The following is a 141,667-nucleotide window of genomic DNA, read 5'->3' as shown; positions in this document are numbered from 1 at the left end:
TAACATTATATTGTTTGTAAAATACGTTCTCGGGACACGTGTATGCGTGTGTGATATAAATTTATTTTTTTATGCTTTTAAATATAGTAATACAATGATAATTGAATTATTAAATTTTTTATACATGAAGATGAAGATAATTTTTCCCATAACGGTGATATCATGTTTCGTGATTATTGCTTCGTTATGACTTATGTCTTAAAGTACAGTCACCATCTACATAACTTTGAGCACGTTGCCGAAGTAAAGATGCTTCGGTACCCATACCAATAAATTAGTCTAACAACTTTCTTTGATGTCCCAAAAAATTTCAAAATAAATCATGACTTAATATTTAATATTTCATTATGTTAATAATAAAAGTTTCATGTTAAAAAAAAAACAGTGTAAAAATAATAAAAGTTTTTTACATTGTACTCGATTTCCAATGAACAAAATTACTAAAAATGCCAAAACGGAGATCATACATAACTAAAACCTAATTTCGACAAAAATATATGGACTAAATTTGCAAACAAAAATAGTTATTCTAAGAATTTCAACCTTAATATATTATGCAATGTAGACATTAGACAAGAAGAAAGAATTAAAATGCTATAAAATTAATAAATAAATTATAATGTGGAACCGGGAGGGAAGCAAACGTGAGAAGATCCGGTTCATGGAGATCACCGTCTTTATAAATAATGAGAGCTTAGTCAGGATATATTTTCATTAGTGAGCAAAATTTCTTTGATAGTACATATATAAACGTAGTGCATAAATATATTCAAAGTAAGCATACAATTAAAATACAATAGAATTCTATTTAAGAGTCGTGAATTTTCGATTTTTCGAAATATCAAATTTGTCAATAACAAATTTCGTATGAACATATAAAGATTAACATCGGCCTTATCAATATAAATAATAATGGTATTGGTTCAAAACTTATATAAAATATTCAATAATTTTTTTATTACTTAATTTATGGTAATAAATATGAATTGTTTTTAGAATATAAAATGTCTTTGAAGTAAAATTTAAGCAACTTATTTAAAAAAAATTCAAACTATGCTAGAATATTCAACACTAGTAACGAGTTTTTGAAAATATTTTTTTATCATTATTTTAAAATTTATGAAATAGATAGACTAATCTATAAACAAGAATCTCGAAATTATATTTTAGGTGGAGGAATGTGATGAAAAATTATTAGAACTATAAAAAATTATTTTGAGATGTGTACTATGTGACGACTATTTTTATTTGTTTGTTTGTTTGTAAGTGAGTTCTCTCATCCGGCAGATTATCACACACTAATTCAAATATAAAGGCCGCCCATTTTTTGTATGAAATCAATGGTTGATATTTATATTGCTTTCACCGTAAAAAAAGTAGCAACAATTTATGTGAGACGGTTCACGAGTCGTATTTTGTGAGATGAATATCTTATTTGGTCATTTATGAACAAGTATTACTTTTTAGAGTGAGTCTCATGTGAGACCGTCTCACGGATCATAATCTGTGAGACGGGTCAACCCTATCCATCACAATAAAAAGTAATACGTTTTAGCATAAAAAGTAATATTTTTTCATGGGTGACCCAAATAAGATATCCGTCTCACAAATACGACTCGTGAGACCGTCTCACACAAGTTTTTGCCTACTTTTTATACTAAGAGTATTACTTTTTATTGTCAATATCGATATGGTTGACCCGTCTCACAGATAAAAATTCGTGAGACCGTCTCACAAGAGATCTACTCCTAAAGAATTTTGAGTCTATAAATTAAACTCCGTTATTCCATAAAGATGAAATTCAATATATTTGTATTATATCAGGTTTGATTATTTCGAGTTTGGCTCAAATTTTATAATTATTGAAATTAAAAATAATTATTTTATTACTTATATTTCAATTTATCATCACATCCTTCGACATATCATCGTAACCAAAATGCTTGCTTAAAAGTTTTAAGCTTAATAATATAATATAATATAAATTTTTCATAAAATTATCTATAACTTTTACCCTTCAACTACTTTTTTATGGAGACGAGGAGGCCATCGTGGTCGATATTGAGTTGTAGGATGGTTGATCCCACTCAAATAAATCAAAAACAAAATTTGAATTTCTTGAAGAAAGTGTTTTTTTAACTTTTTATAATAATAACTTCCAGATACATAAAAGAAGAATATTATTTTATAACAATGAAAAAATAACATCATTTTTCTTGATCATATATGTTCATAACTTAAAGGTTTTATTGATTTATTTTATCAAAATTTAGTTTTTGTTCTATGTTTATTATTATTGTTGTAATTTTAGTATTTTTTCGATATAACATCAATGTCGATGTCATGTTAACATATGTAATATCACATATATATGAGCACTTCTAACTAAAATGAAACGTTTGGATTGTGATCACCTATTAGCGCCAAATCATCAAATAGTTGTTCATCAAAAAATTGTGCACAATCAATCTAGTAAGTTTTTTGTAAGACGGTCTCACTGATCTTAATATGTGAGACGGATAAGTCATACTCATTTTTATAATAATAGGTAATATTTTTGACATAAAAAATAATAATTTTTCATGATAAGATATCTGTCTCTTAAAATTGACTCGCAAAACCGGCTCATTAAAGTTTTTGTGTATAAAATATTCTAGAATTTTTTTTGAAACTTTCTAAAGTTCATCTCCGGAAAAAAAACCATGTTGTCCTATTTCCAAAAAATTCTTGCATAAATTTTTAAAAGAAAAAGGTGGCAGCCGACCAAAGAATAATAAAACGAAAACAAAGAGAAGACCGAGCTTGGTGGGGCAAATGAAATCTGAAGGCATGTAAAATCACGATCTAAAAATGTACATATTTTATATGATTTTTTAAATCTTTACCTCCAATGATATAAAATCCTTATGAACAAATTTAACCAGTTTGTTATTATATATAACCTGTTCAATTTTTAAAATATTATCCTATAGACAATATATTTATTTAAACAAAAACTTGTGTGAGACAATCTCACGAGTCAATTTTGTTAAGCGAATATTTTATTTAGATCACTCATGAAAATATTATTTTTTATTGTAAATATAAGCAATAATGTTATGTTTCAATGAAGAAAAATCTACTAGACATTTTATAAAAGACCTATTAATTTATTTATATGACCTGTTTAGTTTTTATGGATTGGCCTATGCATGGTATTACGTATTTTTTTTGCAAATGGTAATATTCTTTAAAAAATGACAGAGAAGACCAAAACAGCAGAAAATGAAATTTTCTTCTGAATTAATCCAAATAATCAAATTTAAGAGATGAGATAGTTTAATATATTTTTAAAAAATATCACTAAAAACTTATTACCATCTATTATTAAATTTTCCAATTTAATATCTATTTTTAAAAAATATAAGATTTCCTATATATAATATATCGCCGGTCGCGTCGGCAATTCTTGTTATGAAAGAATTTCAGATTTCCGCTTCAAATATTAATTTAATGTATTATTTTATAGAGTTGGTACATATTATATATACTCATAATAATTCTATTAAATATTATATCCAGCAAAAACATTATTTAAACTCAAAATTTAAAATTATACATTACATTTTATTCGTTTTGACTTTGCACAAAAAAATATTTTTATTCATCTCATATCTTCTATCTTAACCATAAACTCTATCTCAACCTTCACTACTTCTACAATTAATAACGTATTAGTACATAATATAAGAATATAGTCTAAATTAAGACTAAAAATTATCATACGACTAAGAAAAAACAAATTGACATTGCGATTTTATCATGAAAAGATCACATTGAAATAATAAAATCGAGTATGTAACGAATTCTCAATATAAATGATGCTGATGATGATGATAAAAGTGTATATATATATTCGAAATATGCCTTAAATACACTAAAAATAAAACCAACCATTTGGAGACGAGGGGTCAAAAAAAATTAAATTTCTTTCATTTTTTCTCCAAAAATACATTTACCAATCCTTTGACTTCCACCTGTATACTTATGCAATTAATTAAAGTATTTAAAATACACGAAATCAAATAAATGCCCCGACCCATTTGAGTTAATAACTTAATATTACAAGATAGAGTTAAATATTAATATATGTTGTTTATCAATCGTATTAATATTTGTGTCTATCGATATAATGATGTTTATTTATTGAATATGATAAAGTTTAGAATTGATAGACATAAAAGTTGACACGATTAATGATAACATAGTAAAGTTTTATATAATTAAATTTATTTAAGAAAATTAAAAATGTTGAAAAAAGTTTTAAAATGTCTCCAAATCACACACTTGTGATTGGAGACTATATATATGACGAAGCAGTCAGACTCCAAATGACAAGGCGAGATGCCCAATCACATGAATCTTCTGTATCCGAGTTGTCTCCTTCGCCCTTAGATTACGTCCCCTCTACATATATTCACAACAAGACTTGTGTTATTTCTCCGCCACCGTACTAAAAACGACACAAATTTGCACATCGAAACGAAGCATCGGCTCACAATTTCGCGTCTGTTTTTCTTGACTGAACTTCGTTCCGTTTGTGTTGTTTGTTTTTTCCTCCAGGGAAATGCCGGACGGTGGAGACACCGTCAATGCCGGCGGCACCCACCAACGGCGCCGTGTTGCTGAGTACACGAATGATCAAGAAAAGGATAAGTCTGCTCATGCGGTGCAGATTGCGTTGGAGTATTCGAAAAGTGATTTAGATTCTGAAGCTTTGTTTAATTGCAATGTCGGCCATCATCATCGGGCGGTGAGGTACCTTCTGATGCGTAAAAGGATGCCTGATAATTGGGTTCTGTGCGTTGAGGAATTTGTTTTATGTTGGTGGAGAGTTCTGAATTCTCTGACGTCTTGGAAACGTGCGAGGCTTATGATTCTTGTGCTGCTCTTGATGATGGTGATGGTGTCGGCGTTTCTGAAGTTTTGTCTGTTTTCCGGCTGTGGCAGTACGGCCGCGCACGCTGCCGGGGATTTCGTCGGGCTGAATTTCGTGAACGATTTTTCGTCTAATGTTAAAGGAGAGTATTTTTATTCAAAGTCTTTCGGTTCCAGTAATGTTGGCTTGAAACGGAAGATGAAAGAATCTCCGGTGAGAAGAAAGCATATTTAATGCAAAAGATTGATTTTTTAATATATAATTTTTATGTTTATTTATTTTGATGTGAATTTTGAAGGTTTTTCCATGGAGTTGATGCCATAAAGCTGGCACAATATATTTATATATATATACATACACATATATATATATGCATAAAAATAGTTTCCTTTTATTTATTATCCTTTTCTTTTTTCTTTTTATAAACCCACGACGAGTAAAGGGCCGGCGACCATTTTCAGCGATGAAATTTTCATAATTTTCCAGTTTGTATGAAGAAATTTGAATTTCTATAAATATTAATATTTTAAAGTCCAAGCTCCTTGATTAGTTGACGACCGTTGTGCTATTTCATACCAACAACGTTAAAAAGGACATGATAAATTTTACATTTTCCAACGGGAATCTTGATTGTGGGCTCCTTTTTCACCACTTTAGCAGTGCATTTACTTGAATGTTTTTATAAAACTTTTGATCTTGTTTCTTACTGAATACAGTGCTTACGGAAAGATTCATCTTTGACAGATCCAAGAAATTTGGATGAAACCCAACAGTGATGACTTTTACCAATGTATTTCTAGGCGAAGAAATCGTTCAAGTTTGTCAGGTTTCGCCTTATAATTTAGTAAAAGAAATGCAGCAAACCATTTTTTTCATCTGATAAATTTGTGTTCAAAATCGTTCCAGAGACGGGACAGGCGACGACTGGCTATATTTTGGTTCATGCCAATGGAGGATTGAATCAAATGAGAACTGGTGTAAGTTCAATATTACTATCTTTTATCTGTTTGATTTCGTTATGTTGTGTTTCTGAATGTACCCGTAAGAATGTTGTTTTGATCCCAGATATGTGATATGGTTGCTGTGGCAAAGATTATGAATGCTACACTCGTGCTTCCTTCCCTTGATCATGAGAGCTTTTGGACCGATCCTAGGTACTACTATAATCTTGTGGTGAAAATTTTCGGTTATTTCTTTTTATAAATGTTAATCTTGTCTGAGATTCTGGTATATTTTACAGTGGCTTCAAAGATGTTTTTGATTGGAGGCATTTCATCAAAGTTTTAGCAGATGATATCGATATAGCTGAGAAGTTGCCATCACGATTCGCAGGAGTGAAGCCCTTGGTTAAAGCACCGGTTTCTTGGTCTAAGGTAGAGCAACTAGTTCAATAATCGCGTGTTGGTTCTAGCTAGCTAACGTTAGTCAACTCGTGCGCAGGCTCATTACTACAGAAGAGAGATTCTTCCATTGCTAAAGAAACAAAAGGTGATTAAGTTTAGTCATACGGACTCACGACTCGCGAATAATGGCCTCTCCTCCTCCATCCAGAGGCTAAGGTGTCGTGCAAACTATGAGGCCCTTCGCTACACACCTGAGATTGAGGCGCTCGGAAAGAAATTGGTTAATAGATTGAGAGACGAAGAAGAACCATTCATTGCTCTTCACTTGAGGTAATAGCATCACGTGATTTCCTATCGGTTTGTGCCTGCAAGATTGCACACAGTTGATTTCTTCGACAATTACTTCGCATTCACATATTTTTTTGTCTGGTTAGGTATGAGAAAGACATGCTAGCATTCACTGGTTGTAGCAACAATTTGACTCGTTCTGAGGCCGAGGAACTTCGTGTTATGAGATACAGCGTTAAGCATTGGAAAGAGAAAGAAATCGACAGCGAAGAAAAGAGACTTCAAGGGGGCTGCCCCATGTCTCCAAGAGAGGCAGCTATATTTCTCAAGGCAATGGGATACTCCAGTACAACAAGGATATACATCGTGGCTGGAGAAATATACGGTGACAATAGCATGGATGCGTTTCAAGCAGAGTACCCCAACGTTTTCTTCCACTCTACACTGGCAACAGCAGAAGAGTTGCTACCCTTTAGTCGTTATCAGAATCGCCTTGCTGCCTTGGACTATATCATAGCATTGGAAAGTGATGTTTTTGTTTACACGTACGATGGAAATATGGCAAAAGCTGTGCAGGGGCATAGACGATTTGAAGGATTTAGGAGGACGATAAATCCCGACAGGTTATTGATATTTTTTCATTGGTTTTTTAATCATTCATAAAATAACATGTCCAAATTCATCTTGGTCTGTGGATTGGAAACTAAGTTTCTGGCATTCTGATCCATTTCAGGTTGAATTTTGTTAGACTGATAGACTCGTTGGACAAGGGCTCAATATCTTGGAAGGATTTTGAATCAAAGGTCAAGAAATTACACTCCAACAGAGTTGGAGCACCGTACCTTAGAAACACAGGAGAATTACCTAGACTAGAGGAGAACTTCTACGCGAATCCGTTCCCTGGTTGTGTATGTAATAGATCCCAGGAGCAAATTAAACGTCAGAAACTTGATTAAAGACCCGATATACGAGTTGCTTCACAAAGACAGGAAGTCTTGTCTTTTAGTCAGCGTGTGAAAATATTAGATAACAGTATACATAATTCTATGCGTATAGCAATACATACAGCCTCAGCCGGACACGGGGTATTGCAAGAAACTGGATCTTAACCACACTGGGGAACATTAGCAAGAGTCGGGGTCGTAGAGGGACCGGTGAAACACGTTTTTATGCAGAAAGGCTGCCGGTTACGGCGTACACTCGTTCAAAAGATATCAGAGGCGAAGAGCTGGGGAAGTGATTGAATTGAATTCCAGATAATGCATACATTCAAGTTCCAAATCTTGATACAAAAGAGTAGATACTATATATTTTTTGGGTCATATATCCTACACCAAGACTAATAAAGCTTATCTGCTGTCAGGCTGTAAATGAAATGCAAAGACCGAGTCGAGCTACGCTCTTTCTACTGATGTTGTTACAACTATATAGCAAGATTTTTATAAGATTGTCCATCATCTATAATGTGTATGTTTGATGCTGAATCATTCGACTTCTCGACGTTAGTTTGGGGAAATCTCTTGCGATTCTTCTGAGATTCCACTTTTGGTAGTGAATTCTGGTGAAATTGTAAGAGTTTGTTACAGTCAGATGCTGAACATTAAATGTTTTTGCCTGACATCAACCATGAGTCGTGAAGGGCAAGGGAAGAAATATCATCGCTAAAACGGCATCGGGCATTGAGTATGGAGTAATGGCTCATTCTGAAGTCCGAGGGACCGTTTACTAAAAAAATAAATCTCGACAAAGTCGCAAGACATCGTAGTTTAATAATTGATACTGATTGAAAATTATTGAAATTGAATCGACTTGTCCATTTGGTGGAGTTGCACGTTTTGCAGGCTGTGTGTGATGTGAAAGGGAATGCTGAGAAATTAATGTGGGCAGAAATATAGAAACTGACGGATGCAAACAAGGTAACGTATGAGTAAAGCCTAACACGGTGCCTTAATTTCTGAATTAAATGCGGACCAAAATACATGCATGCCCAAGATTTTGTGTACAAGGAAGGCTCTAGAATCAATTGAGTTTTGACACTAAACGTGTAATCCAGTAAAATAAAGGTGTGTTTAGCTATATTCTTCTAGGTATTTTTTTAAAGTAAATGAGTCGGAAATGTTTGAAAATAAAATCCAAAAGCTAATACAAGCTAAAATTTGAATGTTTGGAGAAAAGTTCTTCTCAGTTTTTTTTTTTTAAAATTGCAACAATATCTTTAACTTACATAACATTTACATTTTTTAATTATCTAAATTTTGATACTCATATCATCAACAATATATTTATATAATTATTATTATAATTTGAATATTTTGTATCAAAATTGTTGAAAATTTATATAAGATTTAATAAAAATAAAATAGCAAATGATTTTTTTTTATATAAATACACCAATTATGTATAAATAAAAAAATCTGGAAATTTAAATTATAAAAATGATTAGTAAAATATAAAATGTTTCTAACAAAATATGATTTTGAATTATATGAATTTTAAATTCATATATAAATTAAATTTAACATTTTAAAAAATCTCCAAAAATAGTTTTAAAAATTGAGAGTAATTATAGAATATGATCAATTCTTTTTTTTTTTTTTTTAAGGATTCATATGTCAAATTGTAACTTTAAATCATTTATAGCTTTATGTAAAAAGTTACAGAAATTGAAGCCGAACAGGTTTTTACAGAAATCCCAAAACACTTTCACTCAACTAGAATCCAAGCTTAAAAATATCTTAAACACTTTTTAAGAGACGAAGCGTTGATAGTGGCGTTGCACGGTGTACCAGACTACGTCGCATGTTCAAGATTTTTGAAAGAATGGTTTTGAATCAATAGAACTCTAACATTAGACGTAATCTAGCTAATATAATAAGAAATTGTAAGATTCGTCCCCTTATATTTTCTTTAAGATTTGTGACTGAAAATAATAAGTTTTGTGAAAACCAACTCCTTTTGCAAGTTTTTTTAATACGTAAATAAAATTTTACAAAATACACCAACACAATACAAATATGTGCTACAAGCCTATTAGTTATCCAACTATGTCATCATGGTAAATAGAGTCATGTTATATATACAATATGGACTATACATTAGGTTACAAAATGCATTTGAAATAGCAAAAATATCCTAAATATATTTTTGAAATAGTTTTTCAAATAAAATACAGAGATAATTTTGTAATTTCAAATATATTTTGTAACTTTCATTGTATATGCAGTGTCATGTGGAAACAAAACAACAAATACAAAGAATGAAATAATACGTGTTTATCTTTGTGAAATAAATTATATGTACCGGTGTCTATGTTGTCGAACAACTTTTTGTTGCTAGCAGTCCAAATAGAATAAACAATGCATGACATGCCTAGCGGTCGATCTCGAAGATCTACGGAAGGCCTTCTTAAACCGTTTGAGCCTACTCCTGATAAACTTGATATTAAGACAACTAGTGTGACGTCAAATGGTACTGATGTGTGTAATGTCACATCAACATTCTTGGTGTAAAACAAATAAGATAACAAACAGTTACTGAAATTGACAAAAGTTGAAAAATTATATGACCGTAATGCAATTTTGACAAAATAGATAACCCAAATCTAAAGATACACACATACATTACCAAAATTGTAATCTGTCCTTGCTATTTATATTAAGCAATTATGGTTGTATTAGTATTTGATAACCTATGTAATCTAAACAGGTTTGGTGTTGTAGTGCCATAATTCCCAGATCAATTGTTATCAAGATTAATCAAGAACTATGGATTATCCAACAGCACATTCAACACAGCAAGAAGATATATCTGATTAAGGACTCAAGAACACAAAGCATTCGGCAATAGAAATTGCCTACGTCCACTGTGGAAGCTCGGAGCACGATTTTATTGATCCACATTTAAAAGTTTACAAGAGCGTTTACAGAATGAAAACTTTCTCAGATCCCATCTACATAGAGCAATGGACTATTATATATATAAGGACTTTGACCTGCTACTGCCCGTTAACTCTTGATAGCTATCTTAAACTCTTCCCACTACAAGTAGTCTCTCCTTTGAGCTTCTATTAGTTACCTCTACTTGTTTAGCATCTGCAGATTACGCGCACACACACATTATATATACATATCCCCGATCTGTATCGATGCTCCGGGAGATATGTTTAAATTAAAGGAAAAAGGTTGAGGTGGGAGACCTGAGTGACTCAATTTGACTTATCCCTAGGGCTGGGCTTATCCCTAGGGCTATAGCCTATATGTCGACATTGAAGCCCAACTCAATTTTATCACATTGGTTACAAATATTAATTTTGGTGAATGTAATAGTAAAATAAATACATCGTTTCAAATCCAAGTTCAAATTATTTCTGAAATCTATTCATTCAAGATCAATTTGGGCATCCAAATACAATCGCTCGATTTATCATCTAAATTGTCAATTTTCAGTTCACTTATTACAAAAACGAAAGAAAAACTTAAAGTTCTACGAATCATTCTCTAAAGTTTACTCCACCGGAATCATGACCTCGTTGGTCCTCAACGGGGGCAGCGTCCACGGCGGATTGTACCGCGCCAGAACAAAATCCCCCGTCACCTTAAATCCATCTCTCTCCAAGCACGCCTTCAACTTCTCCACCTTCTCCGCCACCACTTTCTCACCCGCCACCCCGCTGAACCTCACCACCGCGTACTTCTTCTCCCCCTCCTCCCTCACCACAACTCTCTCATCCACCGGCCGCGGCGCGTCCTCCGCCTTGGAATACTTCGACGGCAGTATGAACTGCATCGTCACCGATTCTCCCCCGCCCTTACTCTGTGTAACCACCGGCGCCGTCATGTCTATCTTCTCCGAGGATCCCGTCTTCGTGATCACCGGAGCTGTCATCGCTATCTTCTCGGGCTTCGAGTTCTGGGGATTGCCCAGCGCGCCTATGTAGTTGGCGAGTATCATGAATCCGCCATCCTTGTTGGAATTGAACTGGGTCGGATCGTATGTGACCTCCGCTACGACGGCGGATCCGTATTTGCGGATTTCGTAGTCTTTAGTCGAGTGGGTTACTTCGAATTTCGGAGTTTCAACTGAGATTTTTCCTAACATCATCCCCATGGTGACTGTGATTCTTGATCCTGCCTAATGGTTAGATCAAGAATATATAGGGAATGATTACTTGGGGAAGAAGAAGAATTCTTACAAAAATTTAAATGGGATTTGCCAAACGAATGGTGAGAAAAATGGGGAGGTGGGTGGAACTCTTTCTGCCACGATTTTGCCCATTCCACCGCGACAAAAGTATTTTTTATTTTTATTTTTTATATTAATTAATAAATTTTTATTTTAGAATTTAAAAAATATGTATTTAATATAAATTAAATAGTAGATATAAATAGACCGGACTATGGTTCAAAACCGGAACTGTTTTTCGAAATCGAAACTAAAATGCTCGAGAACTAGAAGGAAGGACCAACGGTTTCACGATTTGGCCACAAACATGTCCAGTGTTTTGAGAGATTTTAGCAACTATTCTAAAAAAGATAAATCATACATCTTGAAAGCAATATAGTTGCCACAGTTGGTAAGTGATATTATAAATAAAATTTAAGAATAATCGGTGAGCAATAACACTCAATTTCAAATTCAATCATGTCTGGTCGTTTAGAAAGTTCTATGGATCTTCGAAACAAATCATTATGCATATAAATATACATGTAAACCATGTAATCATATGTATTTTTTAATTATTTGTAAGGTGGAAAAGGCTCGAACATGAACCAATGCCAACTAATGACATTTATGGATTATTTCACCCTACCCCTGCAAGCAGTGTCTGTAGGGGTACATCCAAAGGTCAGAATTTTTTCTGGTCCAATTTTTTTTTTAATTTTTTTATTTCCCATAATATGAATCTCAATCTTTGATCCTGGGTCGAACCTTCCGACATTTATGGTGCCACCTGAGCTAATGGATATAATCACACTCGCGCCAAATTGAACACGAGGTGCAATTAATAAAGTTGTTCTTTTGCAGGGGGTAAAACTTTTAGTTTTCCCTTTTTATGGGGGCAAATGAATACGTGTCTATTCTTCGGGTGCAATGTGCAAATTGACCCTACAGTTGGAGGGAAACCATAAAATTACTCCAAAATTTAACCGCTCAAAAACAAATCAACAGTCCCTCCAAGTCCATGCTATCTTCTTCATTGAACCCTCCAAAATTTTGAAATCCTCCCCCACTCTTAGGTTATTTGTTGTTCAGTTCCCCCGTACGCTATTCATTCTGAATCTTCCTCTGTAAAGAAATGGGTAAAATGGGCAAACAAAGCAAATCGAAGAAACCAGACGCCGTGGGTAAAGGAAAGGTGACCCCAGTTCAAATCGCATTCATCGTTGATCGTTACCTTTGCGACAACAGCTATAACCAGACCCGCTCCAGTTTCCGCTCCGAGGCATCCCATCTCATCTCCAAGTCTCCCGTTCAAGAAGTAATCATTAGTTTTGATTTTCTGTGATTTCATGTCAAAATCTGTAATGGGTCTTGTTTGTTTATCTATTTGCTTCCAATGTTGAAGGCTCCGAAGACCTTGCTGAGTTTGGGGGCGATTTTGGACGAGTATATTACGTTGAAGGAGCAGAAACTATCTGTAAATCAAGAACGGTGCCGTCTGGAGCAGGAGAAGTTGCGGGTTCAGAATCTGCTTAAAGGCATGCAGGATGTCATGAATGCGTACAATTCTAGTGTTGTTACGCTGCCTCCTCCGTTGCCGCAGCCACCTGCTGTTGCATCGCGGGTGGTGGTATCTCAAGCTGAGGTCTCTGTTGTGGCTTCTGCAGGTACCCATTATCGGCAATAGCTTAACTTTGCTATGTTTACTTGTGGTAATATCAGTAGATTTTTGTTGGGTTCTCCATTTTCTTTCTTCTAAACTTATGTTCGTGTGAAATTAGATAGCTTGATAAGCTTGAACTACGGAATCATCTTTCTTGTCATCTAGTTTGTGGGTGGCGAAATTACAATGATGAATGGCGTGCTTTAGTCTTATTTGTAGGATTAAGGACCGGTTGTATTGATCTGATGCATCAAATATATTTTATTTGCGGGGGCAGACCCTGATTGCCCTGAGTGGTTATTGTTACACACTGTAATCTGAGATTAGCATACTGTTGGTTCATTAGTTGTTAGACTACATTGTTGACTAGTTATTTGACTTCATTCACTTCTTTTACATGTATAAATAGACCCACCATGTGACAAAAAAATTCTCTCGAATAGAAATTTTCTCTCACTTATAAGCTGAGAAGCTTTCTCTGTTCATCTTCGTTCCCCACGATCATCGATCAATTAACTCAAGTTGCGTGATCTATGTGCACTTTAACATGGTATCAGAGCCCGAGTTTCACCGTTATGTGTTGGACTGCCTATAATTAAGCCACCTCTGCTCTCTCGAATAGAAATTTTCTCTCACTTCTAAGCTGAGAAGCTTTCTCTGTTCAACTTCGTTCCCCACGATCATCGATCAATTAACTCAAGTTGCGTGATCTATGCGCACTTTAACAGTTATGCCTTGTACTTAAATAGCGCATCTGCACATGAGAAATGTGAATCATAAAATTGTCTCAGATTTGGCCTGCAGCAGCTTTGTTTATACCTTCCCTTCTTAAGGCCTCCCAGTTCGAATTGTGATAATCTCGATATGTCGATGGATCCGAAACATATATGCAGTTATACTACAGAGGGAATTTGACAATGATCCACTCACGGAGTGAATATTCTTTAAATGGAACTATGGTGTCCTTAAAGTTGTCATTTGATTTATTTAGCCCCAAAGCCATAATAATTTACTTCACCAGTAATTGTTGAACTATTAGCAACCCTGTGGAGGTCTTGGTCAAGAGATGCACACATTACCCTCTTCCGATATTATAGCACTCATCAACGATGAACTGATAGAAATCTCATGGGGGAAAGATGGAATCTAGCGTGTACACATGCATATACATTAATTCATATTTGCATAACTTCTGCAGCAACCAAAATCTGTTTGTATTTCACTGTTCTCTGTGAAATGCTTCCATCTTATATAAATATCTCCAGAAAACTGTAAATTGTTGTTTAATGAACTTAGTTATTATGTTCTTCAGGCTGCCATCCCATGTACCATAGTCCTGCGATCATGTCTACGTCCAGGTCCTCAAACAGCCAGCCAGATCCCTCAAAATTTTCAACTCCATCGATCAGCAATGTAAATGCAAAAAGGCAAGGACCAAAAGATGTTTCAAATGTTTCGACAAATATTAAGAGATCTCGCAGATGCACAGAACCAAAAGGTAAATTGTTCAAAGAAAAGGTCACCTTTCTGCTTACAGTTATCTTTTTTGGTGCTTACTTTATATTTTTCTTATCGTATATGTCATCCCAGGTGCAGAAGGGTGTAATGCCGAACACAATCAAGATAGGTCTTTGATAAATTCTGTGTCACATGTTGTTGAAAATGCTCATAATGGATCTCTGATTCAAGGATCTAATGTTGTCAAATGTTTGTTCAATGAGCAAGTTCAATCCCCTCCAGTGAATTCCACTGTCCCTAAAACACCTCCACGAGCTTCTTCTCAACCCGACAAACTTGTTTCTTCATCGGACATTTGCTCAGCTGCTGCTTCCACTGAAGTCTCTACTCAACAAATCATTTCAAATAACTGCACAATAATCTCTTCAGAGACAATTCGAGTTACCCCCACAAAACAAATTGGCTATTATTCAATAGAGAAAAACCATTGCATCACAACTTGTTCACCTGTTAATACAAGCGTCAAGAAGTTTAGCATGAAGGACCATGTAAAAGGCAAGCTGGATTTTGGCGTGCCGGAATTACCAATGATTCCTGAGCACCAAACTCCAGAGGGTACTTCAACATCTGAATCCGACTTAGATGCAAATTTTCTTGACATGGATTTTTCAAATTTGGAAGCTTTAGGTTTAGACTTCAATTTTTCTGAGTTTCTCGCTGGCTGTGACTTTGAAAGTGAAGGACTTGGTTTATCTTCGCAGCAAGTAACGGATTCATCTCCTGATTCTCAATCAGGGTATCTATTTTGGCTTCTCTACAAATACCTTTTAGTTGAGAATAAACTTTTATGCCTTAACCTTATATTGCTGCACATTCATTTCAGGTCCACTTATACACCTGAGAATGTTAACATGGATGCTCAGCAAATAACATCACATAAAGAAGTCAATTTAGTGGGTAAGCTTAAGAACTCGAGTGTTGTATATTTTGATGCAGTCTTAAGTTGTCCTACGGAACTGAAGTGGCTATATTTTCTTGTATATTAGCTGGTTCAGATTCTGTGGCATCCCTGCATGCTGTCACTAAATGTATCAGGATCGTGAGTCCTGGTAATTTTCTATCCCAGTTACTTGGTTCTTTTAACTCCTCTAACATGCCTGGCTTTGATTTGACGGAGATTTGTTGATTTGTTGCAGTAAAATGCCATATAAGCTCTCTGAATCTTGAAAATTAGAGATTATGTTAATTGATCGCGTAGCTAACAGAGGATATGATCGCATAAAGACGGCCAAAAGTATAGATACTCAAGTCTAGATTGTGCTTAGCTGATTGACTTTTAACAGCAGTTTGTAAAGGTAATAGATTTATTTGGCTACATGTTCTTCATTCATAACCATGTTGGATCTCATAAAATTACTTTTCTATATTTTCTTAATGACTGATGGAACTATTTGGATTCATTTCTTGACACTTTTAGTGAAACTTCTTTCCTATTTATCGTTTGCGTGACAGACCTTTGGTCTTCGAAAATGTTTCTTGGAGAGAAATGTAAAAGTTGGAGGAGAAGCTGAAAATATATATATTTTTTCGGATGTCTGACAATGTAATTTTCTGAAGCAATTGGGCCAAAAAATATTGGCTCAGTTTTAAAAGTTGTAATTCATATTAAGGCCCAATACATATGCAATATTGGCTTTGCTTGCATGCCGATACCCTTATGTTATGGATTAAGGGTATCTGCATGCTAATTGCTACATATAATGAGGATTACCCAATCTTCACAAAACTGCTGCCTAATATACCATATATAGATTGTAGAGCCACAGGTTAAAAATAAGATGTTTTGCAAAATATAACTTGTTTAGTGGGAACTGGGAAGCTGGGGTCATTACTATTAAATTTCGAATCCGATGTCTCGTCACAAAGTATGAAATTTTGTCGTCAAATTTGACTACAACATCTACCTACGAAATTAAATTAAAGGTTTGTGTTTTTAAATTCCACCAACAGGCTAAATCTATTAAAATTACATGGAACTCATTATTTGGCTTAACCATCTTCATTTTCAAGTCAAAGTCCACTCTTACTTATAGTCATCATATATTCGAGTTTAAGTTCAACTGAAACTCGAAAATTCTTTTTTTTTTTGTTCGAGTTCGATTAGAATCAAGCTCAAGTTTGAGTTCGACTAAAAAATATGTAAAAATATTAACATGCTACTCGAAATTAAAGGTTCAAAAGATATTATTTTAATAAAATATAAAATCTCATTAATTATTGCACAATGAAATTTGTGTTCAAGTTAGATTAGAGAAAAACTCCGAACATGTTTGAGTTCGATTAAAATTCGATAATTTCGCTGCAAATCAAATATTTCTTGAAACAACTTGAGAATATCGTGAAATGACTCGATCAGTTTGATTAGACAATCTTATTCCTCTCTTTTTAATTTTCTATAAATATATATATTTTTATATAATATATGCGTAATTGATTTTGCCACCAGTTTTATATTTAAAAAATTGATATATAATATATGCGTAATTGATTTTGCCACCAGTTTTATATTTAAAAAATTGATTACTGATAATGGCGGTGGCAGCTCGACCAATAAGAAAAGTGATATTTTAGAAATAAGTTATGTTACAAGATTTAAAATTCCACAGTAATTCTAAGTAATAAATTTTATCTTGAATGTTTCAAAATTTTAGTGTTCTATATTGACTGTTTATATTTGGAACGAATAAATTGGTCAATAAGTTCTGGGTGGAGATGAAAATTTGGCATGGAACGATACATTTGGTCAACATTTTATTGATTATCAAATAGAAACTCCATGAAGAATGCTTATATTTTCCATGAAAATTGTGTCTTTAAGATGACTCCTAATTAACCCACACCCAAAAAATCAAATTATTTTTAGATTTGAAATTTTTTTAATTCACACATATTAACTAATTTATATTTGCTCTGATCAATTTTATATTGGTATAACCATAATTTACAATGCTGATTTATATTTGCTCTGATCAATTTTATATTGGTATAACGATTATTTACAACGGTCTGGAATATTAAATGAAGTAGTAAATATCAAAATATACCCTTTTACTTGGTAATTATATGGGTTATTTCAACTTCCATGTTTCATTCTATATATATTATATGTTAGTCGTTCGTTTCATATTTTATATACATGCACGCACCGTGTGATGTAATATCCATAGTACGAGGAAACAAAATCAAGAACGTGTTAAATATATTAATTAATTACGACCTTGTCGAAATAATTATGTAGAAGCTTCCATATGTGTGTGAAACTTCAAAACGTGAAGACATCCCAACACGTCTCTAAAAAAATGAGGAGTCAACTCCAACAATAAAATGATTATATTTTCAAAATAGGAAAAAACATTATTACTTAAAATAATTAATACAACTTTACGCGTGGGTTCCACTCCTCGACAGACAAGCGCCACCCTACATTTTAGAGACTAGAACTCGTCAAATTTGACATGCATGGAACCAAAGCACTATTGATTTTTTAGAGATGAATAGTCAAAGCGTATTTTATTATTATTATTATTTTAAATTTTAACAATGTAAATAGAAAATATGACGTTTAAAAGGAGATACAAAATGTATTAAATCGTTCTGTTCTGCATAAAATTTGGTTAAAAATATTTTCTACGTTTGATTTTTATTATTTGTTTATTATCGAAGAAATGACAAAATATCATATGTATTCCCCGTAATCCCTCTCTCTCCATCTCCCTATATAAACACAAATCTCTCATTCCACATTAAACGTCTACAACACACCCATCCCAAATATCAAAAAGCAAAGAAAACAAAAACCAAGAAATCCAACAATGGCTTCTTCCACCATGAAAGTGCCCATGATTCTCTTCTTCCTCGGCTCTCTCTTCTTCCAAGAAACCTTAGGTACGCTCAATATATGTTAACAACTAATGATTCTTTTATCAGTTTGTTTTATGAATCTTGATTTATGATTGTAATTTTGTTCGTTACAGCCGAGGTTACGTGTGAGAATTTGCCTAAGAATCTTTGTTCCTTCGCGATCGCATCGTCGGGGAAGAGATGCCTGCTGGAAAACTACAGGAATGAAGAAGGGAACCTCGACTACACGTGCAAGACATCGGAGGTGGTTGTGGAGAGGTTGGCTGGATACATAGAGAGCGATGAGTGCGTGAGTGCGTGTGGTGTCGACCGTGAGTTCGTAGGAATTTCCTCCGATGCTTTCTTCTCCCCGGAATTCGCCGCCAACCTCTGCTCGCCAGCTTGCTACCAGAACTGCCCGAATATTGTTGACCTCTATTTCAACCTCGCCGCCGCTGAAGGTACTAAAATTTAACAAAAATCGATATTTCATCAAACGATTTATATAAATCTCTACAAAAGGTTAACAAATTGCATATATGATAAATTATTTATATGTTAAATATTTTTCAGGAGTCTATCTGCCAGCTCTTTGTGAAAAGCAGAGGTCCAGCCCCCACCGCGCTATGTTTGAGCTTTTGAGCAGCAGTGGCGATGCCGCCCCCGGCCCGATTGCGGACGACCTTGCTCAGGCGCCTGCTCCGGCTATGTACTAAATGATTTGAAGGATTTCCAATGGAGTTTTGAGGCTCAAGAGTCGAGATTCTTTATATTATTTTACTGTAAAAACGAGAAATGAGGATCTTATTTATAGTATATATATATTGTATGGATGTCGGAAGGAAGTGTTCGGATTCTTTGCTTTGGATTAGGTTTTGGTTCAAGTTCTTTTTGTGATACTATCATTCAAATTCGATATTAATAAATGAATAACTTCTTTGAATATATTAAGGTTAATAGAAAGAATCTTTTGTAATTAGAACGCCGACATTTGATGTTCAAACCAACACCAACAATATTATGTATTTTTAGGTGTCAAGCTATAGATTTTTTTTTTTTTTACTTTGCAGAAGGGCGCGTGCGAGAGCGGGAGGGGTTGGGCGATAGGGTTGGCCTCTGACCCGTTGCCCTCCCTTTCACTTTCCCTCTTTTTTTTTTTTTCAATAAAATATGGAAAAAATGGAACGGCTCAATATATATATATATATATATATATATATATATATATATATATATATATATATATATATATATATATATATATATATATATATATATATATATAAATTAATTGTTAAAAAATCAAATTTTTATTTATAATACTCCTCACCAATAAAAAATTATTGCATTCATCCAAACACATTATTCTACATCATAAATCACTTCAAAAATCGTCTTACCGAAAATTCAGCTGAAGAAATATATATACAATCCTTTTGAAGTATATTTTGCAAATGACACATGATCAATTTAACTTCCATGAACGTCTATGTCAAAAGTTTAGTATAAGAAATAATATTTAATTTTCAATTAATATATATTTCATTTAATTTAATTTTAGATTATTGTAATTCACATTTCAATTAATATAATTCTTCTCGAAAATAGTCAATGTAAACTACAAGAAATGTTTATCCGAAATGAGATTATCTTAGATAGTTCATGACTATCTTAAGTATAAGCCATGAGGACTATTTTTTGTTTTTATTATCACATTATATTTATAGTCGTTGCAATCTAGTGGTTGGAATATAGCTGTTGCATAACAAGAACAATATACATAAATACCTTGTATAATAATTCTTTAATTTTAAATAAATTATACTCGTACAATAAGATAAAATAATTTTAAGTAACAAATATATTTAAAAATAATATTATTATTTATTTTAAGTAATTATCATCTAAAATTTTAAAATAAAATTTAAAAATATATTTATTTAATATGAGATAAAAATAAAGATGAATGAGTGAACAATGAAACCCATAAATAACGGTGCCAATGTTAAAATAAATTGAGAAATAAATGTTTTAATATAATGTGCATGCGATATGTGAAACTTAAAATTTTTGATGAGAAGATGAGTGTTATAACACCTACCATTGTGAATGGAGTTTTTCTATTATTGTTAGTCGTTTGATTAATAACTATATGAAAATACATATGTGAATTATAATAGCTAGTGTTCCAAATAAATATAAAGAATGAGTGTTTCCATAAATCACGTGAGTCGTTCATATTGTTATAATAATTGATATCATAAAAAAAACTTCATATGTAATATAAAATAATCCATAATTTCAGAGTCACATTAATTAAAAAATATATCATTTTTGACAGAGCGTTTAAGATAGTTAGGCTGCGTTTGGTTGGAAGGATATGATAAACTAATGATTAGTACGTAAATGATAAAGAAAATGATTTTGGTAGGATTGTAATATATGGTGTAAAATAATATTATGTTTGGTAAGATTTTTAAGTGTAGGATAATTTTGAATTTTTGGATGAAAAGACGAAATTGCCCTTCCCCTTCGCGACGGCGGCTGCCGGTCGCGAATGGTGGCAGTTTCCGGAAACTTAGCGACGGATTTTAAAAACCGTCGCTATTAGCGGCGGTTTTTGAGAAACCGTCGCCGATCTGGTTTTGAACTATTTTAGTTACTAAAAAATTTGACATTTAGCGACCGTTTGAAAAAAACCGTCGCTATTTGCGACGGTTTTTTACAAATCGTCGCTAAACAGCTGTCGGCCGGCGGTCCATCGCCTGTCGGCCGGTGCTCGGCCACGGTTGGCGGTCCGTCGGCGGTCGACCGGTGGTCGGCCGGTGGCGGTTGTGGAGGCGGCAGTCGGTGGCGGGAAGTGGTGGTAAGTTTGATTTTAGGCGGGAAGTGGTGGTGAGTTTGAATTTAGGAGAAGGGTAAAATTGGAAAAATAGGAGGTATTAAGAGTGGGATAAATAATCCTAGGGGGTGAGGGGGTATTATTTTAACCTACCTAATATAACCTAATCATTCATAGGAGGGATTGACTTGGTTAAATAATCACCCCAACCAAACGCCGGATAGAGTAGGATAAAATTATCTATCCTACCCAATCACTCCAACCAAACGTTACCTTATAGTATAAGACAAAGCGAATCGAGGACGCACATCAAAATCTGAGCTAATCAGTCAAAGGATACTAGGGTGATGGATAGTTTTTTTTTTTTTTTTATTGCGGAAGATATTATTTATTTTATTGTTCTAGATTTTTAATGGTGCGGTTTGTTTGTTTTTACTTGTGAAACTGCTCAAATGAGTAGAAAATTCCATAAATCATTTAAGTTTGAGATCAGTTTAAAAGAAATAAGAAAAACTTTTACCATATGGAAAGACATTTTCACGGTACATTTAAAATAGGGAAAATTATATTTCAATTTAGTATGTTTGTTTATTTATGATTTTAGTAATCTATAGCATTAAATTTCAGTAATAGTTATTTAACTTCTGATTTTTGGTGATTTTATTACTTATCTTTATCGAAAATGTTGATGTGACACTACACAAGTCAGTGTCACACTTGTGCTACCTCAACGTCAAAATGAATAAAATTACAAAAAAAAAAAGATAACGGATTAAAACTAAAATTTGAAAACATAAATTATAATCGCAAATAAACAAACAAGACAACATGGGGTGATGGAAAAACCGATCGAAAGGGAAGTAACAAACATTATTTTAAAAAACCAAATAAATTTTACAATTAACAGATAGGAAAATCTTCTGGAGGTGGAGGCAATCTTGCGCTCCGCCCATTCTCCACAACGAAAGCTGTAGCTAGACCATCGGCAAATGCATGTCCAATTGAGAATGAAACAGCCACACTCCTGAAATTTTATTTACTTTGTTTCTCAATTAAATTCTTGATGCAAAAATATATATCTACCCACAAAATTGAAGAATATGGAACCTTTAACAATATATTCAATTAAAGGAAAATCGCCAAATTCATCCTATAAGTTGTCATCTTTTATATTTCGTGTTCTAATTTGTCAAACTTGAGTCTTACTTTTTAATTTTGTCTCTTGTTGGTTCATAGTCATTTCGTGGGTGAACTTACATGGTGTGAGAAAATATTGACGTGACACCAAAAAATTGACATTTTTGGCTCCATGTCAATCCTCCACAGATCGAAATGATACTAAAAATTGACCCAAAAAAACCCCTTAATGATGGTAATATATATTTAATATAATCACCTGGATTGTTTGCACGGAATCGAATAACAGCCCATCCTCCAACAGGCACAGCAATGGTGTTCCGTTGTACAGGATCTCTAGTGTTGAACTTTCCTCTATCAACCGCAGGATCATAATTACCGAACCCTTGAGCCAGCACAAAGAAATTGAATCCATGCAAATGTAGTGGGTGACTTTCTGTCACAAGCATGGCTGTATTCTGCAACACAATCTCGATCACAGAGTCGAACTTTACTTGCTTCACCTTCGTTGACTTTGGGGCAAACAAAAGCGCCGGATTGAAACTAAGACTCGTATCCGTGTAATTGAACTTAAATGATGGACTATCAGGGAAATCTGTGGTGTATATCCCGTCAACGTTTCTGTAAAATGCTTCGAGTATCGATGTGGTGGTGGGAAATTGAAACGAGTTATTGTTCATTCTCCCTGCAAATTTCATCCCGAATGGAGCGGTGCATATTTCGTGGTCCCCCTCTTACTCCAATTATATATGAATCTTTCTCAATAGGCAAATACTCGGATTCAGTTTGGATTGGTGATATGATCTGGGTAAGAAACCGAAAGGAATGAATGTCAATAATTTTATGAATTGAGGATTTGAAATCCAATATTTTTTATGGATTCGAAAATCATCTAAACATGTTGATGTGTTCAATTGGATCACGTATTAAAAATCCAAATCCTCCTATCGAGAGCGCCCTTAGATTTAAAAATAAAACAACACTCACGTGTATAGATTTTATGTAGTATTATACGGATACCCTTAAAATTATGAGAATATCATAGATATATAAGAACTAAAGAAATAAATCATTGGAAACTGAGCCGGTTTAATAAACTAGTTTTGAATCCGTGGAATATAACATGTTTATTAATTATAACACACGAACTGAAAATGTAAATATACAATTTTTTTTAATAAGAGTTGCAACTTTTTTATTCAGGACGTCGTCATGTGTATTATTGTATCGTTATAATCAACTCAAAATCATGGTTTAAAATAATGGGAATTAATATTCGGTTAAAATTACTATAACAATTATAATAATTATATATAATATATAATTGTAAAAACGATATTAAACAAATTATAATACAGTCCAAGGGGAGCAATCTTTTCAACCAATGATCGATATTAATTTTTATAGCTTTTACTGTCCTTTATCTATGATTGTTTTTCGTGACATCATTACATGACATCGATCGACTAATTTGATTATCACTAAATCCTTAAAACTTTAACCATCTGTTTTATTCTATCTATTTTAATTTCCATATACATACAAGGATATGACTTTGGTTGCTCTTTTCCCTTTAACATTAATTATAGCATGCAACACTGTAAAGTTTTTGAGGAGACAAAATTCACATACGAAATGGTTGTTGGGGAACTATGTTGCCTTACAATAGTTAGATATATAAGCACCTCTTGAGTACGAGGCCTCAATTATGACCCAACTTCTTTCCTTTTTTTCACCTGTGAATGGAAATTATGGAATTAAATTGTTTTCAAATTAAAAAATTAGAAAAAATAAATTATTAAAAGCTAGAAATGTTCTAGAATCTATATAGTCCAGGTTATGACATCTTATATATGATAACTTTTAATAATAACGCCATATATAGATGCGTACATATTTTATCCTATATTGTGCAAAGATATTTAATATAGTGTAACTTATTCTATCCATAGTCAAAGGTGAAAAAACGTTAATTGGGGGATACTACCCATGTCCTTAATTGAAAGCTGAAGATCTGATATTGAATTTGTTAATATTAGGAAAAACGGTAACTTTGATCTTATATGTTGTTATTGCACTCATCAATATTGTCTTATTATTGTCCTAATCAATCACGTATCTTTCGATTTTGATTATTTTATTCATTTTTGAATTGGGTGATGATGTTACATTTTCACATCAGTATAATGTCAGTGGTCACATATGTGTCGTATACTGTCATATCAAAGTCATGTCGGAAAAATGACTAAGATTTAAAAAATAACAAATATAGCCGATCAAGATTGAAATTTGATAACATATATGACTAAAACCACATAAGGACAAATATATATTACTAATATTGTAGTTTCTATGCATTATTATACAATTGACATATTTTATATGTAATATTATTTACGATAATATACTTTCGTTCATCCTAAATATTTTTAGCTGTTGTTGGTAAATGTCTTACATAAACGAGAATAAAATTATGAGTGAAACAATAAGCTAAATGGCTGGTTGCATTTTTTTGTCTTGCAATTTGTGTTTTTCACTTTAGATATGGGCAATGCTGAATTTGTATTTTAGTCATTTAACTTATATGTTTTTTCGTTGTTCATCCTTTTATAGTGAATTTTCAATTTTAGGCATGTAACATGTTTGTTTTCTTTTATTTTTGGTTTTGTAACTTGTATGTTTTTTTGGGTAATTTTTTTGGTTGAAAAGGACTAAAAATTGAAGAAACATAAAAATACAGGATGAAAAATGAAAATTCACTTTATAGGAACCAAAAATGAAAAAAAAAATGCAAGTTATTAGAATAAAAATTCAAATTCATTTTTATCCTGATCAAAATTGTAAGAAAAAAGAAATTACAAGACCAATAATTGTCTCGAGAATATTGTTGGGGACAATAATTATAATTGAATATGCTAGATAGAGTAATAGAAACGCGGTGCTCGAGTTGGCATACGATTTAAAATATTTAAGTTGCTTCATTACTAGAGATTATAAATTTTGATAAAACGACAAACGTTCGTTCCTACAAAATATGTTATTTTTCCCGATTAAGCTCCTTATTCCTGAATTCTCGACTCTTATTCAGGCTGCAAGAATTGAATTTTTCAGTGCTAATAATTTTTTCATATACAACCGTTAATTTTTTCTTGATATGGCGTTTTGTTATTATTTATGTTCAGAAATAAACACTGTAAACTAGAAAAATAGTTTCTTGATGGCCCTAAGAGTGACAATATAATTAATACATGGAGCTAAGAACAGCAAATGCACTCAATTCAACTAGCTAATTATGCAACACTCATGTTGGCAGAGTGGCATCAGCCTCCCTTTGTTGGGAGAAGATCTTTCGAGACTCGTTGTAAACTTCTCACCCCAATTATTTTAAAAAAAAAAAAACCAATTATCTCACTTCTAAAACAGTCAGTCAGTCGGTCACAAAGCACTTCACCAGTGGTGTGTGTAAGAGCCGATGACATTGGGTTCACCCGAAGCAACAGTTCCTCGAGCAATTCAAACTTAACCCATCTACTCTAAAATCCACAACTTTAATCAAGCTGTCAACTCGTGTTGGATTGGCAGGTCGGGTTAATTTTTGACACCACTTTGACATTATTTATGGATCGAAATTGAAAGTATCACATTAGTTTCGTGCTACAAAATGAAATTAAAACAAATCAATAGCAAGTGGAACGGGAAAAAAAAACAAAGCAAAATAAAAATTCACTTTGAAATTTATATAGCATAATGCCATCGTTCAAATTATGCCATCAAATGTCTGTCATCTTCTAATTATAATGCCATATTATATAGATATATTTTCTTTTAAAAAATTAGATGTATATATTTTATCCTATATATTGAAATTCATCTCAATGCCTAGTTAAAATTATTGAATAATGATATATACAAAATTATTGAATGATTAATATATGTAGATTTCATAATAAAAATTCACATATATGATATAAAAATATTTATAGTGTTTACTTATTCTGCCCACATTTAGATAATATTTTTGGCATAAAAGTGGTGGGAAAATGTAATTTGATAATTCGATCCTTAATTAAAGACTGAGTCGAGAAGGTGAGAAGAGAGAGTGATGTTGTTTTTTACTTTTGTTGTTATTATTTTCTACAGTTTATTTATATTAAACGTAAATATAAATAATTACGAGAAACTGATTTCGTTCATCCAAAATTTTTTATGCAGTTGGTAAATGTTTTACGTTAATGGGAGTAGAATTATGAGTGAAACAATAAGTTAAATGATTGGTTGATTTATAACTATCGGGGTGCAATAACTGTTTTTCTCGTTAGAGCAATTGAAACGTGACATTTTTTTTTGTTATATAGCTTAAAATATTTGAGTTGCATCGCTACTATCAGCTATAATTTTTGGTAAAAATAACAAGCGATGAGTCATAAAATAATTTTATTAAATATATAATTCGAGAAAGAAATCAAGAATTTCTTAAGATATAAAGGGATGTAAGATGTTGATTTTTTTGGGGTAGATTTATATAGTATAAAATATGTATTAGTTTACTCTAAGATGTAATAATGGAATATTTTGGCATTTCTAAAAAAGATTAAATTTGTAATAACTATTCAAAGAGATGTGAAAATTAAAGATAAAATAAAATAAGGTCATATCAAAATTTATATATAAAACAAACATGACTTTAAATAAAATTAAACTAAAAATTGGGGAACCAAGGATTGAAGATATCACGTATCATATTAGTGGCTAAGTTGAAGAAGAAAAAATTACATCGGGGAAATACATTTTCAATATACATTTAATAAATGAAAATAAATAGAATTGAAATCGGATATATATATATATATATATATATATATATATATATATATATATATATATATATATATATATATATATATATATATATATATATATATATATATATATATATATATATATATATATATATAAGCGGCGAATTAATACACAATTAACATTTGGGAAAATCTGAAGGAGGTGGAGGTAGAGTTGTTGCTTTAGTCGGCCCATTCTCAACAACGAAAGCTGTGGCTAAACCCCATGGCAAGTGCGCATCCAAATGACAATGAAACATCCACACTCCTGAAATCATTTAAACATAAAATAAGATAGAGAAAACTTGTGACTATAATAATGTATATTTGTATATTTGTGACATTAATAATCTATTTTGTTAAATTTCAGTCTTAAACTTTGATCTTTGTCTTTTAATTTTCTAATGTGGTGTTGATGTAACGCCGACATAGCGCTTACATATGCAATGCTCTATCAACAAAAAATAAAAAGAGCTAAATTTTCCAAAAAGGGATAAAACTTAATTTTACTAGCTACATGCATAATCAAATATGAAAAGAGATAAATATAAGAATGAAAATTGCTATTTTCCCAATAAGCTATAAAAGAAAAACTAAATCGTTTCATGCAAAAAATGCATACTACGTTGGTCATTGAAGAATGTGTAGATTTTTATAAAATATATTTAATAAAAGTTGATGTGATATTTTTTATCACCTGGATTATTTGCACGGAATCGAATGACAGCCCATCCTCCAGCAGGCACGGCAATGGTGTTCCGTTCTAAAGGATTGACAAGGTTGAATTTTCTTCTGTCGATCGTGGGATTATAGTTACCAAACCCTTGAGCCAGCACGAAGAAATTGAACCCATGCAAGTGTAACGGGTGATTTTCCGTGACAATCAAAGCTGTATTCTGCAACACAATCTCAATCACAGAATTGAACTTCACTTGCTTCACCTTCGTTGATTTTGTGGTAAACAAAAGCGTCTGATTGAAACTGACACTCGAATTAGTGTAATCGAACCGAAATGGTGGATTATTAGGGAAATCTGTGGTGTATATCCCGCTAACATTTCTGAAAAATGCTTCCAACATTGATAGGCGGGTGACAAACTGAAACGAGGCATTGTTCATGCTCGCTGCGAATTTCAGGCCGAATGGCCCCGCACAAGTTCCATTTCCGGGGGCATCGCAAGCTGAGAGTCCCAGCCCGAAAGTTATGAACATAGATTCGTTGACTGTGAGAGGGACTGCGGGACGAAACGGGGATGAAACAAGTCCATTTATGTTAGTGTAAAACTTGTGGGCAGTCTGGGTGTCGTTGAATAATGGTAGAACCGGCCTTATCGGGGTTGATTGCGTTGATCCCGCGTACACTATAATGCCGGTTGCGGTAGTGTTATCAAATGGAATACCAGGACCTGCTGAAAAATATGGAGTGGAGGCCATGTAATACCTCCCCGGTGCCTGATTTGCAGTGAGAAGAACATCGGCTGTCTGGCCTGGAGCCAACACCACCACATCGGTGACGTAGTGATTCGTGTACGAAGCATCGAGTCCCACTACCGTTAGGTTGTGGTTGGCTATCTTGAAAAATAGCTGGTTATTGAGTGCAGCGTTGATTATTCGGAGGAGATAGGTCTTTCCTTGCTCCACATTTAACTTATATGTTTCTAAAAAAACACTTCATCAAGTTAAAAATCATTACTCTATTAAATTACACTGTAATATTAATGCAAATTAGAGACTAGAAAATATAAACGAGCTAGGAAGATGTTTGCGTGCATGTTGATTGGGTATTGAACTTTAGAAATGTGAAAACAAGTACTTGAGACATCAAATGTAATAAAACATGTGGAGTTTTGCACACCAAATTAGACTTTTGATATTCGACAGTATGTCTTTGAGAAATTATATTCCCGAAAGCTCGAGCTTATATAACGTTGGCTTAACCACAATTTTTTTACATGGTTTAACATCTAGCTGCATTTTGGTCTAGAAATTTTCTTGATGAGAATCCAAATATAATGTACTCACGATTAGAAGAACATGGAAAAAGATCTCCTGGTTGGCCGTTAATGGTAAACGCATCGGAATTGTTTGACGTAGCTCCCGTGGCCAGGGCTTGGTTCTCCACATCAATAATATTAGCATTCCACCATTCTCCTGCAATTCAAATTTTTTAGATTTATATAATTTTATTCTTTAAAAATAATCACCTGACAAATTACACTGACAATGTATTTGTACTTACCTAGGATGATTGGGAATTCCCCAGCTGGATTGGGGAATGGATATGAATGACCAAATCTAGGCCGGATGATTAAGCCTCCATATACCGTGGCTCGGATCCATTTTACGTGGGCATGCCACCAAAGGGTTCCCTCCTGCCCCGTAACGTTGAATCGGTACGTGTAGTTTTGCCCGGGTCGGATCGGGCACTGTGTTGCGTATTCTGGCCCGTCGGACCAGCCACTCAGTATCTGGAAAATCCCATGCCTACGATCACATCAACAATGTTTTTCCAAGTAAGATTAAAAATAATTTGCTACGACGTAAATGCATGTGGATATATATTGATAATTTTAAATAATTTTTACGACTTACCAGTGGATTGATAGGTCGTATGGCGACTTGTTAAAAACATGAACAATAAGGGTGTCACCCTCGTTTACATTGAGAGTTGGCCCGGGAAGAGTCCCATTCACTGCAGTTATTACTTCGCTTCTACATAGTCGGTTCAGCGTAAGATTTTGTACCTACAATAATCCATAAAAATCCTTAATATTTTTGCAAGAAAAAGCCGAACCCTCATGGGCATCTGCATTTTATGTAAAAACCAAGAAAAAACAAAAAGCCGTAAGCTGCTTTTAAGTATTGAGGTTTACATTGAATGACTGCTCTACAATGGCAGCCAATGCAAACGACAATGAACAGGTCAAAACCGCCAAAACGCAAGCCAAAAACAACACAGAACGTGCCGCCATTGGAAGGGAAAAAGAAGTTTTAATTAGACGATATATTTGAATGCAGAATTGAAGAAGAAAACCCTCTTATTTATATGAAAAACTTCACCAAACTCGAATTTCTATAATATTTAAAGTAATATTTTTAGTGAGCTTGCGTTCCATACGATGTAATAGTATAATATTAAGTTGAGAAATTCCCACGTACGATAGCGGGAAAGAGTCCTTGTTAACAGCATGTATTGCCTGATAATTATTATTAGCGAGCTAGCAAATTGAAAAATTGGAAGTTAGGGAAACTTCATTGACATATAGTCAAAGAAAATATATATTATATATAAAAAATATTGTCATAATCTTTGCAACGCGCGTCGTGCAGATGCTTGTTTCTTGAAACATATCTATGTTTTAAGATTTTTAGGTTTCGATTTTTCTTTGTTCAATTGTTTTCTTAAGTAATTAGTGATCACCCACTCTCTCTCTCTCTCACACACACCCATATCATATATCATATAATATATATATATATATATATATATATATATATATATATATATATATATATATATATATATATATATATATATATATATATATATATATATATATATATATATTAATATATGATTCGATCATATGCCGTATCTACAATCACAAATAGTAGTGAATGGTAGTGGAGATCATTGCTGCCATTATAAGTACGATAGTGATCCCATAAAAACTATGTCACCTCGTATGTATCCAAGTCTCCAAAATAATAATAATATCAAAAATAAATTATTTTATCGGTCCACTGACTTGTCTCATTTTAGATTTTTATCAACTAAATATTATAAGTTTGGTTTTGGTGTCTTGAATTGATGTGACATAGAAAATTACTGATATGACGTCAAAAAATAATGATTTGATACTATGAATTGATGTATCGACACCAAAAATTGTTGATGTATCTTGCGTCATGTGAGCGGTAAGATTAAAATAGTCGAAATTAAAAATTAATATATCAAAACCAAACTTTGAACATTTAATCGACCAAAATTCAAAATTTAACAAGTTGGTAAATAAAATAGTTATTTTCGCTAATATTAGTAATAATAACTTACTCATCAGACAATATTATATTCTGAATGTAGCGTTATGATTCCACCAAAATTATTTGGTAGTCCATTTCTTGTTCGATTAAGTTCTTTTTTTAAAGTGCGAGAGGGTTTATGCAGTACTCTCGAGTTCAGCCGGATAAGTGAGTAGCTAGTTTCCAGCATTATGCATATGTCTCGTAATATATTCATACCTACACCAAGTAAGCACTCCAGCAAAAATCGGACTAAAAATGCCAAAAATAAACTTATTCATTATATTAAGACCAAAGTTTAATTAATTACTGAACCAAAACATTATCTCATCTAACCCACAGAAAAAAAATCGCCACGCTCATAGATTTATGTAATATTATACCAGTAAGGTATAGCAAGTAATATCACAGATAAGAACTTGAGAAGTAAGTTAAGAATTCCACGGTCAACATCAAAATCTTCAACATTCTAAATTACAATTTTAATTATGAATAATATATTCATTTGAAAAGCCTGAGGCAATCGGCAGTATATATTTTTATATTCGAAATTTCCCTGCTGTGATATCAAATTAGTTAGACAGTCCTTAGTCTTAATAACTAAATTATGCAAAAATATTTAAATGTGGCTTGTGTTCCACACACAGTTTATTTGCTGCATATTATAATTCCTCTCTCAGCACTAGAATTTTTTGTGATTGGATTATATCTGATTTAATTCAATAATTGATATTATTATTCTAACTTAATGCGTGTTATTAATTGATTAATCGACCATTTATTTAAAGCGTCGTTAATCATTAATATTCGAAAAATGGACCACATTCGAGTTATAACGATGTCAATAATTAATATTATTTTTGTAACTTGTTGCGTGTTATTAATGGATCAATCGACCATTTATTTAAAGCGTCAATAATCATTAATATTCAAAAAAATGGACCACATTCAAGTTATAACGACGTTGTTTGGCTTCAATATATATACCCTGCATTAATGAACTAATTAGAAATTATTTCCACACGCATTTAGACTTCATGTGGTATACATATGTATATGTATATGTGTGTGTGTGTGTGTGTTTATATATATCTATATCTATATATATATATATATATATATATATATATATATATATATATATATATATATATTATTATATATATATATAGACACACACACACACACACGAAAAACTAGTTAATTTGGATACGCACAATACGTGTGAGGGTGTCTGCGCATCTATAATCTATGCTCTGGTGTCAAGCAAATTAAATTCAGATAAGAAATACTGTGTATAATTATTTATTCAAAGGGAAAAACTTGTGTGAGACGGTCTCACGGGTCATATTTTGTGAGACGGATCTTTATTTGAGTAATCCATGAAAAAGTATTATTTTTTATGCTAAGAGTATTACTTTTTATGATGAATATGGGTAGGGCTGACCCGTCTCACAGATTGAGATCCGTGAGACGGTCTCACATGAGACCTACTCATAAATGGCCGGTAAGAAATTCGAGTACTCTTTTCAAATTATCCAAATTTTCTCGACTTATGTTATATTTGGATTGAGGATTCGAACAATTGATTTCAGATTTATGAATTATAATTCATTGACTTGTTTGAAAGAGTAAATTCAAGTTAATTTCAAAATTAAGGAACTGAAATTCAATTTTTAAATCATTCTCAAATACATTACCTCGTTTCAAATCTAAATGCAATCATTATTGTTTTGGGCCAACTGTAATTTTCGAGCACAAGCGTATAGTGCAGAGTAAATAAGGATATAAGGTCATTTTCAACTCATTAAGATATCATGATATAATATTAATTTCAGATAATGTAATTCATATACCAAATACAAAATGTATCGTCAATATATCAAATTCAAACTTTACACTAAAAAGAATATTATAGGAATATTTTCTATTATTTTATTCACAACAACTATTTTGTTGGATCAAAAACTCTCGCAATATTGATTTTGATGATTAAAAGAAATATTGATTTTGATGATTAAAAGAAAAACTTTTATAGTGTTTCTAACCTATTTACTCAAGTGTGACGTTGCTAACTCAAGATGGAAGTTAGAACTCAAATTTAGCCAAACTGAAATTATGACGAACTGTAGTGTTTCAATATTATCTTATAGTTCGGTGATGCGAATGACCAGTCACTAAAACTACTGAATAGAAAACCAAATTTGGCACTAGTAGTTTTCACGTCAATTGAGCTAAATCGGTTGTTATCTAGGCAAATTGATGACAGTAAAGCTCATCAGTTTGGCTTATCAGCAAGGATCATTTGGGCATGAGCAGTTGCGGTGTTTTGATATGCCTGATCAGCACAGTTATCCAAATAGAATGATTCAGTATGCATTATAAAACAAAGACGGTGATCTACAAATCACCTTCAAAAGCCAAAGTCTGAATCGGAGCGTAATATAATGATAAATGAAAATGAATATACTAGTCTTGTACATATATATAAAAACAAATCAGCAGACCTCATTGTTTTGGTTCAGTTTAGCTAACGAGCCCAACTGATAGCGGACCTCAAAAGAGTTAGGGTCGGAAAAAGTGGTCAGTAAGGCAGAAATAATTGTTTCAATATCAGAAACTATATAAAAACTTTCAAACGGTCATATTCTTGTGTCTAACATAGATATTATTCTTGAATCTATAAATCCAACATCTTGAAGAATAAATACAAGATTTGGAAGTGGATTCAAAGTGTAAGCAGCTTACATAAAGAAATATGTTATAATAAGAGCAAATCCAAGTGTGAGGACACATTTAAGAAATATACACACTGTAATGGATTAAATCCTCACACGCAAGAACTCACATAAATGAAAGCTGGGCTTCAAATTTAGTTGAGTGGGTCTTCACATAAAGATATTAAAACTTGTGTTTGTAGATTTGATATAAGAGACATTAACATTATACGGATTGTGATGTTGCGAACTACAATCAAGAGATAAGTCACAAGTTGAAATGAGTTTTAGAAGGAGTTGTATAAATCAAAGTCTTCTAATGGATCCTTCTCAAGAGGAAAAAATTATGATGTAGGAGTTATTAAAATCCGAAAATCCATAAACATATTCATGTCTATTTATTTATTGCAACTATTTACTTACTACTATTTTTAAGATGAATTGTTGAAGCATTTTATGTGTATTTCAAATACCAAAATATTGCATACTAAATGTTTGATAAAATATTTCACCAAAAATAATTTCACATTCAACTTGTATATCTTTTAAATATTTTACCAAAATATTTATTCGGTTTCTACAAATGGTTATTTTGAGTGTCATCTTGGTTTGAAAATCAAACTCGCTTTAACTCGCTTGTGTTCAATATTTCAAAAAGCGAGCTATTGTAGCTCAAAGATTATCCCCAGATCTTATCATAATTTATTCCTTTTTTTAAAAAAACACAATAATTAAAATATCAACAATATCTAAATAATTTTTATATTGATATTCATTAAAAAAATAACAAAATCTATTTTAAGAATTAGTTTAAATAATAATTATTATTATTTTAAATACGTAATATTATTACTTAATTGAATTAATTAATTAACTATTCAAAAAAATTACAATCACACAAAATAATCTAATATGAAGATAAATCACTAACATACAACAAATATTAAATTAATGCTTATAAAATATAAATAAAACACAAATATACAAGTTTTAAATAACTGAATTACTATATAAATATCATAAATGGTCGATTAATACATCTCATAGTACAAAGTGAGCATCTATATCCTTTTCTTTTTTTTTTAATATATCGAGCAAGAAATGATTGAAATCTTATATTTTGATCCATGATCATTTCCAAATTCGTAGTTGGTACTTTATCACATCTTGGATTGATGTACCCAAGTCACGCTCATCCTCGAAAACCATATTGTACATTATAATACATGTCGTCATTAAAAATAAACATTCATAGTTATCAAAATAAAATTAGTCGAGTGAAGGCTGCATAATGTTGAATAATAAATTATTATTCTTGACATTTAGGTGGATGGCATGCATGTTATTGGTCACCACACGCAGAATCATTAGCTTAGTCTTCCTAAGATCACATTCCATAAAATAAATGACAATATTAATTAAATATGCTATCTTTTGGCGATTTCTATATATGGAATTTAAATAGTACTAACAAGTATCCACAATCGATTCTCGACGCGTCCTTTTAATAGATATCTGACAACATGTTTTGTTGTTTTATTTATCGGATTTTACTAAATAGTGAATCAAACCAAACTGAACCGTAAGTTTTGGGTTCGGTTCGGTCTGAGTTGATCACTAAGGATAATTGATTTTTTTAAGTTTCGTTTGTTTTTTTCAAATAAAAGTATTTTGATTATTGTTAACATAGGTCAGATTATCTAGCCTAGCTATTATCAATAAAAATATCTCTTGAAAAAAAGTAAATAGAAATGAATAGATTTATAATTTTTAAAAAAGAAAAACCACAGAGTCAATACAACTGCTACCTTTTCTTCGTGATAATCAAACACATGATATTATCAATTTAAAAACATATTTCTATTAATTTTTTTATTATCAACCGAATAAATTTATCATCATGAAAATAATAAATATAGATTAAAATTGCCAAAAGTTCATACATTGGGCCAAGGATAAAATAATGGATTTTGTTTAAATATACTAGATTTTGGGCCAAATGGACAGGCCCAACCCATTTCATTAATAGGCTGCGGAACCCTAGAATTGATAGTCTGCTCCGTCTCATGGCGGGTACCGGTAAGTACAATTTTCGCCCGAAAATAATGGAATAAATTATTAAACAGCTCACGATTCCAGTAAAATGGAAAATGATGAGCACGAAGGTGTCGAAGTGACCGTCGTCTCCGGCGAGGAAGATGACGCGGCAATGCCCGACGACGGCGGAAGAGTCGGCAAGAGATCGCTGGACCGAGTAAAAGGACCGTGGTCGCAAGATGAGGACACGAAGCTGAGTCAGCTTGTGAGTAATTTCGGGGCTAGAAATTGGAGTCTTATCGCCCGAGGAATATCGGGACGATCGGGAAAGTCCTGCCGCCTCCGGTGGTGCAATCAGCTTGACCCAGCCGTTAAACGCAAGCCGTTCACGGGTAATTCCAGACGGCAAGATTTGTATTTTTTTATTTTCTTTTGGCTTGACGTTGGAGTTTTTAGGTTTTAATTTTCATCGACACAAACATTGGGGGACATATGAAGCTTTATTTGCAGAAGGAAAAACAATGATACTTTTCTGCGTTTTGGCAGCTCTCCCCTCTCTGAGGCTTCGTATCTTTCTGAATTGTGTTATATTAGTTACTATCACAATATGTGTTTTTGGCAAGAATCAAGATTGGATACTGCATTTAATAATCAATGTTTTTCTGATATTTGCAATTCATCATAGTTGCAAGCGTAAATTCCTGGATTGCAAGTCGAATTATTGCGGCCTGCTGGGCGTTTTTTTAAATTGTTTCGTTTGCTTCGTGCATTGCTTCTTCAGTATTCAAATGTTTGTGCCATTAAAGTTGCAGGAAAATGTAGCTTACCATACTCTTTGATTCACCAATGCTTCATCGTAGCTAGTCATTTCAATCTACAAGTTATAGACTAGATAACCCCTCTTCTTTCAAAGTTGGACACATGTTTAAAACACAAATGTTGCTTGATACTAGCATATCCCTTCCTTGAATTGTTCTCTGTTTCTTTCAATATCGGCAATATTTCTTGTGGCGATGTGGTGCATGATAGCTTTGTATGCTTCTGGCATGAATGGTTCTTAATAAATTATGTTTCTGATCTGTGTTTTATGACATGCATCTTAATTATCATCTCTTCGTGTTTATGGGTTCTGCCAATTGTTATCTTTGAAATCTTATTGTATTATTAATGGCTGTTGAGACCTCCAATTCCTGCAGATGAAGAAGATCGCATCATACTGCAGGCCCATACCATCCATGGAAATAAATGGGCTTCAATAGCGAGGCTTTTACCCGGGAGAACTGATAATGCTATCAAGAACCACTGGAATTCTACACTGAAGCGGCGGTGCATGGATCTTGTGAAGCCTAAATTGGAACCCAGCAACATGGTTGAAGATTCTAGTTTTGAAAAATCAAAGGCATCATCATCTGAAGAAACACCATCATGTGACGACACCAACTTTTTCATCTCAAATGAAGATAAAGACGTTATCCCTCAAGAACAAATAGATGCTAGCTTCCACAGATTGGAGAAGGATCCACCAGAATCTGCCCAACTCATCGAGAAATCTTTAATCCCTCCTACTCTATTCCGCCCAGTTCCTCGCATCAGTGCATTTAGTGTCTATAATCTATTTGACAGCCTAGAAAATTCAGAGCATTTGAACCGAGCCTCAAAACCAGACATCAGCGTCTGTAAATTGTTTGAGGGTGCTTATGGTGATCAATTGGTCCCTCACCGATGTGGCCATGGTTGTTGTGAAAGTCCAAGCGGGGCAGTTACTAAGGTAAGTTCATTGTTGGGCCCGGAATTCATCGATTATACAGAGTCATCTCCATGCTTCACAAGGCACGAACTAGCATCATTAGCAGCAGATATAAGTAATGTTGCCTGGCGTAAAAGCGGGCTGGAAAGCAGCACCGTGAAAACGATGGACGAAGTTGTCAACGGTTGACTTGCAGCCGTGGTAGCTGCTCCTGAGATTTTGTTGTTTATAAGATCCTAATCGTCTGCACAAGATTGTGTAGTGGCCATGCTCTTTTGAACCCAATTCTGTATTTTAGATTATAGTTACTGATTCGTATCATGTAGCTTATCAATATACAGATATTGACGAGAAATTGGGAGCAACTTTTCGGGGCTTGTAAATTTATCGAAATCAAGTACTGCTGTAGTCCATCTTTGTGTGCTAATTTATATGATTTAGTTTTAGTATTTCGCAATCGACTTGAGAGTTTCTTGCAACCATTAAGGATCAAGAAAGAAGAATGAATCAGCATCATCATTGATCGATCAATATAGCAGCAAAACAAATTTCAGAAATATTTTTCTAGTTAGAAAATTATTAGTATTCTAACAATATTTCTCTAGTTTTTGTTTTTAATCTTCATTTCGGAAATATTCTTAATGGCATTATAATTATAAATAAATAAACATGCATTAAGAATTTTGTTTCCGTTATATTAATTTTTTGTTCATTTCGTTAAATATGTTTAATAATAATTTGCTCATATTAACAATTAAAACGAAATGGACCTCGCTCGCTCGAGCTGGACCCCACTGAAGTCTCAAATATAAACCTATTTTGGGGCTGAGGGTTTAAGTACAACCTTCTTCTTGTGCTTCAATTTTTCCTCTTCAGATCTAATGGCTCCGAACAACACCGGTCCGTCTGCTATTGAGAGAGAGCAGGTATATCTCTTTTATTCTTTTGTTTATCTTACGCTCGCGGATTCAATCGGGTTTTATGTTATGGGCTCTCATATATTGGGATTTTAACATTGTTTTTGCGTATCTATTTGTTTAGATAATTGGGATGATGGAAAAGGAGATGGAGTACAGGGTGGAAATGTTTAATAAGTAGGTAATTTCGCTTTTTGTGTTTGTGAAGATGCCCCACAGGCTAATCTTGGGTTATTGGTATTGTGGTGTTTGCGATCAACTTTGTGTTATTATTAGCCGATGTTATGTATTTATATAGTTCCTGCTCTACTGATATAAAGCTTCTCTGTAATGCATTTTTGAATTTTTAGTCCGCGATCTGTCATCTGAGCTAGCGGCTTGCTGGATGATGAAATGTGGTGCAAGAGTTATAGATGTTGCGTGTCATTTTTGTTTAGTCTTATGCGCCTTTATGGACATGTTTATATGATGACATATTTCTTTTGTATTCAGGCTTACACACACATGTTTCAATAAATGCGTTGAGAACAAGTATGTCTTTCAGATGCCCAATCTTTCCTATTGAAATTATGTTAGATTTATTGAGTTGTGTAGATCAGGAAATATGATTAGATTTCAACAATTTCTTCTCTCTACTTAGTGGGAGTATGTTGCATACATTTTCAGGTATAAGGATTCTGAGCTAAACATGGGCGAAAATAGTTGCATTGATCGTTGTGTTTCAAAGTATTGGCAGGTGATTGATCCGCTTTCTAGCCTCAGATTTATTTGAAAAATTTGCCTGAGCGGTGTACAAGAATATGTGTAGTTCACTCTATAGTTCATTATAAGCTCTTATGGAATGGATGACCGTAATCTTTTGAAAGATTCTTGATGCATGAGGTTGTGAAGAATGCGATGTGATATAGACGGTGCCAGCCTTTCCTTATAGGAGTAAATGAGAAAAATCTTAACCGATAGGGATTGACTTTCGTTTTATATATCATGGTATGGTAAAAAGACTAATTATTGTGGACATTGTATTTGATCTATTTTTAATTTAATATTGAATCTATAGCAATTTAAACAATGCCAATATCTAGAGGTGTGATAAAAATTATAAAATTTAAGGAGGAAGTATTGCTTTATGTGAACGAGAAGTAAGATTTTTAACACAGGGTGGTTGTCATTGGATCGATTACGAAAGGCAGTTTTTGTTTGCATGTCAACGTAATGCCACATGACGCTCTTAATTTTATAATGTTGCTAACATATCTGATTGAATCATGAGGTCATTTTGTATGCATTTTGAGTTTCTTCTGACCTATGCTACATACATTGTTTCTTGATTGGTTTCACATGTTCACTGCAGGTGACTAACTTGGTTGGCCAACTGCTTGGAAATAATCGACCTCCTATGTAATGGAGATTTTTTTATTCTCAAATATTTTTTTGAGTTGAGATGAATTGACTCGGTTTTATATTATGTTACAAAATTACTTGAACAAATAAGAATTGTAGTTGGAAGTTATTAATTTACGTACTGGCAAGATGGATAGAATGAAAACTATTGTTATTTCATTTCCTCTTGTGCCTCCTCTTATATGAAAAAATCAAAAATTTGATCCATATAACTTTTGAAAGTATTAAGATTTCCCAGTAAGATCCCCTCCCCATCATCCTGAATCATGGATCTATTCCTAGTGAGAGTGGCTTAAGAATCAAGAGAAGTGGACTTTTCATTGCATTAACTCGCAAAGCAAAGAAAAAAGAAACTGAAGTTTTACAAATTCAGAAATTAAAAACAGTCGATTTCAAATAATCATCTGCAGATTGACAATCAAAATGAGTGAGAAGCAATCAAGAAAATGGGAAAACTATACACTTTCAAATTCTGTTTCTTTTGGTTTCCAAATTTGTGGCTTCTTTAAGTGATTCTTGCGCATCATTTTCCATCCCAAGCGTAAAAAGTGTAGCTGCTTGAAGGTAAAAGGCAGTAGGCCAGTTTGGTGATACCACCAGTGCTTCCATAGCATCATGCAGAGCTTCATTAGGCTTTTCACTCATCAAATTAGATAAGCCGCGTCGAGCAAAGACAGTTGGTGAGACCATCGTCCCACCATCAATGAACTGCAAGAAACAAAATAGTTGTTTAGATCGATGATTCAAGTCGCACACCTAATTTGTGCGTCCAAAAAAGGAAAATCAACTCATAGGGATCTGGACAATTATAGAATAAGAGGAAAGAGAATTTGTGGTATGGAGCTGGAACTGATTAATTCCAGAACAAGACAGGCACAAAACTCACTTGTGTGTAGCAACCGATGGCAGTGGTAAAATCCTTAGCTCGAAAAGCAGAATCCCCAAGCTTTTTGGAATTCAAGGTCTCCTGCATTTGATTCGTCCACACTTGAAAAGATAGCTGCATTGAAGAATATATCAATAACAGTGTGATGATACAGAACATCAGGTGTTTATGCAAATAGACAAAAAACAGTACATATACATACCTCGTTAGCAATTCCTTCATCGTCTTTGTATCCGGCTTTGTCCAATATCTCATGTATGGCAGTGAGATCCTTTCTCAAACATGCTTCACCCAAAGGACTTAACACCAATGGTTCACCTTGGTTCGCGTCTCCTTGTGGAATTCCCAGCAGAACATATGAAGGCACCTGACTCATACATTCATACCTGAAATATTAATATTCAGTCAAACTAAATGTTGATACCTGTTTGATCATACCTCGGTTTCTTTCTGAAGAGAGAGTAGAGATGTCACGAGAGACTTTGCATTAGGCCTTTCTCGTGCTTCATATTGCAAACAGCGGGTGGCTAATCGTACCAATTCAGTTCCATCATCAGTAGAAAAGTGACCCTCCAAACAAGAATCCATCAGCATCAGAAAATTTTTCCCACGAATCAGATCGAGTGCCTAGTAGACGCCAGAAGTTGAAACAATTAATTCCTGGCTTGATGAATAAAGATTCCACTTGAGGTTTATCCAAAAAAAAAAGTAAAAAAAGGATTCCACTTTTAAGTATACAGTCAAGAATTGGCTCTGTCGTCTAAAAGATTTCCAAGAACAAAGTCTAAGAATATAATAAAGATTGGACAAATCCTATTCTCTGAAGAACCTTTGTTCTTTTAAATGATGGAAACAAAACATACATGGCTTGGAGGTATGTGCTTGCCACTTAGAAGATCTAGCAGCATGGTTCCGAAACTATAGACCACACTTTCTGCAGTAACTCTTCCTGTAAAATGGTTTAAGATCAGAAGTTTCTTAGTTGGCAAAAAACGTATTAATCTTAAAGTAAGCGTGTACATGTAACTATACCGGTTCTCAAGTACTCTGGAGGTGTGAAAGCTAAGTTTGTGCTGTAGCTTTTGCCATCTCTACTATTCTTCATCAGGCCAAAGCAAGAGAGCCTAGGATTAGCATCCTAAATAACAAGTATCCCGATGAAAAATCAAGGGCAACACTAAATGCACAACAAATAGGCAAATAAAAATTATCTGAAGCATTTTTCGCCTGATATTCATCACAAATAGGTAAATAAAAATTATCTGAAGCATTTTTCACCTGATCAAACAACACTCGATAAGCGTTGAGATCGTGATATAGTGCGCGCCCTCTACTACTGCAGTACTCAAGGGCTTGCGCTAAATATAATGCCACCCTCGACCTCATTGCCCATTTCATTGGCTGGTTCTCCCCTATCACAATTCAACCAGCAGCATAGATCAGAACACTTGGATACCAAGATAATAAAACATACAACTCGAAAAAACCAATCAAATCCACTAATGTACATCTTTTGGTTTCCTAGAAAAAAATCAGCCCACAGATGATAAATCTTCTGTAAGAATGTGCAGGATTAAGCCTTAAAATGCAATGAGATATCGAGCTCACAATGAAACAGGTGCTTGGCGAGAGTGTCATTGGGCATAAACTCTGCCACCAGCAATCTCTCCTCCCCTTCGAAGCAACATCCAATTAGATTTGCCAATCGTTCACTTCTAAGATTCCCCACTGCCTTAGCCTCGTCCTTGGAGAAACAACCAAGATAATTTATGATATTAAAAAAAAAAAAATTGCCCATATCTCACTAAAAAATTGTTCTTGATCTTGATTAGAAAATAAAAAAAAAATCTATCAGATGCAAAGTTTTCCAAAGTAAAAGACAAATATAAAAGAAAATAACTCATAACAGAGTAGATGAATGAACTGTCACTGACCGACGGATTAATCAAGAAAACAGCAACTAAAAAAATGTTAAAAGAATATACTAACAATGAATTGGCGAGAATCAGGCCAAGCAGACTTGTTGAAACGCTTAATTGCAATCCATCGTTCATTTTCAAGCAAGCCTTTGTACACTACATTAGGAGCCTTCTCTCCATGTTCGGACACAATGTTATCAGGAGAAAACCCATTTGTTGCAGTGTTCAACTCCTCCCAGCTGAACTCTTTGAAGCTGGGCAGAGAATTCTTCTCCCCATTCTCTACAAAACCCAGAAATCTCAAGCGAAAAAGACACTGTTTTCCCACAATTCCGCGTAAAAAACCGATCAAGATTCAAATATATTCATGAAAATAAACTAACCCAGATCAGAGGATTCAAGAACAGATGGCTTGCGGTGAGAATGCCACCAGCAGAAAGAAAACTTTGAGCACCGTGCACCCATTTAAAATGGCGATCAAAGTTCAGCAAAGAGTGATGTTTTCAGCCTTCAACAAGTAGTAGAATAATGTCAAGATTTAGCATTGGGATAAGAGTGAAATATGGGATCTATGTTTTTGAGGATCCAAGAAAATGAGAAATAGTGTTTGTCCTCAAAAAGCTTTCACCTTTTCACATTTGAAGAGCATGCACCAGTACATATTCCAATCACGGAGCTGTTATGTGTATCCAATTCTCTATAAACATGCTTTGATTTTCATGTATTTTCGTGGTGTGGAGAACAGTGCACTTAAATGGGTGTTATGTCTGAAAAAGAAATGTAAATAAATAGAAAATAACATCACCCTTTTTTGCTGCTTTTGGCTTTCAATTTTTAATTAAAATTTTGAATGTGTATTTGATTTCGTTCGTACTATTTTGGACAAAAAAACGTTTTGATCTCTCTTGTTTGCAATACTTAAAAAAAAATTTAAATACATTTGATCACAAATGTTAACTTATCGTTAAAAACTAATGGAAAATGAACGGAAGGTTCGATCCTGGGTGTGGGGGTAGTGCCCACACCCAGGATCAAGGGTTGAGACTCATATAATGGGGAATAAAAAAATTAAAAAAAAAAAAAAATTGTGCCAGAATTTTGATGTACCCCTGCAGGCACTGTTTGCAGGGGTAGGGTGAAATAATCCGATTAAATGACCTTTTCTGGGGATTATTTCACCCTACCTCTGCAGGCACTGCCTGCAGGGGTACATCCAAAGACCAGAATTTTTTCTGGCCCAATTTTTTTTTTTTTAAATTTTTTATTTCCCATGATATGAATCTCAACCCTTGATCTTGGGTGTGGGCACTGTCCCCACACCCAAGATCGAACCTTCCCTTTTCGGGTAGTTTTTACAATATCGAGGGATCAAAATAATTTTAAGTTTAAATAGTGAAAAAAAAACCATTTTGAATATATAAAAATGTATTTACATTCGAAGTCATTCGTTACGAACAAAAATTAAGAAAACCACTTGTTCTTTAAATTTTTTTATTTATTTTCCTAGAGACATAAATAAATATGATAAAGATTAAATTATACGACAATTGTCAAAGTAAAACAGTGACTCAATCATTGAGCGAGCCGAGAGGTCGTTGGCAAGCACGGTACTCTTTGGTATGTATTTGTTTTATATAAATATAAATATATATTTTATCCCCTCAACAACTTCTGAAGCGAGCAATAATTCAAATAATATTTTATTTATTTCAATGTATCTATTATCTAACTTTGAATTTACCTATAATCGAATTTATTTTTCATATAAATATATTAAAAAAAATCCCTCTCTCTCTCTCTCTATTTAAAAGAGTTAAATTTCTAATTTCACTTTAAAATTAATATTTCGCTCCACTGGTATTGTATCTACCAAATTACATAATCATACTGAAATAAGCTAGGAATTTAGTTATATAATTTTATAAGTGAAAATAAAGGTAGTATAATGAATAAAAAAAATATTATAAATTTTCTAAATATATATGTATTTATATATGATCAGAATCAGATATAGAACTGGTTTTCTTTAAATAAATGGTCATTTTCAGTACAAAGTCAAAGTCCAAGAAATCCTGTGACGGAGACCAAATCATATTGTTACCGTTTCTGCTTTGATTAATCGTACTTTTCATTTATGGCGCATTAATTGAATATATTAAAGTATCCAAGTATCATCAAGGTTCGGTTTACTAAATATTGTCATGTCCTTTTCAATATATTCTATTTCCAGATATTGATAATTACAAGGAAAGATCAGTTCCAAGATAATCATTTTTTTTTGGGAGAAATTTAATTCTTAGCTTGCATGAATCAACACAATCAACTATTAGTATTATTATTAAACTTATATATATATATATATAAAATTTATAAAATAGCAAGCAGTGGTCCCTCCAAACAATATAAATGAACCCCAAAATCTGGAACCAAAGCTGATGAAATAATGATGATTTCTCGACAAAACCAGGCCAAGTGATGGAAGATGGTGTGTAATTATTTCGACCACCTATCTTCATATCAAAACTAAATTAAGGGCCCTTTCACTTATCTTTTAAATTTGGCAAAAGAGTAAAATCCCATTAAATAATAGAGAGAGCATGCAAAAGAAAAGGTGGCACTCTTTTACAGACATGCCCTAATAATGATCACTGCGTAGACATGCCTGTCTTTACCTATAACATGCACCACACACTTTACGTTTCAAGCTCCTTGCATCTATCTGCCTGTGCTTAGTATTGGGCTTTGGATTGTTTTTATTATGTACGTACAGTTTCATACACTCGATATTTGTATAAATTTCAAAAATGATTCTCATGAATTTTGCAAAATAATGCACTTACTTACGGTTAGGGATTGTTGTGGAGCAATGATATTTATTATCCTTGGTGTCTGCTCTGTTTAATGTAGCCTTGGTGTCTGCTTTATTATCATTAATAATAATAATGATGATGGTGAGAAATTGGCAAAATAGTTCCCTCTTGGCTTGTGATGGCTTTTGTTCGTTTGAAAATTGGGTCTTGGTCCTATCATTTAGGGATTTTTTTGGCTTTTGATCTTAAAGTATTAATGTGATGTTAAAAATGTCAGGATTTTATGTAATCAAGTATAGAGCTATAATTTTTTTAGCTGGAGTTCAAAATAAAACTTTTTAAATAGTTAATAAATAATCAATGAAATGTAAAAATATAATTAGTTAAAAATCAAAAGTAACTTTAAGAACAATTATAAATTTAATATTATGTTTTAAAATAAAAAATTAAATAAATTTGAGAGGTGGAAAAACCGAGTTAATATTTATATTTTTATAAATTTTTATTTTATTTTAATAGTTGCATGTCAGCATTCTCTAATATCACGTTAATATTTTGGTGAAAGAGAACCACCCAAGTTTCAAGACAACAACCCAATATTGATTATTCAAATGACTAAAATCCAAAAAAAAAAAAAATAACCTTTAGATTGTTATTTTCACTAACAATAAAAAAGAACTTAATTGTATTTTTTTTAGAAGAAATTGAATTGTATTTTGTGTGACGGATATATAAGACACCGTTTGGTTGATATCATATGACCTATGCGCATCCGACATACATCCGATACACAAGTTAAAGGATCCTAAAAGAAGGAAAAAGATGTAGTTAACAACTATAAGTGAAAACCTAAGCTGAAATCGACCTATATATGTCCAAAACGGATCATGGAAATTACTATGTTTTGACTAGCACTTGGATATCAATTATCATTCTCGCTTAAATTGCGCCAACATATGCGCTGCTGTTTGTGGGCCATCATATATACACACACACACATATATATATATATTGTGTGTGTGTGTGTGTTTCTTTGTGTTGTATCTTTTTATTATTTTTATATAATTTTTTAAATGATTATATCACTTATAACATAAAAACATTATTATAAATTTGAAAATTATTTAATACTAAAATATATATGTTTGGCGTCGAAAAATATGTATATGAGAGAGGGCAGATGGGTATAGAACCAACCTCTCTCTCGTACCAAAAACACACATCGGTGATAATGAAGACTCCTCGTCTGATACGAAAGCACGAACTTAAAAATCAAATGTGTACGGAGAGGGTGATATAATTGGCGGGTTCTTTAATAAAAGGAATATATAATTTATTATATGGGGACTCATTAAATGAGCTAGCGTGAATAGTGGGTTGCTGTCATTCTGTGCAAAATTCAGTAGTACTTTTGAAACTAAAAGTTGACAAAAAAACCAAGCCCATTATCTTCAATTCTCTAGTTTAGTGCCGACCGAATTAATAAGCATTTTCTGTTTCTGTTAATTAGTGAAGCGCACATGGAATGAATTACCCAATTCTTCATAAAGGAGAGTTCATTGATAGGTAAGCATGGGGGAATGTGGCCTCTCTACTACAAGGCATGTGAGGCAAGATGCTAGTGCACATTAGATAAAGACAATTTCCAGTTTCGCGAGGTTCTTTAATCAGCAAGCCAAATTACTTTTCTTTTCTTGGTTTTTCTCTTTCTAGCAACGTTAAGCATGTGTGCTGATAGATGTGTCTGTTTCACAAAAACTATTCAGACACAGATGTATGTATGGAAGTCTAAAAATGGGATAAGGCGAATGAACATGGTTTTCTTGATTTTGATATTTTATTGCGATCCATACAAAACTAAGCATAAATAAGGAATGAAGATATATAATAATCCCAGGGATTATTAAACATGGAATTCCATGATACATTAAGGTGTCTTTGAGCCCATATTGCGGGTCCAGCCAAGAACCACGATTTGAAAAGCATTACCCGGACTCCACGGACAAGAATTAAATTATGCTGTGACAACTTTCGGAGGATGGTCGTGAATGTTCCTACACTATACACCGTTAATAACAGCTTCAACGTGAACGACATTTCCATCTTCCGAAATCTTGCCATTGATTTGAGTTCTTGGCCTCTGAACAAGAAACAAACAAATGTTAACAGAAGCAGTATATTCTGAGGAATCTGTTCTAATTACAAAGAGGTAAAACAAGGGGGGAAACCAATTTTTTTTACCCAGTCGGCAGCAGAATCTCCGGAATGCCCATTAAGAAGTTTGTGATTAATCCCTTCCTTGCTCTGGCTATCCTTACTCAATGGGAGCAACAGTGCTGCAGCTACAGAACGATCTGGCAGTTCTGCACGAACAAAAGTCAAGTTAGAGTAGCAACGATGGGCAAAACAAGATGAACATGTTGAAGCAGACATGACAATTCAGAGAACAACAAATGCCAACCTGGCAACTTTTTGTCAATGAAGAACAACACCAAATTAACAGTGTACCTGAAATAATATTGTGTGTCGATAAGACATTTCTAAGATTTACGAGCTCAAATTCACGAGTACAGCTTAGTTATTTTTGTTTTTACCATGCCACAACCACATCAACTGTGTAGTGTTTACGCGACGCAATAATCAACAAACTCTGAATCACAACAATTAACCAGGCACACTGTTTAAGAAACCTGTCACACCACATCAAGAAACATATCACAATTTGAAAGCTCCATATTTGCAGATTACAGCTTCAACATATCATGAGATGGTTCATGGTATTACCTTTGAGTGCCATATTTATGATACGTCCGCACGAAGACAAGAGAGAATATCATGTGAGAGGAAAATATCAAATCACCGCAGCCAAAGAGCAACCCCTGTGGAACTGCACGACCATAAGAATTCCAATGAACAACAAACTTTTATATATATATATAAATATATATATGTATATATATATGTATGTATATATATATATCTCTGTGTGTGTGTGTTTATCTAAAACATACATTAGAACAGCAAGCAAAGCAAATCAAAGTCTCACCTATCAATAGAACTTCTACCATATTATCAGGACGAGGCAGTGTGGCGAACTTTGACCCCTAAACCATTCAGAACAATATTGCAAATACCACTTACTTCTAAAGAAAACATAAAAAGATGCCAACTATCTTCAGCAGAAATCAAGCATATCAACTGAGAGAAAAAAACGATGCTGGCAGGGTCTTACCTCCCGACAATGGTAATTTGGACCAGGTAGTTGAGTAGAATAAAAGGTAATGATCCGAAGAATTTGACAAGCCTGCAACATTGGGAAATTAAATGCAAAATATTAACATCAGTAATATCTTAATTGTAAAAATGCTAAAGAACTAGATTGTAGAGCTCTTAGCCCCCGAATATAGTCCCCATTAAATTTGCACAGAAGGTCATACTTTTTTCACATCGTTATCAATTTAAGATTCAAAATCACTCTTACAACTAGGCATGCCAAGACCCTGCACCATATCAGGACTGTGTAAATCTTCTTGCTCTTCAAAATGAATGGATGGAAAGTCCACTGCATATGTATTGTGTAATATTTAAAGCATTTAACTTGACTGAAATTTGAAAAAAAAAATTGATGCAACAATGCGAAATCTCACCAAGAAAAAAGATAGAAAGATGGAGGTAAATACAAATTCACTAACGTAAGCTTTATCTTGCCCCAGCTCCTACAGTTCAAGAAAGTTGATACCATACATAAATCTCCAGAAGGACCAAAAATAGAACTAATAAACAACGCTGACTTACTGGAAGAAGGAAAAAGCCAGCATCCTGAAGTATTGGTCCTGGTCGATGAAAATAATGAACTCCTCGAGCTGCCAACCCATGCATGTACTGAAGAAAACAAAAAGAGATAAGAGTACACATGTTAGAATCTCCAGAGAAAATAAAACACAACATAAGCAAATGTTCAATATCCTGCAGGAAGTGGCGGGCACATTTAATATTGATAAACAGGCTAAAAGCCAATTAGATTATTTCCTTGAATAGAAGAATATGAAGGTTTAATGACAGAATTTTCCTTTTAAACCTTGTTTCAAACCTTGCATTTTCAGAACGCATGTCAAAAGGGCATCAGAACTCCACATTATATGTCATAAAAAAAATGAGATCATTTAACTAGAAAGATCATAGTACTCGCCAAATTAAGGTTACGATCACATACTTTTACAGTGTCACAACAGAAGCTTCAAGATCAAAATTAGGAAAAATAATAAACAGCATATTTTAATCTCTTAGTGTGTAAATAAAGAATAGAATTATCTTTAGCAATGTTAATTAACTGAAAGCTAGAGCTTACTAGATACCAACTTTGTTAAGAAGCAACTTTCAGCAATTCAAAAGATCGAAACGTCCCCAAACTAGAGCAAATCAACGCATTAAATTAAACTGCCCCATAATTTTTTTTTAAAAAAATTGTCGAAAGCATGGAGAATGACAAGAAACTTATGATATTATTTGGTCGATTTCCATAATGCTTGAACAAAATTAGTCTGCATGGCGTGATTGCCTCATAATTAACCACGGATTCCTTTAAAACTTACAAAAGATGGAAGAAATACAATTGGTCTTACTATTCATGGGGACTAAACAACCATGATTTTGGACCATTTCCACTGTATACCCCTTTGTTACGAGATTTGCACCGAAGCATATTATCATTGTTAGCAAACCCACGTCAAAATTATACTTTTTCAATGATGTTATGGCAAGCCCGCATTTGAACAACCTAAAACACCGCATTACTAAAACAATGTACTATCCAAACAAGCAAAAATCAAGTTCATCCATCACCACTAAAATTTCATTCTAAGCCATATTAATCTTTGAAAGAAACAACTACTACGATTACAAACCAAGTTCTGGAAAGATTTTTCGGTCCGTTCAATTTTTAATCTCTAGATACATAAGCTGTCATGTTTTTTTTCTCCGTTAAGAAGCCAAAACGGATAAGCATTTCGATGTATTGTAACGAGATACCTAATCTTTGAATGAGAACTGGATCCCGAATTCCTGACCGTAAGTACTTTGAGCAAAAAATACCGAATCAGGCAGGATTACAATGAATTTAAAACGGGTTTTCACATTGCATGTTCTCATGTCAAATTGTTGCCTGTATCGAAATTGATCCGCACCAACAAATTAATCATTATAAGCAACCACATATTAGGCTATCAAAATATACATTAGAAAGGAACAAACCTGACAGATGAGACCCCCTAAAATATATTTCCAATTTTCTGCGAGAAGGTTGATTTCTGTAGTAGTTTCCGCGCAAATTCTCTTCCACAACTTCGGATCACAAAAGCAAACAACACCCGTCGATTAAACAATCAGAGATAAATAACATGAAATCAAACTAAGAAGAGCACAAAATGCTTCACTAAAGGGGGGGAAGGGCGAACCTTTGAAGCCCCGGGACCAATGTAAAACGACATATCTTCTACGTATGTTTTGGATAACAGCGATTCCATATTACATCACAAGAAGACCCTTCCCGCAATCTGAACAATCATCCACCAAAAAATCACCGCGTTTCTGTATCCGATCAAGAACCCACCAAGAAAAGAAAAAGATACCGCCCCCAAGATAATTAAAAGGAAAAAAGCAAAAACCCAGTTGCCAAATCGAGGGCCTTGTAGATAATGATCGATGTCTTCGCTGGCAGTGCCAAAAGAAATTTGAATTTTGAAACTAAATTCGCAAAAGGAACCTCTCTTTCTCTCTCTTACAAGTGGTGGGTATGTAAGCCGTTATAGCTGGTTTTTCTCTCTTCTTTTTCCGCCATTTCTCATCGCAGTTTCTTTCTTCTTCTTATGTTTCTCTCCGACACACAAAATTTATACGAGTATCGTTTTGATTCGTCTCCAATGTCTGGAGAAAAGCGAGTTGTTCACGGAGAGAGTTGAGATTCACTTGGGGGAGAGGGAAGAATGTGAATAAATTTTTTAAAAGTATATATGTTTTTCAAGCCAAGAAAATTATGATATTATAAATTAAATTAAATATAATATAATATAGCATAAGAAAGCGTCTTTAAAATAGGGTTTTCTAAGAAATATATGATATTTAAGACATATGTATGATGAGTGAGTCTTATGTGAGACCGTCTCACGGATTTTAATCTGTGAGACGGATCGACCCTAACCATATTCACAATAAAAAGTAATACTCTTAACATAAAAAGTAATACTTTTCATGGATAACCCAAATAAGAGATCCGTCTCACAAATACGATCCGTGAGACCGTCTCACGCAAGTTTTTGCCATGTATGATATGAATGTTTGATATGAATGTAAAAAATTTAGGTAAAAACTTGTGTGAGACGGTCTCACGGGTCGAATTTGTGAGACGGATCTCTTATTTGGATCATCCATGAAATAATATAATTTTTTATGCTAAGAGTATTATTTTTTATTGTGAATATAGGTAGGGTTGACCCGTCTCACATATTAATATCCGTGAGACGATCTCACATGAGACCCACTCAAAAATTTATTCCTCTATGTTTTTTAATCAATTAAAACTAAATGCATATATGTGTGAAAAGAAGAAGATTGCATGTTTACGAATAATTATTTTGAGATTTTGTTTTTTCTCACACAACGGATTAATGAAGAGTAATAAGTGAATCTCATATTAAAGGTAAAAACTTGTGTGAGACGGTCTCACGGGTCGTATTTGTGAGACGAATCTTTTATTTGGGTCACCCATGAAAAAATATTACTTTTTATTGTGAATATAGTTAGGGTTGACCCGTCTCACAAATTATGATCCGTGAGACTCACTCCATATTAAAATGATTAGAAGGCAATGGAAAAGATAAATGATTTTGATAATATATCCAAAACAAATAACGAGGCAAAAACTTGCGTGAGACGAAAAGATAAATGATTTTGATAATATATCCAAAACAAATAACGAGGCAAAAACTTGCGTGAGACGGTCTCACGGATCGTATTTTGTGAGACGGATCTCTTATTTGAGTCATGCGTGAAAATATTACTTTTTATAATAAGAGTATTACTTTTTATTGTGAATATCGGTAGGATTGACCTGTCTCATTAATAGATTTCCGAAACTGTCTCACAAGAGACGTACTCAAACAACAAACATAGGCAGCGACTTTCAAATACCACTTATGATATTCGAACCTACATTCATGTTAATTCTATTGTTGCCACTTATCCCATTTTTAAAATGCTTATTTAAAAATTTGTTTGAATAAATATGTAAAATCATACTAAAGTAGAATTTTTTTTAAAAAAAAATTACCGAATTGGTCATGTACACCTAAAATAACTAATAATAGTGGATGTAGATGAAGCTTCCAAAGTCCGATATATCATCCAAACTCCAAATTAAATTACACAAAAAAAAAAAAATTGAAGCATTCTCACGAATCAATTTGATGAGACATATATCTTATTTGAGTCGCTCATGAAAAAATATTGTTTTTTATAAAAAACAATATTTCTTATTATTATAAATATGAACATGATTGACTCATCTCATGAATAAAGATTTTTGAAACTGTTCACAAAAGATTTACTATTTGAGTTATTGATCGATCCACCCGTCAATTCCCATTTTAAATAGCAAGATTCATTATAGAATAAATATGTATGTAATATTTTGTTTGGGATTAAGACTAGTTCATTTTACATCACGGACAAGTCACATGAAAACATAGTTTGTGAGATTGTTTTAGAATCTTTTGAAAGAATGTACAATTTCCACTGATTTTACAATGCTTAAACAAAATTTTTTCCCCTCAAAATATTGAAAATTAAATATTTACCCATTCACAAATATTTAAAAACTCCTAACCAAATTTGTATCAATAATCTCACATTAATTTTAATATTTATGTTCAAAGAATCCAATAATTGGTCGAGCCTTTTTAAGTAGGGAGACTGGCGGCTGGCCTCGAGGAGATTTAACCACCAAAGGATTCCGCCAACTAGTGGGGCACATTTGATTGCATTATTGGTTTTATCAATTTTGGCATGTGATGTATGGATTATATACCAATTTAATAAAATATTAATTTTTTATTCAACTTATAACCATCATGTTTAATTATTATTTTTTTCAAAATCTATACTTTTATGTTTCAATTTTTTTTTAAATGTTTGAGCTCTCGGGGAAGGAAATTTAATGTTTTTTTGTATCAAAAACTGAATTTTGTATGTTTAAGTGTATTTTAAAATTATAACCCAACAGACAAGAAAGATTAAAAAATAAAATTTGACTTCAGCCCAATCATTAAGAAAGCCCACCAGCGCAGCCCAAAACAATACGGCTCTAGACCTACCATTCCTCGGCAAGGTCTCTTGCCAATCGAACCAACTCGGAGTTCTCCCTTATCAATCGCGTCGAAAACCAAATATTTTTTTGCCGGTGTTGAATTTTATCTCTTTATTTTGGATTTATCACTCGATTTTATGATGTTTGATTCTGATTTTTAGTTAATTTGACTCTTTGTTGGCAGCTGGTGAGATGATTTCTGCAGTGGAGGCGTCGAGTCTTTCTGCTGTCTCGTTGAATCCTCGAATCAACAGACCTAGTTTCTTCAACCATGTAATTGATGTTCCAACGTTTTCATTTTGAGTAGAGCTTTAGTCTGCTGAGTTTCGAGTTATGAATGGCCTTTAGTTTATTTTGTAGTTAGGTTTTGAATATAATAATTGTATATGGGAAAATTTTATCTTCACTCTTTCATCAAATGCAGCAAATTGTTTATTAATTCCTTCAAAACTATTTATTTTAAAAATAATTTGATTTACGTTATTTTTGTTGAAAATAGTATGGTTTAGTTCAAGTATCCATTTATTTTTAGGAAGTGATTTCAGTGGTTTCAAATTGCAATTGTAATGGTTATAGGTGATGCTTGATACTGGAGAACGAAACTTCGTGTGCCCTCACAAGCAATGGAATTTATTTTTGGATGCAAATTTTGGAGTAGGAGCTAAAATCTCACCGGCTTGCAATGGTAAAAATTCGTGGAATTACTACCCTCGGCTGTATTATTTCTCACCCTGAAGTTCACGCGCACAAGATGGTGAATTAAACTAATAGTGTCGATTTTGGTTCAAAACATTTGTTGAATACCTCGCGAGCTTTAAAAATTTAAATTCAATTCAAACTTATTTGGTAGCACTGAAAAGCTTTGGAGCCCCTATAATTTTGCGATGACCCTAGGGCTCTGGCTTAAATAGAAAGACCATGTTATCCTGGGTGCATTTGTCATTTTGCAGCGCCCCAGCCTCGTGCATCGGCTAAAATAGTTATCCTTGGTTGACGTGTTATATTTTCCACTTTACCCTTGTTTTAAGGTTTTTTTTTTTTTTTTTTAATTTCAGCTTAAATATATATCTAATTCTTTTCTTGTTCAGAACAGCACCTTTGATGAAATCTTCAAGATCACGCTCATTGATATCATGTCAAGTCACGAGAGAGGAGTCCGGTGGAACCCTGAGTGGAGAAAGCATCTTACTAAATGAGCAGACACTGGAGCGAGAATTGCAGGTTGCTATCGACCAAGAGAACTATGCTCAAGCCGCAAAACTCAGGGATAGCCTTCGACTTCTCCAGGAAGACAGCAAGGCTGCAGTATTAGCAGCAAATGCTAGATTTTACAATTCATTCAGAAATGGCGATTTGGCTGCTATGCAAGCTCTCTGGTCGAAGGGTGAGCATGTGTGTGTTGTACACCCTGGTGTAAGTGGCATATCTGGTTATGACCTTGTGATGGGGAGCTGGGAATTTGTTTGGGCAGACTATGAATTCCCTCTAGAAATCGAGACAAAGGATGTTCAAGTCCATGTTAGAGGCGATGTAGGGTATGTTACGTGCATTGAAATGGTTAAAACAAAAGGCAGCAGCTGGGGAAGACATTTTACGTCGAATGTCTTTGAGAAGGTTAATGGCCAATGGCACATTTGTATTCACCATGCATCGTATGTTGACTTGTGATCGAGATCGTCGTATCCAAACACGTTTCGGGTTCTACTTTAAATGTAATGCTAGAGGTACAGTGCCGTGGAATTGTGCTATCATGTGTAAGCTTTAAGTTTTGATAATAATAATTTATTTTATTTTGGCAAGTGGCTAGATCGCAGTTTTGTTATGCTGGGGAATTATGCTAATCATGTCAATGTAAAAATTGATTTCCAATGGATGCCCTATATATCGAGTATACCCCCAAGCATTGGCTGTAGATCATTTTATTAAGAAACTAGTGCTCGGACATATACCAACCCGAGCAATACGATTAATATCAAAAACAGAACTTTACAGAGGACACAGGTGAGACAAGAACGCACGACATTTCTACATTAGCTGATCCCTTGACAACGCTCCACAGGTCAAAAGACATACCACCATTCTTCGTTCTCTGCCATTTACACTGAAACCAAATCGAATTAGTGTCAAACGCCAATTATACTCTCTTCGATAGCTATAACTGGCCTCACTAATTCGAGATCAAATATCTAAATGCTGATTTCTTGGTTCATCTCGTCAGATCCTTCCAACCGGTGACAAGGGCGGACATGCAGAATACTCTGCAGGCCGTGGCTCTTGGAATGTCGAACTTTTCATCTCAGCAGTTCCCATATTAAATTCTGGGGTGAATTCTGTGTCTGATCGCTCATTCGCATCCAAGATTTTATAAAACTTACAACAGGTTGCAGATGCTACACATGTGGCAAATACCTCTAAAAGAGAAATGGACACATCGAATGCAACAGAGTAAAATCCATTGCCAACTGGCTCCAATGTGAGAACAGGCCTGTTCTTGTGCTGTCCCTCCTGTCAGATGCGTAATTTAATCCAAAAAGTAATGTACCAAGTTTCTGATATGAGAGGTAAAGTAGTGACGTGAAGCATTGTAAAATTTTTACCTGCGCGAAAAAATTAACAAGATCAGTAGAAGACTTGGAAATTGATTGTTTCATAATCTTGCAACAGTTGTCATGGTGGCTAGTAAGGACTCGTAGCTTGCAGCCGATATCCCACCCTCCACAATCACATGCTCCACAAGATCTCCATCGGCTAATTAGTGGTGATGGTGCACCTTTAATGGGTGTACCATGAACACCACTTGGAAGGATGACTACTGTACTCTTAGAAATTTCATTTTCTTGTGTATTCCCATTGTGAAATCCGTTTGCGAGAGTTAGTTCTTTTTCATTAAGCTTTTCAACTGAGTTCTTCACAACAATGGCTGCAATCTCCTTGTTGGGTAAAAACTCATGGGTTTGCTCGATTATCTCCCGTGGATCAATACCATATAAGACACATTCTCTCACGACACATTGACCAGAATCCTCGGTAGTGCCAGAGCTTGAAATTTTCATCTGACCAACGATACTGTAACCAAGACCGCTGGAATCCGTAGCCTTTGATCCTTGGCTTATCCAGTTCATACCCTTTTTCCTAATCTCGTGAAGAGAATAGAATGCAAAAACCTTGCAGTTGTCACTCTTTCCAGATTGTTGATGCCTATGCATAACAGCTGCTAGCTTGTCTACTCTATTTTCGACCACAAAGTTAAAGAAAGGGAGTTCATTCTTCAACGTCAGATGGAAAAGAGCCTTCAAAGTTGATGTACCAGGCTTCTTATCCCGAGACAGTCCCTTGGTGGCCATATCACCAGATATCGACTGCACGCTAACAGTCTTCGATTGAGCTCCTTTGTGCTTCAGCAATGGGTCGATCAATCTTCTTAAAGGGCTGGACCTCCCTTTGGTTCTAGAGTTTGCCGTGTCTCTATCAAAGTTATTCACAGTAGAGATGACTTCGGGATTTGCAGTTTCGGATTTGGCAGCAGTATGCACAGGATTCAGTTGTGCAACAGCCAACCCCTCCTTAAAACTTAAACTTCTACTCGTTCTCCCAAGGTTAAAACTGAACCGATGAATAGGGGATAGATGTCTTCCTCTAAAAGTGGGGTCTTTGGAAACATCAGGTCGCGTTTTTTCGGAATTTTCAACTGAAAATGAATGCCTTGTGGTCTTCTCCTTAAACGCTGAACAAATCCCTACAGAGGGTGCAATGGTGGCAAATTCAGTGGGAACTGTGGCAACAGTAGACTGGGGAAACAAGTGTGAAATACGAGCAGAGAGTTCTCCTGAGTGACACTCTCGAGGAGAACAGCAAGCAGACAATTTGCTCCCAATTTCTTTACTTATTTGTTCATCAAATGAAGTCCTGGACTCTGTACATTGAGAAATTTCCAAGCAACTTCTTTGCCGGCAAGGGCAATGTTCCGGTTTTTGAAGCTTAACGTCTCGCAGCTCTGACAAGAAACTTTCAAATGTTAAGTTCGGTTCACCGGCTCTTGGCTCATTCTTTTGCTCACGAGCATTGATTTTACCATGCGCCAAAGCTGCAACATGTTTTTTTCCCTCATTCAGATGCAAACTATTTAATGCAGGCGGTTTACTCTGAGACAAGGAACTCAACATCTTGCCATGTGAAATGGGCAGTTTTCCAGGAGATGAACAGAGGTGAAGATCATGTGATGAGGGTTGCTTTCTCAAATTTGGACTGATTTTAGGAGGCCCTTCTGGTGTAGAAGACGAAATACTCTTAGGCAATGATGTTTTCCTGATATATTTCCCAGGCATACGTTCATTAAACTTCCATTTCTCCAAACTCTCCCAGTCAAGAACTCCAAAATTCAACGCCTTCTCTTGAATGTTCTTTTTCTTCTCTTCTCGCTGGAGAAAACCAGGTAAATTCAACATGTTCTTAACAAGTTCGTCATTATTATGTGCCATATTCTCTGAAGATTTATATTGGATCACATGCTCATCGCTTGCTTTCTGTTTCAACAAGCAACTCGGGTCAAGATAAGGTTGGCCAAATGGATGTTCCAACTTGTGTTTCTCTTGAACCTGCAATCTCTTTCCTGTCCTGGGCAATGAAGGGGTCTTCTCCTTAACCACACTCAAGGGTTCTTGTATCATAATTTTTCGCTGATCTAAATCATGTCCCCTATCCTGAGGCGACGGTTTCAGGCTTTTTTGTTGTTGCTGAATGCCATTGTAAGACATATCAGTACATCTAAAGAGCTGTCTTTTGTGAGACTTGCAACTTATAGAGGGCTTCAAGAGTGCCTACTCTTCTTCCTGAGAAAAGCAAACTACATTCAAACTTAACATTGTAAACTCCTCAAGACACAACATGATGGATTACCCTACTGCCAAATAAACTACACATTATTCTTAAAAAGCTAAATAATTCAGCGTTACCACTTAACTTTTAGAAATTAAAGTTAAGAGACAATCAAATCAATTTGTGACCAAAATGTGAGACACTTGAGGCAAGGATTCGGCAACTAAAACGTGAAAGAATTAATAGATGCGAGAATCTTTAGTCATTGATCCAGCAAATCACAAACTTCGTTTCAGGAACCATATCACACAATGTAATAAGCTTCATGATATCTAGTGAATGGGAACTTCAAAATCAAATTTGACTTGATCCATTATTTCAAATCCTAAATCCTTAATGCATAGAATTGTTGGACAAGATCCACCCAAAAACCACCTAAATCCAAGAAGTTCAAAATCTTGAAAATAAAAAATATCTCGACAAAACTGTGCAAATCAATATAGCAAGAATTCACATCACCATCAAAAGAACACACAGATCCAAACAATCAAAAGCTCAATCGCAGCAATAAAAGCTCCAAATTTACAACAATCTGAGCTACAAATCAATGCAAGAACTCAAAATAACTCCAAGAAAATCAAGAAACATCACCAAACCAACCTCCAAGAGACAAGACCAACGCCAAGCCAAAAAAAGGAAGATACTCCATGAAATGCGGAACCCGATAACACCATTAACAAAAACATTTCATATTTGGATCAAAAGGACCAAACAAAAAGAAAAAAATCATACAGCAAAGGATAAAGAAACGCACTCACACTCAGAGAAAGGATTAGCAGAGTGCAAGAGGGTCAGAGAGAGCGAGAAATTTTCTTGGAATGGCATGAAACTTGTTCTTGGATACTACAAAATAACGAAAAGTTTTCTCCGACGGGTACCTGTAGAAAGAGAAAAGACCCGCGAAAAAAATGTACTGCACTGAGGTGTTTGGCTTCGTATGGGAGAATCCGACGGGAAGTCGCCATCATGAAGGGAGGTGGTGATGGATCACAGCGGATTTATTGGCTCATTGGACCAACTTCTGGACATTACTTCTCTTTGTATAGAAATTGTAGAGTGTGGGGCAGGCCCAGAATGATGACAGCGGCTAACACCCTTTCAGTCTCTGGCTGGGAAATTATTTCAGTGGGAAGGGCATTTTGTTTGTAGCAAAGTAGACGGTGGAGTTTATATGATTTTATAGAAAACTTGTTGAGTGTGGCTTTATTTTTGTAAATTTTCATGTAAAATATTTAAAATAATATAACATATATATATAAATTAAATTATAAGCTCAGCAATTCACCATTTTAACAAAATCTAAAGTTTATGAGTATCAATCTACCTCGTATTTTTTAACCATATATATAACAATTAAATTACAAGATCGAGTGTTTATCGTTTTAATAAAATTTATAATTAATAGTATCAGTCCACCACATATCTTTTAACCATATAGCAGTCCAAATATAATTTTTCAAATGCTATTTTGGTACGAGCAATTATTGTTTTCCGACAATTTTCCTCCCAAATAGTTTACTTTTTGCAATATATGAGATTGAACATGTGATACTGCTTGTACCAATGGTGAGATTGAGTGTGCAATGATTATCAACGGTGACAATACAATTTAAATTCTTCTAATATAGTGTTTGCAAATACTTTAAAAAGTGACTATGAACTTTTCCTTTATAAAGTTGTACAACTTTATAAAAAAAAATACAGAATTAATTTTTTTAAAAAAAGTGCACTTGTTGGGATGGACATCGTTTGAAAGCAATGTTTGTCGCTACTTTGAGAATAGTTGAAACATGGCGCCTCTGTCGGTATATCATTTGGGTAGTGTTTGTAAATGCTTAAAAAAATTTATTCTAGACTTTTTTTTATATATAAAGTCGTGTGTTTCTTGTAACTCATGTTGATTCTGATAATAATGGTAGGATTGAGTCTTTATTGCTTTAGAAAAACTAACAATTAATGAACATCATTTTTTTTAAAAAAATGAGAATGTCATTTATCAAATATTATTCTCACAATCGTGAGAAATGAAATTACAAATTATAACTAGAGGATGAAACGCGATAAAAAGATTAGTATATGATACGGCCTCTCGGGCAAGAGAATGAGTCATCCTATTTTCTTGTCTTCTAACATGTTGAATCTTTAATGAAGGGTGTGCGTCGAGAATTGGCAGCAGCGGGAAATTATTGAGCCAAATTCTGTGTGGTCAACATTCTTTGAGGTGATCGCATTTACTACCGTCTTTGAGTCAGTTTCAAATATAACATCATGGAGTTCAAAAGAGGTTGTCCATGTGATAGCGTCAAGGAGGGCAAGTGCTTCGGCCTCCTTCATTTCAAATAGTCCATAATTCACATTGGTTTTGCTCACCATAAATCCCCCTACATAGTCTCTCACGACAGCTCCGAAGCCAACAACTTGATATTCTTTAAACAATGCCGCATCGACATTGCACTTCATAGATGAATCATGCAGTTTCGTCAACATCACGACGAGAAATTGAAGCTTGTTCTTGTATAGAGTTTTTTTGAGCTTGAGTTCAATTCCATAATATATCATTAGCCGAGTGAAACATTAATATGCAGAGGTCTAGAAACATTAATGGAAATCATGTTAAAAATAAAAATAAATGAAAAAAATCTAACCAAATTCCAAATGGTTTAGATCCTCCAATATGTCGTTATTTCTATTTTATCCAATAGCACTTAACACTAAGGCATAATTTGGTACATATGATAGAATAAGTATGTGATATATAATATAATGATAAGTTAATGATAAATAAGATGTAGGATATTATATTTAATGTTTGGTATGATTTTAATAAGAGTGATTAAATTTATACATTAGATTATAATGACAAAATTAACCTTATCATAATAAATTTTATAATTTCAAAGTTATTGCTTGAGTTCATATTTTTTATTTGGTCATATGCCGATAGTGTTTGCATGATTTATTTATTTGTACCTAATTTTATATATTATATAATATGATAATTGAGTCCTTGATTTTGTGAGTCAAGTCAAATATCAATTTTTAATGTTAATCGAGTGATAATAATAATTTTATTAAGATTTATAAAATTTTTTATATAATTATATCGAATTCATTTATATAATTATCATATTATATAATATATAAAAATAAATAAAAATATTTATTTGATTTTAATTTCTACCTACTAACATAGATTTATAAAAATCATTTATAAATTGAGGGTAATTAAGTCATTTGTAGTGTATTTTATCCTTAAATAAAAATTATCACACCTAATAGAAGGGATATTTTATCCTTCTAAAAAATTATTTATCGAGGGCCCATGATATTATCATGAGCTTTTTAAAATGTACCAAACATGGTATAATGAGGATTATTTATCAATCTTTCCCTTATCGCATGTTTGGTACATTTTTAAAAAGCTCATGATAATATCATGAGCCATTATTTATCAATCATTCACTTATCCCATGTACCAAACTATGCATAAGTTGATTGGGAAACAATAAAGGATTCTTAAATTAAATTATCTAAAATGCAAGAAAATTGATCACATTAATTTAGGTGTTGGGGCTTCTCTACACATAATTAGTTACAAATTTTAATAAAACGACACGCACTATATCTTATGATTATCATCCGAACTATTTTCACATAATATAACACATCAAACATGATGTTTTTGCGTGGTATTTTGCTTTCTAAACTACCCATTCTTCAATTAAATAATGGTATTATACACTAATATGTCCAACTTTTAATATATATTGTTATATTTGGTTTCTGTGTACATATATTTTTTAGTGAAAAAATTTAGATTAAATACGTACTTTATATAATTCTACAAATATAATTTTTTTAAAGGGATATGTATGACTCTTAATAATTTTATAAATTTGTCTACATTATACCAACAATTTTTTTTTTACTCTTTGAAGCAATTTTCTTTTAATTAGTTTTTATAAATAAAATTTGTATCAAAGAAATGATAAATTAACTAAAAAAGAAATTTCATAAAAGGGAAAATTTGAAATATGAAAATGCCTTCATTAAAAATTAGTTATGTACATTATATATAGTATAGATATTGTAACAAGCTCATGGATTAGGAAAAAAATTAACTAAATAAAAATTATAATTTTTTTATATGAAAAAACCCACTGGTAAAAAATTAATGCGTAATAATATGTAATAAATTTAATAGACATCATAACGGATAATAATCGTGTCAAATACGCAAAAAAATAAATAAAAACGATAAGAAATACCCGAAGTACTGTAAATATAATACAATTAAATAGATTCAATATGCTTTGAATTAGTGAATTCGGGCTTAATATAAACAACATACAATTTACAAAGGAAATCATAGTCCATTTTCTGCTCAATAGCATTCATTGCAAATTAAGTGCCTCAATTGACAAAGTTAGAAATTAAAACCGGGTATTATAATATAATTGATAATACTATAAAATGAAATTTTTGGATAAAAACCTTCGTATCAGAACTCCTGTTTCATCAAAATTTCTTGACAAAAGTTATAGTTTGATTGAAAAATATTTCCAAGTAAAAAAAGGTACTTTTAAATAATTCAATTTATTCGCACAACTAAATTTGATATATAAATTTATTTATTAAATGTATAATGTACACAAGACAAAATAGGAAATATAAAAAATACAAGAAGGTAATAAAAGAAATTTATAGCCCAAGAAAAAGACCAAAATTAGAATCCCATAAATTGTGGCAAGATTGGCTTAAAATAGACATTAGAAAATTTAGCAAATACCAAAAATAATAATAAAAAAAAGCTCAGAAATAGAAGCCTGTAAGGAGTTGGCTAGGCTAGCCGAAGCCGAAGTCCAGTCTAGCTCACTTTTTATATCCGCCCTTCTCAGGATCAGCTTCTCAGGATCAGATTGGGATATTTTGTAAATAAACCAAACATTGGATATTGTTTGATTATTAGTATTATATTATTACTTTTTAAGTTTTTACTTCCTTTAAGCTTTAAATCTATTTTATATTAACATATTTCTAAGTATCTATTTACTTTCTAAAATATATGAATTAAAAGAATTTTTCAGTAAACAATATTAGTAGTTGAGTTGTTTGACAGAAAAAAAGTTTATAAAATACTCTTTTTGAAAAAAGAAAAGGAAAGAAAAGAAAAGACTACTGCATTATGGTCTTCACTACCAATTCCAAGACAAAACTTTTGGTCATTGTCAAGATTACTTATTGGCTTAAAATCATGGAAATGAAAGGGGGGCACCATAACCACCTTCTTCCAATCAATCCAACCAAAGAATTACTATTTATTTTCCTTTTTTACCATATCTGGGAGATTAAAGAAATATCAATCTTCATATTTCTTTTTTTGGAATAGTCTTTTTTAAAAACAAGAAAGTTTAAATTTTTAATCCTTCATTCAAATTTTAAGTGATCTCTATTTTTTAAAACTTTCTCCAACCCATATCCTCTAAAAATATTACAAAATACTCCATTTCTTTCTTTTTTTTTTTCATTTTCAAAAACACACACATATAATTATATTATGTATTATATAATCGAACTTAATTAATTCGATAAACATAATATAATAAAAAATCGACGTTTAACTTTATTGTTGTGTGTGTTTTTTAAATTGTTGGTGATGTCTTTTAATTGTTTGTGATGTCATTTAGTATTGTCTATTGTTTATCATCTAAAAAAATCATATGTTTATCAAGTTAAATAAATTAAATAGACAATAAGTGTTTCTGATAAATTATGTTATTAATTTTTGTGATCATTATCTTGTTTATTATTTTCATTTCGTGATTATTAAAATTATAGACGTATAATTAATTCATGAAAATAATAAAACAATTGAAATAAATTAACTAAGTATAAAATTCTTTAACATTTTAATTAATTTGAAATATAATAATATAAAATGGAGCAAAACAAATGCATAAAAATACAAAAGAACTATTTTACAATTGTTATGATGACATTTCAGTAATTTAGTAGAATCTCTATATGAATTGCAATCTCCAAAATGGAGATTGCATTTGGAGTGGGGAATTATTTTATAAAACTTTTATTCTAATCAAAATATATCGGACATAAACATTCCATACACAACCAGGTGGTCACTAAAACCTAGCTAGAAAATTCCATCCTCGTTTTCTTCTCCTGCATATATATAGCACGAATTGTCGTCTTACGTTTCTTGTTCATCCCATTCGCTTAGAAACAAATTAAAGATGTCCGATGTAAATGGTAATGACAACATTACCATATGTACCAATATGCCAGTTATGCAAGTGGAGAAGTGGATAAAGAGGCTATAAGAATAGTTTGTGTAACCTGTGAATCTGTAATTACAGCATGGAATGTCATTTTCCAGTTATATGGGATTTTGTTTTTTGAATGTAATTTATATATATTGGATTTTTGTGTGAATTAAGGCTGTATTTTCTATGGATGCATAATGATTGTGCTAAATTTAGCCATCACGGGCCCTCTGATTTGATAAAAATCCAACCAAACAGGTGATTAGCCGGGATAAAATAATCTATCCCGGCTAATCACCCGAACCAAACGCAGCCTAGGGATCTTTCTATCTACCTGTGTACAGCTCTAATCCTCGGAGGGAGTGTTACGATTTGATTGTTATTTCTTGCTATTACATTTTCATAGCCCTTTAAATCTTTATTTATTTATTTTTCAATATCCGACCGACTCTCCTTAAGCTGCTCTCGCCACTCGGGAGCCGGGAAAATAATCATACAACACTTGAAGAAAAGGTAATAATTTCGATTGCATGGAAAAAAAAGCGTAGCATAATAGACAATACTCATTCAATGCCCAGATCAAGTAGCTACGTAAGACGATCACACATTAATTAAGTTTTAAAAAAGCATGAAAATCATGATAATATCCAGTGTACAAAAAAATCATCAGAAAACTGAACAAAACAGGGTACGTCGACGTAAAAACTCAGCAGTAACCAAGTCTAACACAACCTAATAATAATAATAATAATGTCCCAAAATGATTCAAATGTTTTTCTATGCTCCACCAAATAAAATTTCAAATTAATTGCTGATATAAGCTATTCCTTATGGCTTCTCCTGATTAAATTTTTTTTTTATTAATGTATAAGAATATTTATAACAATTATCGGAATCGGATCGAACAAGTTCATTAGCATACACATGCCATAATTATTTACATTGGTCGAATGCATATAAAAATGGTACATCAGCATTTATAAATTGAAATAAATCAATGGAAAAAATCCTTATAGAGTTTTTGTTTAGTTTTATGCTAAATCCATGCCATGTAAATATGGAAGGATGACATGCAAGTTAATTCCGACAATTTTTAAGGTATGGTGATTCAAATCATATAGCATTGAATAAAAGAAACATTTAAAAATAAGAAAGACACCAGCTTGCATATCTCCATCCATCTGGAAACCAACTCACAATGAAAAGATGAGGCGCAGAATCATTTTAAATACGCGAAGACAACGCCATCGTGCCGCTCAACAAATGTTTTTGAACAAAAAGTTAAATTCTTGGATTTGTACAAATGTTCTCGTTTAAACTATATTGTCTGTTTATTTTGAGGATTTTGAACCTTCTTTCGATTACAGTGTTGATTTAATTATCAAAACTAATTTGATATGGAAGGAGGCAAAGTTAAGGGAAATTTAGCTTTAATATTTTGAAACCGGTCAAGAATTCTGCACGATCTCAGAATATTTTCCCCATTTTTAATCTTTTACGCAATGAATTACTATTATATATAGATGTATTGATTGTGGAAAATAGTTAAAGATGTCCGATGTAAATGGTAAGTCCCGCGGCGGGTGCGCTGATTCATGCTGTTGTTTATGCTTTCCGGATGGGTTTTCTTTACCTGATCATGCTTTCTGTTATGTCTTTCAATCTTGGGGTGTTTGCGGTGGCTGTCGCCGGACATGTTGTGGGGAGTTTCATTGTTAAGTACAGATCACTCTCGGCGGTTGCTCGGGCCGTGGTATAGAGTCCTAAACTTTAGTGCTCTGCAGATCGTGTTAATTAATGACATGTTACTCTTACACCATATATGCATCTAAGGGTGAACGTTTATCCTTGTATTTGGATTTACATGCTAATCTAACTTTCTGTCATAAGTAAATGATATTTATTTACATGACGATATGTAGTTGTATCAAGAGTACAATCAAATAGTCTTATTTTCTTGTTCTCACAAAATGTATGGTTAATTTATATTTATAAATGATTGGTTCCTACTCACCAGATCACATATTTGAATATTAATCTCCAATCATATTTAAATTCACCATTACTTAATCAATGCATGCTAAATATTTAAGAGTTAAGCCCGTTGACGTACATACGATTATAAATAACAATATGCTACTAAATTCCATTCCGGGTAATGCTATGTGTACATAATGGGTTACATAGAGGCTTACATGTAATTATTAATTAATTATTAAATTACAATTAAACCCTCATCCTAAATTGATAGACTACACATTCCATTCATTATTTCTTCTCCTATCAATAATAAATATTAAATTATTTTTTTTTAATGCAAGTCCTGAGATTTATCATACAATTTTTTTTAAAAAAAAATATATTTTGATAAATATTATATTTTTCAATATTTAATAAATCATATAAAAAATTAATAGTAATGATTTTTAAAATTAAAAAAATTAATGATTGTAACTACAATAATAAATTATTATATTGCCAAAATTAGAATTAGACAAACGAAACAATCTACAATCTCTTTTACGAATCTACATCTAAAACAAACGAAACAACAAATTGGAAGAAAAAAACTAACCTTAATTTACAGTAATAAAGATGTAAAACAGAGAGAATAGATGGTCGTCTCGATAAGCAATAGAATATTTCTATGATCTCGATTTTTTCTTCGTCTTACCGCACATGGATTTGAAAGCGAGGGTTGGGAGAGGAGAAGAAAGATACGGTCAATCGATTTGGAGTGAGGGCTGAGATAGGAGAAGAAATAATTAATAGAATAGGTAGTCTATCAATTTAGGGTGAGGGTTTTATTTGTAATTTAATAATTAATTAATAATTACATGTAAACCTCTATGTAACCCATTATGTACACATAGCATTTTCCATTCCGTAATAATAAAATATATTAATGTATAACCCTAACATTCACCTAGCAATAACGTTGGCCCCTGAATAAATATAGACAAGTCTCTCAGAGCATTCAGGCCCAATATTGTTTCGCGGACATTAGGCCTGTAAATATGTATCTGAGCACTGTTGGTGCCTCACATGGTTTAAAAAGCTTGCATGTGATGGATGCATTTTTAAGGTTGTCTTATTCTTTTGTCTTTTGACTAATTTAATTAATTAATTAATTATAAAATAAAACTTCCACTAATCAGATCTAAAGCCTACAGCTTTGACCGTTGAATTCATTGGACGGTTCAGCCGTATTCCCACCTCATTCTACACCATTTTGTATATTACTACTAATTCTTATAATAATATTTTACGAGATTTCACATACGTTCTAGTATTCCGATGCTGCATGGGATTTAAAATGGTTTATAAGATGTTCAGGGGACTTTTATATTTACTCTACGAGGACGTGAGACGAAGTAATCGCTATAGAAACACATCGTAAAAACGTTCACGTTTAGACGGAACTAGGGTCGGGGGTTTGACATACATATTGATATTTTATGGACAAAATGACACCAAAAATATATAAAATGGGAAAACTATACAATTATTTTAACATATTCGGTGACTAGTTTCTGGATGGTCAACTGTGGAATTTAATTAAGAAGCCAGCCTTAGTTTATTGCATTTTGTTATTTTAAGGTTCGAGATTTTTCCCAAGAGTAAGGCTTCTTTTCTTCTTTTAAACATAAATTTGGCAGATGGCAGGAGGGTTGTGCTCTTAAGTAATATATCATACTCTTCACTTCAACCGGACATCGACATTAAATTAAGAAGCAAATATCGGATTCCACTATGATAAATACAGATAAAGATGTCCGACAAGGAAATGGTGAGGGGTTCTGCGTTATTACCTAAATTGAAATCATGTCTCTCTTCTATTGAAAGAGATTTATGCCACTGCACTATAAGTAAAGTAAATGATATTCGAAAAATGTTATGATTCGATGCATCCTGATTTTGGATGAATTTTGGTCCAATATGATTTGGAAATTGTCAGGGTCAACGAAAAAATAAAATAAAATAAAATTCTTTCACATCACCTTTATATTATCATAGCACTCTTCAAATCTCATTTTCTCTTATAAAGTAATCGGCAAGGAAGTAATAATGAGCGAATAATATAACTTCAAAATGAAGCTAATGGGCGGCACGATAGAAACAAATCAAAGGGGTGTGCCAAAAAATATACGAAAGAGAGGCGCAACATGCGAAGCCAAAGTCAATCAATTAACACAAATCGTGGAAACATGAAGAGCACCAAACCCACTCATCCTCCATAAATTACATGTTATTGGTATTGATTTTTTACGCAAAAAAACAAAGTAAGATGAAGATTCTAATTAAATCCCTTTTGCGTGACCAAAACCACTTGAGATGGGATCACAAGAGTTCCAAGTTTCATGTTCTTTCAATAAAATAAGGGAAAGAAAGAGCACATAAGAAGGAGAGTAGGAGCATCGCAAGGCATGAGGGGGGCACGTGACATGGGCTTCATCATTGGCCCAAATGACATATCCATCTCAACAAAACTAAGCTGGCATGAAATGAAAAATGACCCTTTCTTTTAAGAAGCACTTCGATAATTTTACTATTTGAAAATGGGGTATTCTCCCAAAAACAAGAAGAAAACAAAGGAACTAAAAATTTGAGAGAAGATGGTGCATTATTTGACTTTATGTAGGGAAGACGTGAAGTGCCAACCAAATTCACAATAGGGAGGGAGCTTCTAGTGTGGGGTATCCGAGACATTAATAGAAAAAAACATAAATTAAAGTTGTGACACCTATCGACAGCTCATTAAACCAATCCTTTCATATCCCTTCCCCCTTAAGCAATTCATCACACACGATTAAAGGCTTCCTCTCTCTTCAATTGAATTAAACCTTTTTTTTACCTTTCTATAACTCTTTGATCTGATATACCACACACACATAGATCAGAGTATACTACACTTCCTCCAGCGAAGATCACTACTCGAAATAGTCCCTCCCCTTTAATGGGATGGAAGATCTTGCTTAAATATAGATCCTAACCAAAAAACAAGTCAAATCCATTCCGTCTACCAGTTACTTCTTGTCCTTGTGTCTAAACGGTTACTAATTGCTTTCTTGGAGCATATTTTAACCAGACATTATACAGACGCTTAAGATTACTTAACCAAAAGAATATAAAGCGTCGAATCGATTTATGAGAGGAATTAATGCACACACACAATGGTCAAAAAGACAGCCTGCCAAATCATGTGAAAGAATGCTCAAAGTACAAAACATCCATGCAAATGTTTTGCTCCTTCCCATGCTTTGACCACACTTTATCTTAAATAAATCATAATGGATGAAAAATAACGAAGTAAATGTCCACGAAATTACACGACACTTTCTGTTATAAAATAAAATAATAAATAATTGATTCTTCTTTCTCGTTATTGATAATATAACGCACTATGTTTCAAAAAAAAAAAAAGATAATATAACGCACTACTACAAACAAACCGTCGTTCACACAAACAAATAACATGAAACAAAAACTAAAAGGAAAACCAGGCTGGAGCTCCGACCAAAACACTACTCCAACTCACTGATGAAACGAAACCCTCTCCTATTTCTTATATCGTGGTATTATTGTGATAATATATTCTCGATCCAGTTCCCATCGGGGGATAAAGAAGACACAGTCTTCAAACCACTTTCTTGTACCTCGAGCCAAACGACAAAGCAATCCAGTGTTTCTTTAATCTTCGAAACTGACAATGTTACTTTATTTAATTCGGGAAATACTAAACAATAATCATTTTCTTCAAGCCAAATTCTTGGTCTATTCATCATCTTCATCAATGCCTAATCAACTGCTGATTTTACTGTCCTATAATGCTTGCTATACTACCCCCCTTGATCATCTGTCACAAAACAATAAACTACTATAATTAACCAACGAAACTTAATTCCTTCTGCACGGAAGTAAATTTGAGTTCCGGTGGGGGTTAAATGGTTAATAAGTCCACTCTTGGGGAAGACAGAATTCTTGGCTCACAACCGGCGGTGGGGTGAGATTCCTCCCCTGTTGAGCCATTCTGGTAATGTTTTTGCGCATGAAACCTGCGTCTGCGTTGAATTGAACGCCTCTAGACTTGGTCTGGGCCGATGTATCAATGGAGCCAAGATTCAAATTCAAGGCATGGACCACTCTGTTTGGTAGCAAAACTGTGGAACCTGATGCATTTGCAAAGAAAAAGCGTACACATGTCAGCGTATTCGAACAAAAAATGGAAGTCCCTTCAATAAATGTCGAAGAAACAAGAAGAAACTAGGCACAACAGATCTATAACCGAAAAAGGAAGCTGAACAGTAAGAACAAATTAAGGCAGCTACCCATCGAGACACGTGAGCAGCAGTGAAGGCAATCTAATAGCAAGATGCGAACAAATATTTATTTAAACATAAATGCTGGAACAAGAATTATGTTTTGTTAATAACCTGGTTTCCCGCTTGTTTCCGTCGAGTTGGTTCGATATCCTCTAGGCAAGAAAACTCCGGTGCCTGTACGCTCTTTTTTGGCTCCATTTTCTGAGAGAAAAACTGCCCTCACCCCTGAACAGGGAATCTGCTGCGGTTGACGTTGAGACTGCAGTAGAGTGGGCCAAGCTGCCGCTGCTGATAATCCTTGAATTTCTTCGACTCCTCCGATTCTGTTCTCATTCTGAAACTGGTTTCCCTTCTGCCCATGTACCCAAACTTCATTCTTCAGCTGCTGAAACTGAACATAGGTTGAGAAACATAAATGCCCGCACGTAAAAGGGGAAAGTTGGAAGGAGGAAAAAAGCACTAACTTGAATTGCTCGCACTTTCTGGTAGGTTAACTGTGGTTGTGTTTTAGGATTCGGGCAAAACCCGGAGGCCTGGCATCTGTTCAATAGGGGAACGGTAACAGGGGAAGACTTCAGCGGTGGATAGGTCATTTTCTGTTGGTAACACGCCAACGCTGCTTCATTCCCCCGCAGCCTAGAAACCTTCTCCGCGGCCGCGTAGAACAAATCCCAGCTCACCGCGACTTCGGAACGCGGCGGCGAAGAAACCTTCGAAACGGATTTCGGGCTGACCGGACTCGAAACTGGTTTACACCCGAGTAGAGTTGATTGTGGCGAAGCAGAAGTCTTCCACCTCTGTAACAACCACAAAAATGATTTAAAAAAAAATCCAAGACATAGGGAACGTAAAATCACCAAGAACTAACATACACGTACCTTCTTTGAGTCATTCAAAGCAGAGTAATTCATCTTCTGGGTTAAAAAGCCGATGAAATCATCCTCATGACTCTCGTTTTCGGTCGAACCCGTAACCGAATCAACGGGGGAGCTTAGATCCGAGTAGAGCCCAAACGAGTTCCCAAAGCCACAAGAAAAATCATTACCTGCCTTCTTCTTGAAGGCCGTCAGCAAGTCATCGTCCGTCAGAAACTCCGATGGCAGCCAGAACTCTCCGTCATCCAACTCTTGGGCCATGAACAAACGAACGAACTAACTATCCCTTCTCTTTAACCACAAGCCTTAAAACAGTAATGGCGGGTAACCCCAAAGGTAATAAATACTGGGGCGTTGCTGCTGCGGGAAGGTTTAATTATAGGCAGAACTCAAATGGCTGAAAAACCTCAGGGTCCAGCAGAGTAAAGATAGTTGTAGTAGAGAGAGAAAAGCAGAAAAAAGAAATCAGAGATTTCGGGGAGAAGAGAGGAAGAGAGTGGCGGGGTAAATATGGGAGAGGTGGTGGAGGTGGGATTTTATAATGGAAAATCTACGCTGACAGGGAGAAAGACTGGATGCGGAGGTATCCCAAGCGCGCCGGTGGAAGGTGAAGTACACAACCGGCGGTGGAGAATTTTTTAAAAAAATTAAAAAGTGGGGGGAAGAGTTGTAGCCAGTTCGGGGGTGGGGGTGTGGGGCGCGGCCCGGGCTCTGACACAGCTCTCTCGGTTCGCATGTGAGCCCAATTGTGGGGTCCGCTTAAATTCAGTTAACCCTTTTTGTCTAACTTATTAGACTCTCTTTATTAGCTAATCCCAATATTATTTTCAAATCACATCAAGTGGGATCTAATTTATAATATCAACTGATATCCTATCCTTACCAGCAGTTATATAGAAATATAAATTTTTGGTAAATAACTAGTATTTATAGATTATATTAAAATTAATAAGTATGTAACTGAATTTTAAAAAAATAACTGTGGCTTAGTAATAATTTTTGAATGAGAAGCAATGTTTAATGTAAACTTGGAGAATAGATATAGTTGTGTGCGCTTTTCTTTCTTTATCCGACATATAATTATAATTATAATATATATATATATATATATATATATATATATATATATATATATATATATTTGAAGTTATGCACATAAAATGTGTGTGCTTCTTAATAAATAGATAATATTTCGATTTAACTTAACACAAATACTCTGGATATTCTCTTAAATCACTATTTTTAGTTATGTTTTGCACAAAAAATAACAAATGTTTTGTTGATTACACAATTTTTTAGTTAAACTTATAACGTGAATCTCATTTTATATTTATAGGCATATGTTTAAAAGTCAACCCAAGTGAAATAGATATTTTTTGGAAAAAAAATTGTATAATAGAATTAGTTAATAATTTTTAGTGTAAAGAATTTATATATTTAAAGTTAAGTGGATTGATAATCCGTGTTGACAACGTGTAGGCACCTTTTGTGATTGGTCAAGTAGTGGTGGCATAAGAGCACACGTGCCAAATTATTCTTTGCATGCAAGCAATTAGTAGGCAGTAGTGGGTGGCGTGTTTAGCGTTTTTAATCAACTTTTTACGTTAAGTTTACTTGGATCTTTATTATCTTTTAAATTTATTTTTAATTTTTAAAAATATTAAATATGTTTAGAATGTTCAAATTAGTTCGTTTGACTATTAACAAAATTCGAATCTAATCAAATTTATCTTTGTTATTGAATTTAAAACCAAACAACTCATATAAATTATTAATACTCGAACAAATCCTTTTGATTTGATTTAGATTATTATGGAGTATATTTATATTTCTTTTCAATGTCAACTCATAGAGAAGAACGATTTTTGAAAAATTGACCAACGATTGAAAAAAATATATATATAAAAAAAAATTGTTTTATCTTGAAATATTTGGAGCCCGAAAAAGAATTTGGGGCCTAATAGAGAATTCTCGGGATGGCAAAGGCTGCAGCAAATCTTAATTTCGGAAGATATTTTCTGCGTGGTTAAGACATGGAATTGTAATTTAAATAAGATAATTTTTCTAATAAGTTACTTTTTTTTTGTTGTTTATAACATTTCTCTGAAAATTAAATCTATTAATTATGCTTCATTTGAAATTAATAGTTTTTTTTTACGTAGTTTATATGATGAAAAGTACGATTGTATGGTATTTCATAATTCCAATTTGCCATTAATATATTACATGTGTGCTTGAATATAGCGATTTGATTGCCGATTTTATTATTTGGTTCTTCAGGTTGAATTTATCTATTTTTTTATTTATCATTTACAAGTCCACAAATGAGAGCAAGGAATCTATTATCTCAAGATTCCGGCTGACATGGCACATTGTGATAACTGCAAATTCGGCGGCTAAATGGTTACGGTCAAGCCGTCGAATTAAACGGCTCTCCGGCTCTAAGGGCCGGCCCGTCGCTCTAACCCGGCGGCGCATCTTCCCGCCTTTTTTCCGCACTTGGGGAAAAATAATTTGGTTCAGTTGGTTGCCAATAATTCTTTAGATTCGGCTCTTGTGGTTTTTGTTTATCTGTTTGATTCGAGATTTACAACGATTTGAGTTAAGATAATTATAGTAGTCATTCATCTTGATTCAAATAGCTACAAAATGAATCGAATTCAATAAATTGAAATTAAATTTTTGGCATTTTCACTTGCACATCAATAATGCACATCATTTTTCGGCATCTTGCTATCATTATTTTAACGTCGAATCAATATTCCAGTAAAAAAATAAAATAAAATTTTACAAAAGTACGAATTAGTTAAGTAAGCTTGTAAATCGAGCAACAACGAGAAAAAAAATTTAAAACTTACAAGCTACCGGATTAAAAATAATTTTATCTTATTTCAACAAAAATATAATTTTGATTTATAGTTCATAAGAAAGATATACAGGAGCAAATCATGCAATTTGATTTGTTTTTTTTTCATCCAATAAATATCATATCTCATTTGCTCTGACTTCAATGCTCAATTCCATTTAAATTTTACCTCCTCGTTGTTTCATATATTTAAGCTGATTATATTTCTAAGTTTCAAATAAAATTCAATTGTTGCACAGTATTTTTTGAAAGGGTAATGCTATGTGTACATAATGGGTTACATAGAGGCTTACATGTAATTATTAATTAATTATTAAATTACAATTAAATCCTCATCCTAAATTGATAGACTACACATTCCATTCATTATTTCTTCTCCTATCAATAATATTAAATTGTTTTTTTTAATGCAAGTCCTGAGATTTATAATATAATTTTTTTAAAAAAAAAATATATTTTGATAAATATTATATTTTTCAATATTTAATAAATCATATAAAAAATTAATAGTAATGATTTTTAAAATTAAAAAAATTAATGATTGTAACTACAATAATAAATTATTATATTGCCAAAATTAGAATTAGACAAACGAAACAATCTACAATCTCTTTTACGAATCTACATCTAAAACAAACGAAACAACAAATTGGAAGAAAAAAACTAACCTTAATTTACAGTAATAAAGATGTAAAACAGAGAGAATAGATGGTCGTCTCGATAAGCAATAGAATATTTCTATGATCTCGATTTTTTCTTCGTCTTTACCGCATATGGATTTGGAAGCGAGGGTTGGGAGAGGAGAAGAAAGATACGATCAATCGATTTGGAGTGAGGGCTGAGATAGGAGAAGAAATAATTAATAGAATAGGTAGTCTATCAATTTAGGGTGAGGGTTTTATTTGTAATTTAATAATTAATTAATAATTACATGTAAGCCTCTATGTAACCCATTATGTACACATAGCATTTTCCTTTTTGAAATATCTATAATAGCTCACCTACTAATGCGTCGAGTGTTTATACAATTGTATAACATATAATTTTTAATTTACGCAAAGAGTACCTCGAATTTTATATATATATATATATATATATATATATATATATATATATATATATATATATATATATATATTTTATCTGAGTTAGGCTAGTTTCTTGTTTACATGTGATTATCCCTTTAAATTATAAGGAATTTCCTTCTTGATGTTCATAAAAAATTTTTTTAAAAAAAAGCCCTCGGTGCAAACTTCTTTTTTCCTTTTTGGAATCATATAATGGCCAATGATTGTGGAAGTTAGTTGTTTACAGATTTGTTTTCCACCAAACATTTAGACTTTGGATTCTACAAGAGACATTATCAATTATTGGCTTGCTTTTCTTTGCCCCTTCTCTAAATTTCGTTTGCGGTCGGAGAGGGAATTCTTGATGACAAAACACCATTATCAATTATGAACTATGGTTGGCTTCGTCATCATATTATATACTTTGAATAACGTGTAATCAATGACTCACTTAGATATATATAGATTTTTATTACTTCTGTAAGAATTTTAAAATTCAATTTCATAATCGTTGTGAATTATTTTTTCGTCTAGCTCTTCAGTTTTCAATATCATAAAGGTCACAATTTATATAAAGATGGAACAGACTGATCCGCCGATGTTTGTGTTTTCATTCACAAAACTCAAACTTGAAAACTAGTTTAGTGAAATCAATGGAAGTTGATTCTTGATATAATTCTTCATTACACCAAAATAAACCACTCCTATAAGAGGCCTTTTTGCCCCCACATCTATTTCCTTTCCCTTTTCAAGATTTTGAGAGAGAGACGAGCGTTAAAACTTTCACGGATATGTTACCAAAATAGGAATCGAAATAAATACATATATCATCATTAATATTTTTTCTGATACCATACTCTTGAGATATTTCAATGAGGCCCCAGAATTCGATTAAATTTTAGATGTCTTTTCAGGTCAGTGATTATAATGTATTCCATTGCTTTAAAAAAATTTTGAATATGAGATACTAACTTCGGCAAAAACTTATGTGAGACGGTCTCACGAATTGTATTTGTGGATCTCTTATTTGAGTCATCCATAAAAAAATATTATTTTTTATTCTAATATTATTATTTTTTATTGTGAATATGAGTAAGATTGACTCGTCTCACAGATTATGATCTGTGAGACGATCTCAAAACTTACCCACTAACTTCTTGGTTGCTAATACCTTTTAATACACGTTTTTTAAAGGAGCTACCTTTTAAAAAAATACCAAGACTTGGATGAGGAAATTTTCAAAAATGCTTTAAATAGTCAGAATCCCGACAAATAGAAGAACACTTTTTGGATTTAAAATTCTACTTTAAAAGAAAAATTACCTAAAAACTCATGCATAATAAATACTAGTACATCGACGCACGAGTTACGTGCTTTTATAATATTTTTTATAATTCATTTGATTTATATTTAAATGAAGATTAAAATATAACTATAACAAATAATACATAGTAAGTTTGATATATAAATTAAAAAATAAAAGAATAAAAAAATGATCTCAATAGAAATATAACCTATAACCTAAACTCCAAGTAACAACGACTCTATCCGTTGAACTACATATAACTTGCATTAAAACCTTAACAGTTTATTAATATATATAATTATTAAAACAGACCATGATACCAAAGTTAATAACTCTAAGTGTCTCAAACTTAATAAAATAATATAGATTTGGGAAATCCTTCTATATCCAAACTGGCCAACATACGATTACAACATACAAATTGCTAAACATTGAGTGCCAAATGATTTTCGACAAGAAAAAGGATTTGATTATAAAATATGGAAAGCTATTAGAAGAATTGAAAAGGAAACAAAATGAACGCACTGTAAAATTTGAAATACTTAACAGCATTAATTCGAAAATACTTGCAGCAGTAGTTCAGATATTATACCATCTAAATGTCATAATAAGCTAATTTACACACTCAGCGTGATAATTGAAGATAAGCTATCCCTCTTTCTGTTTCATAGTCTTCGCATTTCTAGATATAGTCTGAGCCATCAGGAAAGTGGTGCAGATCCGGATGCGTTCCTCGCCCAGGCCTCCGGGGATTTCTGCAATCCATTCGAAAAACAAAGCATTATACTTTGGAGAGTGAAATGCATAAAGTAAGAAGACGAGGGGACAATAGGAACCACTGATGTGGAAAAATGTGATGGCAACCCAACAAAAACAGAGGGTTTCAACATGTGTTATCTTTTTTTTATTCCTATAGCTTTCTGTTTCAAAAAAGTCCTTAACATATTCCAGATATTAAAACGTGCATCTAAATTACCTCACAAACCGACCCGTCTCAAAACCGGGCACACCAGGAGGTCCATATGGGTCAAAGCGAGCACCAGGCGGCACACCCCTGGTTCAGAAAATCAATCAGAATCCAACCCACATACACGAAAGAAACATTCACAGAGGGAAGGGGGAAAAACTCACTGTAGACCTCCAGGCAAGCCAGGCTCCCCTACTCTTCCTCCAAAGAACCTTGGGTCATTTGGACCTACATGCGAATGAAAAGGCTATTAGATTAATTTTAAGAGTGCTATTTTTCCAGATGGAAATTCTGAAATATCACCATATACACACCTACTAGCATGCTTCCACCGCCAAAATCACCCCTGTACGAAGTTGAAACAAGCTATAACCATTGACCAATGCACAACTTGCAAAAAGAGAAATAAGCCACATTTATCGAGCAATGATGAAACAAAGAGAAGAAAGCTACAAACCTGGTGGGATACATTCCAGCCCCAGGCCCAGGAAAGAGATCGCTGGAACCAGAACCAGGAATTGGAGGAACGATAAATCTACAGAGAACAAGTGAGAGAGAAGATAGTACAACACATTGTGAGCATAACATAAAATACAAGTAGAATCGATGTAAAATACAAATTAAATTTCATGGACGTTCGAAAAACGGTAATAGAACTAAGGCACTTAATAATTTGATTTGAACATCTGCATGCCATATTTTCTCAATACACAACCTTCAACATTCTACATATATTTTAAAAACCTCGAATATAATTTACGCATGGAAAACTAATCAGATTCAGGTCCTCAAGATTAAATTAATAATATCAAATTATAGGTCAACATCAGATTCCCAAACAAATTCAACATGTTCACGGCGATAGGAAGCAAGTTAAAGTAGCCCTTTTGAAAGAATGTAAAGTTGTATTTTAATATGGATTTCTGTATTACAGTTACCAAAGAGAATTTAATTTGTGGCTCGATTGGAAGCATTCATATGGCCAAGTATCTCCAACTGGCAGCCATTTACAAGAGAAAACAAGCATATAATAGAGTCACGCTATTCAAGTATGAAATCTAGTTTAGTTAAGTGACGAGAGCTGATAAAGTATAGACTATCAGACACATTTATGCCGGTCAAAATAGGTAAGCAAATAGTTGTGAAAACATACCCTGAAGGTGGAGGATAAATGTGTTGATCTTCAGGGTCAGCATGATCTCCTGTCATGGGATTATACCTGTCGTCTCCCAAACTTGTACCAGAACTACAAAAAACAAGTAGATAAGAACCTCAAAATTTGATTTTTCCAGGTATAAATAGCAATGCTTAGAAACATGATGCAAAACAGATTAATGGTAGATCGATCCAACAAGAGTAAATTTTAATTACATCAGCTAAGATGCAAGCAAAACACAAAATTTCCAACTTCTTAAGAAAATGCAAACATAACTGTACCCTGACAATTAGAAAGTGTTTAGCTAAAACACAATGAGATAACTTCTTAAATACATAAAACTAGAATAACTGGTGCATTCTCATCTAGAACATATAATCTTTCCTCAAAAATATTTGGAATCTTAATCAATATAAACAAACGTAAAAGGAATATTGATATTTGATACCAATCCAATCCATGTATATTCCAATTTATAATTATCAGTTAGCGCAACAAGCTTTATAATAAACAAAACAAGGACCAGATTGCAGGCACCCCCAATACACATTAAACAGTAGATCCAATTTGAAAAAAAAACATCAAAATTACCACAAATCAATCAAGTACCTTGAATGTTGATTAGATGAACTTGTGGTCACAGAACCATCAAGTTTACGTAAAATTTCTTTGTTGACTTCCGTCACCAGCTTCCCCAAATTCTTGAACTGGGAAGCATAATTTGTCCCTCCATTGTCTTCCACATACTCTCCGACACTACACAAGCTAACAATCAATTCCCTTTGCGCAGGCAAAAAAAAAAAAAAAAAAAAACTTTGAAGCTTGTAGCATACATTTAACTTACTCGATTTCCATATGAAGAAGTTCAGAATCACCATCCTTCAAAACATCAACCATCAGACTATTATTCATCACAAGACACTTCATTAGAACTTTCTTGGACTCCTTCTCAGGATGGGAATACAAAAAAGCATAATGTTCTTCAATGGCGTTCCAATTCTCTACCCCTACCTCGTCTTCTCAAATCAAACGCAACCAAATAACAGAATAACACAAAAATATCAAGAAAAACATCAACCAAAGGAGTTCAAAGCAGAGTATTAGCTAAGTATTTTATCAATCGGAAAGAAAATTTGGTGAAGTACCAGTGGAGGACGAGGAAAGGGCATTGTCCGAGAAGGCGGAAAGGCCCGTGTCGTGAAGAACGTAACCGGCGGCAACAAAGGATGCGTGCACGGCGAAGGCAGCCTTGTCGTGGGGGTTACGGAACGACGGATGCGCCGCCCGTATCACCGCCATCAACGACTGTTCCGTGGCCATAATCTCTTCCACGCCGTCAGTTGATTTCTGCTGTGAAAAAACACCCGAGCACTTTCTTCGTCTGCAAGAGAGAATAATTAATGTATATCTTTGTTTGGATATTAATATTAATAATAAGGCCTGGTCTACGGGGGAAAAATAGGTCGAGCCCAAAAGTTTCTTGTGGACTGGAAAGGTATTGGTCCTGTGGGCCCAACATCTTGATCTTCGAGGGTTCAAAAGAATAAGGATCTTTGTTTGGATATTAATATTAATAAGAAGGCCTGGTCTACGGGGAAAAATAGGCCGAGCCCAAAAGTTTCTTATAGAATGGAAATATATTGGGCCTGTTGGCCCAACATCTTGATCTTCGAGGGTCCAAAATATTACGATTAAACTTGCACCAGCCGGGAATCGAACCCGGGTCTGTACCGTGGCAGGGTACTATTCTACCACTAGACCACTGGTGCTTCTTGGTAGTCAGGCCATTTTTAAATTACATGAATATACACCGTTCTTTGTCTAACATCTTTGATCCGCAAACAAAAAACTTGACTAAAAATAACATATTTTGAAAATAAATTAAATAATACGAATCACGAAAACCACATTATGTGGAAAAAAAAAATTGTTTTATCATTATTTTCTTTCCTTTTTTTGAAGGAATTTCAAAATTTGTACATACTAAATTTTTTGTTAAAATAAAATACAGAAATGAGAAATAACACTGAAGTCTTGAGATAAAAATATTAATTTAAGATTTAAAGTATTAACTAATGGTGACTTTTAACATTAAAAATATTATAATTAAAATGTGATCAGTAAAATATGTAGAGCAAATAACATTATATAAATTTTTTTATAACATGGATAGATATCTGCTAACTGCTAGCTGGCCAAGAGTGTTTCTTCCACTATAGCGTCAATAATCACATGAATCAATTAAAAATCTTGAATTATAGAAGCAATCACTACGTGAGAATTTGGATTAAAATATTGGTCAATGGATAATACACTATAATTATTTCATGCACAAGCCTAATAACCTATAGTTTGACCTCTAATCTCCTCTAATAAAGCTTACATTCATGCATTATCTTATATATATTATATAAAATGTATATCCATGATATTTTTGGTAAGGCCGATTTATTTATTTGATTTACGTGGTTGAGAGTTTGAGATTCTTATCATTCATGAATTAAACACAATTTTTTTTGGGCTAATTTTTAGCAACTATGATATCTAAATTCAAGTGAATTTCAAATAAAATCGTGACACATCCATATTTTTTGACATAAATATAAGTTCAAGTAAACATTTGGAAAATACATATATAATGATTTCCAATAATCACATGGATCAATTCAAAACCTGAATTAATTGAGACCGTCACTACATAATAAATTGAATTAAAATATTGTTAATGGGAAAATATAATGGGTGGTACTATTATTTCTTTCGCTAGCCTAATAACCTTTAATTTGACCTAGCACATAATTTCATCACACAAGTGGACACAAATTACACTGGGTCATGTGCTTGGATGAAGAGATTTGAAGGCATGAATTTCAAATCTATTTAATTGTTGAATGAATTTATGTCTTGTGTTTTTAATATCCACCCCTTTATTAATTTGTTATGTTGATATAATTGTAATCGTGATGGATTTAAAATACATGAAATATATGTCTTTAATACCCTCCTTCCAAGTGCATCAAAAAAATTATATTTATGTCAAGAAGACGAGCGACATATTGCATTATTATATACACATGTTAGTTTTGTAAGATGGTTTTAATTTGTTCACGTGGTTGAGAGGTCGCGTTTAAATTGATGAATTTTATTTGAGAAATGTTTTGATTGATAAATTTCGAATGACAATCATTTTGAGTGTATTTGAAATCCATTGTTGATATTAGAATTGCATAACTTGATATGTAGTAAATTTAATGAGAGATTTGAAATCCATAATCTCAATTCCATCGTCAATCCAATCATTGCCGAATTTCTTACAATTATGATGTGTAATATCTGACTGAATATTTGTTTCCGAATTTTATAAGAAAATAAAATAATAAAAGTGAAAATTCCCTGATCTAATTTCTCGATTCTCATCTACTATTCTTTTATCTTTTCAGTTTCTTCTCCATTATTAGTTAAGAAATCGACCCATCACCCGATTGAATAGGTGGTTTTATGAAGTTGAGTTCAGGGTTTTCATAGAAAAAAATAAATAAATAAATAGTACTCTTCCTTGTATTTTTTTTAATATTTATTTTGAGACTTAATAGAAGAGTGATTTAAGAAAGCTGGATACTCACTACTCAGATCATGATAAAATATCCAGAAAAAAAATTAGCAAATAAAGTGTCGTCACTCGACGTTATGATAGAAGGTAAAATTATAATTTTTGTTTTTATGTTTAAAACTTTGCAATTTTGAATATCTACGTTGTGAAGATCGAGTCTTAATTCTGTGTATTTCAATTTTATTTAAAATATTAATTATTTTTACGGGAAGTTAAAATATTAAAATTGCCAAAAAAGAAAATATATATGACCAAATTTTGACTTTAATAAAGCGGCTAAGAATTCCATGTGATATAAAATAATAAAACTCATGGACACAAATAATTGTACGCGTTAATCCACATTTCCAGATTCATTCGCACCAATCAATCCAGAGTTCCAAATTATTTAATGCGACGCCCATTATCACAAAGATTAAGATTTGACAAGTAATTCACACCAATACAATTTTGATATTTTGCGTGCTGCTAGTGGACACGTGTATGTATTGCATTAGAATAAAATTCTAATTTAACTTAACAACTCTATTCTCAATTCTCTCAAATCAAACCCCTTATTGATATGATGAAACCACACCCAAAAAAAAAATCACTCTTATACTTCTCACCAAAGTAAAATTTGAGAAATATAATATCAATCATATTTGATAATATAAATCAAGCTAATTACAAAAAATTCGAAAAAAATCCAAAGATATTTTTTAAAAAAGGAAGACTGTACAAACAAGTAACACGTGAAACAAGATACTAAGATATATCTAAGAGTGAAATATTTTGTATAATTTTAATTATACCTAGAAAATAATAGCTAAAACATATAATTATAAACATATCAATATAAGAATAAATACATAAAATTTATATTTTGTGGAATGAGTTAGCATATGGTTTGTCTAGAAAGAATTCAAGATTATTTAGAAAATAATTTAAATAGATTAGTATTTTATATTAAAAAAAAATCGTTCTATTTTATCTGCGCTTCACGCTTAATCTTGATTAGACACCATTAGATATTCTTCACTATATACATATCGACTTTTTGGAAGGTTAGTGTCAAAGATTACCTAACATGGGTGCTGAGATAATAAACTAACCAAAGTAATACGTATTATTCGAATAAAAATTATGCTTAAAATTGCTTTAATTTGGGACGGAGATGGGCCTAACAAAGTGCGTGAAACGGAAAAAAGGATTTTTGCTTTAAAAGTTCGGCTTTTTTTTTTTTTTTTTGTAAACTAAAGTCTTGAAAGAAATAATTCATGAAAGTTGACTAATTTTACGTTTGTAATTTAGCAAATTAAAGTGGTGGGTTTCCTACGCGATTAATAATATTCAATATGAGTACAATAAAAAAAGTGTGGACTGAAACTTAAATTTAAAACAAACTCAAAAATAGACAAATATGTATGTTCGATAAAGAAGTATTCCTAATTTTAAATTAGTATAAATCCAATATGATTCGGAGGACGGAAGCATCTAATAAAACAAAAATCACAATCTAAAGTCAGTCCAGATATGAACAAATCTAATGTCACCGATTTTGACCATTTTATCCAAATCTTACCGACCCCATCTACAAAATTATTCCTTATCTGAAGTTTGTTAACTGAGTTAAATTAATTTAATCGGGTCGATGTTAGGTTCAAATTTGCAGCACTTCTCTAGATTTTCCCATTAAAATATGATTTTTTTCAGACAGAAACAACTTATATCAATGTAAACTTTTTGCCAACTTCAGAAATATATATTCGGACTTGGTTGGAGTCTGATAAGAAATTAAAAATGAAATCATACTACGTTAAAAGAAAACTTTTATATATGATTCTTAAGCCTTATAAATCCATATAAATTAAGGAGAATCTATTTAAAATAAAAAGGAAAAACAAAAACAAAATTACACAATTTTATGTTTCTGTTCTGTGTTGTCATTGTTCATTGTTCTGCTTTTTAAAATGTTTTTTTTTTGTGGGAATAAAATGAATTATTTATATTCACAATTGTCATCAAAATTCACTGTTTTCAAGTACTTTACTTCTTTATATCTATATTTTAGAACATATATAAAACCTGCGTATATATTTTAATATTTTCAAGATTTCTACATAAATTTTATTAGAAGTCTAAACTCAAATTCGCTAGTGTTAAGTTTAATCAAGCCATTTTGGGGTGATTTTTATTTATTTATTTATTTATGATAATATAGTTGAATTTTCTTCTCATGATATCATATTTAGCTCCATGTTTCTTTCAGCTCCATATAAAACTTTATGATTGCATTAAATTAATAGAGATTTTTTTTAAAACTTATAAAAATTTGTCCATGGATATAGGCCACATGGGAAAATAACACATTTATTTTTGCGCACATTCTTATTATTATTCATACAAGAAAAAAGAAATAGAACATTTGGTGAGGTAGTAGGGTAAATTAACCTCGAATATTAAGGTTAGGATTTTTTGAGCACAAGGCCTTGAGCTTTTAGACAAGATCTTGGTCGTAGTTAATTTCCGAGTTTGCTAAAATTATTTTTGAACTTTAATTATGTACGATAAAATTAAAAATACTAAATGTCGTAGATTTGCTATTGATATATTGAACTTATGAATGTGTTAATGAGCTCAAGGTTGTGACTTGTGAGCATCATCCATCATTTGAGCTTGACGACGAGGTTATAAATGAAATTTATGAGCTTAAACCGAGCTCATGAATATAGATCAGAAGTTCGAATTCGAGTTCGAGTTTTATGTTTCGAGCTGCTTATGATCTGAAGCTCGATTTTATGTAGTCAAACTGAAGTTAGGGTTCATTTGAATTCATAAATCGAATTTCAGCTCACTCAAAGCTCAAAGAAGAAATTCGTCGACCTAGTCAAGCTAAGAACTCGAGGTTAGGAACATTGACAATCACATAGGGACGATGGGGTTGACGACGAACGAAACCGGAACGAGAAGTGACGAGCGTAGACTGGGAGATTGGTTTGGGCGACGGAATGTTGCGTGTGTGAGTTGTGTTTGGTCGTACGTTAGTTCTGAATTGTGTTTGGTTTGCAACTTTTTTTAAATGATAATAATTTTTAAAAAAATAATTGGAGCCCCAGTTTGGCAGGTGTCCGCCGGCCCGGTTGCCTGCCCCGAGTCAGCGTCGCCCCTGATTTCATAGTACTCTTTGGTTGACAACTTGAGAATTTATATGTCTTCGATTAACTCGTGAAAAATGAGGAAAATTAAGAAGTATATATGTCCCAATCACAAAGTCTTAACTAAAAAGCCTATAATGAACCAGCGACGTGCATGCTCTTATTCGTATCAGACCGACCACCCAACTTGAAATATATATGACTTTTCCGTTCAAGAAACTTGATTAGTTTATCGATTCCTCTTAAAGAAATTATAAAAAATAAACAAAGAAGGTAAACTTTTAACCAAATAAGTTTTTTTTTTTAAAAAAAAAAATTCGATACCAGTGGTTATATTAGAAAAAAATAAATAATTCTAAAAACGAGTTTTCAACTGTTATTCGAGCTTAAAAGTCGTGGATGGAAAGTGAGACAGAGTTAATTAATGAAGTATGCTCAATTAGTGTGAACTAGAGATGGAATGCTATTCTCTTAGCAAGGACCAACTATGACTGCTAACAAAAGTGGTTTGGGGGTGGGGTGGGGTGGGGGTGGGGAGGAATCAAATATTTTTTCTCACAATATATCATTGTCGTTGACATTATTATTTTTTTACTGTAAGTTAATTCAGCAGTGATGTGGAAAATTCAAAGGAAGTCACCTAAAAACCTGGAATCTTTACCTATATAAGAAGAAGAAAGCAAACAAGAAAACCACGAGCAAACTAATAAGCTATCTATCTTCAGGAAACAACTTTCTTAAAAAATGGAGTTGGAGCAAATAAATAAACAAGAATCTGTAACTGTGGATTCCGAAAAATGGGTGTGTGATTCTTCGTTTGATAGTAAAGGACGAGTACCGCTCCGGGCATCCACCGGTGCATGGAAGGCATCCCTTTTTATTATAGGTAAAGATTGATTCGAGAAATCATGTAATATATCAGTGAACAGATAACATATGATGCTGTATTTTTATTCTTAAACGGCTTTTATAAGAATATAACATTCTAGGAAAATTTGAAGTTCTAACAGATTTGCGATTGTGTTTTTTTGTTGGCAGGCATTGAGTTTAGCGAGAGGTTGAGTTATTTCGGACTCGCGACGAGTTTAATCATATATCTTACTAAGGTGATGCAGCAAGATCTGAAAACAGCTGCAAAGAGTGTTAATTACTGGTCTGGTGTTACCACTATGATACCGCTATTGGGGGGGTTTGTGGCCGATGCATACCTTGGTCGTTTCTCCACCGTTCTAGCTTCATCTATCATTTATGTTGTGGTACAAAAATCATCTTGAAAAGTATTTCTATTATCAGTTCAAATAAGATAACAGAGTTTGTATAACCTCATGATCATACAATAATGTTGGTGTTTTCATGTGAAAACAGGGGTTGTTTATCTTGACAATGTCGAGGGTAATCCCGAGCTTGAAACCGTGTGACTCGGCAACGTGCCAAGAACCTCGAAAAATCCACGAGATTTTCTTCTTCCTTGCAATGTACTTGATCTCAATAGGCACTGGGGGCCACAAGCCATCTCTCGAGAGCTTTGGAGCCGACCAGTTTGATGATGATCACCCTGAAGAAAGGAGAAAGAAAATGTCCTTTTTCAATTGGTGGAATTTCGGGCTTTGTTCCGGACTAATACTTGGCGTAACCGTGATCGTGTACGTCCAAGACCATGTTAGCTGGGCTGCAGCAGATATCATTCTTACTGCAGTGATGCTCTTTAGTATATTGATATTTTGCCTAGGAAGGCCGTTTTATCGATTCCGAAAGCCTACCGGGAGTCCCTTAAAGCCTATGCTGCAGGTTCTTGTGGCAGCTATTTTGAAGAGAAATCTAGTGTATCCACCACCCGATCAACTATACGAGGTTCCTAAATCAGACAAGACTAATGGGAGGCTTCTTTTCCATACCAAGAATCTTGAGTGAGATTATTTAGATAACTGCATTTAATTTAGTTACATGGATCACCAAGAGAATGAAACACTGATTAAGTTTCGTTCTTGTGTACCAGGTTTCTCGACAAAGCTGCAATAATCGATGAAACTCAAGATTTAGCAGCAAACAAACCAAATCCATGGAGACTTGTAACTGTGACCAACGTCGAGGAATTGAAGCTTCTAATCAACATGATCCCGATTTGGCTCACCACTTTACCGTTTGGTATCTGTGTAGCACAGGCCTCCACATTCTTCATAAAACAAGGCACAACTCTGAACCTTAAAATCATCCACGATTTCAAAATCCCACCAGCTTCCATATACGCACTGGCCGCCATTGGAATGATTGTTTCTGTTGTTGTCTACGACAAAATCCTCGTCCCCTTCTTGAGAAAAGTGAGTGGAAATGAACGAGGCATCAATATTCTACAAAGAATCGGTATTGGGATGGTTTTCTCAGTCGCGACAATGGTAGTCGCAGCCTTAGTTGAGAGAAAGAGACTCAACATCGTGGAGAAAAATCCATTGAAGGGATCACTTTCAATGAACGTATTTTGGCTTGCACCGCAGTTTTTAATCATCGGTATGGGGGATGGTTTCGCACTTGTGGGGCTGCAAGAGTACTTCTATGACCAAGTTCCGGATTCAATGAGAAGCTTAGGCATAGCTTTTTACCTTAGTGTACTTGGTGCTGCAAACTTTCTTAGCAGCCTTTTGATCACACTAGTGGATCGCGTAACGGATAAGGGAGGCAAGAGTTGGTTCGGGAAGGATTTAAATACCAGCCGGCTCGACTATTTTTACTGGTTATTGGCTGGTATTACAGCAGGAAACCTGTGCATCTTCACGTTTGTTGCGATGCGTTATTCGTACAAGAATGTGAGAACATCTACAGTGGCTGTTGCTGATTGTTATGAAGGAGATGATATAGAATCTGTATCTTAATCCTTAAGCCTGTATGTTTCACCATCCTTATGAAATATGCTTGGATTTTGTTGGATGTCTGTGTAAAGATTTTAACTTCATTGGGATTGGGATATGCTGCAATGCGTTTGATGGAATCTTTATCACATAGTTTGGGTAATATATTCAAGGATGTGTTTGGTTGAGTGGATTAAATAAGGATAGATTAATAGTCCAATATTTATAGTTAAAATTTTAAGTTGTTTTAATAATCATTTTGACCCGGTTTAAGATCTAATTTTATTAATCAAATAGTTATCCATAAAATTGGATCTTAAACCGGGTCAAAATGATTATTAAAACAACTTAAAATTTTAACGATAAATATTGGACTATTAATCTATCCTTATTTAATTGCACTATTGTTATATCTTGTTAACGTATTTTCCTGATTGGTAAAGTAAATTCACTAATTCAAAATATATAGAGTAATTTGTATATCCAGGCAAAAAAACAACAATTAAATGCACTATTGTTATATTATATTTACTTTTGCCTGATTTGTACGAGTCTACTTATGTTTGACATTGTTTTTATTTTTATTTTTTATGTATATCTCTCTTTCTGAATTCCCTCCCCTTTTCTTTGTTGCCGACATCGTGGCTTCTGCGTTTAAAGTAAATGTTTCGTACCCATTTTTCACACAAAAAAAATAAAATAAAAATTACATGTCAAAGTGCCATTTTTGGTTAGAAATAGTTGTCTTTTTAGATTATGCCATTTCTTTACATAGTATTTCTGTTGATCCAACCACGGTTGAGGCAGTCCTAAAGAGTTACAAACATCACGCTGTTAACAATTTATGCTATGAATTTATTATGAGCATAATATTTGCACCATTGGATTAGATTTTCAATTTAACGGCGATGCAGTCGGTGTGTCATAGATTTATGTGGAACTATAACTTATTCAATATATCAAAGTCACAAAAGACTGACGCTGAAACTCGGATTTTATATGATTTTATATAACTAATAAATATGTAAGAGATATTTTTATGTCGATGTAGTTGGTTTTATATTTTTTTATGTCATCTAGTGTTTTAGATGGGACATTTTTCAAGCATAAGTCTTTGTAACAACCAAAAAAGAATTTCTCATTATATTGTTTTCACCAAAAAAATAATTGAACATAATTGTGGGGATCCGGACGCTAATCATCTTCTTAATCACCGTTGGGATTTAATTATCTGTTCTGATAAACAGGGTCTAAAATTTTTTTTTTAAATTATAACTGCGGAAGGTAATGGAATCTAAATACTATACATGTCTGTATATAAAAATACAAATTCAGTATTAAAATACAATAATGTACAACATTCTAATCTAAGGTTCACTACTAAAGTTCTAGTAGTAAAATCCAATCTACTGTAAGTCCGGAATCACCACGCTAAACTCGTCTTCTCGCATCATCTTCTCGACCCTGATCCAGCCCCACCTGTTGTCATGCACACATACAAAACACGACAACAGCCGGATAACTCCGGTGAGAATAAATCCCAGTATAAATCAATGAAACATGCAATCATATAAACAATATAAAGCATGTAATCAGGTAACATGAATATGTATCAAAATCTGAAACATAATTAATAGCAATCTGTCGACATAATTCTACAGTTCAGACTAGACTCAATCCTAGTCTAGGGATCCCGGTTTCCAGATTTGGTATTCCTATATCGAATTCCGTAATAGAAGGAACCGTATTCCTATTACTCGATATAACCAATATCCTGGTACTCCTATATCGAATTCCGTAATAGACTAATTCCCATTTCCTATTACTCGATATAACCAAACATCCGGTGTCCTGACCTATCCGTCATGGACTGCAGTTCTATCTTTAATAACCTATCTTGAGACATCGTGCAATGTGCCGTGGCGATACCACCACTATCCGGCACTTCTGTCACAAGATAAATCGTCTACTACCTGTCATCTAAAATCAAGAGAACAAGTATATCATCAATTCAATGCAAATATCAATGCAATAAAGTAAAGTATGTGATTTAGGGAAACCCAAGTCCAAACCGACTCAAGTCCATCTCCCAATACCACATTGACTTATACCTTTGTCTTCTCCGTCTGACGAAGACGATGATCTGTCCATATCAAATCTGAAATGACAATAACAAATACACTGTATCAATATGTAACTCAATTCAAAATCTGTTCTGATCATACTCAACTCAGTATATAATCTGAACAAGATACAATTCGATTCATAACAACAATATCACGATATAATCGAAATCATAACTGAATCTGATCAATCTGAATCAACTGATGTTTCGACGACACATTAACACAGTCTTGTCACCCCGTCAATCTCAACATCACAGATATCATTTCTAAATGCGTTATCAATATCATATCATCATTCTTCTAATTCTAGTGTGTCAATATCTATTGAATTCACTCAGGATCTGTTGAAATTCATAAAACAGACATACAGTATAATTTCTTCGATCTGACTTCACAAATATAATACTGGAACTCATAATCTGTGTCAATATAATTCATACTCTTAATACTAACATAATTCTGATATAGAATCTCAGTCAATATCTTTCAAAAATCATAACAATTATAGAAACAATTTGTTCTTTAATCTGACTTCAATTCTATAATATCTACGGTAGCAGAAACACCATATCTGAATTCTATTCAGTTCTGACAACATTATATTTTCGAAACATCTCAAAACGTAATAAAACTTACGTCCTTGAGTAGCTCTAATCGAGAGGAACACGATACTGCGTTCTGATTCAAATTCTGATACACGGATTCTTCGTAAATCCAATTCTAAAAGGCGTAAGGATCTTTCCTCTCAACCTTCGACCCTTTTTCTGGATTTCTGAAGAAGGAGACGTGTAATCCTTCTATATATATATTACATGCATGGCAAGAAACGTGGCACCTCTTTTTTTTCAACACGTGAGACCGCGGGTGCGGTGTTATCTTTACCGCGGGTGCGCTCCGTCTAATACCGCGGGTGCGGTGTGGCTACGGGAATTGCACTTCATTTTCTTCACATGCACTGCGGGTGCGGTCGTGCTGGCACCGCGGGTGCGGTCTTGCAAACTTCTAAATTTCTAATTTTTTATCTTTGCAACACCTTATAATCTTGTCTTTTCTTCCCTCAATGCATGTCATGCATTCTCATATCTTCCAAGTCTCACGTTAACGAAGATTAATAATCTTGGTTTATCAATTCTATAATTCTCGGGCATTACAATAATGATAATAAAAAATATAACACAAATATGACAAAATGTTAGTTGTTATATTTATGGTGTTTTTCAGCTAAAACAAGTTTACAAGAAGTTGCTCTAAGAGATGTCCGATTGATGAAGTATGTACATGTGAGTGCTAAATTTCTCTTGCAAACACCTTTTTGGGCGAACATATCGTACATGACTTGTCTAGTATTGTTTACTTGGCTAACATGATTTTCAAGTTATTGCATTAGTCTGAGAATTTACCCAATATCCATCTAATAGTAGCTGCTACGGGTTCCCACATCATAAAAAAAAATTACAAAAAGTTGCACCATCTAGCTACTTTTATGATTAAATAGTTCGTTTGTTAGGACTATCTCCTTTTATAATATGATTTTTTGTGTTGATTTTCCAAACCATAGAAACAATTTACCACACAAATTTTTTAATTATAACATTAAATATAAATTAAAATTGTACACATATGTTAATGATTTTCCAGAACAAAAGTAATTTAATAATATGTTTTTTCTAACCACCATGATTCAGACTTCATTATCGAGTTTTTAGATAAAATAAATGATGTTTCTATCGGCACAAATATAATTATACTAAACTCGTATTAGTTGTTTCTTTAATGGTTGTTTTTGAAACAACTAGTAAAAATCGTGTAAAGTTAACTCCAAATGCAACAATCTTCTAACCATATACTTTTCAAATTTCAATTACTTTTTTTGTAAGCTTTTATCGATGGATTCAACTTATAAGTGTTTTATCATATATAATCAATTGTGTTTTATGCAATAACTTAGCAAGACCACTTTATTTTGAAATTGTACAATAAATTTCTTCATGTAAAAAGTATTCTCAATGTATATGCCATGTAAAATATACAATTTCATTTAAATATTTAAAAATACTAAGATTTGATTCTAATATACTTCTTTTATGTACATCATATTAGAAAGTTGAAGAAATACAATTAACAAATAACAAATAATCAAATGAAGTAAGTCATCTGACATGCTTAAACAATAATATATTTCACATTCCATCGGATTAATAATATTTAACCGGCCAATAATATATTATTTTTCTTCATACAATTGTTTTTTTCTTGTTTCACACATAATGTTGATGAAATTAAATATCAGACAAATAAACTCTTGTTTTCTAGATTACTGAATACATATAAAATAATTCTATCATCCAAAAAATATAAATTAATTGATAATTTTTTTATTATATTACAAAATATAATAAAAATTAATTGAAAAAAAAAATTAAGGAACATAATTTTTTTATTCAGGTTTGACTCAACTGAAAAATACAAAACAAATGTGATATAATATTAATAAATAAAAATTTTAAAATACAATTTATGTCTATCATTCACTTGACTATTACTTTAAACTACTGAATCAAAATAATGATCTTTGCGTTTTAATCGTTAATTTTTATAAACAGTGATAATATTATTTCATATCTCATATATTAAGAGATATACATTGATCGAAAAAAATATTATCTATTACAATATGCTATACTTGTTTGTTGATATATTAGATTTTTAGAATGATTTAGTTTTTATATAAAATAAAAATCTAGTATTATATTTTCTTAGCATATATGAAGATAAATTAAATTCTTGGGTCCATCACCGCTTGATGTATATATATGTTCATATTTTAAATACTATTTTCAATTTTAATTTATATATTTTGGAGATTCAGATTTTGTTTATATTAGTAGGTGATTCAATTTGTTTTTTAGCAATGGGATTTTAAATTTGAATTTAAAGTGTTAACTATTTGCAACAAAGGACAAAATGAATTTTTTTTGGGCCCAATGAGCCACACAAAAGGGATTTTTTTTTAAAAAAAACATTTGTTTTTGTCTCATATCGAAAACACACACATATATATATAATTTGACGTGCATTATACCAACTTTTTTGGGGAAAAAACTTGTGTGAGACGGTCTCAGGGTCGTATTTGTGAGACAGATCTCTTATTTGGGTCATCCATGAAAAAATATTACATTTTATGCTAAAAGTATTATTTTTTATTGCGAATATCGGTATGGTTGACCCGTCTCACAGATTAGGATCCGTGAAACGGTCTCAAATGAGACTCACTCCTTTCCTTGTACCTTGAAGATTTTGTAGAGTTCTTTGTTATTGCTTATAATGTAGATTTGTGGGTTCTTGCATTTGGTTCATTTGGTAAAATAAGGAGGAATCAAGTAAATTTTGGAACATCTTTGTGCTAGTGCTGACTCCATCCATTTAGTTATTTCTGAAGCACGTGCCTCGCACATGGACGTCCATTAAATATTATATTAAATTATGATAACTCTCATAATGATACGATGTTATGCTCCATATATAGTATATTATTTCAAATACACGTTTAGTAGGTATGTAAATAATGGCGAATAGACAAATGTGTTGAGACCTGAGAGTGTCCACAAATACTAATAAAAATATGCCTTCTACTAAAAATAGTATTAAATAAAATAGTAAATCTATTGTGAGATGGTTTCACAAGTTTTTATTCGTGAGACATGTCAATCATATTTATATTCACAACAATAAGTAATATTTTTGGTATAAGAAATAATATTTATTCACGAATGATCCAAATAAGAGATTGTTTTCATAAAATTAAGTCGTGAAACCGTATTGACAATCAATCTTATGCTGGGAATTTGAAATATATCCATCTGGCATTAATGATTTTACGATTGATATTCTTGAATAACAAAATTGAATAAATATGATTGAGAGGTGGAACTGAAAAACGTGGGGTGGACTCGTCATAAAATATAAAGATACAAAGATTAAGGCCACCGGACGAATTTCACGAGGTGGAGGATTGCAATTCCCGGCTCTTAACTATCCACTTTTATTTAATCTTTTACTGGAGTTTTTGAGGCATCCAAATTTAGTTTTCTATTAACTGACAACCTCGTGGAAGTAACTAGCAACAGGGAAACGTGAAAGTTCAGCCGTTTAATTTTTTATTGGTTGAATATCACTTCAAACTACTGCCCAAAGATTTGAGAAATTAGCTTCAATAATGCGATTTTTAGTAGAATCGAAACACTATAATGTCTCCATAGTGTCACAACTGGGAGAAAATGTCCAAAACAGATTGATTTCGAGATCAAATAATAATTGATTCAGTTTTCAGATAGAACGAAGTTGTTACAAAAGAACGTCGACACGATTCCAACTTAAAAAATAAAATGAAATCATGGAACATCTAAAGATATTGTTAATCCGTAAAAAAATATAAAACAAAAACTCAATTGTTGTTTCTATTTTGCGCTGTTACGGTTTATTGTTTCTGCCCGAAAAAATTAATTTTTACCTTCACATATTCACCAAAATTTCACCATTTTCGCACACTTTACTTATTTTATATATATATATATATATATATATATATATATATATATATATATATATATATATATATATATATATATATATATATATGATGCAGCTAAAATAAAATGAGTCGAATAGACTGCGCACGCAGAATCCGGCTGATTAGTATACTGGTCTACTGGGCCTGTAAATGGGCTCACCAAGCTGGTAAACAGATCCACGTGGGCAATATGACGTTAATTTGCTAGGCGTCACCTGCGTCACGAACACTTGTCAAGTGGGCGTCGGGAGGGTTCCCGACGTAGACACTCCGACGCTCAAGTCAGTAAGCAGTTCAAAGAAAATTCAGAGAACTAGAGAACTTTTATGAAAATGAGAGCATATCCTAAATTACGTGGGAGTTCCTCTATTTATAGATTTTCAGGAGTGCTAATCGGGCTTGGGCTTTCACAATCACAAGCCAAATTTTGGGCTTCAATAATGTTAAAATTAAATAAATAACTAATTGAATTAGGCTTATTAAATTGGGCTTATTCTTATTAACCCAACAAATAATTAATTGAGCTTGTACCCATCAATATATATATATATATATATATATATATATATATATATATATATATATATATATATATATATAAAATTAATTTTTACCTTCACATATTCACCAAAATTTCACCATTTTCGCACACTTTACTTATTTTATATATATATATATATATATATATATATATATATATATATATATATATATATATATAATATCAGTTTTGATATGCTACATACCTACCGTGCACACCTATGTGAGCACCGATGAGGTGTCACTCACCCATTGGATGCGTAATTTTTTATATTTGTGTGAAACGGTCTTACGGATCTCATTTTGTGATACAAATATTTTATTTGGGTCATCCATGAAAAAATATTACTTTTTATGGTAAGAGTATACTTTTAATTGTGAATATCGATAGGGTTGACATGTGTCACATATAATTCGTGAGACAGTCTCACATGAGACCTACTCATTTTTTTTTTTATCACACATGTATAGCATGTCAATATTATAATAGATATTGCTTGATTAGAAGACTAAAATCACATTTATTAAAGAAAATTTGGTAGTATTTTATTATGTTATGATTAAAGATTTTTCGTACCACGGAAAATTCTAAATTTGATAATGTAATTGGGCTCAAATAGACTTTGATCATCCAATTGGTACCACACATTTTTTCTTTCGCATATTTATTCCCATTTTTGCTAAACTTCAATTTCAGCCGAACAAGTCATACCGTAAATCATATTTATCCGCACCAATATCACTACTTTTTCTGAAAATATGACTGATGATTCTTAATTTTTGGCATTTAACGATTATGAAAATAAAAGGGTATGAGATCAGAATTATCCTTGATTCTTGATTTCTGTCATCATTTACGCTGCGTTTGGTTCAAGGGATTAGGGGTGATTGGTTAATTTATCCGGCCCAATCAAGTGTTTGGTTCAATTTTAAATAAACCTACCTTATCCCTCCTAGGTATGATTAGGTTATATTGGGTAGGTTAAAATAATACCTCCTCACCCCCTAGGATTATTTATCCCAATCTTAATACATCCTATTTTTCCGATTTTACCCTTCTCCTAAATTCAAACTCACCACCATTTCTCGCCACCGACCGCCGCCGGCCAACCACAGACGCCGACGCAGTTAGCGACGGTTTGTAAACAAACCGTCGCTATTAGCGACGGTTTGTGTAGAAAGGTTTGTCAAAATACCGTCACTATTAGCGACGGTTTGTTTATCAAACGTCGCAATTAGCGACGGTGTGTTTAAAAAACGTCGCTAAATGTCTAATTTTTAGTAATTAAAATAATTCAAAACAAGATCCGCGACGGTTTATAAAACACCGTCGCTAATAGCGACGGATAGTTTTCTCAAAAACCGTCGCTGTGAGCGACGGATTTTGAGAATCCGTCGGTAAGTTTCCGGTGCCGCCACTATCGTCGTCCTAAAGGGGAAGGACAATTTCGTCTTTTCATCAAAAAATTCAAAATTATCCTACACTTAAAAATCTTACCAAACATAATATTATTTTACATCATATTTTACAATTCTATCACAATCATTTTCTTTATCATTTACGTACTAATCATTAGTTTATCCTATCCTTCCAACCAAACGCAGGCTTAGAAGAGTACAATCTAGTGGACCCACATACACATATCATCATTTAGAAGAGTACATATAGTGGACCCACACACACACACACATAGCCACCAAAGACATAGTTTAGTTCAGTGTACCTAAAAATTATTATTGTTATTATCGAATAGTAATTTCAATATTATTTTTTGCATCAAAATTATTATTATATAAATTATACTAATTTTGAAAATTAGGAGGGCTCCCACCCCATTGCTGAATGACGTTTGACGAATATATCACTCACAAATTTACTTTTTTCGGTTTAAATGAGAACAAGAACGAGGACACGAACGAAAACGAAGTCGAGTAGAGAGCAAACTTAGTTTGAGAAATGAGCATTTAGGCCATGATTGATTCGAATGCTGCTTCAAAAAAGTTTTTGTTGCCGATTGAGTTTGTTATGTTATATAATAATTATTTTTCCCTGCTATTTCGAGTTGTACAGACGATGTAATTCAATCCTTCATTCATTTGTTTGAAATAAAAGACTGGTTATAGTGTTTGTCTACTACTAAGACTTGTTGTTATCAAATGTTGAACTTGAAGGCAACAGCGATGAATAATTCAAATGTTGAATTCGGAGGCAACACCGATGTCATCGCTTCCGGTCATGGGGTGACACTAAACGTGTAAACCAATTATTGCACTAAAACCAAATTTCGGCTAATTATATGACCACAACCCTATCTAGACCAATTCTCAGGACGGTTTTTTCCCTCGTCATATTTACCTGTAGATATTTTTCACCTTCATGAAGCTTTAATTTTGCATTAAAATTAGTGGAGAAAAAATAATAAAAGTTATAAACTTTTGTCGATGCACACAAACTATATGCAGTTGATCTGAGTTGTCTCACAAGCCTTACGAGATGGTTCGATTCAACCTTCAAACGAGGTTAGGATTTTTTGAGCTCAAGACCTTGAGTTTTTTGACGAGATCATGCTCGACATCACCTCTAGTTGTTTCCGAGTTTGCGAGTGAGCTTCGGAGGTCTAAATAATTTTTGTATTTTAATTATATATAATAAAATTAATATATTATACTATAATTGTTTGGTTTGGAGGATAAAATATTAAATGATTATTCATCTTAATTTGCTTTTCCAATGATCGACACAAGTTCTACCGATGATTAAGTACATCTACCATTATCTTATATGAGTATATATATTGATTTATCATCTTTATATTATGTATATGAGCCAAGCGTCTCCTAAAAGTTTTAATATTTTGTTTATATATAGATTATGAATGCTATTCTCTGAGCAAATACCAACAATGACTGCAAATAAAGCGAGGGCGCGCGGAATCAAATATTTTCTCAACTACTATATGGAGATTCTTATTTACACTCCATAATTTATTAACCACACTCCAACTTATCTTTGGCAAAAACTTGTGTGAGACGGTCTCACGGGTCAAATTTGTGAGACGGATCTCTTATTTGGGTCACTCATGAAAAAGTATTACTTTTTATGCTAAGAGTATTACTTTTTATTGTGAATATGGGTAGGGTTGACCCGTCTCACGGATTATGACCCGTGAGACGATCTCACATGAGACTCACTCCTTATCTTTTTATCTAATTAATTGTCAATATCACCCTCCTTAAATTTTAGTTTATTATCAAAACCTAACATACATTGATTTTCATAATTAATAATAATAATAATAATAATAATAATAATAATAATAATAATAATAATAATAATAAACTCAATCTTTAATTAATATAATTTAAAATACAACTTAAATTTTGACAGGACATATCAATTTGATTTAGAGTGAGTCTCATGTGAGACCGTCTCACGGGTTATAATCCGTGAGACGGGTCAACCCTACCCATATTCACAATAAAAAGTAATACTCTTAGCATAAAAAGTAATACTTTTTCATGGATGATCCAAATAAGTGATCCGCCTCACAAATACGACCCGTGAGACCGTCTCACACAAGTTTTTGCCTTTGATTTAATTTCAATAGTTAATTGAACCATGTCAAGTTTGTTCAATTTGACATATATTGATCTCTGAGTATTTTAAATCTATTCATTAATTTAAATTTTTTTATCAAAAATTTTAATGTGACAAATATATTAAAATTTTAAAATAAAAAGTTAAAAGTAAAAATAAATCTCCTTTAAACTAATGTTTTATAAGTAATAAAATTTTGGTTTATATATAAAACACAATATAAATATTTTGTTGTTGTGTAAGAGAAATAAAATTTTGTACATCCCAATAAAAAAATTAACCAAAATTTCATGTACTCCTATTAAAACTTGGGAAAACTTTTTGTTATTCTATTTTTTTTTTTTTGACAAAAACTTGTGTGAGACGGTCTCACGAGTCACATTTGTGAGACGGATCTCTTATTTGGGTTATCCATGAAAAAATATTGTTTTTTATGCTAAGAGTATTACTTTTTATTGTGAATATGGGTAGAGTTGACCCGTTTCACAGATTAATATCCGTGAGACACTCTCACATGAGAACCACTCTTTTTTTGTAGTAAAAAAATTATGGCAAAATTTTTAAAAATAAAATTTTAAGTTGATTAAAAAAAATTCATTTAGATTTTTTAAGATAAATAAAAATTCTACAACATAAAAGAAAGTTAACGTAAAGGTTAATTTGTCTAATGATTGACTGATTAGATATGGTGGGGGTACAATATATCATTATATCATCCTTGACATTATTATTTTGTCGCTATATGTCACTTTCAAACCATCTTGGTTATCACTAATGTGGAAAATTCAAAGGAAGCCACCTAAAAACCTCATAATCTTTTCCTATATAAGAAGCAAGCGAGCTTGGAAATCACAAGCAAAGTGATTAATAAGCTATCTCTAGGCAAGAATTTTTCAAAAAAATGGAGTTGGAGCAAAAAAAGAAACAAGAATCCGTAGGAGTGGATTCCGAAAAATGGGTGTATGATTCTTCGTTCGATCGTAAAGGACGTGTACCTCTCCGGGTTTCCACCGGGGAGTGGAAGGCCTCCCTTTTCATTATAGGTAAATACTACAATTCAAGAAATCTCATATTTACCTGTGAATAAAGAGCATAGGCTGTATTTTAATTCTTGAACAGCTCTTAGAATATATATGCCCTTCTGGAAAAAAATAATTTTAGGCAATTCTTTAAAGTAATAACAGAATTTCACTTAGTTTTCTTGTTGGCAGCTATTGAGTTTAGCGAGAGGTTGAGTTATTTCGGACTCGCGATGAGTTTAATCACATATCTCACAAAGGTGATACATCAAGATTTAAAAACAGCAGCAAGGAGTGTTAATTACTGGACTGGTGTTACCGCATTGATGCCTTTAGTTGGTGGATTTATAGCTGATGCATACCTTGGACGTTTCTCCACCATTATAGCTTCATCAGTCATTTACGTTGTGGTACCGAAATCTTCTTAAAAGATATTTGGAGTATCAATTCAAATAAGCCAATAGAATTTTTATATATAGCCTGCGATAATGTTGGTGTTTTCATGTAATGGCAGGGCTTGCTTCTCTTGACAATGTCGAGAGTAATCCCGGGCTTGAAACCGTGTGACTCGGGAACTTGCCAAGAACCTCGAAAAATCCACGAGATTTTCTTCTTCCTGGGTATATACTTGATCTCAATTGGCACTGGAGGCCATAGACCATCTCTTCAGAGCTTTGGAGCAGACCAGTTTGATGATGATCACCCTAAGGAAAGGAGGAAGAAAATGTCCTTTTTCAATTGGTGGAATTTCGGGCTTTGTGCGGGACTGACTCTGGGTGTAACCGTGATTGTGTACATCCAATACCATGTTAGCTGGGCTGCAGCAGATATAATTCTTACAGCAGCGATTGTCTTGAGTATGGTGATATTTTGCCTAGGAAGGCCGTTTTATCGATTCCAAAAGCCCACAGGAAGTCCCTTAACACCGATGCTGCAGGTTCTTGTTGCAGCTACTTTAAAGAGAAATCTTGCGCATCTATCCGAACCGGATCAGCTATACGAGGTTCCTAAATCAGACAAGACTAATGGGAGGCTTCTTTTTCATACCAAGAATCTTAAGTAAGGTTCTTAAAATAACTTCATATGATTAGTTACATGTATAAACTAGAGAATGAGCACTAATTAAGTTTCGGTCGTATTCACCAGGTTTCTCGATAAAGCTGCAATAATTGATGAAACTCAAGATTTAGCAGCAAGCAAACCAAATCCATGGAGACTTGCAACTGTGACAAACGTCGAAGAATTGAAGCTTATAACCAATATGATCCCCATTTGGCTCACCACGTTACCATTTGGTATCTGCGTAGCACAGACCGCGACATTTTTCATAAAACAAGGGGCAACTATGAACCTTGAAATCACCCAAAATTTCACAATCCCACCAGCTTCCATGTACGCTCTGGCAGCTGTTGGAATGTTGTTTTCTGTCGTAATCTACGATAGGATCATCGTTCCATTCTCGAGAAAAGTGACCGGAAATGAACGAGGCATTGATATTCTCCAAAGAATAGGTATTGGGATGGCATTCTCGGTCGCCACAATGGTAGCAGCAGCCTTGGTTGAGAGAAGGAGACTCAACATCGTGGATAAAAATCCAACGAAGGGATCACTTTCAATGAGTGTATTTTGGCTTGCACCACAGTTCTTAATCATCGGCGTGGGAGACGCCTTCGCACTTGTGGGACTACAAGAGTACTTCTACGGCCAAGTTCCGGATTCAATGAGAAGCTTAGGCATAGCTTTTTACCTTAGTGTAATTGGTGCTTCAAGCTTAGTTAGCAGCCTTTTGATCACATTAGTGGATTGCATAACCGATAAGGGAGGCAAGAGTTGGTTCGGTAAGGATTTAAATAGTAGCCGGATCGACTATTTTTACTGGTTGTTGGCTTCTATTACAGCAGGAAACCTTTGCATCTTCACGTTTTTTGCGATGCGCTATACGTACAAGAATGTAATTAGGACATCACCCGCGGATGTTGCCGATCGGTATAAAGGAGATGGTATAGAATCTGTAGCTTAATGACTTCTGTATAAATGATTTTAAGTTCTTTATGATATGGATTAAGGAGTGTTTGGTGCAACCTTCCTTATCAGAGTCCACAGAGTCTGTTTCGTGTAATATAAATAGCCCCTATTGTTCTGTTTTTTCCCCCCTAAAAAAATATAGAAAGAAATAAAACTATTTGCATTTTTTATATTATAAACTTATTTTATTTCATTTTTTAAAAAAATTTTAAAAAATAATGATAATAATAATAATAATAACAGAACAGCATAAAATTATGAAACTCATTTTCTGTCAAATTGCTACCTTTTCCAAATTAAATATCATGCACTGATTCACTATGAAACTCAAAGCATAAAAATTTGTCATTCAAACTAGACTAAGCCGAACCAAACCGAACTTCATGGTTAATGTTAAGATCAAGTGCTTAACTATAGACCCAAGCTATAACTGTTAGCTAAGATGGAACATCTAGTCAACCAGATCAAGCGTTGCAACGTCAACAATTCGACGCATGAAATATGAAGTCACCTATCTCAATACTATTCATATTCATACATGCTTAGCTCAACAATTGTGTTGATTTGGTTTTAAAAATTTCATGGTTTTATTTGGTTTGAAATTTTGCAAAACCAATAAAAATGTGGTTATGTTCAAATTTTTATTTAAAATCGAACCTAAATGCGCATGTGGTAAGTCATCTATGATATATATCTTTTCATAATTCACATACGTTAAATTTAGCCCAAAGTAAAAGCTCAGTACAGAAGGTAAAAGATTGTAATCTGTGGATAATTTATCTATTTTGAAAGAGAGATAACATGTTAGTTATCCAACTAGCCCAAACTTATCAGTTGGGTAGCGGAGGGAATGACTAGGCAGAAATATCCAGGAAAATAAAATAAGGATCCAATGAACATTAAAAATTCCAGATTTAATTTCTCATTTAACTATATTTTCAATTCCTATAATTTCATTTGAACATGAGACCATCTCATGTATCTTAATCTATGAGACGGGTCAACCCTACCCATATTCATAATAAAAAGTAATACTCAACTTTATCAGTTTTCGACCCATCATAGAAGACTTAATTCAACTGAGTTTCTACACATAATGTAGATTATATTAATTTATTTTATACTTTGGAAATTCATAATTAATTATATCTCCTTATTGAGTTTTTTATTAGATAGCTTGTTCATGTATAATTAATTTAATTATATGAGCCCACAAAATAATTTCAACAATCTCCCACTTAGCCCCCATAAGTTATCTGCATATTGTACATCCAAAAACTGGATTGAGAGCTCGCTAAAATATTCTTTAATAATCTGATCTATCAATTATATTAATATTGAACAAAATCGGTCATCGCTCCCTTTAAAATCATTAGACCAATCAATGATCAAAATATTAGCATAATCAATAACATAGATCAAGTATGAATGTGTGACATAAAAATACATAAATTTGATATAAGAATAAAACCTTCATTATATACCAAAATTGTCAATAAACAAACGTGCAACACAAAAATTGTAATATTCGTACGAATAATACTTGATAGAGTTGATACAATAAAATAGTAACGCGAACTACCACATGCCCAATCAATTTCCACCAATTTGATGTACTTAATTTTTCGTCAAATTTTTGATTGGAAGTAGATGGAATATTGCTACTGGCGAGGTAATAAGAGGAGGTATCGTTTGCTTGGACCTTCATACTTTCTTTTAACAGAAGAATTTCGAAGTAAATTAAGTAAGAGATACAAGCCTACACAGTTGTATATGAACATGCTTGTTCCCTATTCCACTTGTCAAGAAGTCCCGCCTTCTATCTCTACTATCTATTACTATACATTAAGTTCTTAGGATGGACACATTTTAATTTTAGGAAAAATTGCATACACTACTCCTCTAAAATATCGAGATCGTTGATAATTTTTTTACACATACCTCTGAAAACAAGTACGGACAAAGATACGTATGCTCAAGATTTGAAAATATAAGGATATGAGTATTCAAGATTTGAAGATATGAGGAGGTAATGAATCATTTTTTTCATATAGGGTGTTTATTAATATCGAAATTTAACAAAGATAGTGCATATAATTTCTCCTTAATTTTAATTTCTAAGACAAGACGGACAAAATTTTGAATAAAACAAAATACCCAACAACTCGTTCCACTAGGGGAAAAACAGATAAATTTGATGGGTTTTTTTTTTATAAATAATTTAATAATGTCATTGAGTATACATTACGTGTCTATATAGTTGGTCATGTTTGTGATTATTTTTCACAAAAACTTTTGTCAGTCATTTAAATCAATTTTGTAAGACATATCGTCTATTTGAGTCATCTATGAGAAAATATTATTTTTCATCTGTCTCACAAGAGATAATGTTTAAATAATGTGTGTTATTTAAAAACATAAGGATGCAATTATATTAATAAAGATATTTTTAGTTTGTAGATAATATGTAAATTTTTTAAATTTGGAATGTAGATGAGATCTAAAAGTTTTTTATAAAGATATTTTTAGTTCATTCAGCAGCGCCTTCGCACCTCAATTTCTTCTCGCTTTAAATTCCTTCTTCTCGCTTTCGTTCACCTAATTCCCATTTTGCGAGAATTTCGTTCGGTGGCTTCAGTGCATTTAGCTTACGTAAGTCTGTGAATATTTTTTTGTTTATTATATTTATTATTGTCAGTTAATTGTATTATTGCGAGAATTTCGTTCAGCACAATAGTTTATTATATTTATTATTGTCAGCTAATTCCGATTTTGCGAGAATTTCGTTCAGCACAATAATTATATTATTAATTGTATTATTGTACTTATTGGATACCGAGAACTTTATGAACGCATCGTAATAGTTTTAAGTAATAATAATCACTATACTTAATTTTATTACAGTAATTATAAATTATATTAGTGGAATTACATGTTATAAATAAGTATTATTTCACATAGATCTTAAATAATTAGAGCTAAGTTAATTAGATTATGTTATATATTTATACACAAAAATTTAAGCAGAGAAGGGATACATTGCTAAATTTCATAACATCGAAATTAGAAGCACAATATTTGGGCGGAAAAAAAAATACTGTCAATCTTTCTATTCTAATTATTAGCTAGAAGAAAAAAAATCCATCGATTGAAAATAAAGCTTTGACAACACATGAAAAAAATCCATCGATTGAAAATAAAGCTTCGACTTAGACTCGGCGCAATTCTCCCAAATTCTGTTACTCAGCACAATTCTCCGAAATCAAATTCTGAATTGCTGATACTCGGCGCAATTCTCTAAAATTCTAAGATTCGACAGAAAAATATCAAGTCAAATTAGGAATTAAAATAATTACACGATCGACGCAAATTATAAAGGGAGAAGAATCACAGATTCTTTATACCTAACAAAAAATACAAAGGAGTGAAAAAAAATAAAGAGCTGCACAAGAAGAATCCCGAAAACTTGAGCTGAAGGACTGATGAATTCACCAAATACTCGGTGCAATTTTATTACATAATTTTCAAAAAAAAATTTGTATATACCAACACAAATTAATATATGACAACAAAAATTAATAGAAGTTACTTATATTAAACTTTTAAGAAACTTATTTCAAAATATATAGTTGGATAAAAATATTTTAATTAGAATTATCAATTTCTTATATTACTTTGCATCAACAAATTTTTTTTTATAATATTATATAAATTATATTAAAGTGCCCAAAGTTAAAGAGTAACTAAACACTATTTCATATATAAGAGTAACTAAACACTATTTCATATATAAATTGTAATAATTTTTTTAACAAAACATAACTGTAATGCCCGTAATTTTAATCCTAGTAATCTATAATTATTGAGTTATAATTTGATATGATTATGAAAGGATTAACCGAGACACGATTTGAGGTAACGTGTGAAAATGTATGTGCGAGGACAGTACCATCGGCGCACATGCGCGACATGAGACGCGCACATGCGCGAATTGGACAGTAGGTCTCGCGCATATGCGCGACAGGAGGGCGCGCATATGCGCGAGCTGTGCGATGGGGCAAAGAAAATTCCAGTAGGTCTCGCGCATATGCGCGAGGTAAGTCGCGCATATGCGCGAGCTGCCAAAGCCGAGACCCGAAGGTCTCGCGCATATGCGCCAGTAATGTCGCGCATATGCGCGAGACATGCAGAAGGAGAAATGGACATTTTGCTTAGTTTGCAACGTTGGTATATATATATATATACAAAACGTACGAAATCATTTAGAATCAGAAAAGAATCGAGGAAAGGTCTCTGTGAAGTTGTGAAAAATCCTTACGCCTTTTGTGAAAAATCCGTCCGTCTGATTTTAAATCCGACTTCGGTACCGAGTTCCTAGCGACGTAGGCTATAACTGGACGTAAGTTTTACTACGTTTTGACATGTCTTGAAATTATGATATTGTCAGAATTGAATGGAACTCATATATGTTGTTCTTGACATGTTAGACATCATAGAATCGAAATCAGATGAAGAAACGGACTGATTATGGAATTGTTATGAATTGTTAGGGTATATCGATTTATACCAGACAGATTTGAATTGTGATTGAATTACAGATTGTAATGGATATGAGTTATGATTTGTAATTGATGTCTGTTGATTTGGTATTGACGGGGATACTGAGATTGTACCGTTATGCCGTTGATTTTGAATTAAATCCAGATTGATCAGATTGTTATTGATTTGAAAGGTATATTGACATGAGATTATTGATATTGTCATTGTCGGACAGGCTGTGAGTTCAGAACTTCGACTGAGCCAGAAACTGACGAAAGAAAGGTACAAGTCAATGTGGTATTGGGAGATCGACTTGAGTCGGTTAGACTTGAGTTTCCCTAAATCACATACTTTACTTTATTGCAGTGATATTGCATTGATTTGATTGATATACTTGTTCTCTTGATTATAGATAGCAGGTATTAGACGAGTAGTCTTATTACAGAAGTGCCTGATAGTGGTGGGATCACCACGAGCACATTGCACGATGTTATGAGATATTGTATTGGCGGAAGTGCCATAGTCTGCTACTGGATAATTGGTTATGGATGTGGATAGAATTATAGCTCATTCTATTACTGGTGATCAGTATTGTATCGATGTGGATAGAAATCATAGAATTATAACTTCTTCTATTACTGTTGATCGATGTTATATCGATGTGGATAGAATCGGAGTTTCTTCTATTACTGGTGATCGATAATATACTGATGTGGATAGAAACAGAGCTTCTTCTATTACTGGTGATCGATACTATATCGACGTGGATAGAATTGGAGTCTTTTCTATTACTGTTGGTCGATATGGAATGCCAATGTCTGGAAACCGGGATCCCTAGGCTAAGATTGAGTCTAGTCTGAGTCGTGGAGTCACGAGCATTGTCGACAGTTTGATATTGATTATGTTTCAGATGTTGATACATATATTGTTACCTGATTACATGCTGTATGTTGTTTATATGATTGCATGTTTCGTTGATTTATACTGGGATTATATTCTCACCGGAATTATCCGGCTGTTGTCTTGTCTGTATGTGTACATGACAACAGGTGGGACATGATCAGGATCCAGGAGATGAGGAGAGATCGTGATTAGAGTGGAGACTACGGACTTTGATTATGATGTATAATAGGGTTTGAACACTTGACATTAGTTGTTAAACCTTAGTTTAGTTTGAATGCATGCAGTACAGGACTTGTATTGTAATTTATACTGATATGTATATGAGTTTGATTTCACTACGTTCCGCATTTTAAAAAAAAATTTAGACCCTGTTTTACTAATTGATTAATTAGTCCCAATGATGATTAAGAACTTGATTAGCGTCCGAGTCCCCACAAGAACAAAATACTTTATAATTTCATTACTATTAAGTACAATAATATTAACTCATTTTTATATTAAATTAATTTAATTATATTAAAAATATTAAACTTCAAAAATTTCCAAACACACAATATCATATTTATTATTTTTTTTAATATTCCAACTATTTTTTAATATCATGATTAATATTATAAATATAATATTTAACTAAATTAGACTTATTAATATAATGTTAATGAACAAAATTATAATTACATTAATATAATATAATATAAAAAATACAAACAAAATATTAAAAGAATTGCTTAAATTAATTTCTCCGACATAATTATACGGAATTTGTAATAATTTCAACGTACGGTGTTAATATCTGAAATAAATGACAAGTATTATAAAAAAAATACACAAAAAATATTAATTCTTAATATATAATTATAATATTATCAAAGAAATTAAGCATTACCTCTTGATATATCTTCAAATTAAAAGGATAATAAAATCAACAAATAATATCAATACAATATCGAATTAGAAAAGATGGATTCTGCGCATTTGAATCGGATGAATGCGAGAATTATTACGGAAATACTTTCGGACGAAGGAAGGAAAGATAGAAAGGATACAATTTGAAGCAGACGAAAATTTTTATTTATAGAGGAATATACGCGGAGTAGACACGGTCACGGATTCTGAGAATCCGTGACCCACTCACTTTTCTTTTCTTTTTTTTTTTTTAGTTTTTTTAATTTTTTTTATAAAAAACGGATGAATCCGCAGCAGTGTGCAGCGGATTACAATATTTTTACAAACACTCTCATTTTGCCATATTTTTATAATTATTATTTTAATTTATAATATTTTTTTAAAAAAACCCCATGTTTGCCCTGGTCCAGTCATCAACACGTCCTCTATAATTCTAATTTTTATTGGAGTGGATTTCATGTGAGACCGTCTCACGGATCTTAACCCTACTGATATTCACAATAAAAAGTAATACTCTATTAGCATAAAAATAAGAGTTAGTCTCATGTGAGACCATCTCACGAATCCGTGAGATGGGTCAACCCTACCCTTATTCACAATAAAAAGTAATACACTTAACATAAAAAGTAATATTTTTTCATGAGTAACCCAAATAAGAGATTCATCTCACAAATACGACCTGTGAGACCGTCTCACACTAGTTTTTGTCAAAAAGTAATACTTTTTAATGGATGACCCAAATAAGATCCGTCTCACAAATACGATCCGTGAGACAGTATCACACAAATATTTGCCTTTCTATTGCTAATTGTTATATTTATTAAGTAAAGATCGATAAAAATCATGACATAATAACGACCTACAAACTCGTTCCACTCATATAATATAAAAACAAATAGATCTTGAACTATTTAATAAATTAAATTATAAGACTCCATTTGAAATCTTCAAACCTAACAATTTTTTAGTCCAAGACTTTTACTTCATTATAATTATAAAAATCATTGGCCATGTGACTTTTAAATTTATTGGTATTATCACGTGAAATTTTTATTTGGAAAGTTAACATTAAACTTCAAACATGTCATGACATGTAATATATATTTCACCAACAAAATTTAAATTTTTTTTTTTTGAGTAACGATAATAAGTATTAATAATTTTTTTTTACATAATACCATGCTTGCGATCCAAGATCAACTGTATCTCAGCCAATCACGCGTCTTTCTCAAAGTCAACTATACCACTACATCTCAAGTCTTCGTCGTTGTTTAATTGTAGTACTATACAAAGTCTCCCCCTAAAAAAAATCAAAGTTAAAAGTCTTTGTTTACTGCAACCAATACAATATGCAGTCTAAAATGCATAAAACTTTGTGAGTGTCCCTCGATATTTTCAAACCTTTTCCATGGCTCCTGTACCAAAGAAATCCATTACAGACGACCATTTCACCCATCCAGACCATTCACTAACCCCAGTAAATAACGATCGAGAATACTTGTGCGATGGATGCAAGACCATGGGTAGCGGAAAACGATACCGATGCATCGTCGGTTGCGATTTCGATATGCACGAATACTGCCGCACCTGCCCTCGTAAACTCTCCAACTTCATGCACCAACATGAACTCAGCCTGGTGATGCGGAAGGCCGAAAGCCAGCGCCAGATCGATCGAACATGCAACATTTGCTTGGACCGTGTCGAGGGCCTGTTCTACCGCTGCAAGGAATGCGAGTTCGACGTGCATCCTCTGTGCACTCAGTTGCCACAACAGCTGCACCATGCTCTTCACAAGCCCCACATTCTTACCCTCAAATCGTCAAAAACTCCAGGGTTCTGCGCCGTCTGTAAGGGAGCGTGCAACGGCTGGAGATACAGATGCGGAGCCTGTAACTTCGACATCCATGTGGAATGCGTGCTGGTGCCTATCGTGCCATGCCCAAAACAGCAAAGCGCAACAGGTACACAACAGCGGGGTATTCCCATGTTCGATCAAGGGATTCCTTACCATCCGCCGCCGCAGTTCGCGTCTTATTTCGGCTACGGGTTCCCCTATTACGGTCAACCTGGTTATAACCCTTTCCAGCCAGGCTATTTGATGCAGCCTGGATATCCGCACGGCATGCATATGCATTCGACCAGTTTTTGGCCACAAACGCATCAAGTGGCTGCAAGTAATGGGGGCTCGCGGCCAGGGAAATCGATGTTTTCTGTTGTTGGGCAGCTTGGATTTGGAGTGCTTTCGAATATGATATTTGGAGTGGATTTGACATCTTTCATTTGAGGTTCAGTCAAATTAATGTTTGTGAAGAAGTGTAGAGCTTGTTTGATAAAATGTATATTTTTGGCTCTGCTTTTGTTTATTTTTTGTGCTGCAGTAAGATTTAAGATTTATATTGATATTATTATGAAATACTTTTTCCTGTTGTTTGATTAAATGCAAATATGAAATATAATGCTTCTTTCTCTCTTTCTCTTATACATATATATGAGTGGCCTTTAATGCACTTTCAGATTTCCAATAGTATATTTTTGTTCGGGTTTTGTATATATCTTCAGATATCAACCACCTATCAACCACTCATTCAAGGCCTCAAGCTCTATATGCAGTGTAGATGTAATTTTTTTTTTCTTTCTGTGGATTAGGATGGATAATTAGCATAAATATAGCAAAGTATCCTCTTAATTGTTTTTCATCAGATAATTAGCACCAAATTGTTAAATTTCTCGTGGATAATTGATAGAAGTAGTGATGGAACCAAGATTTAATACTTGGGAAGACTAAAACTAAGTACAGATCATAAAATTTATGTGAATATATTCATAAATGTTTAAAATTAATGTATCAAGGCATATAATGATTTTTCGAGCATGTATTTATAATAAATTTTAATATATAATAATTGAAAATTTTCAATAAATGAACAAATGAATAAGACCAAAAATGAGACACATAAAATATATTGTCCAACCAAATGATATTTTTTTCTTGTATCTAGCTTGTAACTTTATGTATGTGTTGTGTGTATGTACAATTATTTTTTTTATAAATAATTATTGTTGAAGTTAAGTTAATATTTAAATTAGAAACAATTGGTATTACTTGTAATTATTTTGTTAAATTTTAAAAACATTGTGCATATAATGTGTCATTTTTTAAGAAAATGATGGTGTAGTTTGTTTGTGGAATAATGATAGTATTGTCATTTGGAAATTAATTTATTTAGCAAGATAACAGTAGTATTGTCAATTAGAAAATGATCATATCACTGGTCTATAATCTTGAGATTGGTTGATACGATTCACAACTATCGTGAATAATAATATTTTTGATACAAAATAATATTTTTTTTATGAGTTTGGCTCGAGTTGCCATGAGGTTCTGAGATGCCGAGATATATCAGGATGTACACTTGGCACTAGCCATTGTCCAAGTCATGAGGTGTCAAGCTATGTCAGGACTAAAACTTGGCACTAATCATGGCCGGGGTGGGACGAGTTCCTGAGGTCCAGGTCGGCCCGGGTCCAATAGCCAAAAATCCTCCACGATTTTGATAAACATGGCAAGAGTCCACTAATGACGGGGCTTCTTCCCAGATTTGCAGAAGAACCCCTAAGGTTTATCTATACGAAGACTAGGTTTTAATATGGTAAATTCGTTCACAATATTCAGCTAATTCTCTTTATGTATTTCTTTTCTTCTTTGATTTCATATTGACTTGAGCGTCCGAAGAAATAAGTCGGAAAACCCTTCCTTCCCTTTTAACCTTCATTTGAGTGTTGCAAAATGAGGAGGGTCGAGCTCTTTATATATATATATATATATATATATATATATATATATATATATATATATATATATATATATATATATATATATATATATATATATTATTATATATATATTATTATATTATCAAGTCTGAGGAATAACTAATTTTAATATCATGATAAATTTTTAAAAATATCAACATTACCACTTTAAAATTATAAAAATATTATATTTTTATTCCCTTATCACTAACATATCCACTATCCAAAATTTTTAAAACTATTAATATATTATTTAATCTTTATCCAGATTTTTGAAATTTGAAATAATCATATCATTCGTAATATAAAAAATAACTTGCATTTAAAAAAAATTAATAGCACCATAAAACAAGGACTAATAAAAAAAAAAAAAAAGATGATGTCAAATTCCAATTTCATCCAATAAAACTATTATACATTAAAACAATTATATAAGAATACAAGGCGTGCCTAATTTCGTCGATATGAATAAAGCACAAAGCCCAGCTTGGGCTCCCCTGAGTAGTTCTGCCAGTGGCGATCACTAGCCCTTTAAATTAACTCTTGAAGAGGTTAGAAACAATCAATTCACCAACTATATCAGTGTTTGAAAGAATTCAGAATAATGGTTTCCGGTTTAGAATAATTCTTATAATTCCAGGGTTAGAGATCAGAACATAACTAGCTAGCATTTATTCCTCAATTTTCCGAAACTTCATGCTTTGAAACATAACATCAGCTTAAAATTTACTTGATAATCTCTTGTTTGAAGTAATGGAACACGTTGAGGGTTGAAAGTTGCTTAGAATGAAGTTGGAGCTCGCATCCATTTTTAATTTTTCAAACACATATATAGAACTAAATAAAAAACGAGACTGGTGTGGCCAAGAATTGGATTTTCCTTTTAAACTAGTGTACAACTACTTTTGTGGGAAATTATTTTTTTGGAGTTTATTTAGCTCATTCTTATATAAAACTATGGAAACTTATATTAAAAATATTTGTGATTAATTTGTTATCGTTTATAATTATTGTTGGATAATGTTCGACTTTTTTAAACAAAAATAATGATGCAACTATATCAAGTAGATGAGTTTTTGAATTTTGAAAAATTGATTATTGCGGTAGTACGTTATCAGGAAACTATATAATTTTTTTGAAATGAAATTTTATGATCTTTTGTGTTTAAGGTGATAGGCTCCCAAAATCGAACCAATGCCTCCGAGATTTATACACAGTATAGCGGTAAATTCATAAAAAATAGTAATACACATTGATTTTTTATTTTTTTTCTAAAAAGAAATCCCGGGTAATATTTGATTACAAGTGGCGGTTCCCGGATGGAGGTTGCCTCCCGAAGTCCATACGTTCCTAGAAATCGTATTTAAATTATACTCCAGAAAATCGATCAGATTCCTGTGTTTTTAAGATCCCAATTCACTTTAATTTCCATGGATCCGACGAGAGCTTTTGTGAAGAACGTAAAGCGCGTGGTTTTTAAGGTATTGTTATGCATTTTTAGTGATGATCATTCGTGAAATCAATTGCACGCAGTGCTTTGATTTCATGTAATTGTAGCTAGGGTTGCATGGAAGCCATTTGATTAACTGATCGGATCTTGTTGTGCGAATTAAGATTTAGTACAATCCAAACGTGGTGTTAATGCTGTTGTTGCATGCTTGAAGCTTTGTATTAAAGTATGCTTGATCCATTATTTGAGATAAATGATTACGTTGAAATCTTTTTTGGTTTGTTTGATCTGAGTAGATGCATGACTTGTAAAATAATATTAATGAACGTAGCAGTTTTCCGGAGAAGATATCTGCATCTGAATTCTTTTGCCTATGAAGATATTTCATCATTAATCATATTTTCATGTTTGTGCTATATATTTTTGAGTACTTATACTTCATGGTTATTTGATAATATGTTCTCCATAATTTGGCGGACTGCTATTCATTGTTTGGGACGAATGAAACTTATTTGTTTATTATCTTATCAGTTGTTCATTTGTACAAGGTATATTATCAAGTAATTCACTGGATTCGGTATTTTGAGTATTTATTAAGTAGTGAATCAAGAATCGTCAACTATTGCATTAATGGAGCCATGAACTGAATTTTTATGACATACTAGACAAATAATTGTCGAATAATTTGATTGCAAATTGTTTCTGGTGCAAATGTGGACGAATTGGTACAAAAAATGCTCCAAACCTGTTTCCATTCTTTCTTGGACATTATTTTTGCATTATCAAGCAGATTATATTTGAGTTGAATATAAATGTGTTGCATTTCCTTTCTCGTTTGTAACATAGGTTGGGACAGCCGTGGTTACACGAGATGATGGAAGATTGGCAGTTGGCAGAGTAGGAGCCATATTTGAGCAGGTATCTTCCATGTTTTCGAGGAATTTTTTTGATTTTTTTCTTACTGTAATACACCAAAAACAATAAAAAAGTTGGGACAATGTGGTCATGAATTGATGTTAATGGACTTGTGTTGTCAATGGTTTTGAATCAGCTCGAAGCATTGAACTCTCTAGGCTACGAAATAGTTTTAGTGACATCTGGTGCTGTTGGAGCTGGTCGACAAAGGCTCAAGTATAGGAAATTAATCAACAGCAGGTGAATTGTTTTTCTTTTCTTCTAGATGGTGACATAATGATAATTTAAACTTTCTAGGGAAGAAGATTATCATTTAAAAAGGAATTTTTGCCGGATTTTGAGTTGGTTACTGTCCATTTTTGGATCCGTTTGGCTAAAGTTTACCCCTATTTGTAGTTTTGCCGACTTACAGAAACCACAAATCGAAATAGATGGAAAAGCGTGTGCAGCAGTTGGACAGAATGGTCTTATGGCTCTATATGATTCTTTATTTAGTCAGGTAGGCAAGCAATTAGCTTTTAGACTTTCTACATTTTACAATCATCTATGATTTAAAAATATGTTATATGCATTTCATTTAATGCAGTGGCAGAGTTGATGCTCCATCTATTTGGTTCTATTTGATTTTCTTGCAATGAATACTTAGAAATCTGCTTTTAAAATGGTTCAGTTGGACATAACTTCATCTCAACTTCTAGTCACGGACAATGATTTTAAAAGTTCAGATTTCAGAGCTCAACTTTGTCAAACAGTGAATTCATTGTTATCCCTGAGGAGCATTCCGATCTTCAACGAAAACGATGCAATCAGTACTAGAAGAGCTCCGTATGAGGTACTCGTCACCTGTACTTTTCTACGTCCCTCTGTAGTTACAACAATTGGCATATTAATCAAATTGTATCTATATTTAGCGCAAGAAAACTGGGATGTGCTTAAGTCAGTAACAAGTGTAACTATGCAGGATTCAACTGGTATCTTTTGGGATAATGATAGTTTGGCAGCATTATTGGCACTTGAACTAAAAGCTGATCTTCTGGTATTGTTGAGTGATGTGGAGGGCCTTTACAGTGGCCCTCCGAGTGATCCAAACTCGAAGATGATAAGTACATACATCAAACAAAAACATCAAGGGGTGATAACATTTGGAGATAAATCTAGGGTGGGAAGAGGAGGAATGTATGCTAAAGTAAAGGCTGCTGTCAGTGCAGCTGATGCTGGTACACCAGTTGTCATAACCAGGTATGACAGTCATGCATTTTTCTTGGAATAGTCGTTCACTAGGCGTATTACACAATTTCATTCTGAATCACATTTGGCCTCCTTATCTTCTCTGATATCTATGTTTCGATTTTATGGAAGTGGCTTTGTTGCTAACAATATTTCCAAAGTGATGGATGGACAACGAGTTGGTACTCTCTTTCACAGAGATGCACATAAATGGGAAACACTTAACGAGTTTGGTGCACGTGAATTGGCCATCGCAGCAAGAGAGTGTTCCATGCACTTACAGGTCCAATGCCATACAGTTTCCTTGCCTTTTGTGATTTTGTATCTTATAATTTCTTTTCAGACAGATTAAACTGTAATATTTCTGTCATCATTTAGTCCATTTATTGCAGTGCATATCTTCAGAAGAGAGGAGAAAAATTTTGTTGTGTGTTGCAGATGCATTAGAGGAGAAAGAAACTCTCATAAGAGATGAGAACGCTGCTGATATTCGTGCCGCTCATGAGGCTGGATATGATGAGTCGTTAATTTCCCGCTTAGTTCTGAGTCATGCAAAGGCAAGTACTTTTTTTAATTAATTTTCATGCAAAGGCAAGTACTTTTTTAATTCTTTAGTTTAAAGATAATCTTTTAATTTATCAAGCTTCTCGTTAATCAATACGATGATGAATATCAGTCCATAATTTAAAGCAATAGCAATGTTCTCTATAAACATATTTTATATTTTCCTCTTTGAAGAACTCCTTGTTATTACATCTTCATGTATTCTGTAGATATCTTCCCTGGCAAAGTCTGTTCGTACCATTGCAGATATGGAAGAACCCATTGGTCGCTTATTGAAGAGAACTGAGGTAGACATCAAAAGCTTCTGACATGTATAGATTGAAAATGCTATAAATTGATGGAGAAAGCAAATGTTTAGGAAGTTATAACTTGTAATTTGAATTAAAAATGTCTCAATTTCATTATATTGGATCAACTTTATGATTTGAAGCCTGACTATTACTCAATCCAGCTTGCAGATGGACTCATCTTAGACAAAACGACAAGTCCATTGGGAGTTCTATTGATCATTTTTGAGTCCCGACCCGATGCGCTAGTTCAGGTACACTCACTTTAAATTAATAAATGAACTATGTTGATTCTGTGTCCTTTTATCATGGTTAACACAAAATTGTAATGATGCCACCAGACCAAGCTTCTCTTGCTCCCAATTTGTTGGTCAACTATAGCTCTTTCAAATTCTTGAATCATAACAACTGAACTTGAGGCTGTGTTGAGAGACAGATTTAAGATCAAGAAGCTGATAAGATTTTGCTACTTAGCTGCTAATTTTACATAAATTTGACTCAATAGATAGCTTCACTGGCAATTCGTAGTGGGAATGGACTGCTTCTGAAAGGAGGAAAAGAAGCTAGGCGCTCAAACGCAATTCTTCACAAGGTTCTTAATTTCATATATCAATATAAATATTGATGCCTGTCTCCTTTACTCTGCCTCTGAAATAAAGATTTATGTTGTTTTAGGTAATCACTGCAGCCATTCCTGATACGGTTGGTGAAAAACTCATCGGGCTCGTGACTTCAAAAGAGGATATTCCAGATTTGTTAAAGGTAAGGAAAAAAATTTGATGAGAAATATTTTTTATAAGCTATTGACATCTAAATTTGTATTCCACGCATCAGCTTGATGATGTAATAGATCTTGTGATTCCAAGAGGAAGCAATAGACTTGTTTCTCAGATAAAAAGCTCCACGAAAATTCCAGTTCTTGGTCATTCTGGCAAGTCTCTGGCATGTGAATTTGTTACTCCTTTTACGCTGTAGTTACAAAACGATGGAGATTAATGCCATATGATTTATTATACTTTGTATAGATGGAATTTGCCATGTTTATGTTGATAAATCTGCGAATATGGAAATGGCGAGGCACATCATAGTGGATTCAAAGCTTGATTATCCTGCTGCCTGTAATGCAATGGTAATTCGAGTTTGCTTTATTCTTTTGCTAATGCTGCAAGCACATTTTCACTGAATACCTGATCTTTTCTTTAGGAAACACTTCTCATTCACCATGATTTATCAAGCAGCGACGGTTTCCAGGAGCTTGTTCTGGAACTTAAACATGAAGGTACTTCGTTTTGACGCCGAAGTGCCCTTTTAAAACTAAAACCAAACACTATTTACAAACAAAATATATCTGTTCAATTATATATCAGATTCATGATTGCAGGTGTTACCCTTTGTGGTGGACCAAGAGCAAGTTCATTTTTAAACCTCGAAGAGGTTCGGTCATTTCATCATGAGTACAACACAAGGGCTTGCACTATTGAAATCGTGGATGATGTGGAAGCTGCCATTGATCACATACGCAAACACGGAAGGCATGCTATTTTTGTCAGTGTTAGTAATATTTGATCCTTTGTTGAAGGAAAAAAAATAGTGATCTTTTTGCTCTATCACTTGTGATGCAATTGCAGTGGCCACACTGAATGCATTGTTGCTGAAGATAAAGAAGTAGCTGAATATTTCTTAAGTCAAGTTGACAGGTACATTCATCATATCACGACCTTAAGTTTTAGAAGATTAAGCTGATTTTCTTGCTGTTATGCTAAACAGTGAGAGTGACATTTTTCTTGGCATTGACAGTGCTGCAGTTTTTCACAATGCAAGCACAAGATTCTGTGATGGTATGCGCTTTGGGCTTGGGGCAGAGGTAGTAATTCATCCAATTCATTTGTACTATTGATTAAGCAACATACTAGGCCGTCAAATAAATCATTTTATAGAATTTGTCCCAACTAAAACACCTCAAAATCATTTTTTTGGATGCTGTTATTATCACCTCACCTGCTGTGCATGAATCATGCATGCTCAGTTCTTTAACACCGCATTATACTTTTTATACGCTTTCTAGGCTTATTTTTTTCTTCTTGTTTAGGTTGGAATAAGCACAAGCAAGATTCATGCTCGAGGTCCTGTAGGAGTTGAAGGACTTCTAACAACAAGATGGTAGAAAATTATTATTTTAACTCTATGTTTCTTGGTTTATGAAATAGATTATCATTGAATCCATCCATGTAAGCATTTTCTTTGTCATGAATGAATGCAGGCTACTAAGAGGAAATGGACATGTTGTGAAGGGGGATAATGGCGTCGAGTATACACACAAGAATCATGACCTTAATAATCAGAGAGAGGTTGAGAACTAGTCAAGGGTTGTTTCTTTTTTTGCATATTTTGCATGCAATGCATTTGCAGTAAATTTTGGTCCAATTCTTTACAATCAATTAGAGCGATTATTTTATTTTTGTAATGACTGAAATGACCCTATTAAAATCATAGGGGGAATAGGGATTCTTGTTTCCTGTTAGTGCAAGAAAATTTGGAGACAAAAGGGGAAATTATGGAGAAATTGAGGGATGGTAAATTCAAAAATTAGTCCGATTGATTCAATTTTATTCGTTAGAAATTAGAATATAACTCGCCTCTACTTTAGTACTCTTGATTTTTCTCATTATTACAATTTTGCCTTTATACTTTGAACGAGGAGCAAGTATGTGACATTTCCAAAATATAACGATCCACTCTTGTAACAAGCAGATTTATCTTTTTTTTTGACAAAAAATTGGTACAAGTTTATAAAAATCTCGAAAAAATGAATATTTTCTGCACATTCCATCAACCCAATTTGCAGATTGTAAATTGTTAAGATTCTCTATATTTTAAAAAGTTTGGGCTATTACACAAAATAAGAAATGAAACATTACTGAGCATTATCTATAGCACTCCAAATATCGACACCTAAGGCATTGTAAATAGAGGTTTGCGAGTCATTTTGGTTCCCACGCACGCAGAATACACTATGGTATATTACATATCGATGAGATAAGTACTAAATATTTGATCAAAGATGAAAGGAAATATGCTCGACTGTTGTTACATTTGCCACATCCACATTTGACATATACGTGCGATATTTGAGTCACCGTTATATATCATCACTTGAGAGCACTCGGAGAATCAAGTACTTGTGACTGGATTTCGTCATAAACATACCTTTCAGTGTCAGGTCGCGGTAGAGAGGACACGGACAACCCACAATCTGATTGGAAAACCGAGGGGTCAAGAGTCGAAGACCCCCCCAAATCACCGGGAAGCCTCGTGTATCCAGCCGGCGACGATTCGTCTAGCCATGTTCCTATCCCTTGACCTCCATTTCTATATTGCATTATTGCTTTACACACAAACGGAATTAGGCCCTCCATGTTTTCTTGTATTGTGTTCTTTATTTTTTTCCATTAAGGCTTATGTTGGATTTATATAGAAACAAAATTTTGTTTCGGGTTTGCTACTGACAAGGCCTGATAGGTGAAGCTGGAGTCTGGCTGTTTCCCCTTAATATAATATGAGGTATATCAAGAATAAAAAAGGTCGTCTCCGGGGTGTTCGGTTGATGGAATAAATAAACGTTTAACTGGTGATTATGAGTTTGATTCTTTTTATCAACATATTATTCAGATGAGTATATTGCACAAGACTTACCAGGTGCTGTTGACTTGTTAGCATGATTTGCAGATTATTGGATTGAACTCAAAATTTACTCAGTACACAACGAAAATAGATGCCGCAGATTTTTATGTCATAAAAAATGGAAAAGGGCTCGACACTTACGCACGAACATATGGACACACAATATTTGAAAATTCTATCATAAATCTGTGGGTTTGACGTTACTATTATGTAAATAATTTAGCTTACATTTAAATCTTTAATGAATGAGTAAACGATTTACGCCTTGGTTTTTGATTGGCCCATAATTAAATTCAAAATATTCGTTCTGATCCCTTGATAGAATTTTAGTCAGCAAGCACAGTGTTTTCTGGATTTACCAATTTAATAAGCCAAAAATTTTGCAAAATCAGATCATATGTAGCTTTCTTCGTGCCTGCACGAACCCAGATGATGGAATATTTGACAGATAAGCAAATCTCTTTGAGCATCCATGTATGAGATTTTTAGAAGTCGATCTCAATTTGTAATTTAATGATTTGGATAGTGAAAGCTGTATATCGTATAATATAATGATACCGCTTAACTCGTCGGACTTGAGATTGGGATAACATAGCTATTTTCAAGAGAGAGGATGTACTATGTCAGCAAAACTGGGTTCGAATATTGTTATAGAATATTGTTTAAACAAATTAATTTTGAACTAAATTTAACCTTACATATAGGTCCATAATGTCAAAAATTTGTGTGAGACGATCCCACGAGTCGTATTTGTGAGACGGATCTCTTATTTCGGTCATCCATGAAAAAGTATTACTTTTTATGCTAAGACCCCGTTTGGTTTGAGGAATAAAGTAGGTTTATATTATTTAACCTACTTTATCCCTCGTTTGGTACGCGTGATTATTTAACCCACCTTATCCCTCCTATGAATGATTAGGTTATATTAGGTAGGTTAAAATAATACCTCCTCACCCCCTAGGATTATTTATCCTACTCTTAATCCATCCTATTTTTCCAATTTTACTCTTCTCCTAAATTCAAACTCACCACCACTTCCCGCCGCCGCCCGCCGCCTAAACGACCGCCGCCCCCCGCCCCCCGCCGGCATTGACGTCGCCGCCGCCGCGAAGGGGAAGGACAATTTCGTCTTTTCATCAAAAAATTCAAAATTATCTTACACTTAAAAATCTTACCAAACATAATATTATTTTACCCCATATTAATCCATCCTACCACAATCATTTTCTTTATCATTTACATACTAATCATTAGTTTATATAGGTAAAGTTGACCCGTCTCACAGATTAAGTTCCGTGAGACGGTCTCACATAAGATCAACTCGTCCATAATTGTGTAGTGTAGGATTGGGCTTTGCTTGTTAGCATGTGTACAAGAAAATCTTTTACCCACATAATTTCTTATTTTTAAATTTTTTTCCTAAAATTTCAGTCAATTTTGGATTTTCCACTTGGTCGGTTTGGTTTTAACCAATTGGTCACCTTTTTCTAGTCATTACGGCTTAGGCCAAAATTAATTACTTTTTAATTAGACCGCAGAGATGAGGAATATGTTTTTTTAGAATAAAACGAGATGTATTTTTTTATGTTTTTTTTTTAAATCAAGTTCTTACGGTTTCATAGTAATTATGATATATTTTAAATATACCTAAATAGAGATCATTTAAAAATTAATTTCTCAAATAAATTTTTTTTTTCACCAAATCAAATTATCAATCAAATAGATGTGTCCGTGGAACGGTTGCCTATCATATCTTGTTATGGTCACAAAATTATGATCTTTCATCAAATAAAGTAATGTTATCGCATCTAATCCGCTAAACTCTTAGGTTAGATATAAAATTTGAATTCCATAAATTTCGATTATATTTTCAATGTTAAAAATGAAACATAAATAAAATCTTAAATCTATATCTTACTTATTTACACATTACTTACACAAAACAAAATGAATTTCAAATACATCTATTATTTAATTAATTTGGAATTCATCCTATATAAATATGAAAAAATTGATTTAAAACTGGTGATCTTACTTTTTTAAAACTAAAAATATACATTTAAATATATTTGAAATTTATATATTTAAAATTTATCATCCAAACACAACATAATAAAATTTAGTTAGATGATAATAAAAGATATATATGCGTAGAACACTATTACAGGCAAATGACCAACAGCCCAAGCAATAAATATTGCAATTTAAAAAAGCATAATCGTGTTTCGAACATGTGAAATTGTTGTCAGTTAAACGAACGATTTTGTGTCGTATGTTAATTAAAACTCAAATGTGTCATTTTGCCGTGAAAAGGGCTTGCTCATTAATATAAACGAGGACTGCTGCCGCCTCCTCAGTCAAAAATCCTCTCTCCCGTTGACAGTAGAAGAAACATCAGCGCACTGAATATACAGAGTGAACCTGGGATTACAAAAACTGTTGTCCAGCTATCAGGACTCGATAAATCCAACTGAGCCGCCTTGGCAGCTTCCAGAAGTCTGCCAGTTAGACCAACCCCAACTATTCCAGCTAAGGTACCAGCTGTATTAGAGATCCCCATAACTATCCCTGCATATCTCGGAGCAACATCCATGTGATTCACCGCAAATCCAGCTCTTCCGAGTGCCAAGAAACCGAGAGCCACAGAAGAGCACAACACAACCCCATCGGCTGTTCTGAACAAGGGAAGAGCCATCAGCGCAAAAGAGGATGCCATGAATCCCACAGTGTTTAAAAGCTTTCTCGTTCTAGTCACTGACAAAATATTCCTCGTGATCAAGTGATCTGCAATCACCCCACCAATATTTAAGAAAAGAAACATGTTGAGATAAGGCATCATCTTAGAGGAACCCATTTCTTGTAGGCTTTGCTGGAGTCCCAGTTCAAAATATGTCGGGAGCCAATTCATGAGTACATAAAGAGCATAATGGAAAGTGAAATTATTTACCACTATTGCCCAAATAGGCAAGCTGCACATGATTCTCTTCCACGGAATTTTTGATGTTCTAACAGAATGTCCTCCATTTTCGAGTATTGCATTTTCATTCCTCATGATGGGTAGATAGGATTCCCCAAAACCAGCAGCTGCAGCCTTTGGATGATCCGAACGAGGAGGGTCATTGGAATACTTGAACCACAGTAGAGACCATATGGCACCTAAAGCAGCTTCGATAACAAACACAAATTGTGGATCCCGAAATTTGACGAGACTTGGGAGAACAAGCATCCCAACAGCTGCACCAAAATACATCCCTGAGGTGGTTAGGGAAACAGATCTCGACCTCTCATGCGGTGGCACCCACTGTGCTAGAATGGTGTGAATGGAAGGAAAAATGAAACCTTGGGCAACTCCAACTAGCAGGCGGGCTATGACCAGGACTGAAACTCGATTAGGGTCTAGTGGAACAAAAGCGCAAGTCAGAGACCATAAAACAAATGAAAGAAGCAGAACACGCCTCCCCCCTATTTTCTGAGCTGCCCAACCACCAGGAACTTGAGAACAGGCATACCCATAGTAGAATGTTGAAAGTATCATGCCCTTGCTTGATTGGTTTATTCCCGCTGCATCAGCAGCAGCAGTATATGCAATGGAGAAACCCACACGTTCTATGTAACACACACACGTGCAGATAAATGTCAAAAATACTATCACGTAGCGCTTTGGGAAATATGCATTCTTCATTTTGTTTTGATCTCATGAATAAGGAAACCCACACATGAATTGTGTACAACTCCTCAACAATATAAGCAAATTTAACAACTTCTAAGACAGCCAACCAAGGTAGCAGCTTACCCTGAGATTAAAAAAAGAAACATGAGAATTTGAAGTTTGATAAATATTGATTGACAAGAAAATTCATGTGTGGTACAATGATGCCACAAGCCCACAACAGTAAATGGCATCAACATATGTGACGATCATCAACCTACAGTAAAAATGAACTGGTCCAACAGTTGAGGTTTTTTTTTTTGAGTGAACAGTTATTAGTTAATGGCATATATAATCACCCAAGCAAGATGGCTAGATGTGTCAGACACAACTCATTGCCAATTAGATGTACAGTGGAGATCAAAGTAGCATGTTATATCTCATACAACAGGATGCTTCTAATATCTTAGCACATATGGATGCATCTAAATTATGGGCTATATAAAAATTTCGGTAGCATCTCCTCGGTTTATGTAACATATAGATATACTGCAAATAAAATATATATCATAAACTAAATTCCCAAGAAGGAAATCAACATAATCATTTCCACGTACACAAACTCACATACATTCACAAGGAGAAATCTCTTCCATAAAAATATAGCACTCATAACAATGACATCATTTTTAAATGAAGCAATACTGATTCCCTTTTTCTTTTTGTGAAAGACCTTTTAATCTATAAATGATAATTGATAGCTTTAAAAGCAAAAATAAAATAATAAAATAACCTAAGAAAAATCATTTAAGCTTTAATAGATAAAGCTCCAAACTCAAAAGCCAAAACAAGATATAAATAGCCCAACAGGTCGTTGTCCATGTACAGTGATCCTCAGATACCTGTAGGAGCTCATCATCTTGCTCAATAAGTCTATATCTTAGGTATCGTCATGCTCGTCTACAATGCATGAACTACGTGAGCCAATACCCAGTAAATAAAAATTATGTATTCTATGAAAATTAGATGAAATCTTTTACAAAATGCATATCCATCAATGAGAAATATCTCATTTAAACTTCTTATACTTTCTCGGGCCCTTGACCCACCTACTATGCACCGAACAGAGCTCTACACAATATCAATAGATAAAAAGATTGATGCAGTCAAATGGACCATCCTCCCGTAACCACCAGAGGCGCATTCCCTATCAAACCTTGTGGATGCCAGAGAAGTCCCCCACCCGCAACATCAATGAATGAAGACCAAAGAGTATAGTGAGTGGGCCATCCCCTCGGATTACCGGAGGCACATCCCCTATCCACCTCTGTAATTCTCCGAGAAGTATCCCACCCGTGGCACCCAACATATCACATCAGTCTGCCTTGTATACCTCGATGCACTAGTAATGGTCAACAAAATATTTTCATCTCCCAAAATGATGTCGTGCATGCCAGATCTCCAATGTTGATGTATATGCATGCATTTGCGAATGCAAATTAATAGCAATTTAAAGCGGCAATGATTATACATTTCAATAATCGTCAAGCATCATATAAATCGAAATTACACTTATTCAAGTATCAACATCACAATTAATATATCAAGGAATGCTATGTTTATGCATTGTAGTTGCAGATGTATTTTTACTTGGTCTCTTTACTCTGTTTATTAGATATTAAGCCCCAATTGTAGAGGTGGAAAAATCTCATTTTGTGGTATAAATGTTGTCTTAAGTTGATATGTATAAATATTTACACCCTGGAGATTAAATAATAAGAGATTGATAAACTAACCAGAAATCAACAGTTCTACTAATCTAATTCAAGTGATAACATAAGTTGATTGTGCTAAATTTGGTTAGTTCTAGATTTCCAAAATAGTTGTAACTTCGTTATTTGTTCAGCTTTTAACAAATATAACAAGGTTAACCTACACTTCCTGTTTAAATTCTGATAATAGAGTAACAAACTATTGAATCAACCAAAGCAGGGCAAGTATGTGCTATTGAATTAAATACAACAATTTACATTCTTTATTTTAACAAAAATAGACAGGATACCATACCATAATAAAACTAATTCCTTCAACAATCCGAGACAACGAACAAATTTCTGAAACCATCAGCTTAATTGCTATTAAGTTTACTATCTTATATTATTTCGATAAAACAGTTTCAATATCCCACTTAGAGTTTCTAAACCGAAAATCATGAAAATAACATAGCATTTTTTTATTTGCAAATCTAGTGCATGTTGTGCAGCTTATAAATTTATGCAAGAGTTTTCCGGTTACAATCATTAGATTATGCTAAACCAATTGAAACTTTATGAGAATTATTACATCAAGGTGAAGCAATCATTCATTCTTAAGCTTAATATACATGAGGTGGTGTCACCAATTATTCAATCTGTATGACATAGCAAACATAATTATTTACACTCTCATTTAATCAAGATCCCCTTGTTTCCTCTAGATAGTTCAATTTATCTAACCTCCAGTGAAACAATACCACTTTAGATCTTAAACCCAAGGTAGGTTATACAGTAGCACATGATTCTTTACAATACTTTTTTTTATTTTTATTTTTAAACTTGTTTTATTAATTCACCAAATTCTTTGGGTGGAAAGATCATCTACCTACAAAAAATAGGCATCATCCAACTTAAAAGCTCCAAAAGTCGATAGGAAAAGTTTTTCCAAATTAAACTTGAGAGAAACCATACAAACTATGTTGAAACGAGTGTTAACGACTTTATGAGTTCAATTCGGCAGCTGGTTTGGTGTTCTATGTTTTGCATTATTCTTATTTATTATAAATCACTTTTATCCCCTATTTCTTAGTACATGACAACACATGAATGAAAACCTTGGATTGGGCATTATATGAAATACTAAATGAAGGAGCATGTATTGAACAAAAATTTTGATTCCTAATCCTCCACAAGGAGCATCCCAAAACTAAAGCATTTCCCAAGGATTATGTCTCTATAACAAGGCATAGTCTTAGAGATGAAGCACAATTTAGAGTTATATAAACAAAATTAAATTATAGGAAAACTCTCACACAATGACATAACTCACAAAAATGTATCTTACACTCCCAGAACTCTAAAGAGTATACAATTGTGTTTAACTTAAATCCCCTTTGTTTTTAATCTAATCGATGTTAGATGTTCTTCTTATTTCACCATAATAATGTCGATATCTAAAAGTTTGTGAATGTAGTTTAATTCTTCTTGCTGAAAATCTACTGTAATAGCCAGAAACAAGAAATCATCTGTCGCAAAAGGTAAATGGGATCGTGTAAATTTCCCAGTAACCAAACAAAAAAGATAATATAAACAACCATTTCTCTCATTATTGTCACACACTGAAAATAGAGTAAACAGAATGAACTTAAGCCCTGTGGTTTTAACTAAGGAAGAAACACATCTCCCCACACCCAAATCTTTCAAACGTAGGGTACAATCGTTAAATCAGGCAAGGAGCATTCTAGCTTTACAATCTAATCATTGATTCACCATCCTTAGTTAAACTAGAACAAAGGCATATTTCAACCGTAAATAATTTCCATTTGGTTTAAAATTCTATCACAACAAATTTAAATATTTTATGGTACGAGTTTAGGCCAACCATTCGTAAGACAGAAATTTATCCGGCTGATTCACTGAAATTAAAGGAAATTAGAGTACCTCAGCTTAATTCTCGAACATTAACTCATTCCTTGAAAATTTGAGGTATAATTGAAGTTTCAAGCTTAGAATCTCCAAGGAAAGCAAAAGAGTGGCTTCCCTTTCTCTGCTCTTGTTTATTGAGTGTCAAAGATTCAAAGGGAAGAGGAGAACACGTGTATACAGTATACATCTACACTAATTATACTATATTATAAAATTTGAGAATAATTAGACAAACACCTTGAGTTTATAATTTTTAACATGCCTCAAATACCCCTATCTACTTTAATTAATTTCTCAAATGCCCCTGTTTATTTTAATTAGTTTTTTTCAAATCCAACTTTCATTTTTTTTACACATTTAGGGTATTTAAAATCAAATTTTTTTAAACTCACTCAATTGTTTCAACAAACTTATTAAAAATCATAAAAATGTAAATTTTTTTAAAATTTTTAAATTTTAATTTCTAATTTTTTTGTAACAAAAGATCCTATAGAAAAAAATTGATTGTATGAGCACACAAAACGTGCATAAAAAAATTATTGTCGTGTGCACAAAGCACTAGAATCAGTTATCTACTCACAGAGGTGTGGTGTCTTGTTAATGTAAAATCAGAGACATGGGTTTTCCACCCACCTCCTAAAATTTTTAATTTTTTTGTTTTTAATTTTGTGGTTATTGAAAGACAAGAATTTAATATTTTAAAACTAAAACAATGTATTGATGATGTCATCCGAAGTTAGGCATGTCTAAATGAGTTTATAACTTAGTGCTCAAAATTTCTTTTCTATTTTATTTTTTTATTTAAATTTAATTTTAAAAGTTTTCATGTTAACTAATTAGTAACTAGGATATTAAAATTCTCGTGTCACAAATATATTTACAAACAAGTTATACAAATATCCGAGCTTACTGATTTTCATATAATTTATATTAGATAAATTATTTGACTTGCCAAAATCTAACTTTTTAGTGCACTGCAGAATAACTAGGCAAACTTTCCCACTAATAATTTGGAAATTTACCTTTCTTTCCACTCTCTAAGATTTATAAAGAAAACTGGTTATTTTATGTTTTATTTACATTGTTAATTTATGAACCATTATATAATCTTTTCACAATAAGACATGACATTTAATAATACAGTACCAGGATATTAGACAAATAGTATATGAGCACATAAACTGTAAACAAATGATAACAGTTACTAACAATTTGCGTACAATTCCAGATTCTAACTTTATTGGAGCAGTCAAACTAACTATGAACACAAACAATTCTCTTTGAGATCACATAGAGCGAAAACTAAGTAACTTAACACATATATCACACCACTATTTCACCATTTCCAACCAGAAGGATAGAAATCAGGTGAAACAGAAACTGGAATTGCTATGAACCAACTATTTTTTTAGAAAAAGGACTTCAAACAATTACAGTGTTTAAGTAGGACAGGCACTAGTCAACCAATACATAATACAGCTATTCTTAAAATAAAAAAGGCAAATGAACAAGGTCAGTCATACCACAATCCACCGTGAATAAACATTCAATTCTCAGAATTTAACAAAGAATAAAACAGCTTCACCAATCAACGGTTCAGCATTAGGTAAATTTTTATTCCTATTTAACTTAAAAGAATAAAGGCGCGTTATAAAGCTTAATCCTATCTAATTTCCCCGATTGTAAATGTTAGAACACAAAACATTTTCAAAACAGAAACATAAAAAAGAAACAAACACATGCCAAGTGAAAATAATGAACAAAATATATACAGAAAACAAAACTTCACCTGAAATACACCAAGTCAAGGCAAACACTTCACCAAATTTTTATTTCCACTAAATTACTGGATCTAACATCTAGGTGCCACTAAAATAAAGAGAGAAATAATATCCCAAACTTGCTAAGCAGCACACTATTGAAGGTTACGAAATAATACCATCAATAAGGCAATAGCATAAGCTGGAAACTGTTCTGATGCGGGAATATAGAAATTATCACGGTATCAGCTTATCTAATAAAGCTAATGAAAAAACGTAAATTATGGCAGAAACATAAATGCCAATAGTTACTATATTACACTCCGGTGCAAATCACTCAAAAACCCTGACCAGATCCTCCATTCTCCTATTTCTTTTTGACAACAAAGTTGTGATTTTTTCAGGTTCCATGTATCCCTTCACATTTCTATCAATGAAAGGACGGTGAAATAGCTAAGACAACAACGTAGCTGAGTGAATGCCATATAAGAGCTGTACATAATTGAGATTTGAGAAGGGTTGAGGGGTTTGTTGCTTTTAGTCAACCAGAATTCCTTTCACCGCCCACTTTATCACTCAAATTAACCCGAAATACATAGAAGGAAAACCCATTTCCCAATAATTAAAATGTTAAAGCACACAGTAATTAAGGCATTTTTTACCAAGAAAAAAAGATGGGTATTTGCTTTCACAACATACTCACCACTTCTGCCTCCTATTTGTTCAATGCTCGCATTTGTTTCCCGGGATTGAGATTAAAAGCATAAACATCAACGACCTGGAAGCTAATTCCTGTGGAAATTTGTCGGTCTCTGATTATTTTCAAAGAAGAAGTTGGAGGCTAGTGGGTAGGCTGTTGGGTCAACTTTTGCCTTGATGATTTTTGAAGGAGAAAGCGATAGCTGGAGTGTTTTGCTCGGTTTATGGGTACACCTATCAAACGAGCCAATCCATGATGGGGCGAGCTGGACCAACAAAAACCCATTATTTGGTGGGCCTGCCCTCCATCTTGGTAGTCTAGAAATCTACACCTAACCCAAGATGAGTTGCGGGTTAAGCGGGTCGAGCTACAATAAAAAAATAAATAAATAATATTCAAATTAATTAAAATTATAATTTCATAAATAAATTAATATTTATAAAAAATATCAATAAAATTTATAATTATTAATTTCGCACGTCTACATTTTATACAAGTAATTAACATAAAAAATCATAAATTTCATTAAAAAAATACATATACATCCATAAATTCATAATATAAAAAAATATTTTCTTCAAGGCCCACAGGCCAACCCAAGACCGCCTCGAGCTGGCCTGTGACCTGGGCAGGTTGGCCCATCTAGGCCTGCCTTGAAATGGGCTCAACCCACTTAAATTGAGTGGCGGAGAGGTCCGATCCGACAAGCCCAACCCAAATTAATGACAGTCTATATTTATAAATAAAAATAATATTTTTAACGTAAAATATAATAAATTTTTACAAACTGGCACATGATTGGTTTAATGTGAGCCGAGGCGAGGCGAGGCGCGGCAAGGCGGACCTCATATTTGACCAAACTTAGCCCTACACATGTCTCGCTATCATACCTATGAGAGAGACAGTTTCACACATTTATATAAGTGAGACGGGTTGACCCAATTGATATATATAAAGAAAAATAATATTTTGTGACATAAAAAGTAATACTTTTATGAATCAGATTGAGTTGAAGGTTTGTGTCACAAAATTAACCGTGAGAGTCTCATAAGAATTTTTTTTAAAATATAAAATACTCTGTATATAATTTTTGGCAAATACATAAAAAAAACATTGTGAGTCTAATACTAAGATTTTGACAAAAAATTGTGTCAGACGATCTCACATGTCATATTTTGTGAGACAGATCTCTTATTTCAGTCATATATGAAAAAATATTACTTTTTATGATAAGAGTATTACTTTTTATTGTGAACATCAGTATGTTGATTCGTCTCACAAATAAAGATTCGTAAAATCATCTCACAAAAGACCTACTCTAAAATTTTGATTCAAATAAGCCATAATTTTGAATTTAATAAAAATATATTATTTTAAAAAAACTAGTTCTCACTTCTTTACCCAAGATAAAAATTACAGATGGTCCAAACAAATAAAAAATTTAAATCAACTTTATATTAAGTTAAAACAATTCCAATAATAATTGTATGAGATTTCGAATACACTCAAGAGATATGTAATTTGAAATTTATTAATCAAATAATATAACAAATTAAATATATCGATTGAAGCATAAAGCTCTATGAATTAGTCCATTTGACTTGACTTATAATTTTTGTTTGAAAAAAATAAATTAAAAGATACCATTAACTTTCATTCGTGGCTGGATACGAAATGATAGAAACTAATAAAGACAACAAATTTAATATAGATTTCAAAACAGTCTACACTTATCTTGTTTATCCTTGCAAATAATAATTTAGTCATAAATGTGACGGAAGGAAATGAATATGAATAAAAAATGAAGGGAGGATAATGATCGAGCTCCATGACTCATATAAGTAAAATTATCTTCCCAACAAATTGACTCTCCGTGAGTGAAATAAAGTCGAGCTTGATCATTTGATCGGTCTTGATTAATTTGTCAACAGGATGCGAGACCCGATCTCCCAATACCCCGTTTTGATCTATTTAAACCTGAATCTAGATGCGATCCATATTTGAAAATTAATCGGTTCGACCTACTAAATAACTGTACAGGCTGGGATATCTGAGGAAGCATATTGAATTCAAAACCATCGCCAAGGTTAGACGACGGTTTTAACGATGATTTGACGGTCCGTAACTGGATGTTGCGTCGCCTTCTAAGAGTGACGGTTTCTCAACTACCGTCACATTTAGCGATAGTTTTTTTGAAGAACACCAGCGACGGTTTACATACATATCGTCACTAATTGAAGCGACGGTTATATACCCGTCGCTATTTTAAGCGACGGTGTTTACAAAACCGTCGCTTATATTAATCGGCCGTTTTTTAAAAAATCGTCGGTTAATGAAGTGACGGTATGTATATAACCACTACCATAAAATTCATAAATAAACTATTACGCAAAAATTAAATTATGTATTAAATTTTCTGTAAAAAAAAATATTTAAAACCTGATTTGCGCGAAGATATGCAGCTCCCTGTAACGTTGGAAGATCGCACCGACGAGCAAATCTACAAAATAAATACGAAAAAATGTTAGTACAAAATAAAAAACCGAAACTTCGAAAAAAATGATAGACATTCGCTACACTACCAGGCGAAAATCGCTTAAGAAAATATTCGAGGAGCTTGATATATAGAACCACAGCGACGGTCTGGGAAATAACCGTCGCAATTAGCGACGTAATATAAGTAAACCGTCGCTAATGGCGACGGTTTTGCATTAACCGTCGCAGATAAAGATCGGCGACAGTTTTTGTTCACTTGTCGCTAATGGCGACGGGTATAAAAACCGTCGCCATTAGCGACTTTGACAAACCTGGGCCGATCCAGTTTGGCGACGGTTTGAGATAACTGTTGCTATTGGCGACGGCGACGGTTACAAAAACTGTCGCTATTTATTGCAGCGAATACGTCCTCAAATACAACGGTTAAAAAAACCGTCGTAAAAAATGGCAACTGGGTTAGATCGAACAGTCGCAATATTGAACCGTCGCTTATTTTTATAGGCGGCGAGTTTATTGAAAACCGTCGCTATCGAGCGACGGTGTAAGAAAAACCGTCGCTAATCCATCCGTTTTTTTTAGTGGAAAGTACAAGTAGCAATTACATTAATTTATCTTGAGGATGTTACTGCGGCACTATTAGTTAAAATGATGAAGAGAGCTCAAACGTCCGTAAATGTGGCTTATTTATTTAGATGTTGATTTGAATCTTTAATATGTATATTTTTTCCAAGCGGCCCAATAAAAACAAATTACAAATGATATACATGAATGCGAAACATGATTGCCTTTTTGTCTTGTCAGCCACCCTTTGATATCTATATCTATTCCACATTTGTTTGCTTCATTAACTTACATATGGGGATGGTACGTATTGGAATCCAATGAAGACGTAGGTTATTTTCCTCAATCAAACATTTGTTTGCTTCATTTTTTCTATTTATCTGTTGTATGTTATATATTTATTACGAATCAAAGTTAGTGAGATTCATTTGTGTTATAGATCACTGTTACACGTCGTCCATTAATTTTACTTACATACATCAACTTAGCGTGCATCTTATTCACACACACTTATCTTTAAAAAAATTGTTATTATTTATTTTCAATGATATCCGAAGGTTTTTGGCTAAAAATCTATAACCCTTTTTACTCAAAATTTGGATTGTTAGGATCCATGTGATTTTAGACTTTGCTGTAGAATTGATGTTTTAAAAATACTTCTTTATTTTTTTTCAAGTTACAGAAGACATGGATCCCAAAATACTTTTTTAGACTTTGCTTCATCAATGATTTTTTGACATAAACTTCTGGTACCCCTAAAGCTTTTCCAAACAGCTTTATTGTGCTCTTTGCCGGTGTAGTTCGGTAGAATGAACTACATTTATGTGAATGTGCACCTCCCAATGATTTGAATCTTTATGAATGTAAAATAAAGTCGAGCTCATTAAATCGGTCTGAATCCTTAATTTATTAAGTTATCTCGGTTCGGTGAAAGGAGCATAGCTAGTTAATTGCTATATATTCGGACTGGTATGAATTTGTGCATTCAGAAGGGTTTTAAAGATGTTTGTATCTATTTGGATTCACTTATTGTGACTCACATAGGTCCAGTTAGTGCAGTAACGCTGGATATTCAACAATTACTCATTCGACAGTTTAGTTTTTTTTTTTTTTAATCATTGCAACATATGTGAAGATCTGCCAACAATGTCTCACATACTTTAGTCTGTAAAGCTCTTTCGTTGTAATCGACATTTGAATGGTCTAAAGACAATTTACATATTTGGTTATTTGAAGTTTTAATCAAAGACACTGCTGGTTCTATGAATGTGTTTTCTTAAAAAAAAGTTATCTTGAAGATGGTACTGCTCCATTATTGGTTAAAATAATGAAATTTTATAAGAAGGCTCAAATGGTAAAAATGACTTTTTTATTTAGATGTTGATGTAATTCTTAATATTTTTTCTTCCAACCAACTCTCAATAAAAAAAAATTACAAATGACATACATGAAAGTGATTAATTAAATATATGAGCCCTTTTGCTTCATGTATTCCGAATCCAATGAAGATTAGATTGTTTTTCTCCATCAAACAATTGTTTGCTTCATTTGTTTTTTTTTTTAAATTTAACAATTGTGTGTCATTAGTTATTATGTATAAAAGTTAGTCCATTAATTTTGCTTATATACATCACAGTTAGAGTGCATCTCATTCACACACACTGTTCCATTAAATGTTCATGTTCAAACTTTTGGGGTTGAGCTTCTGGCTCTACTTTGGAAGGAGCATTTCTTTGAAAGCAGCGGTTCCCATTGTTAATGGAACCATTCGTATTAATGGGTCTGTCCCGATAGGAACCACCGACGAAGATTTCATATGTGCTACAATGGATTGGTGGCCTCCCACCAAATGTGATTATGGAACTTGTAGTTGGGGCAATGCCTCACTTCTCAGTCTGGTACTTTTTGTAACTAAAGAAATCAACAGTTATGTAATGTCTTGCAAACTCCATGCTAATGTAACTCAACCTTAATTTATCTTTATCATTATTTCATGTCAGTCTGACAGGACCTAAGCAACAAGATGTTGCTAAACGCAATCCAAGGTTAACATATTTTACTATTTATATTATATACTGCGCGTTAAAAAAAGGAATTTCCACACAAATTTTATATCTATTTGCAGCTTTTTCTCCACTAAAAATAAGGCTTGGTGGAACTCTACAAGACAAGGTGATATACCAAATTATAGATGATCCCACACCATGTAAACAATTTGTTAAGAACAACTCGGAGTTGTTCGGATTTACCCAAGGTTGCTTGACGATGTCACGGTGGGATGAGCTAAATAACTTCTTCAAAAGGGCCAAGTTAGCAACAATATTTCATCATTTGTATATAATAATAACAGATTCATGAATTTATAACTATTTCATCAATTCGCAGAGCAAAGGTTATTTTTGGTTTGAACGCACTAAACGGGCGAACTATTGCTTCCGATGGAACTTGTTCAGGAGCATGGAATTCCAGTAATGCAGAAACTCTTATGAGGCACACTGTGAATAAAGGATACAATATTCATGGCTGGGAGCTTGGTAGGAATTGTTGGTTGATGTATGGTGACATTTTTTTTGTGCGATTGTTGAAAAAATCTTTAATTTGGCGACAGGAAATGAACTGAGTGGCAGTGGAGTTGGAGCAAGTGTAGCAGCAGAACAATATGTAACAGATGTCATCAATCTTCAAAAAGTAGTGGAAGATATCTACAAAAGCTTTGAGACTAAGCCGTTGGTTCTTGGACCAGGAGGATTCTTTGATACAGAATGGTACACAAAATTCATAAATGGAGCATCACAATCACTTGAGGTGGTCACACACCATATTTACAATCTTGGTCCAGGTATCTTTGCACATATATGCGTATTGAATGAAATTAGTACCGATATTTAAGACAGTGAATCTCATATAAAATAAGGTGTGGATGATCATCTGATCGACAAGATACTCGATCCATCGTACCTAGACGGCGAATCCCAGCAGCTGAGGAGTTTGCAGCAAATTCTCAACTCCTCCAGCGCTTCAACTGTTGCATGGGTCGGTGAAGCTGGTGGAGCGTATAACAGTGGTCGCAATCTCGTCACCAATGCATTTGTGTTCAGCTTTTGGTAAGTTATTAGTTCCATTTCGTTTATTAAGTATGTGTGATGCGTGAATGCAATATACGAGAAACCGAGTGATCGTGTTTTGATGTTGACATTTATGTAGGTATCTCGATCAGCTAGGGATGGCTTCTTCTTATGATACCAAATCATACTGCAGGCAGTCACTGATCGGTGGAAACTATGGTCTACTCGACACGGTCACCTTCGTGCCAAATCCTGACTACTACAGGCATGCTTATAACTAAAATTTCATCAGAATATATGATGAAACGAAAGATATTTTACATAACATAATGTAAGCAGTGCGCTTCTGTGGCACCGTCTGATGGGAAGAAACGTTCTATCGACGAGCTTCATTGGGACGAACAAGTTACGTGCATATGTTCACTGCTCCAAAAAATCAGTAAGCAAAACACTTTGTATCTTCGATTCATCATTATACAATAACAGATATACGAGCCTCACTATTCACAACATTGATCACAGTCCGGAATCACGTTGCTCTTGATCAACCTGGATAATAGCAGTGCCGTCGAGGTTGGGCTTTCGGATTTGGTAAATCGGTATGAAGATAAAATGATCAGAGAAGAATATCATCTAACAGCTAAAGATGGCGACTTGCATAGCCGAACCATGCTTCTGAATGGTCAAATATTAAGTGTAAATTCTTCAGGGTTAATCCCAGCATTAGAACCCGTGAGAGTAAAGCTATCAGAACCAATAATAGTTGTTCCATTCTCCATTGTATTTGAACATATACCCTCCCTAGATGTTCCTGCTTGTAGGTGAGATAGCCAGCTACACGACCTCTTCCAAATAATAATAATAAGAGGTTGTAAGCAAGGAGAGGCTGACAATGAACTAATTTTCTTACAAACACAAATATCTCACAAGCTTCAACGTTTTGTTTTAAAACTTCTTGTTTTCTTGAAATCTTGAAGAAAGGTATGGGTTCACGTCGTTCCCACGAATCCTCTCAAGAACTGATTATACCAACCCCAAAATTAAGCATAAAATCAGTCCCTTTCACACTGTTTCAGTAATCTTCAAATTTTCTGGCTCTAACCAATACTGTCAATGGATTTTACGGCGAAATTCAACGGAGTTAGAGCTTTTGGTACGGCATTGGTGATACTCACCTTCAAAATAAATCGGCTCAAGCCCCGGATTACAGCCATTTCCACAGAAAATATGTTCCGTTTGAACGAGGCCTAATAAGTTTTGTCTATCGATTTCGGCCGGAGAAGGCTGGCCTAGTGGACATTACAAGAGGCGTGGAATTCTTGTGTCAGGTTATAAACGTATCATACTAAAAAAACCTTGCTTAATGAACGGTATATTCGCAAAAGTTTATAAACAACTATTTATTAGTTTAATTTTCTTGACAAGTTTGTAATATCTTGTTTCCTCCATATCTGATGTCTCCATCCTGCAACAACCAGTTGAATCTGGACATCGATCGATTTTAATGGGTAGAGTAGATGCTACCTGTGGCGGCAGTGCCTCACAGGATCTCAGCCATTGATTTTACATGGTGATTAAATCTGGGTCTTTGATCACTTCATGGGTGTATGTGTGTTTAAATCTGGACCTTTGATCACCTCATGAGGGCAGTGTCTCACAAGGTAGGGTGAAATAAACCATTTTAATGTGGTCCACAAACACGTTTGTTACAAGAATTGTGTGAACCAAGAGTTGGCACTGGTGAGCGAAGAATCTATCGAATCTTTGGAAAGCAAGATTGTTGATTCTTTGGCGCGAGTTGCTCGATCTGTTTGTTATATTTAAATTCTTTGGTAAGCAATATGCATACATCACATGTGATGTGTGCTGGCCATTATATTTTTTTAGCATTTTGATGAAAAGTTGATATTGAATGTTCATCGATTGTGTTATTACTCCCTTGAGTTCCAAGTGTGGTATTATTTAATTAATCTTTACTTTTTCCCACCAAAAACTGTAATAATACTATAGGATTTTTAAATGAGATATTTAAAAAGCAATTTTTGTCTAAAATTTAGAAATTATTTTGAAATTAATACTGGGAAGATTATTTTATATAAAATTTTCTACAAAAAATTATGTTTTTTGTAATAAATTTTTGGATCAGATGTGATATAATTATTTAAGTTTATATAAGATGACAAAAACTTGTGTAAGACGGTCTCACGGGTCGTATTTTGTGAGACGAGTCTTTTATTTGAGTCATCTATGAAAAAGTATTACGTTTTATGTTAAGATTATTACTTTTTATTGTGAATATCGATAGGGTTGTCCCATCTCACATATAAAGACCAGTGAGATCGTTTCACAGGAGACCAACTCATATAAGATTTGGATAAGATTGAATGATAACTTTTGAATTTCGACTATTTTGGTCCATCTACCACTAGAAATTTTAATTTTCAAAAAAAAAAAACTTTGGATAAAGGTGATGTGATGTAGCCAAAATTTTGGAAATTTTTTATTTTGAAGAGAAATCAATTTACTTGAAAGCATTTAATATACAAAAACTTCAAACTAATCAAACAAAATTTACAAGTTCAATGCATTTCACCATGAAACATCAATGACTATGACACTTAAATGTGTTTTAACCACCATCCAATCAGTGTTTTTGACGAAAATTGAACATTCAGATGGTAGATATATCAAAATATCTGAAATTCAGAAGTTATTGTACTAAAATCAAAATTTTAAAATTTAGAGGACGAAAAGAAAAAAAAAACAAGTTATTGAACCAAAAAATATATTTTCCCTATCTATATATATATATAATAAAATTTTTTTGCGTTTTTTTTACTTAAATGGAAGTATAAAAATTTGCATGGGGGGATTCATATCTTTAATCGTGGCAAAACTTAAAATGGGTTTCTCTAGGAGTTGCTCATTTATGTTAGTTAGTTTACAAATTTAGTGCTCTGTAATTTTATATTGACAAATTTTATTTTTCATAAAAGTACTGATATGACATCGTAGACATCAGCATTAAATTACCGTAAACCCGTTCCACGTGAAAAATGACTAAATTATAAAAATTCTTAAATAAAAAAGAGAAAATTAATTTGGTGCATGAACTATTGGTTAAAAGACAATTGGTACATGAAATTTTGTTGATGATAAAATCGATACACATTGATCTGATTTTGGCCAAATTCCGGTTAAATTTAACTAATGAATCTATGTTACCCTTTATCACAAAAACACACATTAAGTTTTTATTTTATATATCATTGGATTAATTTTAATTTATCAAATGATCATTGCACCCTTTTATTCACCGGAAATTGGTCGGTATCCGATCAAAATGTATCATTTTGTCATTTATCCAATAGTTCAAGAATAATTTATTTTTAACTCAAGAAAAATCAAAGACATTGGACTAAAATTGTAAAAACAAAAAATAATAATCAAATATTGTAGACCAAAATTTAAATTTGACAAATATAAATAACCCCAAACTAGAAAGAAACAAACATATAAAACCAAAATTATAGTTTTTTTTTACTAAATAAAAACATAAAAAACAAAAAAGAGATGGAGAACAAAAACCACAGCTGTAGTCTGGAATAATTATACAATATATTATAAATATGCATGAATGACAACATGGATGCACATCTCTCATTCTTTGATTGACATTTTCAAGAATAAAAACATAATGCTAACGTTGATGCGTTCCACTTCAAATCAATATTTCAATATTCCACGAAAGTAATGGCATCTTTTTGCAATATATAAATATAAATATAAGGGTTAAAAAAATTTGTTTTTTTTTTTTAAAAAAATCAAACTTCCCTCCTATAAATTTTAAAGATTAATTATCGTTTTTCAAAAAACTTTTTTCAATTTATTTTATGTTATAAAATATAAAAATATAAAGAAAGTA

The 141,667-nt window shown here is 33.2% G+C and overlaps 19 protein-coding genes and 1 non-coding gene across 31 annotated transcripts; 11 read left to right on the top strand and 9 right to left on the bottom strand.

Annotated features, from left to right (window-relative positions):
* Positions 1-4,374: 4,374 nt before the first annotated feature.
* LOC140826199 (O-fucosyltransferase 19-like) lies at positions 4,375-8,014 on the top strand. The gene is made up of 8 exons (XM_073188382.1): positions 4,375-5,131; positions 5,663-5,744; positions 5,825-5,895; positions 5,984-6,072; positions 6,159-6,291; positions 6,359-6,591; positions 6,696-7,172; positions 7,283-8,014. Exons 1-8 carry the CDS (start codon positions 4,607-4,609, stop codon positions 7,503-7,505), a joined length of 1,833 nt encoding a protein of 610 aa, XP_073044483.1. The 5' UTR covers positions 4,375-4,606; the 3' UTR covers positions 7,506-8,014.
* Positions 8,015-10,897: 2,883 nt separating this feature from the next.
* Positions 10,898-11,817, bottom strand: LOC140828204 (heme-binding-like protein At3g10130, chloroplastic). Its single transcript, XM_073191185.1, has one exon. The coding sequence runs from the start codon at positions 11,653-11,655 to the stop codon at positions 11,053-11,055; it is 603 nt and encodes a 200-aa protein (XP_073047286.1). The 5' UTR covers positions 11,656-11,817; the 3' UTR covers positions 10,898-11,052.
* An 866-nt stretch (positions 11,818-12,683) lies between these two features.
* LOC140828203 (uncharacterized) lies at positions 12,684-16,326 on the top strand. The gene is made up of 7 exons (XM_073191183.1): positions 12,684-13,027; positions 13,115-13,376; positions 14,685-14,870; positions 14,963-15,626; positions 15,714-15,787; positions 15,877-15,939; positions 16,027-16,326. The coding sequence occupies exons 1-7, from the start codon at positions 12,845-12,847 to the stop codon at positions 16,062-16,064; spliced, it is 1,470 nt and encodes a 489-aa protein (XP_073047284.1). The 5' UTR covers positions 12,684-12,844; the 3' UTR covers positions 16,065-16,326.
* A 2,289-nt stretch (positions 16,327-18,615) lies between these two features.
* On the top strand, positions 18,616-19,675 carry LOC140828202 (uncharacterized). Its single transcript, XM_073191182.1, has 3 exons — positions 18,616-18,775; positions 18,865-19,191; positions 19,304-19,675. The coding sequence occupies exons 1-3, from the start codon at positions 18,703-18,705 to the stop codon at positions 19,444-19,446; spliced, it is 543 nt and encodes a 180-aa protein (XP_073047283.1). The 5' UTR covers positions 18,616-18,702; the 3' UTR covers positions 19,447-19,675.
* An 8,009-nt stretch (positions 19,676-27,684) lies between these two features.
* Positions 27,685-30,533, bottom strand: LOC140828201 (laccase-7-like). Its single transcript, XM_073191181.1, has 6 exons — positions 30,420-30,533; positions 30,139-30,290; positions 29,786-30,030; positions 29,569-29,697; positions 28,245-29,204; positions 27,685-27,815 (listed from the first exon to the last, which is right to left on the bottom strand). Exons 1-6 carry the CDS (start codon positions 30,516-30,518, stop codon positions 27,685-27,687), a joined length of 1,716 nt encoding a protein of 571 aa, XP_073047282.1. The 5' UTR covers positions 30,519-30,533.
* A 5,801-nt stretch (positions 30,534-36,334) lies between these two features.
* On the top strand, positions 36,335-38,522 carry LOC140826198 (transcription factor MYB1). The gene is made up of 2 exons (XM_073188381.1): positions 36,335-36,715; positions 37,520-38,522. The coding sequence occupies exons 1-2, from the start codon at positions 36,430-36,432 to the stop codon at positions 38,257-38,259; spliced, it is 1,026 nt and encodes a 341-aa protein (XP_073044482.1). The 5' UTR covers positions 36,335-36,429; the 3' UTR covers positions 38,260-38,522.
* A 317-nt stretch (positions 38,523-38,839) lies between these two features.
* LOC140828199 (mitochondrial import inner membrane translocase subunit TIM10-like) lies at positions 38,840-40,547 on the top strand. Its single transcript, XM_073191180.1, has 5 exons — positions 38,840-38,996; positions 39,112-39,164; positions 39,480-39,518; positions 39,654-39,723; positions 40,339-40,547. The coding sequence occupies exons 1-5, from the start codon at positions 38,952-38,954 to the stop codon at positions 40,387-40,389; spliced, it is 258 nt and encodes an 85-aa protein (XP_073047281.1). The 5' UTR covers positions 38,840-38,951; the 3' UTR covers positions 40,390-40,547.
* A 142-nt stretch (positions 40,548-40,689) lies between these two features.
* On the bottom strand, positions 40,690-43,815 carry LOC140826197 (serine/threonine-protein kinase BSK5-like). The gene is made up of 10 exons (XM_073188379.1): positions 43,577-43,815; positions 43,264-43,475; positions 42,883-43,018; positions 42,553-42,686; positions 42,307-42,412; positions 42,138-42,223; positions 41,713-41,901; positions 41,477-41,641; positions 41,275-41,388; positions 40,690-41,096 (listed from the first exon to the last, which is right to left on the bottom strand). Exons 1-10 carry the CDS (start codon positions 43,656-43,658, stop codon positions 40,854-40,856), a joined length of 1,467 nt encoding a protein of 488 aa, XP_073044480.1. The 5' UTR covers positions 43,659-43,815; the 3' UTR covers positions 40,690-40,853.
* A 3,988-nt stretch (positions 43,816-47,803) lies between these two features.
* LOC140826195 (phosphatidylinositol:ceramide inositolphosphotransferase 2-like) lies at positions 47,804-51,996 on the bottom strand. Of its 4 annotated transcripts, XM_073188375.1 has the most exons (12): positions 51,457-51,995; positions 51,254-51,343; positions 49,799-49,885; positions 49,651-49,719; positions 49,485-49,565; positions 49,236-49,307; positions 49,050-49,107; positions 48,788-48,890; positions 48,598-48,693; positions 48,465-48,511; positions 48,245-48,366; positions 47,804-48,143 (listed from the first exon to the last, which is right to left on the bottom strand). In XM_073188375.1, exons 1-12 carry the CDS (start codon positions 51,523-51,525, stop codon positions 48,063-48,065), a joined length of 975 nt encoding a protein of 324 aa, XP_073044476.1. In that variant the 5' UTR covers positions 51,526-51,995; the 3' UTR covers positions 47,804-48,062. The 4 variants fall into 4 exon arrangements, with proteins under 4 accessions (XP_073044476.1, XP_073044477.1, XP_073044479.1 ...); XM_073188376.1 differs by lacking the exon at positions 49,485-49,565 and having other exon boundaries at positions 51,457-51,996; XM_073188378.1 differs by lacking the exons at positions 51,254-51,343; positions 51,457-51,995 and adding an exon at positions 50,626-50,664.
* Positions 51,997-54,342: 2,346 nt separating this feature from the next.
* On the top strand, positions 54,343-56,110 carry LOC140826194 (uncharacterized). The gene is made up of 4 exons (XM_073188374.1): positions 54,343-54,455; positions 54,547-54,635; positions 54,939-55,047; positions 55,456-56,110. Exons 2-4 carry the CDS (start codon positions 54,555-54,557, stop codon positions 56,028-56,030), a joined length of 765 nt encoding a protein of 254 aa, XP_073044475.1. The 5' UTR covers positions 54,343-54,455; positions 54,547-54,554; the 3' UTR covers positions 56,031-56,110.
* A 254-nt stretch (positions 56,111-56,364) lies between these two features.
* LOC140826193 (uncharacterized) lies at positions 56,365-60,363 on the bottom strand. Of its 4 annotated transcripts, none has more exons than XM_073188370.1 (3): positions 59,838-60,363; positions 56,960-59,191; positions 56,365-56,867 (listed from the first exon to the last, which is right to left on the bottom strand). In XM_073188370.1, the coding sequence occupies exons 2-3, from the start codon at positions 59,114-59,116 to the stop codon at positions 56,577-56,579; spliced, it is 2,448 nt and encodes an 815-aa protein (XP_073044471.1). In that variant the 5' UTR covers positions 59,117-59,191; positions 59,838-60,363; the 3' UTR covers positions 56,365-56,576. The 4 variants fall into 4 exon arrangements, with proteins under 4 accessions (XP_073044471.1, XP_073044473.1, XP_073044472.1 ...); XM_073188372.1 differs by having other exon boundaries at positions 59,992-60,363; XM_073188371.1 differs by having other exon boundaries at positions 59,996-60,363.
* Positions 60,364-70,943: 10,580 nt separating this feature from the next.
* Positions 70,944-73,260, bottom strand: LOC140826192 (uncharacterized). 3 transcript variants are annotated; one of them, XM_073188368.1, is made up of 4 exons: positions 72,720-73,260; positions 72,306-72,638; positions 71,953-72,226; positions 70,944-71,688 (listed from the first exon to the last, which is right to left on the bottom strand). In XM_073188368.1, exons 1-4 carry the CDS (start codon positions 72,975-72,977, stop codon positions 71,468-71,470), a joined length of 1,086 nt encoding a protein of 361 aa, XP_073044469.1. In that variant the 5' UTR covers positions 72,978-73,260; the 3' UTR covers positions 70,944-71,467. The 3 variants fall into 3 exon arrangements, with proteins under 3 accessions (XP_073044469.1, XP_073044470.1, XP_073044467.1); XM_073188369.1 differs by having other exon boundaries at positions 71,953-72,223; XM_073188366.1 differs by having other exon boundaries at positions 71,953-72,232; positions 72,720-73,249.
* A 5,217-nt stretch (positions 73,261-78,477) lies between these two features.
* Positions 78,478-81,480, bottom strand: LOC140828198 (probable proteasome inhibitor). Of its 2 annotated transcripts, none has more exons than XM_073191178.1 (9): positions 81,224-81,480; positions 80,923-81,094; positions 80,688-80,834; positions 80,076-80,168; positions 79,380-79,457; positions 79,237-79,268; positions 79,087-79,150; positions 78,932-79,009; positions 78,478-78,710 (listed from the first exon to the last, which is right to left on the bottom strand). In XM_073191178.1, the coding sequence occupies exons 1-9, from the start codon at positions 81,396-81,398 to the stop codon at positions 78,638-78,640; spliced, it is 912 nt and encodes a 303-aa protein (XP_073047279.1). In that variant the 5' UTR covers positions 81,399-81,480; the 3' UTR covers positions 78,478-78,637. The 2 variants fall into 2 exon arrangements, with proteins under 2 accessions (XP_073047279.1, XP_073047280.1); XM_073191179.1 differs by having other exon boundaries at positions 80,076-80,156.
* Positions 81,481-81,776: 296 nt separating this feature from the next.
* Positions 81,777-81,847, bottom strand: TRNAG-GCC (transfer RNA glycine (anticodon GCC)). Its single transcript has one exon. It is a non-coding gene; the product is annotated as a tRNA-Gly (tRNA).
* A 5,672-nt stretch (positions 81,848-87,519) lies between these two features.
* Positions 87,520-89,827, top strand: LOC140826191 (protein NRT1/ PTR FAMILY 5.6-like). The gene is made up of 4 exons (XM_073188365.1): positions 87,520-87,711; positions 87,864-88,081; positions 88,191-88,732; positions 88,822-89,827. The coding sequence occupies exons 1-4, from the start codon at positions 87,570-87,572 to the stop codon at positions 89,690-89,692; spliced, it is 1,773 nt and encodes a 590-aa protein (XP_073044466.1). The 5' UTR covers positions 87,520-87,569; the 3' UTR covers positions 89,693-89,827.
* An 11,465-nt stretch (positions 89,828-101,292) lies between these two features.
* LOC140826190 (protein NRT1/ PTR FAMILY 5.6-like) lies at positions 101,293-103,669 on the top strand. The gene is made up of 4 exons (XM_073188364.1): positions 101,293-101,545; positions 101,714-101,931; positions 102,036-102,580; positions 102,668-103,669. Exons 1-4 carry the CDS (start codon positions 101,404-101,406, stop codon positions 103,539-103,541), a joined length of 1,779 nt encoding a protein of 592 aa, XP_073044465.1. The 5' UTR covers positions 101,293-101,403; the 3' UTR covers positions 103,542-103,669.
* Positions 103,670-111,222: 7,553 nt separating this feature from the next.
* On the top strand, positions 111,223-112,365 carry LOC140828197 (uncharacterized). The gene has a single exon (XM_073191177.1). The coding sequence runs from the start codon at positions 111,303-111,305 to the stop codon at positions 112,176-112,178; it is 876 nt and encodes a 291-aa protein (XP_073047278.1). The 5' UTR covers positions 111,223-111,302; the 3' UTR covers positions 112,179-112,365.
* Positions 112,366-114,983: 2,618 nt separating this feature from the next.
* On the top strand, positions 114,984-120,738 carry LOC140828196 (delta-1-pyrroline-5-carboxylate synthase-like). Its single transcript, XM_073191176.1, has 20 exons — positions 114,984-115,188; positions 116,004-116,075; positions 116,209-116,312; positions 116,469-116,571; positions 116,743-116,904; positions 117,034-117,311; positions 117,432-117,582; positions 117,692-117,856; positions 118,073-118,150; positions 118,315-118,404; positions 118,656-118,742; positions 118,826-118,912; positions 118,985-119,081; positions 119,176-119,279; positions 119,354-119,429; positions 119,532-119,682; positions 119,779-119,847; positions 119,948-120,014; positions 120,240-120,310; positions 120,411-120,738. The coding sequence occupies exons 1-20, from the start codon at positions 115,138-115,140 to the stop codon at positions 120,508-120,510; spliced, it is 2,163 nt and encodes a 720-aa protein (XP_073047277.1). The 5' UTR covers positions 114,984-115,137; the 3' UTR covers positions 120,511-120,738.
* A 3,265-nt stretch (positions 120,739-124,003) lies between these two features.
* LOC140826189 (probable anion transporter 5) lies at positions 124,004-134,187 on the bottom strand. Of its 3 annotated transcripts, none has more exons than XM_073188363.1 (2): positions 134,060-134,187; positions 124,004-125,625 (listed from the first exon to the last, which is right to left on the bottom strand). In XM_073188363.1, exon 2 carries the CDS (start codon positions 125,511-125,513, stop codon positions 124,185-124,187), a length of 1,329 nt encoding a protein of 442 aa, XP_073044464.1. In that variant the 5' UTR covers positions 125,514-125,625; positions 134,060-134,187; the 3' UTR covers positions 124,004-124,184. The 3 variants fall into 3 exon arrangements, with proteins under 3 accessions (XP_073044464.1, XP_073044463.1, XP_073044462.1); XM_073188362.1 differs by lacking the exon at positions 134,060-134,187 and adding an exon at positions 131,583-131,927; XM_073188361.1 differs by lacking the exon at positions 134,060-134,187 and adding an exon at positions 131,624-131,927.
* A 2,141-nt stretch (positions 134,188-136,328) lies between these two features.
* Positions 136,329-138,686, top strand: LOC140828195 (heparanase-like protein 3). Its single transcript, XM_073191175.1, has 9 exons — positions 136,329-136,575; positions 136,686-136,722; positions 136,803-136,986; positions 137,063-137,211; positions 137,286-137,516; positions 137,592-137,781; positions 137,882-138,007; positions 138,082-138,181; positions 138,265-138,686. Exons 1-9 carry the CDS (start codon positions 136,351-136,353, stop codon positions 138,565-138,567), a joined length of 1,545 nt encoding a protein of 514 aa, XP_073047276.1. The 5' UTR covers positions 136,329-136,350; the 3' UTR covers positions 138,568-138,686.
* Positions 138,687-141,667: the final 2,981 nt, after the last annotated feature.

This window comes from Primulina eburnea, chromosome 3, assembly GCF_022965805.1.
Source record: "Primulina eburnea isolate SZY01 chromosome 3, ASM2296580v1, whole genome shotgun sequence".
NCBI lineage: Eukaryota > Viridiplantae > Streptophyta > Magnoliopsida > Lamiales > Gesneriaceae > Primulina > Primulina eburnea.
Note: the sequence above shows the minus strand (reverse complement) of the source record. Positions and strands in the feature narration are given on the sequence as shown.

Bases quoted from the DNA above. Each gene is read 5' to 3' on its own strand.
- LOC140826199 (XM_073188382.1), top strand. From the start codon at position 4,607: ATGCCGGACGGTGGAGACACCGTCAATGCCGGCGGCACCCACCAACGG. The intron at 6,073-6,158 runs GTACTACTATAA...TATATTTTACAG, and splicing joins AGCTTTTGGACCGATCCTAG to TGGCTTCAAAGATGTTTTTG. The intron at 6,292-6,358 runs GTAGAGCAACTA...ACTCGTGCGCAG, and splicing joins CACCGGTTTCTTGGTCTAAG to GCTCATTACTACAGAAGAGA.
- LOC140828204 (XM_073191185.1), bottom strand. From the start codon at position 11,655: ATGGGGATGATGTTAGGAAAAATCTCAGTTGAAACTCCGAAATTCGAA.
- LOC140828203 (XM_073191183.1), top strand. From the start codon at position 12,845: ATGGGTAAAATGGGCAAACAAAGCAAATCGAAGAAACCAGACGCCGTG. The intron at 13,028-13,114 runs GTAATCATTAGT...CCAATGTTGAAG, and splicing joins CCAAGTCTCCCGTTCAAGAA to GCTCCGAAGACCTTGCTGAG. The intron at 14,871-14,962 runs GTAAATTGTTCA...ATGTCATCCCAG, and splicing joins CAGATGCACAGAACCAAAAG to GTGCAGAAGGGTGTAATGCC.
- LOC140828202 (XM_073191182.1), top strand. From the start codon at position 18,703: ATGGCTTCTTCCACCATGAAAGTGCCCATGATTCTCTTCTTCCTCGGC. The intron at 18,776-18,864 runs GTACGCTCAATA...TGTTCGTTACAG, and splicing joins CTTCTTCCAAGAAACCTTAG to CCGAGGTTACGTGTGAGAAT. The intron at 19,192-19,303 runs GTACTAAAATTT...AATATTTTTCAG, and splicing joins CAACCTCGCCGCCGCTGAAG to GAGTCTATCTGCCAGCTCTT.
- LOC140828201 (XM_073191181.1), bottom strand. From the start codon at position 30,518: ATGGCGGCACGTTCTGTGTTGTTTTTGGCTTGCGTTTTGGCGGTTTTG. The intron at 29,698-29,785 runs GTAAGTACAAAT...TTTGAATTGCAG, and splicing joins GGAATTCCCAATCATCCTAG to GAGAATGGTGGAATGCTAAT. The intron at 29,205-29,568 runs GTGAGTACATTA...GTGTTTTTTTAG, and splicing joins TTTTCCATGTTCTTCTAATC to AAACATATAAGTTAAATGTG.
- LOC140826198 (XM_073188381.1), top strand. From the start codon at position 36,430: ATGGAAAATGATGAGCACGAAGGTGTCGAAGTGACCGTCGTCTCCGGC. The intron at 36,716-37,519 runs GTAATTCCAGAC...CAATTCCTGCAG, and splicing joins TAAACGCAAGCCGTTCACGG to ATGAAGAAGATCGCATCATA.
- LOC140828199 (XM_073191180.1), top strand. From the start codon at position 38,952: ATGGCTCCGAACAACACCGGTCCGTCTGCTATTGAGAGAGAGCAG. The intron at 39,165-39,479 runs GTAGGTAATTTC...TTTTGTATTCAG, and splicing joins AGGGTGGAAATGTTTAATAA to GCTTACACACACATGTTTCA. The intron at 39,519-39,653 runs GTATGTCTTTCA...ATACATTTTCAG, and splicing joins AATAAATGCGTTGAGAACAA to GTATAAGGATTCTGAGCTAA.
- LOC140826197 (XM_073188379.1), bottom strand. From the start codon at position 43,658: ATGGGTGCACGGTGCTCAAAGTTTTCTTTCTGCTGGTGGCATTCTCAC. The intron at 41,642-41,712 runs GTATGATCAAAC...TGTATGAGTCAG, and splicing joins CTCTTCAGAAAGAAACCGAG to GTGCCTTCATATGTTCTGCT. The intron at 41,097-41,274 runs GTGAGTTTTGTG...TGTTTCTTGCAG, and splicing joins CCATCGGTTGCTACACACAA to TTCATTGATGGTGGGACGAT.
- LOC140826195 (XM_073188375.1), bottom strand. From the start codon at position 51,525: ATGGAATCGCTGTTATCCAAAACATACGTAGAAGATATGTCGTTTTAC. The intron at 49,886-51,253 runs GTTTGTTCCTTT...TGTTTTCTTCAG, and splicing joins TAGGGGGTCTCATCTGTCAG to TACATGCATGGGTTGGCAGC. The intron at 49,566-49,650 runs GTGAGATTTCGC...ATACATATGCAG, and splicing joins TCTTTCTATCTTTTTTCTTG to TGGACTTTCCATCCATTCAT.
- LOC140826194 (XM_073188374.1), top strand. From the start codon at position 54,555: ATGATTTCTGCAGTGGAGGCGTCGAGTCTTTCTGCTGTCTCGTTGAAT. The intron at 54,636-54,938 runs GTAATTGATGTT...TAATGGTTATAG, and splicing joins GACCTAGTTTCTTCAACCAT to GTGATGCTTGATACTGGAGA. The intron at 55,048-55,455 runs GTAAAAATTCGT...TGTTCAGAACAG, and splicing joins AATCTCACCGGCTTGCAATG to CACCTTTGATGAAATCTTCA.
- LOC140826193 (XM_073188370.1), bottom strand. From the start codon at position 59,116: ATGTCTTACAATGGCATTCAGCAACAACAAAAAAGCCTGAAACCGTCG. The intron at 56,868-56,959 runs GTAAAAATTTTA...CGCATCTGACAG, and splicing joins TTGTTAATTTTTTCGCGCAG to GAGGGACAGCACAAGAACAG.
- LOC140826192 (XM_073188366.1), bottom strand. From the start codon at position 72,977: ATGGCCCAAGAGTTGGATGACGGAGAGTTCTGGCTGCCATCGGAGTTT. The intron at 72,233-72,305 runs GTTAGTGCTTTT...ACCTATGTTCAG, and splicing joins AGAAAGTGCGAGCAATTCAA to TTTCAGCAGCTGAAGAATGA. The intron at 71,689-71,952 runs GTTATTAACAAA...CAAATGCATCAG, and splicing joins GGAAACAAGCGGGAAACCAG to GTTCCACAGTTTTGCTACCA.
- LOC140828198 (XM_073191178.1), bottom strand. From the start codon at position 81,398: ATGGCCACGGAACAGTCGTTGATGGCGGTGATACGGGCGGCGCATCCG. The intron at 81,095-81,223 runs GTACTTCACCAA...TGATTTGAGAAG, and splicing joins CCTTTCCTCGTCCTCCACTG to ACGAGGTAGGGGTAGAGAAT. The intron at 80,169-80,687 runs GTACTTGATTGA...TGTTTTTTGTAG, and splicing joins TCATCTAATCAACATTCAAG to TTCTGGTACAAGTTTGGGAG.
- LOC140826191 (XM_073188365.1), top strand. From the start codon at position 87,570: ATGGAGTTGGAGCAAATAAATAAACAAGAATCTGTAACTGTGGATTCC. The intron at 87,712-87,863 runs GTAAAGATTGAT...TTTTGTTGGCAG, and splicing joins GGCATCCCTTTTTATTATAG to GCATTGAGTTTAGCGAGAGG. The intron at 88,082-88,190 runs GTACAAAAATCA...ATGTGAAAACAG, and splicing joins CATCTATCATTTATGTTGTG to GGGTTGTTTATCTTGACAAT.
- LOC140826190 (XM_073188364.1), top strand. From the start codon at position 101,404: ATGGAGTTGGAGCAAAAAAAGAAACAAGAATCCGTAGGAGTGGATTCC. The intron at 101,546-101,713 runs GTAAATACTACA...TCTTGTTGGCAG, and splicing joins GGCCTCCCTTTTCATTATAG to CTATTGAGTTTAGCGAGAGG. The intron at 102,581-102,667 runs GTAAGGTTCTTA...CGTATTCACCAG, and splicing joins TTTCATACCAAGAATCTTAA to GTTTCTCGATAAAGCTGCAA.
- LOC140828197 (XM_073191177.1), top strand. From the start codon at position 111,303: ATGGCTCCTGTACCAAAGAAATCCATTACAGACGACCATTTCACCCAT.
- LOC140828196 (XM_073191176.1), top strand. From the start codon at position 115,138: ATGGATCCGACGAGAGCTTTTGTGAAGAACGTAAAGCGCGTGGTTTTT. The intron at 116,905-117,033 runs GTACTCGTCACC...GTAACTATGCAG, and splicing joins CTAGAAGAGCTCCGTATGAG to GATTCAACTGGTATCTTTTG. The intron at 119,430-119,531 runs GTACTTCGTTTT...TCATGATTGCAG, and splicing joins TCTGGAACTTAAACATGAAG to GTGTTACCCTTTGTGGTGGA.
- LOC140826189 (XM_073188363.1), bottom strand. From the start codon at position 125,513: ATGAAGAATGCATATTTCCCAAAGCGCTACGTGATAGTATTTTTGACA.
- LOC140828195 (XM_073191175.1), top strand. From the start codon at position 136,351: ATGTTCATGTTCAAACTTTTGGGGTTGAGCTTCTGGCTCTACTTTGGA. The intron at 136,576-136,685 runs GTACTTTTTGTA...TCAGTCTGACAG, and splicing joins ATGCCTCACTTCTCAGTCTG to GACCTAAGCAACAAGATGTT. The intron at 138,182-138,264 runs GTAAGCAAAACA...CATTGATCACAG, and splicing joins TTCACTGCTCCAAAAAATCA to TCCGGAATCACGTTGCTCTT.